Source organism: Mustela nigripes, chromosome 5 (genome assembly GCF_022355385.1).
Source record: "Mustela nigripes isolate SB6536 chromosome 5, MUSNIG.SB6536, whole genome shotgun sequence".
NCBI classification, from domain to species: domain Eukaryota; kingdom Metazoa; phylum Chordata; class Mammalia; order Carnivora; family Mustelidae; genus Mustela; species Mustela nigripes.
This window is the reverse complement of record NC_081561.1, coordinates 83140836-83285014: the sequence shown is the minus strand read 5'-3', so window position 1 is coordinate 83285014 and position 144179 is coordinate 83140836. Positions and strand designations below refer to the sequence as shown.

Genomic DNA, 144179 nt, shown 5'->3' with positions numbered 1-144179 from the left:
ACTTGAATCAGAAAATAGCAGGTACCCAAAGACATGTGAGGATGGAGAGTATGAGGATAGTGACTCTCTGTAATGTAAGTGCTGTGATTTCTCTGACCTAGGATTTTCTTGTTTCTGTTTCACCACTGACTGTCTTGTCTTACCATTGTCTGTGAAGAACTTATCCCCAACTAAACACCCCTGACCTTAGCTTCTCTTTTAATCTGACCAGCTGCCTCACCAGACCAAGAAGGTTTAAATCGACATCATGTGTTTGCTCCCTTTACTTTGTTGAGATGTCTGAGAAGTTTGTGGTATGATACATTAGAAATTCAAAAGATACAATCATCCATAAATTATAGGGTCAAGAGCCTAGCCGGGAGCTAAAACGATTGTGCAAAGGTGTGTTTTGGATCTCAAACTCTAGACCTAGAAAAACCACCTCTATTTACAAAGCTTGCCCTATGGTACCGCTACAGGTTTTTAAAATCATGAAATGATTATTTATTTATTTATTTGTTTGTTTATATCAAGATAAGTGTACTCTTTATCTCCTTTATCTATTTCATCCATTCCCCTCACAAAGCTCCCTCGGGCAACCACCAGTTCGTTCTCTGTATTTAAGAGTTTGTTTTGCTTTTTTGTCTTTTCTTCTCTTTGTTCATTTGTTCTGTTAAATTTTTTCTTAAATTCCACATATGAGTGAAATCATATTGTATTTGTCTTTCTTTGACTGACTTATTTCACTTAGCTTAATACCTTCTAGGTCCGTCTATGTTACTGTAAAGATTGCAAAGCTGAGTAATATTCTATTGTGTGTGTGGGGGGGGGGGTATATACACACATCTTCTTCATCCATTCATGAGGATATTTACATAATTTACTTTAATTGAATAAATTGACATGTATTGAATATTGCATAATTGCTAACCCTAAAATCTAGAATAGGATTCATTCATTCAACGAATACTGATTGCTATGACATATTCGACTCTGTCTATTTACTGATGAAATTGAGATGAATAAAACAAGCTCTCAACAAGCTTATGAGGGGAAGGAAAATGTATAACCAAAAGGAACAAATAATCTGATATGATAAAGTGTGAGAAGGAGGCAGAAATAGCATAAGGGAAAGAGCTTTTAAGCCTTGGGTGTCAGAAGTTGTAAAGAGAGGATCTTGCAGAAACAGATATCTGAGCTAGTTAAAAGAGAAATAGGAGGGCACCAGGCAATCCTTAGTGCAAGGGCAAGTGGAGCGATGGGTGGCACAGGGATTGCTTGGAGCAAAGAAAACAGCAGGCACAAATGTAGGCATGAGATAGTATGTTGTCCTACAAAACTCAGAGAGTATTATTGGCGAGTTAGGTGATGAGGTAAGCAGGTGTCAGATCTGATGGGAGCAGATACGGCCGGAGGTCACCAGATGGCCAAGGTCATTTGTACCACTCCCACACTCATGCCCAGCCTTGATGAACCTGTCAGTGAGATGCCAGGGAAAAGTTTTCAGATGAGACATGATCAGACTTGCATGATAGATAGATAGATGTCTCTGGAGGAAAACAAAATGAGGAACTACGGTGATGGCATGTAGATTATAGTCTGGTAGTCTGGTTAGAAATGTTTCTCTCCAGTGCCATTTCAATCTTTGAATTTATATTGAAGACCACTAGTTAAAAGAAGTAGCCTTTTTTTTTTTTTTTTTTAATCCTCAAACTCCATGCCAATTGCTAATGATGTCAGCAGCAATGACCTGGTGCGTGCAGGGCATGCTGGAGAGGGAGAGGTTAAAACTGCCGCCCCCACCCCTTTTCTCACCCATTCCTTCAGCTAGCCCAAAGAGACGTTTCATCTAAGTCAACACATTGTGCTCTGCACTGACAAGTCAGCATCAAGCCCAGGCTCTGAGCTCCCCTTTCCAACCTACTTGCGCTCTCCTAAGCCCTTCTAGTATGTAAATACTGAAGCATCCCTGAGTATCAGCAAATGACTCACAAGTGATCCTTTGATTCTTCCAGACCTTAGAGGTCTTGGGATGCCTTCTTGTGTGGGGTCTTTTGAGAAACCTCTCTCAGAACCCCAGTGGTCTACAAATGGCTAGGAGAAGCTCCTGCACGTGGGACCTGGGAGAGAGTTTCCATTTCTCAGTGATTAGTACCATTGTCCCAGAAGCTGGCAACAGATGGTTTGGTCATTGGCTAAATCTTCAGCTGAATTTCCCAAGAGTACGAGCAGATATGACCTGCCACATAATCATAGTCTATCTGAAAAGCCAAGAGCCTAGAACAACCTCAGTTTACAGTATTAATGATCATCTGTAAAACCAGAGAGAATTTCCTGCAGTACTTTTAAAACATAAAATTAGTAGCTACACATCAATATTCTTTTTATCATACTTTTAAATTATTTTGGTGAGGCACAGTATGATCACTTTGATTTACCTTTTTGAGTCTGTAAATACTGTTGTCATTTTTTCTTTCCTTTTTCATGTTTATTTTCTGCTGAGCTATTGCCAAATAGTGGATTGTTCATGAGAATTAAAATGACTTCCTTGTTTGAAAAATTAGCATCAATTCATCAATTAGGTGAGATAAACAGATCCCGTCCTTTCTCATCTCACTCATAGAGTTGCCAGATTTAACACGCAGAAATACAGACAGCCTAGTTAAATTTGAATTTTAGATAAACTATGAATAATATTTCAGTATAAGTACATTCCGTGTAATTTTGAGAATTTTGAGACATATTTATACTTAAAAAAATGTCTTGTTTTCTTTACCTGAAATTCAGATTTACCTAGGGATCCTATATTTTATTTTGCAACCCATTCTCAAAGATCTGAATTTTATTTTAGAATATTTGGTTAGGATATCTAGCCTGGTTGGGGGACGGCAGCCTTCCACCCAGATTCATAGAATGAAGTATGGAGAAGTAGCATGTGGTTCAATCAAAAATAATTTGATGTCAGGAGGATTGTTAGATAGCCATTGAAAAGGACATTTTATGGTAAGTATAGACTAACATGGGAAACTGCACATTATAGGCTAAATAAAAAAAGCAAGATGCACAATTACATAATAGTAAATCATAAATAGTAGTAAAATAATAACAGCTAGCCTTTTGAGAATGCTAATTCATAACAGGCGTGTTCTAACCAGTCTTTGTATTCATATTCACAATTTTATGTGTAGGTACTATTATTATCCCCAGCATGAAGATAAAGAAACTGAAGTCCCAGAAATTGCCTACTAAATACTATATTTTCACATATACACATATATTACCTTATATGGATACACAGATACATAAATATATGTTACCAAAAAGCTACATGAGCAGAAAAAGACTAGAAGAAAACATAACAAGCTGTAATGTTCATTATTTGGGGTAAGAATATAGTGATTTCTAAAATCTTATTCCTACATTTTCTGTATTTTCTCCAAGAGCATACATTGCTTTTTAAATAAAGCAATAAGATAATTTAAATGGAAAAATGTTATCTAATTAGAAAATTCTATCCCCATTTTTTAATGCCCTTGTTACCTGCCTGTACCATATATTACAAAACTAGTTTTGTGGGGTTATGTATGTTGCTATAATTTTAAACCACCCGAGTGTTCACCAGGTAGATACAGGCCTCCATCTTTTAAATTGAGGACCCCTTGGCAATCAATTGATGTTCAATGCCATGATCCCAAGTGGTCACTGAACATTCTGCTAGAAGATGAAATAGGAAATGGATGAGCAAAGAGAGAGAGAGAGAGAGAGAGAGATGTAGTTCTGGGGGCTTTTTTTGTGGACATTGCATTAGATGGAGCAATCCTGGCTTCATAACCAGCAAGGAGAAGGACAGGCAGGTTATCCATGCCTTCAAGTCATTTCCTTAACTTGCTTCTGAAGAAGTAGTCCCTTCAGAGACTTGTAGTCTCATCCTGAAAGTTATAAAAGAAACATGACAAATATCATAAGATCTCTCTGATATGTAGAATCTAAAAACAAAAACAAAAACAAGGTCAAAGATACAGAGAGCAGATTGGAGATTGCAAGAGGCAGAGATTGGGAAGTGAAATGTTTTCTTTCTTCTGTCCTTCCTCCTTCCCTCTCTCCCTCTTTCTTCCTTTCTTTCAAAAAATTAGTTGACGGCCATACCACTCTGAATGTGCCCAATCTTGTTTAGAAAAACTAAGTAGACTAAAACTAAAAAACTAAAAACTAAAAAACTAAGTAAAAATTTAAAAAAATAAAAGGATAAGGTGAGGTACTTATGTTGGTGTTGGTGCCCGTACGTCAGGGAGAGGACTTGAGAAGAGCAGGAAGCAGGGTTCAAGATAATCCTGAGCTGAGATGTTTCCAATGGCTCTTATGTCATCACTAATAAGACAGTTGTTTTTATAGGAGGCTGTCTGTAGCAAAAATAAGCTTCTGGCTTTTACTTTAAAGGAAAGATGCCAGCATCTAAGCTCATCTTTTAATTGCCTTATACGCAATAGAAGAGGTTGTTAGTATAGTGAACAAGCCAGAACAGGGATGGGGAAGCCAACCGTTCTCTATTCCTACCATGGAAAGTTCACTGGGAGGTGTGGTTCAAAACCAACCAGAGGATGCAGGAGATTGGAAAAGATTTCCCTTTCCCTTCAGACCCACAAGCAAAGTACATTGCCTTCTTTCCTTTGCAAAGCAAACACCGAGTACTTCTCAGAGAGATGCTACAAAGACGCTTCAGCCTAGAACAAGAGTGAGTCATGGTTTGTACAACTCAGTGGCGCTGCCAACCCGCCTCTGCTATCCCTCACAGTTTTTGTTTTCTTGGTATGATAATTAGTTGTTGGCAATAGGAATGTGTCTTCTGAGGAAAAAAATTTGGGCACCTGTTATTTCTGGAATGAGTGTTCCATGCATTCTATTGAGGTAAGCTATCTACTCACAGTCCAAGTGCTGGCCACATGTGGTCACCTAACCCAGAGCTCCATTGTTCTCATGCTTTGTTTTAATCAGTCCAAATAACAAACATGATTTCCAGCCACCATCTTCTACCTTCCGCTGAGATAAACGGAGAGCAAGCTATTCAGGAAAAGCAAGAGTTTCTCAGTTGCCAAAAGCTTGAAAATTATCATCTAATGATTCTTAACTTCAACTACCCATTAGAATCACCTTGGAAGCTTTTTGAAAAATACCACTGCTGGGGCCCTACCCAAGCAGGTTAGACAGACTCTCTGGGAGTGGGGCCAGCCATGGCACTGGTGGTTAAAGCTCCACAGTGATTCTGCTGGAGGGTGGAGGCTGAGAACCACTGATCTCATTCATCCAGTCCCTTCCTAATGAAACAGACCCAGAGGGGCTGAAGGACTGTCCCAAGGTCTCATAGCTTGTTAGACAGTGTCCCCTTCTCTGTTTGTCTTCTTCCAGACTATGAACTCTTTGAGCACCTGAACCATGATGATAACATTTAAATCCACAGTGCCTACCCCAATAAATGTCTGATGAGGTCAGAAAGCCTAGAAGGGAAGGATGGGCAAGAACCTGGTCTTTCCTTTGTCCCATGGACCCTTAGAAGAAAAATCATTATTAAGATGAATTACTACAAGATTTTTAGCTCCAAAACTAAGTCATTAAATATCAGATTCCCCAAAACTTATGATTCATCTGTTTCTGGAAAAATGCTATGAGTCAGATTGCCCCCCCACCAAACCCCAACCAAATTAATCCAACTTTTTTAAGCTAAGTACTTGACCTTGTTCCACATCCCCTGCCTCACTAAATTCTCATTTTGTAGTCTCCTTAATTTCCCCTGTTAAACTTGACACTTTCAAATAAATAGACCACACACAATGGCATGCTTTTCTTCAGTATGAAGATTTCAGAGTGAAGAGAACTATGGAAAGTCTGTGCTCTGATTAAAGAGGCATAAGACTTGAACCTGACAGTTGGCGAGACCTCAGGCACTGAGTCCCGGACTGTTCTGTGGCTATACATCTTTCTCCAGGAAGTCAGATGGAATTCAGGAGAAATCGAGCCAGTGTGTTGAGTTATAAGGGCTCAGAATTGGAGCACGGGTGTCCAGGGCCGTAGAACCTGTGGGACAGATACTGTGGTACCCGTGTCCTCACCGTTGGAACTACAGAGCACACAGTCCAGCCTTCCAAATGCCTATAACTCTGCCCGAGGGAATTCTCTGGGTATACCCCTGGGACAGACTGAAGTACTTGAGGATATCTTCCCCCCATCACCCCACCTCCATGGTGGTCTTCAACCCAAAACTAAGTGGAATTGGGGTCTCCAGCTCCCATTTCCCTTACTTCAAGGCATGTGTTGAGTTTCTCGTGGGGTTCCAGCCCAGTTGCCCTGTCGTTACCTGCTTGCTACCATATCTTCTTTTAGTTGCCTTCTCTTCCTTTACCCTTTCCCATTTCCTTGCTGGTTATTTCCTCACCTTATCTCCCACATAATGAAATCCTGTGTCAAGGTCTGATTGTGACAGAACCCAAAGAAGACAGTTGCCTTGTCAACTTAGAGTCCTTTGATTTGAGAAAAGCTGTTGAACTTTGAGAGTCATTGTCCTCAAATGTAAATTAAGGAAAAGATTTGGGAGCCTCACTTGGTCAGAGCAGGTGAAGAGCTGCTTCCTGTGGCTGCCAAAGCCCTCCCTGACCAGCCTTTTACCTCCTGTCTCCTTCTGGCCCTCAACCCCTTGGGTCTAAGTGCTCCCTCCCCCAGGCTCCTCTCCAGCCACTGGGAGTTCCTTTGAATTCCTGCAAGTGCTGCGTTCCCACTTGTCTTTGGAACTCTCACTCAAGCTGTCCCTCTGCCTGGAACACTCTTCTTCCTTCTGTTTATTTGGCTCACTCCTACACATCCTCCAGCTCTCTGCTAAAATGTCAATTCCTGTAGGGAAGCCTTTTCTGACGCCTAATCTCGGAACGTGCTTTAGTTGTGTGCTACCAAATATAGTGTTCCCGTCGTCACATTTGGCATGCATTACAGTAATTTCTGTTTACTTCCCCAAGTCCACCTCACTCCCCATCCACCATCACCACTGGCTATTATGCTCCTTGAGAACAGAAACTCAATTTATCTTGCTCCCCACTGCAGTCCTGACACCCAGAGCAATGTCTATACATAGTGGGTACTTAGTAAACAAGTAATAAAATAAATAAAATAAACACTTGTTGAACAAAATAAACACTTGTTTACTAAACATTAAAGGATTTGGGAATAGACCTTAAAACAATGTTTCAGTCCGGGCTCGGTCTCAAATGGTTGGCACCCAAGGTATGGCTGTTCTCCTTCAGCCTGTGTACTTGAAGCCTTGGGGAAAAGGATGTGTAAAGGATAGAGTTTCCCTTTAACTTGAGAACAGCTTTATCTTTTTATCCTAGTGTGGGCTATCATTATTTTTAACATGAAAAATTTTAAAGTTGGAAAGCACTGTGTTAAAATAATCTAGCTCTATACTTATTAAAAAAAAAAAAAAAAAAGTGGAGTTAAAATCTGGAAAAGAAAGTTGAGTAGCAAACACCGAACGTGAACAATGCTTGGAAGCAGAAGTCACCATGTTTAACAACTGTTAAGGACAATGCAGCCTTCCTAGGTGTGGGCCTTTCTAACGGTTCCTTCAGACTTGGTGGCCTGATAGGCTTTATCGCAAAAATCCCAGGATCTTCCAGGAATGGAACCAAGTGCAAGGAGCAACTCTCAGTTTTTTCCATCCACCACATGTCTTAGAGTAAAGTTTGAATTTCTTAGCAAGCATAGAAGCCTCCCTGGGGCCCGGCACTGCCTACTTTTCTCTCCAGACTCATCTTCCTTCATATCTTGCCACACACCTTCCTTGTGTATTTATTTGCAGGCATGTTTTATATCTCTGTGCTGTGGCTCAGCTACTCACCCCAAGGCAGACTCCTCCCCCTCCCTACTCTCCCACCCTTCTGTCAGTTTTGCTGGGTGACTCCTTTTATCCTCGGAGACTGCACTCAAGCCCCAGGACAGGCTTCTCTGAACTTCCACAGTGGAGTTTCCACTTTTGGTTTCTACTATCACCTGAGTTTTCTTCCAGTACATTTAAGTGTTGAAAATATTGGTTTGCTGTGTCCCACTGACTCCACCCCCAACCACTTTATGAGTTTTTGGAGGACAGGAACTATGTCTTGTTCATCTTTGTACCCTCAAGGCCAAGCACAGGGTCTGCCATTGAGGAGGTATTCAATAAATGTTTGCTCAAAGATGCTAAACAGTGTGATCATTTGTGTGTGATTAGGCCTTTGCCTGACTTAAAAATAGTAGGCAAACTTTGACAAATTGCTGATGATTGATTTACTACTGACCTATAATTTAAAAGTTTTGGCATGTTCAGTTTAAGTACTGGTCAATAAATTGTACACAGATTGGAAAAAGGAAACATCTCAGTTTTTTTTTTTTTTTTAATTATATAATGTGTCTCTCAGCTTGAATGCTGAGATCACAGACAACAGTCCTGGTGTGAAGCACCTGGGAGAAGGGAAAACGTTTTAGGCATTGAGCTCTGAGTAGCAGCTGGCTATTCCTCAGGTTCCTCACGTATGCAAATGTGTGACAAGTATGACTGGATGTTGATAACTCCTAAGAAATCTGTTTTCTATTTCAATAAAACTGAATAGTAGTAGTCCTTTGTTAAGATGAATGAAATCTGCAGTTTGGCTTTGGCATTCATTCCAGAGGGAGGGGTCATCCAAAAAGCTTTGCTCCAGCTCCACCCTGCTGCCTGCACCAAGAGCGACTGTGGTGGGAGTGTTCACACCCAGGGTCAGGAAAAGGTGGAGCCACCAGCCAGGGAGCCTGAAGCAGGATGCAGAACCCCTGGGGACGAGCGGCTGCCACGCCACTACCCTTGTGCTAGGCTTGCAGTACAGGGTGAGGTCTCCCGAGATTGGGTTTCTGGGGCTCTAGTTTGTTTGGACTTTTGGCACACTTCCCACATCCCCTGTAAACCATAATAGCTGCTATTTATTCAGCTGTTGTTAGATGATGTCCTACACATTTGCATGAAACTTACTGTCCCTCTGCAGGTGGAGTAACAAATAATTTTTTTTAAATATTTTATTTATTTAAAGAGAGAGTGTGTGTGAGCATGGGGAGGGGTAGAGAGAGAGGGCAAGAGAATCTTAAGCAGACTCTGTGCCGACTATGGAGCCTGTCTCGGGGCTTGATCCCACAACCCTGAGATAGTAACCTGAGCTGAAATGAAGGGTCTGATGTTTAACTGACTGACTCGCCCAGGCACCCCAACAAGTAATTTTAGAAATAACTTTCCCAAAGTTGGTGAGTAGTAGTGCTACATTAACACCTGGGAGTCCTATCTCTACTCATGATGATCGATGCATCAAAACTCTGATAAAACGTATAGCCTGGATGTGATTTACATGAATTAGCTCATTATATTCCCACAAGAACATTTTTAGGAAAGAGGTATCCTCCTCTTACTGATGAGGATATTGAGGCAGAGAGGAAGTATGGAGAAATGTACCTCTAGGAACCATGTAGTATAGTGAGGAGTAGGGAAGAAGTCCATCTCCTGTCTTCTGATTCAGAACTCTGTCTCCCTTTACACACAGACACAGACACACACACACACACACACACACACAGGCATGCTTTACTTCTGGTTAAAAAAAAAAAAAGAAAAAGAGAGAGAGAGAGAGAAAGAGAGTGAGAGAGACAGGTGAGAAAAGGACTAGTGAGGAGCCAGATGTGTAATTTACATAACACAGGTTCTTCATAAACATGCCAGATGCCATGAGAAGTAAATTATAAGATCACTCACCAGTAATGGAACTACAAGCTAGGAGGTCTAGTAGACCCCCAAATCGGCTCACAATAAGGATGACTTGAGTTCTGCCCTAGTTTCAATCCCACTTTGCTCTGAAGTATAAACTACAATTATGAAAAGACAAAGGTGTTTGCCATGTTAGCTCCACAAATAAAAGCATTCAAACAGAATTCTCTGAGGGCACCAAGAAATGTGGTTTCAAAGGAAGACGGGTTATCTCTTGCCATGGTGTATGACATGAGCTCTCCTGACATCTGAAGCTCTCTAACGTCCTCTTAGTCTGAAGGCTCACCCATCACTGCACTGTGGCAGCAGGAGTGTGGTTGAGATTAGAGTTTGAAGAAGCTTTGTAAAAATGAGCTACTGGTCTCATGAGACCTGCTGAGGAGGTGAAGTGCTTAGGGATGAAAATGGTCACCGTCACCCAGGAAACAACAAGGTTGGCTCCTACCACTTGCCCTAGTGTGATAGCTGTTCCTCCTGGATTAACATCACATTGATTAATTATGCCAGTTAAAAGCCAAAGCATGCTGAGAGCTGACCTCCTTGAAAGATTGCAAAGTTATATAAATCTAATAAGGGGCATAAGAAAGGAGGCATGACACAAAATGAGTTTCCTTGCTACTCTGGTTGTTAAGGATTTGCATTAGAATGAGGTCAGGTCATCACAATTTCTGTTTTAATTTGTCAATAGGCAGTCATGAATTGTAGTTACTGGCTGCCATCTCCAACTTCCTAGGCACCAAGTGGCGTCTCCTTTTACAGTATTAGAGAAACTTCTGGTCCTGCTAGAATGGCTTTGTACTCTATTTCCAAACAAGAACATAATGTACATAGAATAAAATAGGTCAATATTTAGCTTCAGCATCTTCTGGCAATAGCTTAAACATGGAGTGGATGTAAATTTACCTTGACCCAAGGCTCATCATATGTCTCTTGCTATTATAAATATATCAGAATCATTGAAATTCTGGAAAACTCAGCTTTCTGCTCACACAGTAGACTTTACATACCATAAACTAACTCAGGGACTTTGTCCGTGATGATTTACCTATTAGAATACTTCCCCAGGGATCCCCATGGCTCTCTCCATGGGCTGCCTCAGACCTTCACTCAAAGTCACCTTCCCAGAGAGGTCTTTCCTGACTATCCTTTTTCAATTTAAGCTGTCCATGACAGCTGACCTTGTCAGTTTCCATGCCCCTTTCCTTATTTTCTTTTTCTCCATAATCTGCTTTATTTCATACCTATTTATTTTGTTTCTTCTCTAGCTGCTGCTACTAAAATCTAAGCATCGCAAGACCAGGGATTTTTCTCTATTTTTTTCCCTACTGCTAAAATCCCTGCTTATAGATGAATTCTTAGTGCATAGTAGTCATTTAGTAAATTTGTGTCAAAATGGATGGGTGGGTGGATGAATAGATGCATGGATGGATGGACGGACGGACGGACAGACAGATGATCACTGGATCTTTCAGCTGGCTGGAATCTGACAAAGAGAGTACAGCTCCAAAAGTAAATAAAGGACAAGCTTATTTCTCAGCTTTTCTCTCTCTGCGTGTTGGCAGTTGTTAAACCATCTGCCATACAAGCCAGCTCTATCATTTCAATCCTGAAACCCTGTGTTAATTACATCACTACATGGTATTTCTTCACTTATCCAGGATAGCCATGTGGTGATAATCTTTTGAGACAATCCTCAAAGAATAGTATTTTATGACTTCATTAAAAGAAGGGATTAAGGTGGTTGCTGAAGTTGTGTCTGTGGGGAAGTCTCAAGTTCTCATGTGTGGTTAAACATAGTAACTGCCTCATAAGATGAACTCTTTATGTAGGTTAAGAGTCCAACTGTCAGAGGCATTTTTATGCACTTGCAAACTATTCTAATTTACCTATTCTAAATGCATTAAATGCTAATTCTTATACCTGTTTTTTTCTGTATGTACCAAGGACACTGTGGTCACTGATGTCTTCACTCAAAGGGGTATTCCCAATTGGTTCTGTTGGATCTTACTTTGATCAAGGGTCATGTGTGACATTCCTCCATTTTGTAACTTATCCATGCCCCCTTAGCTCTGTTAGAGATGAGGTAGAAGATAAACATATGGAGTTTAGCACCAAAAGATGGTGGGTAATCCACAGGCAATAAGCAGGAGAGTAAAGAGAAGGCCATCATCCAAAGGCTCTTGGGGGTCCCCATTAAACAATAACCTATGTCAAATATGCTTCCATTCAGCTCCCTGGTCCTGGAGGGGAAGTCCTTCTTTTGCTACTCACCTCTTTCTTCTCTTCCCCTCTATCCATCAATCCTCCCCTCTCCTTTCTCCTGATACATTTTTATTTAAATAATGAAGTACAAATCCTCTCCATGTACCCTAAAATGTTCCCACTTAAAATGGAGTTTTCTATGAGCCTTTGTGTCTGCTTCATGAGACCGGTGGGGGTGGGGGGTATGATCACAGGGATAGGAACACCTAGAAAATGCACAAATTAATATTTCAAGATATAACCATTATGCCTACTGAATGAAATCCTCCATATCCTTTACTCTGAGGCCCACTTCTTGCTTGAGACCTGTTCACTCTACTCACCTGGTATAGATTATTCCCTCTTCAGAAGCACCATGTATGTACCACTCATCTGTCCCTCCTGTTCACACTCAGTCTTGTTATCATTTTTATTCTGTTGTGCTCGAATATCTTCTAAATTCATTTTTTTCTCTCTTTCATGTTATCAACTCCTTTAGAACAAGGAAAATTCCTAAAAAATATTTTATAAGCCTGTACCTTACGCACAAGTATTCAACAAAAATCTGCTGATGGCTTGATCAAATCCCAATCAGAAGCATCTGCAAGATACAACTGACTAAGGGTGGATGGGGGGAACTGGTCGACAAGAAGCGGTGTTCTGCAACTTGAGGTAGGGAAGCCCTCCTGTCCTAAGTATTATCACTGGAAGTTCTGATACAAAATGCAAGGTAAGGGTTGCATAGTCTAAAAAAGCAAAGTGACAAACTCAAGGAGAAAGTTTATATTGATGATGATGATCATCATCAAGATTTGATTATTACTGTGTTCCAGATCTTTTTCTAGATCCTTTACACATATGAACTAATTTAACCCTTACAATAAATAGCCCACGTGATCTACACTCACAGAGAAAACATTCATGTATACCTTAAGAGAATGGGCTCAATATGAAAGAGCAGAAGAGAAATGGAAAAGGATTAATTTTTCTAGTTAGTATTATTTTCCCATTAAAGTCTCAATATTCACCCCAGGGAGACAGCATATTGCATAATATTAAGGGCATTTACATTTTTTGTAGTGCTCTAAACCTCTCCATTACCAAGGGAAAGGATTTCCACTCAATGAGATCACAAAGTAGAGGATTATGCGGTTTGAATCCCAACACGTGAGAGGCCTGAAGACATTGTACATAAGAAAATCTAACTGAGGCCAAGGGCTATGATATGTGTTACCACCATGGCCGTGACCACGAAGAGCAGTGAAGTGCTTCTCTTCCTTTGTGCCTTCATAGGGCTGCATTGAGGCATACCACTCATTTCCAGCAGAAATGAGTGATGTATCCTCAAATTGGATGTGGCTAGCTGAGTCTAGAGGGTGTCAGTCTTTGAGTTGCACAACGCCAAATGTCAGGACATTGTTTAGTTAGAATGTAAATTAAATCTTTGAGCTGGGACAAGACTGTGGAGAGACAGCAGGTTGATTTGTCATGGTAGGAAAGAGTAAAACACAGTGTTTCCTCATAAAATATATTAAAGATGTAAATTTGGGCAGGAAAAATCCTGTTGTTATTACTGCTTATTAAGTGTCGCTGTTTAATCTGAATTCTTCTGGGAAATTTTGAATTTGCCGAGTTTGTGTTAATAGGATTCAATGGAATAAAAAAAAAGTTGAAGGAAGTAGTATTATATTCCCAACCTGGTTTGGTTGTTGATGTCTCTTTAGACCAGGGTAAATATGATATCCTATAAGCTGTCATTTTATTCTCTCCTTAGACTATAGTCATAAAATTATGGTCAGTTTGGGTGTTGAGTTTTCTGAATGAGGATTTGCTGACTGGATCATTTTATAATGCCATGGACTCACTAGGACAAAGAGTCCTTATGAACCCCTTTGCTCTCACTGCCACTCACTGAACCCCGGTATACTCACACTGCTGGTCACAACGAGAACCAGAGGAAAGAGTGTGAAGGAAGCAGTGTGAGGTTGATACTCAATGTACAGTTCTAGAATGAACAGTGTTCAAAGTTACAGCCTCAAATGTCACTTGGCAGCAGTTATCCATAAATGTCATCCTTCTTCAGCTAAATTTGATTCTTCCATACTGTAGAATATATCTGAGGATGAAGCAGTAGGAGTCTGAATGGTATGAAACTAGTCGTTTACATGTGTAACTGATAAGAATTTTTCCACTGAGGTGAATAAATGTCACCACCCATGGGAGATTCACAACTAGCTCCTATAAACACACACACACACAGAGGGAAGGTTCCAATCTATAGAATACCCCATCCCAGGCTACGCTATGTGGCAAACCTGTCTAGCCTGCACTGCCCAGGGCCCAACTGAGAAAAACAACTGATTTTCTGTTTGAAATTGGTTCCCCAGAGTCCAGAAGCACCTTTTTTCCTCCTTCTTTGGGGTGGAGAACATGAAAAAAAAACTATCATATATCCTCTGAGACAACAAAGAACCTAGAAGGAGATTCAGAAGACTAGATCCAGCCTACAGAAAATCTTTTTGTCTCATAGAGAGTAAGTTAAAAATTTGGTAAGTTTTACATAAATATATGGTTTTCAGCTTTTATTTAGATGGTGATAGACAATATGCAATCACAATGGTGACATACTCCTAGTAGACTAAAAATATATAGAGATATATGTAGAGACTTACAAATAGAAAGTTTTTTATTTTAGGTCTTTTCTTATTCCTTAAGACTTCATGTTTGTGCACTATCTAGAGCACCTTGCAATAAAACATAAATTTGTATTACATTTTATAAGCCTTTCAATGGTCCATTTCATTTATAAAAATAGCGCACAGTGGATCAAAATAAGGCTTTTACACTTTAAGTATACTTTAAGCCCTTCCCAAAATGTTAAAATATTGGTACTCTGTTCAGCCAAAGCTGAAAAGGAATTCTGGGCAGAACTCTAGTAAAACCCTATATTAAAAACTAAAAATAGAAATATCAAATGATAGGCTAGATAAGGAATAAGTATTTTTAAAATATAAATAAACAAACATAGGAATTTTAGAACGTATTGGTCTTCCCCCACTCTGTTCACCAGCTTTGGTTCAAATGTCAAGTCTGTACTTCAATGACAAGATAGTGTGGAAGGAAAAGCCAAATCAAATGAGAAACACAGTCACTAAAATGTGTTCAATCATTTACAATGTCTGACCTTTCACAATTCAAATGATTTTTGGTTGCACATAACTTTTCCAAGTAGCCAGCTTTTTTTCAGAATGTTATTATATTTTTAACTAAAAATGTATTTTTCCCATTCCATCTGGAAAGTCTCAACTCTTCATTCAACTCCTGACAAATCTCAGTCTTTGAGAAACTGATGGGAAATTTTCGTGAAAGTCTTAGGACTCAATTTCACTCAAGTTCTTAATCACTACCTGGTTGGATGATTTTATCTCTTTTGATTAAGAAGGTTACTGATAGGGAGAGGCTGTTTGACTGATTTTGTAATCAGTAATGGAAAAAAACTGAAAAGGATGGTCACCAAAAAGAGTAACTACAGCTCTTTACACAAATTCTGTTACATAGACTGTTATAAAAATAAACATCGGTAGCTAATGACTGAATCTAAAGAAAATGAGTCAGAACCTAAAGCAATATGACAGATACTTAGGTCTGAACTCAGAGCCTAAGGGGTAATTGGATAGTCAACATAGATTTACTATACTATTGCTTGATGGATACATTTTACTATATTTTCTATTCTAATTTTCTGTAGATTTCATATATACTTATGATTGGCTCAATTCAGAATGGTGATGTCATTAACCATGATTAACTTTGGGCAAATCAGTCTCTCTCTGGGCCTCAATTTAATCATCTATAGAATGAAGTTTTGGATTGGATTAAAAAATCTTTTCTGGGGGTTGCCTGAGTGTCTCAGATTGTTATGCATCTGCCTTTGGCTCAGATTAGGGTTGGACCTGGAATGGAGACCTGCATCAGGTTCCCAGCTCAGTAGGGAGCCTGCTTCTTCCTCTACCTGTGCCATTCCCTCCGCGTATGCTCTCTGACTCTCTCCTTGTATCAAATAAATAAAATGTTTATTTATTTATTTTTTAAGAGGAGCTATAGAGTTATGGGTGAGAGGTTGTTAGGCAAAGGAAGAGAGAGAATCTTAAGCAGGCTCCATGCCCAGGGCAAAGCCCCACTTGGGTCTCAATGGGGGTCTCACAGTGGAGCTTGACTTGGGGTTTGGTCTCATGACCCTGGGATCAAGACCTGAGCAGAAATCAAGAATCAGACACTTAACTGACTGAGCCACCCAAGCGTCCCTGGATTAAAAGATCTTTAAGAAGGCTTCAAATGCCATGTTATGATCTGTAATTCTAGGTGCTAAGTGGTCAAATACTATTCTTTGTAAAAGCCCTAGCAGCAAGCACAGCACCTAAAATCTATGAAGTATATATACAGAGTCAGAGATGAATGGATGGTAGCTTTCAAAGGAGGTACAGTATCTGATGACAATAAGTTGACCTGCGTCCATTCGGTAAGGCACAGGACTTTAAATGTTTTCCAGCTTTGTTGTAACAAGTGCTTTTTGTAACAAGCACAGCATTGTAAAAGTTTAAAAGAAAAATTAAAGCCATCCATCTCCTGAATGAAGCAACCATTTCAACTTTTTGGTGTATAACTATCCATTCTTTCCTCTATGCTTATAGAAAAGTAAGTTGTTCTTATTCATTAGAAAACATTATACATTTTTTAACTTGACAATGTATTATGCAAGTTTTTAAATTCATACTTTTAATATGTATATAATTTTCTTTAGCATGATTGCATAATGCATTTAATTATGTTTCTATTTCCCCCAATTTTTGTTATTACAACCAATTTTGTAATAAGTACCCCTACATGTAGACTATTGCATACTGGTATATATATTTCCAAAGAGTTTATTCTCAGAAGATTTCCAGACCAGTGGATAGGCCCATTTTAATTTTGCATAAATATTGCTAAATTATTTTCCAAAATATTCACATTCCTCTCAGTGATACAGGAGTACCTATTCCCCAGAGTCTTGCCAGCTTTGAATACATAACATTGAAAAAAAAAATTCCAGTCTAATAAGTGAAAAAACGTATCTTGCCATTTTAAATTACATTTTTCTAACTAACAGAAATTTTGGCATTTTTACACATGTTTATTTGCATGTGTTTTTGTTCTTTTGCTGTATGCCTTTACTGGTTTGCTTTTTATATCCTAGAAATCTTTTCTATTAGATTGTTTTTTTTATATAAATTTGTAGGAGATTTTGTATAGGAATTAAATCAACACTTTGTCACATGGGTTGACATAAATTTTGAAAAATCTTTCTACCTATTACTTACCAAATAAGAATAATAATATTCATTTTGTAGACTGATATGGAAATTGAGAGTGTATCAGTACCAAAAATAGTTTCACATTACAGAATAACTGCTAGGCCCAGAATCCTGTATCCCTAAATTAATACGTGAAGCTCTACCCTTCAGTGGGTTGGAGATAGGCTTTTGGGAGACAATTAAATTTAGGTGAGGTCATGAGGCTGGGCCCCTCATGATGAGATTATCACTCTTATAAGAAGAGATGTCAGAGAATTTGCTCTCTTTTTTCCTCCTACCATGGGAGGACATAGCAAGATGGCAGCCATCTCCAAGTCAAGAGAAAGGTATCATTAGAAACTGACCATGTGGCAACTTGGTCTTGGACTTCTAGCCTCTAATACTGTGAGGAAATACATTTCTGTCATTTAAGCCACCCAGCCCATGGTCAAGGTGACTATAACAATAACAATATACAAAACCCAACGATAATGTTGCCTACAAGACAGCAGCATCTTTCAACTTCCTCAACAATTATTGATGCCTTTTTGAACATTTCCCATCTAAATTGTTGACTGTTTCCTAACTGACCATTGCTTTTGGCAGTAAAGGTCTACTTGTACTCATTTATTAAACATCACCCATGCTCGCAGAGGTGATGGGAGGGTTACAGGACATCTCTAGCTATGGTTATAAAATACACTGCTTCAAACTTAACACCATTTTATTATGTTCAAAGACTCTACCTCTGCTGCACAAAGTCTCAGACCTCAGCTGAAGACCTCAAACAGCTATGTGACCCAAACACTTTGGGGCTGGAATCACTTGAAGGCTTTTCTACTCACAGGTCTGGTGCCTGGACTAGGATGACTTGAAGGTTGGGCTCAGCTGAGACTGCCAATCAGGGTGTCTACTGTTGTCTGTCTTCTCTAAGTAGCGTGTGCTTTCACAAGCTACTGTACCATCACAGTTTTATACAGTGGCTCAGAGCTCCATGTGAGACCATTTCAGTAAACAAATGGGAGCAACATGGCCTTTTATGACCTAGGCTCAGAAATCACAAACATCACTTCCTCTGAGCTACATTAAGCAGTCATAAGCCCACTCAGATTCAAGGAAAGGAGTCATAAACCCTACTTATCAATGGGAACAGAACTAAAAAATGTGTAGCCATGTTTTAAAACCATCACCTAGAGATATAAACTAAACCTAGAGATATAGATATATGTACACATGTACACATGTGTAAGTGTGTGTGTGTGTGTTTGTGTATTAAATCCCTATGATTCTCACAACAAATCAATTGGCTATGTTGTATTATGTCTATTCCAACTTTCCTGGGGTCACATAACCAGTACATTGTAGAGGCAGGATTCTAATCCATATAACCAATGTCATATGAATTCTACTAAACCATGTCAATCCCAGGGGAAACTCCATTAGTTTCAATGCTTAAAACTGCCACGGTAATAATTTTGAGTTGACACTATATTCAAAGTAGCCCATTTCCTCTGAAAACAAAAAAAGCCATAGGAAATGAAATTGTGTTCCATTTAAATAAGCATAATTCACAAAATAGACAAACCCCCAGTAAGCTCTCAGAGACTTTCAACTTGAAGCCAATCATGTCAAGGCATCTGCTCACCCTAAGGCACAACATTTTCTATAATTCTAACATGTGATTTCCTGAATGGTTTTGTTCTCCCTTTTTTTTTTTTTTTTTTTTTTTTGCTGGAGCTGCTCCTGCTGCTGGACATATCTACCTCACTCACTCTCCCTTTCACAAGCCTCAGCTGACTTGAATCATCAGAGGAATTGACTCAGCTTTTCATTTCATGGTGAACACAGACACAGAGCCAAAGATCATGCTTATAGAGTAGAGCAAACAAGACTCTGGTATGGGCTACTAATTTCCCTCTAGCATCTTCTCAGTCAATACCAATCCCAATAGTCTATTTCATTACCTACATGGCATGGTGAGACATCGATAGGAGCAACTTCTCATGCCATGGATCATTTGTGTCGTACACAGAGAAGTCACTAATGAACATTTTCTGGACAAGTCACATTGAAAGCACAATTTACTGGCCTTAGTTAAGGAATTATATTGAACATCATCTCAAAGGTTGAGGGTTGAAATAAAACAGAGAATAATCACTAAAAATACACATGCATACAAAATTACATCTTATATAAAGGCTATAAAATGCTTTATCATCTATAGTCTCCACTTCATTTCTCAGTCATTCAGCAAGCAATCCATTTCACAGACATTAATAACCTTTGCAGAATACTCTGTTGACCTGCTCCATTCACTCCCACTATCTGTGTACATGTGTGCATTTTGTGTGTGCAAGTGTGTATCCATATGTTTGCAGGTCCTCTATCAATGAGATGTACACAATGACAGAGTCTTGCTACAACACTGAAAATACCCTGACTGAGGAGACAGGAGATCACTAAAATAAGAGTGGTCAGGCCCTTACAAGGGATCTCAAAGGAATATATTTTCTTTAAAACAGATGACTTTTGGTGGTTCCAAATCCTTTGTATGATTTAAACAAAGGAATAGAAAGAAATGCCTAAGTGTGAAGTCTGGGAGAGCTGTAAAAGTCACTGTTTCTATTGAGTGAATTATCACTAATATTCAAATGAGCAATTGCTAACAAATTGATTTGTCCCCTTGGACTACATGTTGTCACACTGGCACAAGAAAGATTTCTTTATGCCTTTGTGTCAATAGAGGCTAGATCATAAATAGATTTGGTGCAATTTTATTGTATAGTACCAATGAGAGAAAAAAACAAAGAGAGGGAGGACTGTTTGTGGCTGCCTGAGTGGGAGAACAGGCACAGTTAAAAAGCAAGTAAGAGAGAGTGAGAGAGAGAGAGGGGCAGCACGAGTTTTTAATCAACTACTTCTCTTGAACTAAGAAACTAAATTTTATCATTCTATCTAAAGACATTTCAGGCAATAGAGATAAATAAAAGTCCATTATTTGGTGATCTAACTAAAACTACATGTCCTGGAAAAAAACATCAAATGCCTTAAAGGTGAATTAAATACTATTACTAGATGTGATTTGCCAAGAAAACGCAGACCTTTTTTATTGGTCTCTTCCTGGTAAGTATAAGGACTAGCACATACTTGACATTTAATAAGTAGTATCAAGTCAGGTAACACTAAATTTTTTTTTTTTTAACTTTCCCAACTGGAAGAATACAGTTGATAAATACTGACTCTCTCAGGAAGCTGTATATTTATAAATTACCCATTTTTTTAGCATAGTGGGAATGGCAACAAATTATAAGTAAGAAACATTTTATCCTTATTTGATCTCTCCCTTCAGAAGGAAGGACAACACCTTGTTACTTGCATCTTTTCTACAAAAGGCCATGAACCCACTCTGCTGTTGATTCTTTCTGTTTGTACATAATCCTCTCAAAGAAAAGATGCAGTGAACTGACATTTTAGATTTGGCTTTTCTTTTGTAACTTTTCCTTTGGTCTAATTCATGAATTAAATGAACTCTAATTTGATTAAGCCAAAAGATTCTGATTTTTTTGTTGTTGTTGCTGTTTATTTCTCCAAAAAGGTTTTCATATATACAAAAACAATACAGAATTCCCAGTGGGCTTTCCTAATTCCTAATTACATACCTCACTACCATTTAGGCTGGAGTTTTAAACATATGATCAAGTCATCCAGGACAGAGAGGAATGTAAAACATTTCTCATGATATGGTCTATTTGTGTCCCTTTCTCCTTAGAGACATTTCTCACTAGACAGATATTTTAATGTTTATTATCTTTTGTGTTTTCCAGATTGCTATAGGAAAAAAAAATCATTCCATTCACCAACTAAATGTATCACACAAAACACTTTAATCTATGGAAAGATAAGCTTTCTAAAAAAGTATTACAACAGTATATGCTTCTTGTTTTAGAGAATTAAAAATTTAGCATTATTTATTGTTTTGCAAGATCTTTTCACATAAAATTTGGTACTGATAATTGCTTCATGAGGTAAATAGGGTGCATTTTATAGGAGTATTTTACAGATGAGAATATTGAGGCTCACTGAACTGAAGAGACTTGCTCAAGGTCACATGGAGGTTACCATACCTTCCATATCCACCAGGCACTCTCTCTACCTTCTGTATAGATGAGTCATCAGTTTTACCCAGCTATTTTATTTTATCTTTTGTGTTATGGTTCAAATAATATTATTGGGAGAAGAAAAGTGAATATACTACACAAAAGCAAATGGAGTTTCAAGGGATTCTTTTGAACATTAGAGTTTTCCATAAAAAGAGGTGTCATCCCAGGGTCAGAAGTCACTGAGGCTTAAAGAAGAAATGGTGGGTCCTTTGTTCTTACTAGAGCTTGGCACATTGGTTAGGATGGGAATTCACTTAGTTGTTCCAGAATCTCAAAGGTATTTAGTGATTCCCACAAATGGTCACTGATGTTAGCTTTTCATAGTTTTTTATCTGATTTATTCGAAAACCATTCATTGACTGCTAAGCATGGTCCAGGCACGCCACAGGGGGTTGGGGCTACAAAAATGAATAAACATGTTTAATGAGAAAAACAGGCAAGTAAATAAATTCATTTAATTAATAAAGCAAGTTTAACGCTCAAACACGATGTTTGAACAGTCCTTACTTTCCTTTTTGCCATAAGCAGTAGTCTATGCTCCTTCGTCAGCACTAATAAGCCTGGTAAAGGAGATGGTAAGTACATGGTGGTCACTGTAGGTCTACCTGCAGGTGATTTTATAAAAAAAAAAGAGGTTAAGAGTGAGATGAAAGATGCCTTCCTTCCCTGAGTAGCCAGCACAGTGTTGATTTAACAGACTTAATACATGTCTCTATTTATTGCAGTGACCAAAATATGGTCCAAGTAATAGACTCCCGGCCCTCTAGGAGAGAGCCCCTGCCCTCTGCCTCTCCTCCCTCATCTGGCCAACTTCTACTCTTTCTTTAATTCTTTGCACTCACATTCTCCCTTTGAAAAAAGACTCCCTGGGCCTCCCCTACCCACTCTTGCCACCCTCCAAACCAAAGTGGGGGAACGTCGGTATAGTTATGGCTCTAGATATCGTTCTTCTTCTTTTTTTTATTATGTTCAATTAGCCAACATAGAGTACGTCATTAGTTTTCAACGTAGTGTTCAAGGATTCATTCTTACCACAGTGTGTATTTCTCCACTAGGCTATAACTTCCTTAGAGACAGAAACTATTGATATTTGTATTCATGGGATCTTGCATAAGATTATCATAGACTCAGAGACAGTGGCAACATCTCCAAGGGATGGCGTATAGTGGGGAGAAAAGAGGGGACTTAACTTTACTTTAACTTCTTCCCCCATAGTTTCTATTAGCCATCGCCTCTTTACCCCCAAGTAAACATACAGGGTACTTAAAACCAGTATGCATGCTAGGCCAGTGTAGAATCAAGGCAAGGCCCCCAGCATCCCTCTCCCACGGGATGCTTAAAGAGCACCTTCTATCTATCCCTCAAACTCAGTAAGTATCTGCTCAAATGCCTTCATATCTGCTCAAATGCCTTCAGGAGAGAGGAAAGATGCAAAACAGGAAATCATTTGGATGACCATGCTTTTTTAAAATCAGGTTTATTGAATTATAACTTACACACAACAAAACATTCTTCCTCTTTCATATATAAAGTTTTGATGACTTTTGATAAATGCATAGTCATGAGACCACTATCATAATCACGGTAGGGACCATTTCTATAATCCTCAGAAATTCTCTTTGAACTACCAGAATTTTAAGCGAACTCTTTTTAGAAGAACCACAAAACTGATCAGTGTTGTAGATTAAGTAACATATCCTTGCATCTTGGGCAACTTAATGTATCTCTCCAAAATGAATGGTTTATTTTCCCTCCGTCATAATGCCATCATTTGGTTGCATGGTGTTTTTCTTCCGGAAATCTCAAAGCATTGAGCAAATAAGATTGCACTGTCCTTTCCCAAAGAAACCTGGTCCGGCTATAGAGATTTATACTCCAGTGAAATCAATGCATCTCTTCCCAATTGACTTGTATGTTTCTCTTCTAGGTATTGCTTTTAACGAGCTGGCCCCTTGTTTTATCAAGTAGGCATGTGCCTTCCCCTTATTTTTCGATTACACTCCCTCATGACTATGAAAAGACTCTTCATCCTGGAGATACTTGGTACCTTTGGATTTGATCTGATGGATACATGGAATAACACAGCAAACAAGTGAATGACTAAATAAGTGAATGAGAATAGGAAAGACGGAATGAATGAACAGTTGCCTCCATGTCATGGATAGGCACTGTCTGAGAGGCACGGTGAGGTCAGGGGACTGGCCTAGAGCCTCACACACATACATGCGAACAGGCCAGATCAGAAGCCAAGTTTCTTTTCCTTGCTCTCTCCATTTACCCATCAACTCTCATTTTTAAAAAGTCTCCATAAAATATCAACATTAAAGAGTAAAGATGGGAAAATAGGGCACACACAAATTAAGTGGTGTTTTTAAGAATGAATTTTATGTGCAAAGAATGACATGGGTAAGGATTTCGGGGGTAGATTTCCACTTGCTAGGTAAAGGCTTTTTGGTCATTTACCAGGGCTTCCTTTCCATCAGATGGTTTCAGTAATACTTTTTAGTCATGTTCTTTGTGTGTTTTACCAATAAGACACTTCCTATATGTCCATTGTGTTCTTTTTAAAGAGCTTTCTTTAGGGAAAAAGGCAGTTGCTTTCACCGTTGGCCACTCTGTGATGACAAGTGGGGAGAGGACACCCGAAGACGTTCTATACGGTTAGTATGAGAGCCTCCATTGTTCTACCTACGCTTGCACCTTATTTCATTTTTCTTCACATTTGGACAGATCGGGAATGAATTTGATTAAATTTCCACCGAGAGACTTATTATATTCAGGAATACGTATCCAAAGAACGTCAATGAGCATAAAACCAAAAAGGATCTGCATTTCACAGGAAAATCTGATTTAAACGGCCCTACCAACAAAAAGAAAAGAAAAAAAAAAAAAAACAAAAAACCACGCTATTAAAGTAGCTCTCCCGAGGGCTTGTCAACTGCTTTTCAGTGCGTCCAGAGCAGGCGTCTTCTCTCCCGGGGCTGCTCAGATATTCATGAATCGCTGCGTCTTCAGCAGCGCTTTCTCTCTCCCTCTGCCTCCCTGGCGCGGCTGTCCCTCCCTCCCTCCCTCGGCTTCTGCTCTTTCTTACTCCTTCTCTCAGCTGCTTAACTACAAGCTCCCACTGGAACTTGCACGATCAAAAACAGCTCTCCTTCCGAGCAGCCTCCAGCCGCGCGCAGCACCTGGAGCCGAGCGGCGGGCCCCGCGCGCCCGCCGCAGAGCCGCCAGGTAGCCGGGGGCGCGCAGGGGGTGCCCCTCTCCGACTAGCCAGCCGCAGAGCAGAGCATCTCCCCGGGATCCGCCGCAGCCCGGGGGGCCGGCCGCGCCGATGCCCGAGCCTCGGAGCAGCGATGGGAAGAGCAGAGCCACTGCCCTTGGCAACTGAGAGCGGGAAGAGGTTGCTGCGGTAGCGACGCTGCAGGATGTGTGAGTGAGGACCCGAGCCCCGCCAGGTTCTCCATCCCGCTCCGTCTTCACTGCCTGCGTCCGGGAGCGCGGCCGGGGGACCCGCTCGCTGCACTCACCAGGCGGTGCCACCCTGGATCTATAACTGTGAACTCCCTACTGTGGAAAATGGTAAACAAAGACATGAATGGATTCCCAGTCAAGAAATGCTCAGCCTTCCAATTTTTTAAGAAGCGGGTAAGGACGGGTTTTGTTTGTTTCTTTTGTTTTCTGCTCTTCTCTGAAATGCTTTTGATTGCTGGCCAGGGATAAGCCAAAGGTTGTCTTGCAGATTCCCGAAGGAAAGGCGAGCTTCTGGATGCCTTGGTCCAGCTGGGAAATATACCTGTCTTGATGCAAATTTGTGGGTGGGGGCGCCTCTGAACTGTGGGGGTGGGCTGGGCTGCCTGCCTTAGAGGGGGTTTGAGCCCGGAATAGGAATTTCTCAAAGCCACAAGATGACAGTCAGTGTTTAAGAGAATTGGCCTGGGGTACAGTTATGACTAGTAATTTAGTCAGGGACTAATTCAGTAGCTCTCCTCTCTCACCTTCGAAGGGTTCAACTTTTTCCACCCCTTTCACTGACTCTGTCTCAAGTGCTGTATTGCCATCTTCATTAGAAGCCGCAGCTTCTGGCTTCCCAAAGCCATGCAACCAATAACTTGTCTAGTCTCTATCAGCGGTAAAAATAGCAAAGGACTAGAATGGCCTTTTGCAGAAATGATGGAATCCAGCATTTTAAATTCTCTATTTCACGTTGCCTCAATGTTGCTTGGTATGACTGCCTTTCTTTTCGAGAGAACAGTGGACAGTCTGAATCCAAGTGACAAGATGGGGTTATGCTGCTGTATATATTTATCCCTTCAATTCCTTGTTCTTCCATTCATAGTTGTTAACATCGCTTTGATTATAAATGAGGGGGGAAAAAGAGAGAAAGGAGTATTTTTGTGTGTTTCACAATAAACTGAATGCATTGTAATTGTCATGCTGGTGGTCTGCATAAACCTGCAGATTTATACACAAGTGGGAGGTAAGAAATGTATGATTGTTAAGAAACTGATGACTGGCACTCTTAGGGAGAGTTTTGTAAGCAACAGAACCTTCTTTCAGCCCCCAGATGCCCTGTCCTATTTAATCCCCTAGGGCAATTCCATCAAAATGGCTCTCTCCATTCATTCTTCCCGCCCTTCATTCAGGTCCTTTCTGAGCTGTGCCTGACACACAGCCCTTCCCTTAACCCACCAGCAGAACACAATGAATTACACACTGGGCCAGACCACCTCCCTGCACCAAATGGGCAAGCTGGAAAGGCAGTTCTGGAAGCAGTAAGTTAGGCCCAGCTAGAGGGCTGGCACAGGCTCCCTTTGACTATCTCATGGTTAAAGCACAACCTTCCCTCAAGTCATGGGCCAAAACATATGCATTAACAACAAGGCAAAACCACCCTGTCCTTCCTGCTGCCCCTGAAGATCCCTCACTAGTGGAGACTGCAGGCTGAATCAAAGCAAGTCAGTGCAACTTCTCAGAGCTCTGCAGTGTTTCTTGGTTTTCCCTGCAGCCAAAGTGTTTCTTTCCAAGGAATGGGCCCATCTTGAAAAGTCATCACCAACAGCAAACAAATGTTTTGCTAATAACCAAAAAACATGTCATAGCCCATAATTCAGAGCTTAAACTCTTTACTCTCTTTGAATTAATGAATTTATTTAGTGGTATTGGTGGGAGGGGAAGAAGGGTGATATTTTACAACTCCTCAGTTAGGTATTTTTTTTTTATCAACCAAGTAGCTTCAAGTAAAATTTTTTCTTTTTTTTTTTTTTTTTTTGTCACTTACTTTCTTGGCTATCAAAATGTACTGATCGATATATAATTTACTATCTGGTTTCTTTCTGCTTAAAAGCATAATTGACCAATCGCCCTCAGTTGGTACCTCCGTTGACCTTGAATTTTGCAAAGAGCTAGCCAGGGTTTTATCTATTTGGCAGAGAGAAAGAGGTCTATAACAAGATTTTCTGGCTGGCAGCTTCAACCGCTTTCTAACCTGGGTTTATCAGTTGCTGGAGATAGAATCAGAAATCTCCCTCCTGGTCTCCTTACTCCTCAAGGACAGCAAAATCAGCAGAATGAGACTTTGTAAGAAGTCATGGACAGCTTTGAAGATAAATTCCTTGATTCTTGTCCACTGGTATACAGTAGTTCCAAAAGTCGATTTCATTTTGTACCATGACTTTTGCTTTGGGCTTTGCTTTTTTGTTTGTTTGGTTTTGGGGGTTTTCTAGTTTTTAATTATACAACCAACATGTAAACAGATGTGTAAAGCATTAAGACAGTGCCAGGTAAATCCCACCTCTTCCCCAGTCTTCCCCAGATGGAACTGTTGTGGCCATGTTGGTGTTCATAAAATCCAGCCTTCTTCTATGCATTTACATACACATTCATATACAAGAATGTTTTTGTTTTCAGCTAAGAATAATCTATTTTCCCTATATTCTACTGTTGGAGTTCCACACATTTCTGCATTTTTATTTTTAACCTAGATGGACAGTCTTACGAAGTGAACCTTTATCCAGTGCCCACGTAAAACCATGAATAGATCTTAGGGAAAAAAAAAAAACCCATAGGTATTTTAGGGCTCACGAGAAAGACTGAGGTTTGGATACAAACTGTGATTGCAGAAGCCTTAAAGAGTGCTTCTGATGCCTCTGAGACATTCCAAAGGGAGCACAGAGAAGCTCACTAGAGGGGAATATTGATGACCTGTTCCATCCTTCATTTAGGAGAGTAATAATAGCCATCATTTATCTAGTGCTTTCTACATTCTAGAGGTTGAGGGCCAAATACTTTATGTGAATGATCTCATTTAATCCTCACAGAAACCCAATGCAGGGAGATTAACCAACCAGCCCAAGGTCATGTAGCTAAAAAATAGCAGAGCTAAAATTTAAACTTTGTTTAACCCAAAGCCTGTGTTCTTAGTCCAGACTTTCGATTTCAAATCATCCTCCCACATTTTTTTTTTAATTTTCCACCACAAAATCTTTTTTTCTTTTTTTCCAAGTGAAATCTTTGTGTCTCTATCCAATGTACCAAACTTCTGAAGGCAGCCGACCCTCAGCAGACAAGCTTCTTGAAGCTCCTTTCCAGCCCACAGTCTGGAGACAGGCAGTCTTGGTGCAATTTCCCCAAATCCTTTGGACTTATGCTTTCCACTCTCATGTCTCAAAAGCTCAACTAAATCAGCTTAATTTCATTTAGCTGAGAATTGCTAAGCTAAACTCCATAAGAGTTCTACTTCCAATCTCCCCATGTTAATGATAAGTTAGCTTTAGGATATCTTTGGATTATGTTTTAGTCTGAGTCTTAAAGATTCACTTAAAGTGAATGAAAAGATGTCCTTATCAGTTTTATTCTCCCAATCCGACAGCTTTAAAAGTTATCAGTTGTGCTAAAGATAATCCATTTTCATGGATTTTAAGATATGTTCATAGTTCAGATTCTTGCATTATGACTCAGAAAACACAAACAAATGGCATTGTCTTCAACTTGATAATCCTAGGTCTGTAAAAAAAGACTTCGGTAGCCATGATTAAACTGTCTTCTGTAAAATTTCAGAGGCTATCTGGCCACATAGAATTTTGGATTTGGAGTGAAACTTAGAAATGCTCTCAGTGACCTCTCTGTTTTAGTGATGAGTAAACAGTATCAGGAAGGAGAAGACACCTGCTCAGATTAGAATATGGCTAAGCGCTGCTCACATGGGCAGCATTTTCACTTCCAGCTCTTAGTGTGCTATTCTCCTCATCGTGCCCTGTAACTAGTTCAGGGCTTCGTGCCTTGTCCATTCATTTTTTAATCAAAATCCAGCTCTCATCTTCATAGAATTAACTGCCGAGTGACCACTAGCTTTGACAAGACACTTTTGTCTGGACCCAGTGTTTCATGATTTTGTGCATTTGAACAATTTCCTTATGTTGTATTATTCTTTAATAATAACAAATTTTATAATCACCATCACTTATACAACACTAACTTCGCTGGGCACTGTTCTCAGAGTCTTAAGTATGGTTATGTATGTAAGTTCTCACAAAAATCCCAAGATAGATGTTATCGGCATCCCGATTTCACAGGTGAAGAAACTGAGGAGTATGGAGGTGGAGAGAGCAGTCCTAGGGTACACTGCCAGTTAGCAGCAGAAACAGGGTTTGGATCCAAGTGCTTGGCTCCACAGCCCGTAGCCTTAACCACTGTCCACCCTGCCTGTTGGCGTTAACCAGTCCAGCATGATCAGAGGAAAAGTGAAGAGGTACTACAGCCCTAGCTTCCTCCTTTCTCTAAACATGTCAGGGAACAAAGTGAAGGTTCTCAGCCCGATTATGTTGTTTATCCTGGCAGAGCTGAGGGGTGAAATTTAGCTCCTCTGCAGTGGTTATTCTCCACCACTGTTCCATTAACAGCATTCCTTTACATGCATTTCCTTTTACTGTCCTATTATGTCTGCTTAAAGCATTGAATTGGAATGATAACAAAGATTTTCTACCTATGTGAAATACTCCATGTCTTCCCGGAGGGTTAACATTTATTGAGCTTTTACTAAGCGTCAGGCGCTGTTCAAAGTATTTTACTAGTGTGATCCTCAGAATCTTTGATTACGCCTATCTTACAGCCAAGGACACAGAGCTTCAGAGAGGTTAAGTAACTGGTTCAAGGTCATAGTGTTATTAAGAGAGGTAACAGAGTTCAAACTCAGGAGTCACAGCTCTAGTTCCACCAATCTTTCCATTGACATCTCTGGAGTGCACTACCATGATGCTAACACTGCTTCAGGGTTGGCTCTCCCCATTGGAAACTACTGTGAGGATGATCCAAAGAGGATTTTGTGGGGAGCTTTTGGCCATAGCTATGGAGAGTTAACATTTTCCAAGCGACTCCCGAGGGTAGGAGGAATGCTTTCCAACAAATCCGAAGTCTCCAAGATATATTTGATCATACTTCCTGGCACCATAGTGCTTCCTACTGTGCTTTCTTCCGAGGTAGCTAAAACCCGAGTTGTTTGAGTCCTTGTGTGGGCTCCCACAGCATAGCTCGTGGTCCTGCTCACCCTGCGTGGTAACATCAGGACTGTTTACTCACCCGTAGCTCCCACAGGGCAGGAAGGTCTTAAAGGACAGAGAACCCATGACCTTGTTCATCAGATCCCTTACTTGTCAAACCAAATTTGTTAGATGAAAGTATATACAAAATGAATGAATGAATCCTTTTGTTAACTTGTCCCTAAGTCATTGTCTTGTCCTCTTCCTCCCTGTTTTTCTTTCTTGAGAGAGATTAATGACTTAGAAGTCTAATGCATTTTAATTTCCTCTCCGTTTAGATATGGATTATAAATAAATGAAGACTTTGAAAAATACCTTAAATCTGGTTCAAGGACAAGTTGTCACTATGCTTGATAGCTGGCAGGTCCTTTGGGAGACTTGACCTCATCTTGTTTGCTGCTGCAGTGTCCACTCCACAGCCTCTTTTCTGTAATACTTTCCCTGTTAGGTCAATCGAGACAGATGCAGTAAGATTGACTACTTTGCTTTATTGTACATGAATATAAATCTGACTTCAGTATTATGTAGTGCTTGCATTATGTATTCTCCACCTGGAACTTTTTTAAAAAAGAATCTTTCCAGCTATCATTTTTCCATGTGGTTTTAGGAGCCACCAAGTGTGAAGAAGTTGACCTCAAGATGCTTTTTCCACTTTGACCACTAAGTTGTTGAGGGGTTGGCCTGGAGTAGGGGCAAGTTCAGCCGGTCAGGTGTGGCTGGGCCGGGGAGCTGGGTCTCCAGTATGGCGGCATGCAGGAGAGGCACCATTCTCATGGACTCCATGTTTTGGCACCCTAGCAGCTCTCGAGAAAGCCCGATACTATTTAGGCTCTCACTCTGCTACAGTGCTTGGGAAATATTTTGAGTGGAAAGTGTAGCGGAGTTCCTTGAAGGTTTCGTTTTTTGAAGAATTAGTGCTAATGTGCTGGTGCCATATCTAACACCAGAATAAGAAATCTTCCAAGCTCCCCCATATTTGATGATCTGCAAATGCTTCTTGAGACAAAGCAAAACTAAAATGGGGGTGGACAGCCACTGAAACGCATGTCCCACCCCCCACCTCCCCCACCCCCTGCTGAAGAGGTCTGATTATAAAAACATAAAGGAAAGAACTGTAGGAGAATTGGATTCGTAGAAAAATTTAATTAGTAATTTAGGTCAAGCTAAAGATAGTTCACTAGAAGAAATACTGTGGAGGCAGATTTTAAAGTGTCATTTTTTTTTTTAAACACACACCAGTTTTAAGTTTCAGCCGTAAGTATAAGAAGTTAATATTTTTAACATTGGCAGATAAGGAGAAGACTCCTGACTTACCGGGAAGACAGGGTCACCTGCCCTCTGACTGACTAGCACCTCAGATCCTAACTTGTCAGCTTGTCTGAGTGTGGACTCATTGACTTCTCACCAACACCACAATAAGGACCTTTATTCTTTCCATGGGGTTTCAGAAAGTTCGGTTCACAGGACAGTTTTCCCAAAGAGCTTTAACCGAAGGAATATGCACAATCTCCCTGGAGATCCATGGCTTCCTGTTGGGCAGAACACCTTGGCCCTTCTTCTCAAGGCAGTCAGTCACAGTGATGTACCCTGGTCCATGGTCTAAGGGTCAGCTCACCAGCAAGTGGCCAGATTTCCCTGGCAGACTACAGACTCAGGCTGCAAATTTTATACCATTCTGTGTGGGAGGCAGAGGAGAGTAAGGTGGGAGGAAAATGATAAGGAAAAGCAGACCCAGCAAGTTAGGTGCTGCTCGGGCTTCCTGGTGCAGCTATTCCAACACTTGGAGACAGGATTCCTGTTAGTTTGTTTACTCTCACACCGATCGCTTTGCAGCCTTCTAAAACGATTTCCTAAGTATTTACAACAAAGGAAAATGACAATCAAGGCTGTAACTAGGACGGTAGGAGAATGTCCCCCTTGGTAAAGCAAGATGCCAAAATATTACTCTAATTGCTTTCCAGAGCCTGCTGTGATATTTTTTCTGGGAAGAGTCCACTTAGCTATTTTTATAGCTTTGGGGTCACCTTGATCTATTTTCCCTTCCTAGGTCAGGGCATTCACCCAAAATGCCGTTTGCTTGGGAAATGATGGACCCTGTGGCTCTTCCCCTCCTTGTCTCCTCTCTCCCCATCCCTTCTCCTCTTCCCCCTCCTCCTCCCCTTCCTCTCCTCCTCCTCCTCTGTCTCCTCCTCTTCCCCCTCCCCCTTCCACCTCCTCCCCTTCTTCCTCCTCTTCCTCTCCGCCTTCTTCTTTCTCCCCACCCTCTCTCTCATCTCTAAAAGGTAAGTTCACATCAAAGTAAAGGAGACAAAAGCCTGAACTGAAATATTCCTGGATTCACATGCCATAGAAAACCCAGAACTCTCATCCCTCTAATCCAAGGGTAACAGGAATATCTTTCCATTTCTGAGTCTGCTACAGAGAGTTCAGCCAGGATGAAAGACCACCACAGATCAAGATTTTAGTTTCTGGAAATAGCAAAGTGAAATGGGTCCCTAAATAGTTCAAAGATTTTAAGGTTCAAGTCCATGTGGGACCAACATTAAAATATACTGAGGAAAAAAAATTTAAGTTAATAGTTTGAGAATTAAAAATAAATAAGAATCTTTATTTTGAGTGCTTATTAGTCACAACTATAATCATTTCCATAGAATGATCTTTCTGAAAAGTAATCGAATTTCTTTTGAATCCTGAATCTTTTGGGACCAGCATTAATTTGGGTTATATCACAAAAAAAAAATTTTTGAGACAGAAAACTATGAATATGTAGCTTTTAGGGTGGTTAAAAAGATTGGGGTAAAGCTAAGAGGCACAACAGTGGAGATTTGGTCTAGCAATAAATACATTAAAAATGAACTCTCTAGTTTCATAGGGTTTCTCTGAAACCTGGAATATAAACTCCCTGAGGGCAGAGATCATGGCTATCTTGTTCACAGCTCTGAGTTTCTGGTACACAGTAGACACTCAACAAGATACACTTAATGAATCAATAAAGAGAACTTAATCAAATGGTTTGGGGAGGAGGTGTCCTGGTAATTGTAATATAATTACCTAGTTAAATAGAGAAGGTATTGATAAAGAGAGGAAGTAAGAATTAAAGAAAATCTTGGCATGATTTCCACTATTTCTAAATAGTGCTGTTTGCATGTCAACAAATAAAAGTGTGAAAGAATTAGAAGCTTATGCCTTAATGAATGAATGTACTTTAAAGCCGGTAATGCAATGACATATTTGTTTATTTAGGTTTGGCAGAAGCTAGATTTGAGCAATAACCTCCAAACTGGGTTCTATTCTGATGATTAGTTTGCCATTTTTATAATACTAGGTGTAAATAATTTTAAAAATTAGTAATAAGTTGGGCGGCTTGAACTAGGAATACTCATATCTTTTACGTCAATTGTACCATGATGAATAAGAACAGGTGAGTGGAGATATTAACAATTTCCTGAAGAATATATTGAATGCAATGATAAAGCTTAAGGAGTTAAGAGATGTCAAATTAAGGAGTTCAGAGTGAAGGAGTTAAGAGATGGCAATTCGTTCATGGAGGGAAATCACAGAATCTGTAATCCATCTTTAAGTGAGAAATAAAAAATATCTAAAAACAGTCTTTGATTTTCACAGGGAAATAAGAGTTGTACCTGTCTGTTCAGGCTTCCATAACAAAATGATAGACTGGGTAGCTTAAGCCACAGAAATTGATTGTCTCAGAGTTCTGGAGGCTGAAAGTCTATCAAGGTATCAGTGGGGTTGGTTCCTTCTGAGGCTGAGAGAGAAGGATTTCCTTCCAGGCCTCTCTCCTTGGCTTGTAGATGATCATCTTCTCCCTGCGTCTTTTTCTTTTTCTCATAAGATTTATTTATTTTAGAGTGAGAAAGAGCAGAAGCGAGTGGGGGGGGAGGGGCAGGGAGAGAGGGACAAGGAGGGAGAAAGAGAGAGAAGGAGAGAGAATCTCAAGCAGACTCCCCATTGAGCGTGGAGCCCAACACAGGGTTCCACTCCATCCCAAGACCCCCAAGATCCCACCCCCTTTTAACTTGATTACGTCTCTAAAGATCCTATCTCCAAATACATTCTGAGTTTCTGGGTTAAGACTTTAAGATACAAATGGGGGGGGGGGGTTAATTCAGCCTATAGTTTTTTCTTTACCATCGAAGCCTCATTTATATCTGCAATGGAACATCCCCAATAGAATGGGCTCTAAAGTAGAAATTTTTACTTTATTAAAAATACGGGTAAATTCTGGGAAACAAATATTGCAGAAAATCTATAACACTGAAGAATATCAGGTGAGGCAGAGGTTTGGCAGGCAAAATTATCTTAATTGTTTTAAGGACGGTAATGTGGTAGAAGTAGGAAGTGAGGGATAACTCGAAAAATATTGCTGCTAAGTTTTTATGTAATAAAGCTGGAAGAGCTGGATGGCTGATGGAATATCTAATACAACATTTAAGAGCTTACAACTAAATAATACCCATGTGTAAATGAATTTAATCAAAGAATATCAATATAACTATTTCTCTTTAACCACTCCAGCTCAAAGATTGTTACGTAAGAACTAGGACCTAGCAGTTACTGTATACAGGGTCTTAGTTATCAGCTTTGGCAAAGCAGTCATATCCAATTTATTTGTCCATCAGTCAATTTTTCCATACCTTCTCACATTGCCAGTAATAAGATGGTGGTGAAGCCATTGCTAATAACTAGTCTTCTAGCATGAAATGAGTTCTTTAAATCACGCATTTGAGAGTATCTCTTCAGACTTAATCTCGATCACATAGAATTCCAGGAGGTGTAATGTTTGTTTCATCCCATATCTTGACAATTAGCTCTTACATTATACATTTTATTCTTTTCCAAAAATCAGAGCAATGAACATTTCTAGCAATGTCTTCCTTCCTAAAGTCATTATCTTCCAATAGCAGGTTCAGAATTAGTGTTGAAACTCACACTTGTGGGGGAGGGTGAAGGTTTTTCATCATTAAGAACCAGTATAATTTACACTTGTGTGTATCAGGCATTAGGATAGAAATGCAAATATAAGAAAGTATATTTTCCTTCACTGTTCATATCCTACCCTAACCCCAGGAACTTTGGTCACATCTTCCTGTCATATACTCTTTGTAGCTTCTTGTACTTTTTTTTTAAATGGCACCTGTCAATGTATAATCACATATTGATATAGCTATTTAATAAATATCTTTATCATTAATTAATATCCTCCTAGACTCTGGTCTCTTTGAGGGAGGGGCTTGTGCTCTCTCTTGCTTGCAATGATGTCCTCAGAGCTTGGCTCCTGGAATGTTATCAATGAGTCTTTACTAAAACAAAAAGATAAGAAATTATGAAATGCTGATCTAAGAGGGAGAGAAGAGTTAACGCTTAAAACACACAAGTCCTTTCCATTTTATTGCTTTTTTAAACTTGTATTTTGTTTCAAACAGAGGCAGATGCTAAGACTTCAAGTCTGAGACACATTTATATTCCAAATGGCATTGCTTTTTAAGTCATTGTCTCTTCTGTCATTTACTGTTCCTGTGAGGAGAGCCACATAATAAACTGCTCTTATAATTTAGCTGTAGGTTAAAGATTTTTCTTTTCTGAAAGAACACATTTAGCATGATATAATCCCACAGGTTTTCCTCAGTTGCCAGGAAACTCAAAGCTAAATTTAAAGGTAAATTTCAGTGAACAAATTAGACCAATCTGTAGAAACAACTTACGAGTTGCTAAATTTGGTTTTAATCTTGTATTTTTATTTTAACTCTCTTGTTTTGTGTGTCTCGTTGTAAACTGCCTCAGATGTTTTCAAAAGTAAGATGGCATATTATACTAATGTATTGCTATGGTGATAAAACAGCAAACACAGAAGAAATCTAGTTCTAAATTATGAAGTGCTTCTCTATTAGTTTTTCTTCTTGAAAATACATGCCTCAGACCATATGAAATTGATCACTGGATCAGAGCTAACTTTTAAACTGTAGGTTTATTATCTCAGATGTAAAATGTAAACCTCATGGACTCAAAGTAAAACTCTAGGTATGTTTTCTGCTTGTCCCCTTAAAATATATTATAATGCTCCAGATCGTGTCAAACTGCACTGAAATTGTTATCTATTGTTGTGTTACAAGATATCCAAACTTAATGATCGAAACAACCAATTTGTTTTTCTCAGGATTCCATAATTTAGGAGTTCGGGTTGACTTATTAGGATAGTACTGCTCCATGTCATTGGCTGGGTCATTCCTTGGCTGTGTTCAACAGGGGGCTGGACTGGGCCAGAAAGTCACAGAAAACTTCACTCTCATACCTAAAGCCTTATTGCTCCTCTCTTTTGGCATCTTTCTTTCTCCATGTAGCTTGGGCTCCTTCCATCATAGTCATAAGTTAGTTGGACGTAGATGTCTGCTGGCTTCCGAGACAAGGGCTTTATGAGAGTGGCAGAAGTTGCCCATCTTGTAAGGCTCTGATTTGGAGTTTATAGTGCTGTTTTCACTATAAAAAGAGTCACAGGGCCGGTTTACATTTAAGGGAAGGAATAAATTCCACCTCTCAATGAGAAGAGTGCAAAGTGAAATTATTGGATGTTTCTATTTGTTCCACTAAAACTACATAATTTTCCAAACTGTACCCAGCTGTACTGAGTTAATCTATAACCTCTTATAATCAAGACATTTCCAGTTGCACTCAAAAAGTAGAAACACTCAAACCCTCATAGGAGAAAGATATTAAGGACTCCTAATACAGGATCAGACAAACCCAGGTGGACCCTACATTACTTACAAGCTTTGTAACATTGGGCATGCTATTTAATGTTTTACCTCTATTGGCTTATCTATAAAATGGGCTTAATAACAACACAGAACTCAGAGCCGTTGAGAGGATTAAATTACAGAATGAATGTAAAGCATTTAATCCTCATGTCTGAGACATATTTAGAGGCCCAAAATGTAAGATATTATCAAGATGACCTTAAAATTCTGGCTTGTCTTTTTAAACTACCAATTCTACACTTTTTGTTATGGTATAAGTTGTGATTTTCCTCATGAGTCCATTTAGAGACATGTTGCTATTAAATCTCTTTGCTTTTGGATTTTATTGTTTAAAGGTCATTTCTCAAAAGACTTCTTCCTGGTCAGCAGGTTTACGCTTTTACTGAGTTATTTAGTGGTTTCCAGAGGCTTAGGAACTAGTGAACATAATTAATTTCTCTTCTGTAGATACTCGTCCCTAGAGCAACCCCAGAGGGCTGGCTTCATCACCCAAATAGTACTTCATTTGTACAGGATCCCATTAAATTTTTACTCTGCTTTTTTGGCTCCATGTGCACAAGGTACTGACAGAGAAACAGATACCCAAACCCTTATGACCAACACATGATCACTTATTGATGAGATTCTATCTGAATGTAATGCCAAGTCTTGTTTTCTAATCTACCCTGTTCTACCAAGTGAAGACTTGGAATTCATTTGCATATTCAAAAGCATGACCATGTAACTCATGAGCACTCGGAAATACTCCTTAAAATCCTTTAATTGCTCCACTTTCATGAAACTATTTCTTATTAAAGTCTCAAAAGCTCGTATTGCAAGACAGTCCATCCCTCTGTTTTCTTTAACCCTAAGATCAAGCTCTTTCATTCGTATTTCCTTTGTCCTGCGGATACTTAGCCCTCCTTATCTTAACTTTCCCTGTCTCCACAGGCTTTCCTGGGGATCCTTCCCACCATGAAGCTTCTGTGGTGGCTTCTGTGCCTCAACACTGTCCAGGTTCTCTTCTTACCTCTAGGCTATTGCCTTGTTTCCTTCCAGCCTTCTCCTGCTCTGCCTTACTTCTAATGTGGGAGTGGCTCCATCTCCAGCCTTGCCTCACTGGCCTCTCTCCCCCTTACTATGTTTGTCTTTCTTTACCCTCTCATTCTGATTCTCCATCTTTCTCACTTTCCCATGTATTCTCTCCTTTAGCTCCTCTTCCTCAGCAATACACCAGTTCATTCATTCCCAGGCTTTAAATGCAATCTGTATCTTTCTTAGATTTATCACTTCACTAAATGTCAGATCTCTATTCCCAATTGTCTACTTGATGTTCCTGTAGAAATGTCTCATGGACACCTTAAACTAATCCTATCCAAAACTGAACTCTTGATTTTCCTTCCCGTGTAATTTGATTCTTTTCTCTATTTTCCCCATCTCAAGTAAATGAAACTACTGTCCACTAATTTGCTAGAGCCAGAAACCTACCAATTATTATTCTTCCTTCAATTCTTCCAACATTAATGTAATTCATCGACACATCCTACTGAGTTGATTTCTAAAATAGATTTTTGTTTTTGCTTTTTTTTTTTTAAATTCCCCTCATTTTATCTTTACAGACTTGGTGCAAGGCACGCCCGTTTTTTTTGGACTCTTTAATAAAACTTCTTTACTCTTTTCTTCACATCTACTCTTCCCTGCCTTTCTCCTCCTTAACTTTCCCATGAAGAAATCACAGCACTTTTAGACAGATTAACAGCTTTCCCATAGTAGTAAGTTTTCCTGAGGAAACAAGGCAGTAAAAGAAGAAAGAACCTCCCCAGAGTCGTATAGAGAAGTGGCAAACTTGACCTTAGAAACCAAGATCCTTCTTTGTGGCAATATAATTTTTTACTCTCTGATATCTACTGCTTTGTTTTGTTTTGTTTTGTTTTTCTACTCTTCTTGATTTATATTCTTTTTTTAATTGAAGCATTTTATTTTGTGAAAAATTAAGATATTTGGGGCTCTTTTGAAAAAGCAGATGCTAAAATGCTTTCGTTTAAATTACATTATTCATGTATGTCATACATGAATATGACAATATGTCAATAATGTCATGTGACATTATTCATGTCACAGAGTTTGGAAAAATTACCAGAGGCCCCAAAACCCTGTCAGAAGGAAATGTCCTAATTCTTTCTTTGGAACTAGAACAAATAGACATATTTAAACAGTGAGTAGTTCCAGATTGGGAATCTTTTTTCCAGATTGGGAATTTTTTTTTTTTTAAGTGGTTTACTAAACCAGAGCATAATAATAATGTTAGGGACCATACTTTTTATAAATTTTACTTTATGTCAACTGACCACTTTGGAAAGTTTTGAAAGTTCTTCCTATTCTGGATATATCCAGCATATTTTACCTTATCCCCTATGCTCCTTGGCATAGCTCTCTGATGCTAGTAGCTCAGGAATGAACTGGGTGGGCCTCAATTTCATCCTTCTTACTCTTCTTCCATCTGAGAGTTCCTCCTTCACTCACTCCTCATCCTAAGCACACACTTTGCTAAATTCTACTTATTTTTCTGTAGCTTGCTGTAGTTCCATGTGATCCATGGAGTTTACCCCGCTGCTATAAATTGCCCAGATTTCTCTCTTCAAATGCCTCTTCAACTCTCTGTAAATACTGATTTAGCATACTAATTACCTTTTATTGATTGGTTCTAATATGCTCTCACAAGTAGCATTTTCATAGCACTTAATTTGGAACACATTCAATGATGTTTTTTTCTCCCTTGTGTCTCCCAGCTCAGGAGTGCAGGTATCCTTAGCCTTGATTCAGCAACAAGGATGCTGAGCATCAGAAAGATTAAGTAAATTTCCGCGGTCACGCAGATAAGAAGGCCCATTGTCTGTTGACAACATTTGAGATTCTCCTTCAGCACATCATGTCACTTTTCTGGCAATCGTTGTGGGTTTTTCCTGGACATTCTATGCTCACTGTCTGTTAGGCTAGGAACTTCAGAAACTTGGAAGGAACTGTTTGCTGTCATGCTGGCATCCTCAGATTCTTTGGTCTAGGAGTAGAAGGGAATCCACTTTCGTGCATTCTACCTTCTAAATAACTTTTGGCTCCCACTTCCATATACTTATTGACAGTCTGCACTGCCATTTGCCTAGTTCAAGTCACCTTCATTCTTCCCTGGAGAACTGCTACCACTGCATAACTGCCCTTTTGCTGACAATCTTGCCCCCACAGAACCCTCCAAACTTCAGTCTAGAAGAGCTTTCTAAAGCACATGTTGGAGCATGATATGCCTATGCTGACTACATTTCAGTGACTCCTGATAGCTCTTAAAGGAAGGTCTTAATTCCATTTACATAAGGTACACTGAGTAGTCAAATTCATAGAGATGGACAGTAGAATGGCGGCTTCCTGGAGCTGGGGCCAGGTGGGAAGGGAATGAGGAGTTAATGGATTTAATGAATAAGAGTTTCTGTTTGGAAAGATGCAAAGGTTCTGGATAAGGATGGTAGTGATCTGTCCAACAATGTGAATATACTGAATTGCACACTTAATGATTACAATGGTAAATGTGATTTATTATGTATATTATAGTGTACATTATGTACATACAACATCATGTGTGTTTTCTCACAATAAAAAAATAAAATATACTTTATTAGATGGGAATGGCTAAGGAAAATAAAGATAAGATGAGGGATTAGGAGGGCTGAGAGGTAGGAGGTGATGATAGGCTTTACTGTTACAGGGTTCCTTGCTTGTTTTTGCTCAGGGCTTGAGTTACCATGTACAACCACAAGTCTGGAAGAAGATTCAGAAAGACCTAAACCTTCCTTCTGATTACCAGTAGATACAAAAGTAAAGCTTTTGAAATGTGGGTTGCTAAATTCCCAAGAACTGGATGCCTTTTATTCTCGCCATGAGGTCAGTAAGGGAACTCCTCAAGAGGAATATTGGCATCTCAAACTGTTAGTCAGAACTACCATTTATCTTTCCTCATCCACGTTTCGGTTGGACATAAGCGCTTCTCAGCCTTGCATCATCAAAGAATTATGAGACCATTTCAGGAGGTAAAGATGACTAGATTTTGAAAATCAGATAATTACATCTGATTTATGTTTCCAGTGTCTCGATAAATCACCTTAATATCCAGGCTTCCTTGGGTTGGTTTTATATTATTGACTTTTCTTAACTCACACAAAACAAACACACACACACACACACACACAAAGAAACCCCCCCCAAAAAAACAGTCCATGTGGATTCCAAGTCTAATTGCAACCTTGTAGTAAGCGATCTGACTTTTGGGGTTTTTTTTTTATATTAAAATGTAAGTTTTTATTAAAGTAAATGTTACCAAATCTTGAGGTTTAAAGGTTTTATATCAAAGTTTGATCTCCACATTATAAAAACGACTGGCCTAAAGTCAAACTTCTATCCAATCAAGGATCTTTTGACTTTGCGATGTCAACCATGCAGCCTAGCTCATTTTTTTTTTTCTTTAATGGTAGTTAGACCAGTATACTTTCTAATATCTTTGTTTACCTCTAATCTAAAGGGTCTGCCATTTAGGGATAATATGACTAGCAAAGCCTTATGAAATGAAGTCTAATACTTCTTTATAAGATTATCTTAGTTAGTTGCAACTATTTAAAATTTTAAAAATTTATGAATCTTTCCCAGTGAAATAGAAGGACTTTTACGACTTACTAGAAACTGGCAAATTACAAACCATTTTACATTGTCTAGATCTGAAGTATAAATTTTCAGAGCTTAATTCTTATAAAATTAAAAATATTCTCTCCTTCTGAAACATTCAGACCGAAAACATGAAGGTCAGCTGAAAACACAGCCTAGAAAAACATAAGTTATCTAATTTGGAAGACAACATATGAGTCACAGAATATTTTGGCCATGGAACTGTCATTTAATTTCCTTCTTTAGGTCTTTTTGCATTCTGTCAAATGGGAAGCCTTTGGCATTTTGAGCATTGTGAAGATGTATTGGTAATACTTCTAAAGGTGTTAGAAAATGGAAGTATTTAAGTGACTTGCTAAATCAGAACCCTTGACTGAATGAATATTTGACCAGCTTCATGTATAAGGCCAGTTTTGTCCTGTGTCAAAAACTTTTTAAAACCATTCCTTTCATAACTTCAATGAATTTTGGATCTTTTTCATCCCCCACCCCACTTTTCTGTAACTACTAATTAAATGTTTGTAAAATGATCTCTTCTCTTAAAACACGCAATCTCTACCTGCCCTTCCTTTTGTAACAAAATCCATTTTTGCAGAGTGATGAACCCTAAGATTTAATTAGAGGAAAGTTATTTAACTTATCTGAGTCTCACTTGCCCCATCTGTAAAATGACAAAAGTTCTTTTCACCTCTAAGAAGGTACTATTTCTGCAAAACAGTTTGCTCTCTTGGTGCGACGTGTAACTAATGCATATAGCTACCACTCTCCTACAGTAGAGGACCTGATGGGTTCTCACGAGACTCCTTCAGAAGGTTTCTAACAGGGCTTGTCACTGTCTGTCTCGCCTCACTCCCAAACATCCCATGTGGTGGCCAAGCTGCAGATAAACATTTAATATGAAAGTGACAGGTGTGGATCTGGCTTGCTCACAGGATTAATTACAAACCTATAAGCTCATGCCCAAGGTCTTCGGCAATAGAACAGCCTGTGGAACCTTTCCTCTTCCTTCCCATCTTCTTCTTCCCTGTGTGTTCTCCACAGTTATTTATTTGTTCATTCAGGTGTACTTAGTGAGTAGTATCTGCCGAGCACCATGCTATATGCTAGAAGTAATGACGAGCCCAAACAGAGAAGCTCCAGGCAAGGCACTGCTTATGTAAAGACTGGGTTGGGAAGAAGTGGGGAGTTTGTGAGACATAGCATATCGATTGTGAGGCTGGAGCAGAGACCTGAATGTAAGGGATAACTTTGGAGAGTTAAAAAAAGAAAAAAAAAAAAAAGCAATAATACACACACACACACACACACACACACACACACACACACAACCATCGATAGGACCTCATGGAACTCTATGGAAAATTCCTTGTTTCCCTAAGCCAAATAGTGCTTATACTACAGTCATTTCTATTTCTATGCCTTCTAGACCCATAGAGTCCGACATAGTAGCCACCAGTTACGTGTGGCAATGGAGCTCGTAAAATGTAACTATTCTGAACTGAGATGTGCTGTAAGTGTAAAGTACATACCAGACTTTAAAGATCTATTACAAAAAGAAAAGAAAAGAATATGATATACCTCATTGATAATTTTATATTGATGACATTTTGAAAGAATAGTATTCTGGACATATTGGGTTAAATAAATTATATGTGTAAGTAATTCTCTCTTTCTTTTTACTTGATTTGATGAGGTTAGTGGAGCATTTAAAATTACATATGTGGTTCACATTTTATTTCTGTCAAATAACACTTTTTCAGACTGTACACTTCCTGCATAGTGAATGTTTATTCAATTATACATCTGTTTATCCCTCTAAGTAAGGAGCACACTCCCTTGCCCATAGTGAAGACTTAGTAAATATTGTTTAAATTCTTTGCCATTTTCTAAAGGATTTTTTAAAAAGTTGTTCACAACTTTAGTACACTACCCACTTTCCATCTGAAATGTATAGCCGAAACTCCATGGGGAAATTAATGGGTGAGGGACGGGAGCACGGGTTCTCATGGACCCTAAGAAGGCTAATGTACTGGACATATGGTGTGACCGTGCCCAACACAGTGGGCTAGGACTGCTGACTCAGAAGGTTTCTCTATTTCCAAAACAAGAACTATTATTGCAGTGTATGGAAGGAGCATTAGGACAGAGGATCCTTGTGGTTTCTCACTGTATCTGTGGAAAAAATCTGAGGTTAAGGTTTAAATTAAACTGACATTATAAAGAGCCTTTGTAGTTACTATGTGTGTTTTTACATCTGTTGCTATAACTAAACTGACACTGATTATTCTGAGTGGTGGTTTATGAGTGATGGAATAAAATGTGGTTTCCTGCTTATGAACATTCTCTAGTGTTAACTTGGTCTTCCTTAATGATGAGACAGAGACCAAGGAAAATTACTAAAAGTCTAGAAAACATAACACAGAGAAAAAAGTTGTTCTGATAACAAGTAATTCTGGTATAAGAAAAGGCATGTAGGATTTCTCAACACCACATCTGTAATTTTATGGATTATTTTTGTTTTGCCTGCCTTTTGGTTTAGAGCAATTCTTCTTATGGGTCATGGAGGCTCCCCCAAGGCAATTCTGCATACACATTTGCCCTTTTGGTAAGGGGCCTTTGAGGATGAGCTAATGTAATTCTTCATAAAATGGCTGGAAACACCTCTTTGCCAATTAGGAAAACTGATTTCATGGAAATTATGGTTTACACCTGCAAAAGATGTTTAGTTTTAGACTTCTTTTCTGCAGACTTCTTTTCTGTCATGCTGCCATAGGAGCCTTCAGCTTCAACCAAACTCATCTCACCTTGTCCCTTGAAATGCCTGCTGTGTATCCATGTTCATCTCAGCCTTCCCCCTGCTGCTGACCCAGGATTCTCTGTGAATATCTTACAATGAAATGTCCCTCAAAAAGTTGTCAGATCACTAATGAAGATTAAGTATGAGAAGAATTCTCATACTATCCCCTCTCATAGGTGCCTAAATTTAGTTTAATGGTTTGTGGCCAATATGACAGTCACTCTATTGGCTTCTTTTTTTTTTTCAGAAGGAGCAGAGGATGTGGTAATACCTAGAATTAATAAACTCCTCTCTAATATATCATGTATTATACTTGTTTATATGAATGTTGTTTCTGTTTATTCCTAGGCTCAAAATACTTTTGTTAGAAGTAACTTTTTAAATTACATCAAGTGCGGTTATGGATTCTAGGATTAAAACTGTGCTTGTATATTTGTTGCTGAGGTCCAGCACATTCTGTGGAGAGGCAGAAAGGAGGTCAAAGAGCAGAATTCTAAAAGGAGTCAGACCAGAATTCTGCATATTACTTGCTGTTTGGCTTTATGCAAAGCTAGCAACTTTTTTTAAGGCTCAATATTTTTCATCTGCAAAATGGTAATGATGTTAACCTTGTGAAGTGTTTATGTGTAAGGGGTGATAAATGCACATGCTTACGACACAATAGGCCTTCAACAACAGAAAGCTGCTTCTACGGTATTTGGACAAGTCTGTTGGAGTCAGTGGTAGAAATTTGACTTTATTTTTGCTGAAAAGAGTCCTTACTGTATTGAGTGCTCATTTGTGAAACATTTGTGAATCTAGAATAGAGGAGAAACATGAAACTCAGATTCTGTAACCTTGGATAATACATCATTCATAAATGATCACATTTTGTATAGTCATTGATAATATGTGGCACCAAAAATCCAATGAAAGCAAAACAAAACAACCTCTCCACCAATCGTTTGGATTTTAGTGTATTTGATAACCAATATGACCGCCTCGTGCCCCATCAGTGTAGCCTTTAATTATAATGTACATGTGTATAAATATAGTGTTTTTACAAACATTGTCTTTATTAATGCTCACAAAAACTGTTCTGTCCTGAAAGTAGGCACCTGATAGTGGGGACGATGATGATGATGGGGGAAAAGACCATCATATGATCAGCCAGTGGAGGAGAGGAGAGATTGCACACAAAAGAAAGCACAAGAGGTCTTGGCTCTAATTCTCAATCTGGATGGATGGAGGGAAGTAAGAAACTAAGATGAATTAGGTGCATATTAACTGTCACGCATTTTCTTTGGTCCTTGCCATAGCTCAGTCAATTAAAGGATATTCCCATTTGGTAAAGGAAAAAGTTAAGGCCCAGGGAGTTAGTACCATGACTAGGGTCACAAGGAGCATTCCAGCCAGAATCCAAATCCCAGCCTGCCAAATGCCAACCATCATTTTACTATGACCAGGGTGTACCTGTTTTAACTTGGGCAAGCAGCTTAACGTAATCAGCATTCATTTTCCCAGCTGTCAGGATGGTCTAAATGATCCCTTAAGCTCTGTTAACCTTCGACCTTCTAGTCTGGGTCAGAGGTTGTCTCTTGCCAGCCAGTGTTCAGCTTGTGTGATCTGAAAACACTCCAAGAAAACGCTTGTCCTGATTCATCTTAGACCATTTTATCCATTAGAGTCAATCCTGGATCAGGTGAAGTCGGTGGCATCCTCCTTGTAAGAACATTACTGATAAAACGGGTGATGTGCTTTGGAAGGCAAATGCTTTCACAGCTCCTTTCTCTCAGCCGATCCAAACTCACTGCTTCTGATATTTGTTTCCCAGCATATTTTGTCTATCACTTTTTAAAACTACAGGACTTTAGTAAAGTTAATTGTCTCCCATTTCGAATGTACATTTGTCTTGGGCCTCCACAAGCACCTAACAAATAATAGCCTTCAAAAATGTTCAAACGTATGAAGGTATGGGTTTGCATTGATAGCAGAGCACAATGTCCCAGATGAAACTCATGCTGGAAATCTCCATCCATCTCCACAGCTAGAGTGCCCAGTAAGGGTCTCTTTACACTAAGTGAAATGCCTATGTGCTTTTGGGTTTGGATTGAAGGAAGAAGAAGGCACTATACAAGGACAGGAGAGTAGATGGGGGTACCGGCCCTTGAGATGGCAGAGGGTAAAGTTTAGAGAGATTGCATACCATTTGCCTCCCTGCCTACGTCAAGGGATGGGTTTGCAGAGTGGTGGAGAAGGGGATGTCAGGACAAGACACTGAAGGGCAGTATTCCCCAGTGGTTTTACACCTCAGCAATAATCACACCGCTTGGACGCCTCATGATGCCTGAATGGGACCGAGAGCTGGACAGACGGGTGTTTTCCTCCACCCTAACCATTGGTCCCTTCATTGCTCCCCCAGCCAGCATTGACAGGTAGTAGCTAATGCATCACCAGCAAAGGATGCCAGACAGTCACCAGCAAAGGTAGCTGTGCAGAGCCAGGAAAACACAAGCAGGCTGGAGGCCCAGATGAGGTTAAAGACCACACACACACAACTGGATTTATTTCTGGGGACACTCTGAGGGGAAACTGCAACTGAGTTGTCATTTGGCCACTACCTTTAACCTGACCTTGATTACACCAAAAGGCTTCTTGAGGGCTGGGGCACATTAAATTAGCGAATCAGATTACTAAATGGTCACTTTAGAAAATGCAAACAATCTGGCCCCATGGGAAGGACATAAAATGTGTTTTCCTTATGAGGATATCAGGACTGCAAAACCCCTCCTTGCAGGAAGAGGGGAAGGAAAGGAAGGAAGAGGGGAAGAGGGGAAGGACACTGGGGGGAAAAGCAAGAACTGTGCAAGGTCTGGGGCAGTGGTTCTCTAAATGGGGTCCCTGGAATAATATCAGCTTCACCTCGGTACTTGATAGAAAAGCAAATCCTGGTCCCCATCCTAGAACTACTGAATCAGAAACTTGGAAGATGGGGTCCAGAAATCTGTGTTTTAACAACCCCTGCATGTGATTCTGATGCAAGCTTAAGTTTGAGAATCACTGCCTAGTGGAAGGCCACCTATGAGGTGGGAAGGAGTCCTGGCAATGGTACTAACCCTGGGACAGGGACAAGAGGATCCCCTCTGGGCCCCATTTATGTAATGCCTTTGCCATTGGTCTTCTGCCCTTGCTGGAGGAAAAGTCTGTGGAGCCCAGTCCCATACTCTCCAGAGTACTGCCCTCCTGTAGATCATATACCTTGAGTACATGCTCCCTGCTCCCTCCTGAGGTTTCTCATACAAATGGCCCCAAGCCCTCTTCCCGTGATGACTCTTCTTACGGTGTTGGAGGGCACAGTTTGGGGTCATGGTTGGGGTTGAAGCTTGAGCTCCAGATGATGGAGTGGACTCTGATGGCTTGGCTGGGGACTAGGACAGCTCTAGGTGCTGTCACAAATATCTACCCTTGTGTCCCAGACAAATCGCCTACTCACAGTTTTATTTGAGGGCAACCCAAGTGACCCCAGTTCCAATGGCTGATCTGTGAAAAAAAACAAGACCATCACTACATTTTTCCCCTCAGAAATCTTCTAGTCTTTGGGAGGAAATTAAGAAACTCTATGAAAATTGCTTTTGGTATACTTTTGAAAGAAGAGTTAATATTTTTCTGCTCGCCAGTTTGTATTCTGTAACCTAAATTGATCATTTAATTACCAAAAAAGGATAGACCTTTTTTTGCCAGGCTATTATAGGTAGAATTCTGAAATAATTTCCAAAAACCTAGGTTAACTAGAAAATTAATATCAATTGAACTTGCATTTCAGATTAACTTTAAATTCCAAATGCATTAACCTTTCTTCTAATCAAGAACTAAAAATGTTTTTTTTCACCACATACCAGCTTTGGAAATTCTTAAATATGTTTGTTAAAAATTTCCCCATTTCTGGGGTGCCTGGGTGGCTCAGTGGGTTAAAGCCTCTGCCTTCAGCTCAGGTCATGATCTCAGGGTCCTGGGATCAAGCCCCACATTAGGCTCTCTGCTCAGCAGGGAGCCTGCTTCCCACCTCCCACCCCCCCACCTCGCCCCGCCCCCGCCTGCTTCTCTGTCTGATTGTGATCTCTGTCTGTCAAATAAATAAATAAAATCTTTTTTAAAAAATTTCCCCATTTCCAGGAAAATGAAAAAGAACAAATAATTAGGAGCACCATGGAGATTTTAGGACCTGGAAAACTCTATTCCACTAAGATTCATTTGTTCTCTTCAGATTGATATGAAATAATACCTTTCCCTTTTTAGAAATACATTTTTAAAATATTTCAAAGTCTACACCCTACTGAATTAGTATAATTGTATATAATTTAATGAAATTTTAAAAAGCAGAAACAAGATTATGTTAACTGGTACCAGAACACATACAATATCCTTCAAGATAACTAGACATAGGGACTTAAAACCGGCATAATTTCCGTCTAAGAACTAATGATTAGAATTAAAATGTACCTTGTTTTAAATGAGGAAATCCATTACATTCATCTCAAGTTGCAAGGGATGATTATTATATTGTTATTATATTTTATATTGGTCCCATATTTCAGCTGAAGTTGCTGAAGTGTAGAAAAAAATATAGCAAACAATCCCATGAAATGTACACCGGGAAAAGTGAAAGTCAAGGGAGAAGCCCTCCGTAAGCATGTGCGTATATCATGGCATCCAGAATTAGGGACGCAGGACACACTTAGTGTATCTGTTTCAACGAATGATTTTTAAGTCACCTCCTAGCTTTGAAGTTATTTCCATGAGATTCACTCAATAGCCTTGAGAGATGGAGATGGTAGCATTAGGCATCTCTACACGATAATGCCATTTGTGCATTATCTGCCTTTTTAGGAACTCCGTTCTTGAGTCTATGCCTATATAGCATAGAATTTGTTTTGCTGGCTAAAAGCACACAGAAAAATTGGCGGAAATTGGACAATGCTAAAGCCATTTGGCTGAGAGATGATGCCTCGCTGGGTAAGAAAACCACTGGCTTAAAGTTTATAAACTTGCTAGCCTTATCCAAATCCTGATCTGGTTGGATGACTTCAAAAAAGCATCAGCTTTATCTTCTCCAAAATGAAAACCATGTGAGCAGCTTCACTTAGTGAATGAATATGCATCTGGGGGCTTCTGGCTTAGTTACAATGATCCACAAAGTGGAAATGTTGTTTATATGAGCCACAGTGAAGTTCTGGGAAGAACAGTTTTAAGGGCAAATAATATTTTAAAGAGCTATAAAAGAGCTATAAGGAAAGGACTCATTTAATGCCTACTACTAAAAAGTACATTATTTTGGCACTTCATTTAAGAGGCTGATTTTCATTTAAGAGGTCAGATTTTCTCTTTGCTATACTTGCTGAAGGACAGCTGCCTTCTTTGAAAGAAGGCTCCATTGAACTTTTGGCATACAGGAGGCCGGCCCAAAGGCACCCTGCTGTCCCCTTCATACATTGGTTTCTCTTTCCCAGGATAGCTGTTCAAATACTGGAAAACCATTGTCACAGCCTTTCTGGCTTTTCATTTCCATCTTTCTTATTTGATCTCTACATCAGTCAAGGTTCTCCAGAAAAACAGAACCAGTAGGAGACATGTAAAGAATTATTTCAATGCTTTGGCTTAGGTGATTGTGGGAATGGCAAGTCTGAAATACATAGGGCAGTCCAGGAGACTGATACTGCAATCTTGGAGCAGAATTTCTTCTTTGTAGAGGAAACCTCAGTTCTGTTCTTAAAGCCTTTCAACTGATTAGATGAGGTCAGTCCAGATTATCAAACATAAACTCATCCAGTTAAAGTCAACTGACTGTAGATCTTGATTCCATCTATGAAATTCCTTCACAGCAACACATAGACCAGTGTTTAATTTTATAACCAGGTAAGGGGCACCTGGGTGGCTCAGTGGGTTAAAGCCTCTGCCTTTGGCTCAGGTCATGGTCCCAGGGTCCTGGAATCGAGCCCCACATCAGGCTCTCTGCTCAGCAAGCCCCCTGCTCTCTCTGCCTACCTCTCTACTTACTTATGATCTCTCTTTGCCAAATAAATAAATAAATAAAATCTTTAAAAAAAATAATAACCAGGTAAAATAGTATAGCCAAATAGATACCTAGAACTGACCATCATAATCTCTTTCCCCATTCTATCTATTCTTATTTGGGTGTTCCCTAGTTTGTCAATACCCCTGCTGAAATCAAAAGAACAAGTCTAGAACCAGTATTCCAGGTTTGATTTAACACGACAAAGGGCAGTGTATCTATCACCTCTCTTGCTCTGCCTTCCCTGTTTCTAATAATAGAGCCTCATTTAAGTAGCCCAGAAAAAAAAATTTTTTTTGACTATTCTAGAAGGCTTACAGTAAACTAAAATCCCTGAGACTTTTCCTATTTGAACTGCTTGCAAGCCAGTGTCTCCTATTCCACAATTAGAAGGAAAATAATTAGTGAGTTGACCTGTCATAGCTCAAATGTAAAAAAGCTCAAGAACATAGTTAAACTTTATTAGCATGTGTACAAGTTATATGTGGGATTATAGTATGTCAGAAATGAAGAAGATCATAAAGATCTTGACTTCCTTTTGCCCATACTTGCCAAGTGCCTACAACTTTCTCTGAAGTAACCCTAGTGAAAAAACTTCTTGTCTCTTCTGATAGCCAATTTCATTTTGGAAAAGAACACTGAATAATTACAAAATCAATTAACCTTATAACAGACATTCCTCCTTTTATTATGCTCTGTTGTGTTGCGCTTCTCAGATACCCTCCCCCCCCCTTTTTTTTTTTATAAATTGGAGGTTTGTGGGGCTCCAACTCTATGTTGACAAGTCTTTCGGCATCATTTTTCCAACAGTGTTTGCTCACTTTTTGTCTCTGTGTCACATTTTGGTAATTCTCGCAATACTTCAAACTTCTTCATTATTGTTATACTTATTATGGTGAACTGTGATCAGTGATTACAACTGACTGAAAGCTCAGATAATGGTTAACATGTTTTAGCAATAAAGCATACCTTTTAAAAAAGCATATACTTTTTTTTAGACATAATGCTGCTTCATACTAGGGCTATAGTGCAGTGTAAACACAACTTTTACATGTACTGGTCAACCCAAAAAATTCATTTTGCTCACTTTATTGCAACATGCCCTTTATTGCCATCGTGTAGAGCTGAACCCACAAAAATCTCTGAGGTGCACCTGTACATGTATATTCATTTTACATACTTAGAACTCACATGCCTTCCTGTTACTACCAGGGACTCATTTTCCAATCCTTTCCACTTGTTCGACAGGTAGGATCATTACCTCTCAAAAGATGAGAAGGCACTCAGAATTTAAGTTAGTTGCCCGAAGTCATTCATCTAATAAGTGATAGAAACAACACTTGAAATCACATCTTCTTAACAGTGCTAAGATACTGAGATAAACACCGAAGTGGACAAAAGCTAAAACTATGAATAAGTAGATGAAAACATTAAATCATTGGGCCTTCAAAACGTGGTATGATCTAGATTCAAGGAAACTGGAACAGGAACTGGGGCTGCGAAATCTCCAAAGATTGGCTCTGCTAGAACCCCACAGAGTGACAGATGCACACTTAACTACTAATACAACAAATTCTTTGCTGATGTTGATTCATGCAATGTCTACGGCCATACCACCCTGAACGCGCCCGATCTCGTCTGATGTTGATTCATGCAAGACACTGCTTGGGATGGTAAGTGACACGAAGATGCCAAAAGTCAAATCTTTATCTATAAAGCATTTACAGTCTAGTAAGGGACACAATTTAAGAAGCTGAATCATAATTGTAAGACATCTCTCCATTCCTTTACCCATCTATTCATTCAACAAACACTTAAGAATTTCTATGTGCCCTCAAGACAGTCATGAATAAGATATAGGCAATGAAATGGTAATAGGAAGTATACTTTACAGGATACAGATATCTTTCTACAGGGAAAGGCCACTTGGAAGATTGAAATTGGAAGCTTTTCATCCAAAAGAGGAATGTGATGAAGTCAGGTCAAAAGTTCCCAGTAAAATGGTCCAAGAACCCCTCCCCCAAAACAGTCTCATGCTCGGTTTTGTGTGTTTTCAAGGGAAAATGACTAAGCAAGCAAGAGCTATAAGGAGACCAGGGATTTTTTAAGAAGAGTAATAAGTGAGAATATTAAAGCCTGATATAATCAGAGAGGCAAAACTCCAATGGATGGAAAGGCAAGAAGTACCAGGAGAGGAAATTATAAGTGAATCATTGGCCATCACCCAAGTCAAAGAAATGTCTAAAGCAAATAAGGGCTATGGAAAGCATTGGTCCAAGGACATGTCAGGACTTTTACTGCAGCCCTTGAGGTCTCGTAGCCTCCCTGAGAAAAAGGAATAGTAGCAGTGGTGGCAAAGGAATTTGTTTTATGACTGAACGCCCAAGGGAATTCTCAGGGTATAGATGAAGACTTCTTATTTCATGTATGTGTTGTGAGTTATTTCTTCCTAATCCTTCTAGCATGACATTATGGCAAAAAAAAAAAAAAAAGGAAAGAAAAGAAAAGAAATTCTTCTGCATTTCCCTTAACTCCAGGAGGGGACTATACCTCAGGATAATCATCCATGAAAATAAATACTGGCTAGAGTCATTAAAGAGTGCCTGAATCATCGTGCTATATAACATGATAGATTCACATGAGAAGTTTGAAGTTAGAATGGGGTTTAAAAAAAAAATGGGGTTTCAAGGAGAAAGATACTTCATGGAGTTATAATGAGCATTTGTTAAGATGTTTTCAGAGCCAAGATTTCAAATTTGGGTAAGACTTGGCCTCAAAACTGAGATGAACAAAGGAATAAAAGGCATCTCTGTTGACAAGAACACATGAACAGCCAGAAGCTCAAAAGGGGTAGGATATGTTAGGAAAAAAACAAATAATCTGTTTTGGCTGGCATCTGGCACAAAGGTAGGTGAGTTGTGGGGAACAGGATTATAAATTGTGCGAGGGCCAGAGCATGTGGAGAGTCCAGGGAAAATGCTACACAAAGGGGCTTGGCCGGTATTCAGTTGACTGTGGAGAGCCATTGAGGGCCTTAAGCAGGGAACTAACATAATCAAAACCTGGTTTGGGGAAAGTGGATACAGCAGCAAAGTGTAGGGTGGATTGGAAAGGGACAAAAGAAAGAAGGGAAATGAATAGGCTTTGTGCTTGTGTTTAATGACCATGTGGACTGTGACTCTTGGGCTCCAAAAAACGTTCCCTATGAGGCAAGAAAGTGTACTAGTGAGCCAGTTGTCTGCTAACCAGTTCTTCTTTCAACCAACAGCATTTCCTTAATATTCAGTTCACTAGAGTGAGACAGACCTGGAGTTAAGTCCCTCATTGTCACTAATACTGTTTTTGTTTTGCTTTCATGGATTTATCAGCCAAAGTACCTAATAAAACGCATTCAAGAAATTTTATTCCATGTTTTTGGAAAATTCTTCCCTACTTTTTGATTAGTTCAGATTCGTTTTTCCCTTACACTCAGAACATTTGCCCTGTTGTTGTTAATGTTGTTGTTGTTTTTTTTTAAGATTTTATTTATTTATTTGACAGACAGAGATCACAAGTAGGCAGAGAGGCAGGCAGAGGGGGGGGGGGGGGGCAGGCTTCCTGCTGAGCAGAGATGTGGGGCTCGATCCCAGGACCCTGAGCTCATGACCCGAGCCGAAGGCAGAAGCTTAACTCACTGAGCTACCCAGGCGTCCATGTTGCTGTTTTTTTAAATGAAATGTAGCTGCTTATTTTATTTCATCCTGGATATGGACAAATGATTTTTTTTTAATACCTGCTGGCACTTGGTAGAGTGCTCAAGGACAGCTGGATTGAGGAAAGAAATGAAATCATGGTCATCATCAATTTAGGATGTCAACAGAGACCGCAGGATCCAAAACTGTAAGAACAGCTTGAATTCAAGCAGTTTGACAGCTTTTACAGCCATGTGCCATCTATCTCACAGTCTAAGCCACCATTTCCACAAAAAGCAGCTCCAATACCATCTCCTCTTTCCCCAAACCAGGGCTGACCTTCAGTTAGAATGTACAGTAAACCATACTGATTTTGAAAGACTAAAATATTTCTAGAAGTGTCCATAGATACCACTGTCCAGTGCCCTGTGAGTGTCCCCTCCCTCTGACCAACCCTGCTATTCTCCCTAGTCCAGGACTCTTCAAGCACTCCCCACCATCCAGCCAGCAAAGAGATGAAGCTTAGGACAGTAGGGGCCCTACGGGAGCTGCCTGGGACCTACAACCGCATTCATGCTCTGTGTCCCTGCTCTTCAGCTTGTAAAATATTTTGAATTATTATATCTATCTACTATCCATGTGTAGCCACTTTCTCTTCTGTATAATTTAATGCCTTGCATCTAACTCCACTATAGTCTGTATTAAATAATGCACACTTGCTGGAATCTGGGTGCAAATGTATCTCTGCCTGTCACCAGGTAGAGTGTTATCTTAGACTGTTCTCTCTGCAGGACAAGACGTGCTGTTGGTACTTCCTCAGGGAGCATCCCTAGAGATTGCAATCCTAAAGGAAACAGAAGATTCTACCTCCAAGGTTCAGGATGAAAAAAAAAAAAAATGATAGCATAGAAAGATTCTGATTGGCTGTGTTTGGGTCACATGCCAACCCTTGGAGCAGTCACCATGGCCAGAGGCATGGGATTTTATCACCATCTGCCTGAATCACAAATCTCTCCTGTTCAGGCAACAATAAACTGTCCTTGGCAGGTCCCCCAAATCAGAATCTTTGAAATGAGTAGTTCCCAAATAAGAAAGTGGAGGTGGAGAGGTAATTTTATAACCTCAGTATCTGACTTGCTTGAGTGTTGGTTTTATGCCAGTAAAAGACTGGCACAGCATGATGATAAGAAGTTTCTATCAACCATGTAAATGTTGTAAATGAACATATAAAATGTTATATATATATGAAGCTCTCCTGACAAAGCCAAGGGTTTTCTCTTTTCTTTTGGGGTTTCATGAAGACCACAGTAATGAATGCGTTAAGTGCATATTTCTGGATTATACATTCATTTCTTTCTTTTTTTTCTTTTTTCTGTTTTTTAAGATTTTATTTCTTTATTTGGCAGCACAAGCAGGGGGAGCAGCAGGGTGAGAGGGAGAAGCACAATCCCTGCTAAACGTGGGGCTCGATCCCAAGACCCCAGGATCATGACCTGAGTCGAAGGCAGCTCATAACCTACTGAGCCACTTAGGCGTCCCTCCTTTTTTCTTTTTTTTCCCCCTTTAACAAGTCAGCTCACATTGATCAGTATTAATAGCCATCGACACATGATGCTATTTCAGGAAGAATGGGATCACTGGGGACTATGTTGCTGGGATTTTTCTTTGATTCTGACCCTTTAGGTCCATCATTAGTCTTTTTATTATTATTACTCTTATTATTTACATGCCACAAAAATGCATCTGTCCTGAAAAATATCTTGTTTTTTCCTCCTCCACTTACATGGACTCATATTCACAGTGATTTTCCTCTCTATCAGTTGTCCTGAGGTCAGAGTGAGTTTCCCAGGTTTAGCAATTTCCATAGGATCGTCAAACATCCACAATTCGTTCTCCACTTTTTCAGAACCGCACATGATTTTTGGCCATGGTAGGTCCTTAGTAAATATCTATTTATTAGCTGGCTCTCTTCTTGTTTTCAGAGAATAATGAAACTTTACCATTTTCTTTATAAAACATGAAGTGAGAAAAAAATAGAATACCAAAATAGAAGCCATTACCAATACACCACAAGCATCACTTAGAGGAAAATTGTTTTTGCATAAAAATGAAACTGAGTGTGCCATGTGCTTCTCTTGTAAAAAGACTCAACAAAGGAACAGAAAGAGCAGGGACTAGCAATGAGCCCCATTTTGGATGTTGTGAACCATCTCTCCTTTCATTTAGCATTTTGAATTTAATTAAGTAATGTACACAGTTCAAATAATGAGACTTGATTCAGTCTTTATTATCGCTATTTAAATGGATTTTCTAGCAACTGTCCTTAAGACCGTAAGATTATTTTAAAAGCCTTATGGTTTTTCTTTTTGTTGTTGTTGTTTCAGTATCTTTAACGGAGGGAATACAAGGTTACTGTAGAAAGTGACAGAAATGCCAGGCAGGGAGATGTCCTGGGGAAAGCAATGTTACTTGTTGGAACTTCAGTGGGTAAATAGGCTTGAACCTGTGACACAGTTAGAAAGGACTGCAAGGCTTTCCTGCTCCCAGCCTGCATTTTACAGCTGAAGGCAGTAAAGTTCAGTGGTTTGCATGACTTCCTCAAGGTAGTCACAAAGCCAGGACTAGAATCCAATTCTCTTAATTTAGTTCATTGTCCATTCCTGTAGAAAGTCATTTTTGTATCTTACATGTATTTCTTCTCGTTAATTGTGGGGAAATACAAATCACTTGTAAACTGACTGCTCAACCTCAGAATAATATGAAAACAATACTATTGCTGTTTAGTAACCTTTCGTGTGCCTTACCTAACGCTATCCTTAACCATAAAAATATGTTAAGTTCATAATATACCCAGAATATGAAGGCGTCTAACAGCTATATGAAATAATAAACCTCTGACACTAGAATAGATTGAGGGGGATGGAGTGGGGAAAATGGAAGAAAGAAAAGATGGTCTTTGAAGGACAATGCTGTAGAGGTCCAGCAGGAAGGCATAAAGGTGCTTCCACTCTATATTATATACGGGGATAACCCCCTCCCAGTGTACCCTCCTGAGTCTGCCTGGTGACCTCCTATTCATCCTACCTGAACCCAGACCTCCAAGCCCTGAGTCTTTTCATGCTCATTCAGCCTTTCCTGACCCTTATCCAGGTCACACAGAGCTTGAAAATAAAACTCATAAATTTTAACTGCCATTTGTAAGCTGCTATTCTATCCCAAACTCATCCCCATCAGAGCTTCCCCATCACAGCCTTATCCTGCTTGTCCCAGTGATGAACTCACACTAGCTTTAACACTGTTTTATAACAGCTGATTTCCTGGTTGATTCTTAAGAACAACTGCCTCTTATTTTTTTTTTTTTTATTTTCTGTGCCTTGAATAGCAACTGGCTTTAAACCAATCAAAAAATATTCTTCATCATTTACTATACGCTGGGAGCTGTGCTAACCTCTGGGAATATAATAATGAGCCTCTTTCGATGAAAGCTTCAACTCAGAGTGAAGGCAGATGGGAAGTTTGGAGGGGATAAGCTAAGAAGAGGGAACACACAAAATAAACTCTGTGAATGTCCTATTAATGAATATAAGAGAGAAAATAATGTCTTGGTCATGTGAAACACACATTCTAATAGGGGGAAAAGATAAGTAAAGCAGAGTAAATGCGTGTGTGTTCCCATTTAAACAAGTAAACATCAAAATGAATCAAGAAGCAGTGAGAAGTCAGACAATGGGAAAGTGTCCCCAGTATGTGACTCTTAGCAGGACTACCCAGACGGACAAGTTGGGTCAGAGGAAGAGCCTGTACACAATCAAAGACTTAGGAGAGCAGTCTTTAAGACAACCACAAATCAAACAATATGACGGAAGGTCTGGATGCATGGAGGACATAATGAGAGATGAGAATTCAGACCTTAGGGGACTTGGTATCCAAGGCCAAGGAATGTAGATTTTACTATTTAGATATTTTTCCATTTGTGTTCCACTTATTAGTGGGTCATGAAATCAACTCACTGGGTTGTAATCAACATTTTGAAGGACTAGAGTAGAATAGAAAATGTGAGTGCCTTTCCTGCAAAAAGGGTAAATATAGGAGTGGTACCAGTTGTCTCAGTTGCATATCTCTCTATTATAAATGTATATGAGAACAGGGATTTCTTATGGTACATCAGTCTTGACCAAACAGGTTTGAAAATCACTGCACTGGTGATGGGGAATCACTGAACAATTTAAAGCAGAGATGAGATCAACCTTTGTGTTTAGAAAGATGCTGTGGTCCCCATAAGAACAGATTTATGGGGCAAGGCCATTTAGGAGATGGCTTTCAGAATCCAAGAAAAGGATATAGACTTGAGAACTAAATGGTAGATAAATGTGATGATTCATCTCTCCTCTCCACTCGCATTGCTACTCTTCTGGCTTTGGCCCTCATCATTTCTTTTGTAAACAACTCCTGACTCATCCAGCTCCTTGTGTTCTTGACCATCTCATATCCATCCTTCACACCGAATTGAAGACACATCTGACAATCCAACTCTCCAGCTTACAACACTTCAGGGATCACTTTTTTGCTCCACACCACAATCTTTCTGTCCAGCTTCAGTTCCTGCCTCTTCTCTTTGGGCTCATTTTCTACATATTCTGTGCAGATCCTTGCCTCCATATTTTGGCTTCTGTCATCCTCTCTGCTGGAAATAGCTTTTCCATTTTCACTCACCTGGCTTCCTTGAACTCAACCTTCAAGACTCAGTTTAGGGGTGCCTGGGTGGCTCAGTGGGTTAAGCCTCTGCCTTCAGGTCATGATCTCAGGTTTGGGGATCGAGCCCCACAACTGGAGGGGGGGATCTCTACTCAGCAGGGAGCAGGCTTCCTCCTCTCTCTCTCTCTGCCTGTCACTGCCTACTTGTGATCTCTCTCTCTCTCTCTGTCAAATAAAAAATAATAATAAAATAAAATCTTAAAAAAAAAAAAAGACTCAGCTTAAACTTACTTCCTCCAGACAGCCTTCTTTGACTTCTCCCAAGTGGACCAAAAACCCCCTCTCTTTCCTCAGATGGCATTTTGTATTAACCTCTCTCATTATATGCAGCCACAACTATACAGCAAATATTAACCAAATGTTCACCCAGTGCTGGGCTCTAGGCTTACCTTTATCATTTCATTTACTTTTCACAAAACCCTGACGAGGTAGATATTAAGGCCCTGGGAAGATGCAGCAATAGTTCTGGTGTTTTCAGCCAACCAGTGTTATTCTAGAGCTCATGCTTTCAATTTTTCGCTACATTATACACTTACTACATTATGATAAACCACGGACTTTTGGGTAAGTCTCTGAAATGCCAGCACCCTCGCTCACAGATCACAACCTTTAAATGCTGTACAGTAGACAAGTCAGAGAGGTCCTGAGAAGTGTTCATTGGATCGAGCAATGAAGGTTTATTGGCGTCTTGGTGAACACTTGTTTCAGTGGCGTGAGTCTCTTTGTCGTGTTCTTCCCTTTAGTCCCTGCAAATATTAGGTGGTCTGTAAACATTTATGGAATGCACTGTAGTGGGCCGAGGAGTCGTGTGAGGTGGTTTTTTCCCACAAAGCGTGGCTGAGAAGGAAAGGAGTTCAAGTGGTGGTGAGAAAGTTTCTGAAAGAAGGAAGTCTGTGGGTAAAAGGAGGGTGTTTTGTTTTGTTTTGTTTTGTTTAAAGATTTTATTTATTTATTTATTTGACAGAGATCACAAGTAGGCAGAGAGGCAGGCAGAGAGAGAGGAGGAAGCAGTCTCCCTGCTGAGCAGAGAGTCCTATGCCAGGCTCCATCCCAGGCCCCTGGGATCATGACCTGAGCTGAAGGCAGCGGCTTTAACCCACTGAGCCACCCAGGTGCCCCAAAGGAGGATGTTTTGTGTTTAGTTTGCTAGGTTTTTTTTAGAGATGTTGCAAGAACAACGTGTTGAATGCACTAAGAGACAGTAGCCAAGTGAGGGAGAGGTAAAACAATATTAGAAAAGGGATTTCTTGGAGGAACCAGGAGGGAAGTTTCCAAAACTCTGGTGAATGAGCCGTGGACAGGCCGCTCTTTCTTCCCCAGGGGTCAGCCTAAGCATCACCATATTCCAAGCCTCAATTTTCATCCACAAGCGAAATAACAAATACCATTCTTTAGATATAACTGATATAACTTTAGATATAACTGACATAACTTCTTCCTGATTCTTTTTTTTTCTTCTTTCTTCTTCTTCTTCTTCTTTTTAATTTTCTAAATCCAGGGAAGACCAATTCAAACCAAAAGGATTAGCCCATATTTTAGGGACTAAGAAAAATATTACTTCTATTTCAAATGGAAACTTTCTGTCACTGAATTCCTGAGCTTTTTCTTTTTCTTTTTTTTTTTTTTTTTAAGATTTTATTTATTTCCTGAGCTTTTTCTATTTACAGCTTGATGGGGTAGGATCTAGTGAGTGCCTCAGTGGGGCAGAGGAAGAAGAGGAGTTTATATTTGTGGAGCTGGAAGTATAGGGCAAAGGCCTTGTTTGGTGTTAAATTCTCTGAGAACTTGCTGGGGTGGGAGGAGCCGGCTGGCAGCCGTATGAGGAGAGGGAGCCCTGGGTACTGTCCAGTTCAGCAGTGTCATGGAGAAGGATGGAGCTATGTATGTCCTCTCTTTCCTTCCTCTTCTCCCAGTCCCCCTGGCTGCCCACCCCCTCCCCTGGCATGGGGAAACACCAGGTTAGGCAGAGAATCTAGAACAGGATGTAAGTGCATTGGTCAATGCTGAGAGGAGAGGACTGGGAAATCCCAAGGGCAAATGGCACAGGAGGATGGGGAATTCCAAAAGGCACTCAATCTTCTCAGGGTGCCTGGCCTGGGGAGGTACTACTGTGCGAGAGAAACAGTTACACAGAGCATATTTATCACCTTAATAGAGGATGGTAGCAAAGCACGTTAAGAACTATAAGTGAATATGGTTGTCAAAAATAAGCAAGCAATTCCTATTTTTATTGCCTACTGTTTGTAAGACCATATGCCAGCCTCTGGAGAATTAAAAAAAGCCTAGAAGCTGTTCTTACCCTTATGGTCCAGTTGGAAAGATGACATAGGCATAATAACAACCAGTGAGCATAAAAGTTCCAAGGTTTGAGGAGCCCGAGTGGCTCACTCGGTTAAGCTTCTGCCTTCTGCTCAAGTCATGATCATGGGGTCCTGGGATTGAGCCCTGCAACAGGATCCGGGCTCAGCAGAGGGTCTGCTTCTTTCTCTGCACCCCCCTCCTATTTTCTCTCCCCACATCCCCTGTTCTCTCTCTTTTTATGTTCTCTTTCTCCTGGTCTGTTTCTCTCTCAAATAAATAAAATCTTAAAAAAAAAAAAAGGTTATATAAGTTTTCATGTAAGTAAATAATAAACACTACAGATATTCAGAGGAAAGAAAACTATGTGATGACCCATACAGCTAGGGTGAATCGATCAGATTACTACCACTGACCTTATATCATATCACTGTTATATTTTAAGAGCCATGCTGTGAAGCCCCCTCGGGCACCAATGTGTGAGAGGGATTTGCTTCCAGGAGCCTTCTCCTGACTTACATTAATGTCATAATCAACCCACCAGCAGACACCTTCTGGAAAAGAAGGAGGTGTGGAGGTCCCTTTTTATAGCCTATTGAATTATCCAAATAATTCCCACTAGAAAACTCGGTTGCTATATCTGAATTGAAAGTAATTGTGGCATCATATAAACAAAGTCAGTTTTCTCTAATAAAAACACATGCCCCCTGGAAATTGCAGAGTTGTGTCCGACGTCAAGGTCACTTGGATTTTAAGGAAAGCACAGCTCTTCACTCCCAGAAAACAAAAGGAATGATGAGACGAGCATTATTATGAGTTCACAAATAAACACCTAAACACTCTGTAAGTTTTCTGCATCAGCTGATATCATAAGCAGCTAAACCATTTTAAATTAAGAGTAATATCTGTTTACTATCACATAAGAGGGAAAAAAAAAAAACCACAAGTGGAAAATCCCTAGAAGCTGGCCAATCTATTTAATCACATCTGGCAATTTTCTAGTCTGCGGGATTATTGCTTTTTTTTTTTTCGAATAAAGAAATTAATAAAACCAGGGCAGACTGCATTTAACAAAGAAATTGGATTAAGATTTTATGCCAACGCTGTTCAGTAAGAGGAGCCCTATGGGTAAGGGGCAGGGCCGTCCTCTTTCACCCCCGATGTCTGGAGAAGTAATGGCTTCTGAAAAAATCGTCGGATGCAGTTGGGAGAACAGGCTCCTATAAAGCCCGAGTGAGGGAATTCTGCATGTGTTCAGGGTGAGGAGGATGTCTCACCCTGGTCTACGTTTGTTTACAAGGCTCTGAGTAGCTCGGAATAAAACCAGGGCCCAGATGGCCGAGGAGTCAGGGCAGCGGCTCACATCCGGGCATTCACTTCTCTCACACACACACACAGCTGCCGCAGCCTTCCCGGAGCCATTGTGACTGGTCTCTGAGGAGCTCCCAAAGCCACTCGCAGGCAGCTACTCCCTCCGGCAGAGCCTGAGGGGACACAACAGGCCTGCTGTAGCTCCAACCCCCTCAGGGGCAGAAGCAGTGGTGCTCCACTCACCGGTTTTGGAGGGCACCTTGCTGGACGCCAAGGCCTGAGGGGGAGCCCCGCGCTTCACTCACCGCCCAGCCACTCTCCGGAGATGGAGTAAACATCATAAACCCAGTCCTTAACCAGGCCTGGATAAACCACCTGGGAGGCTATAAAGCCAACAAAATGCGCAAAGGAGTAGCAGGGAAGGAACGTGTTGAAGTCAGAATAAGGACCCAGCAGAAGGAGATAAAGCATTTCAAGATCGATAGCAGGTCATGAATGCCAGCAACAGTCCCACAAAAAGGATCACTGCATCTCCTTTTGGAACCCCTTTCTCCCTGGTGCTTCTGGAAAAAATGGAATATTTCTAAATTTCCCTTGCCACATTCTCTGTGGAGAGAGAGAGGCAGTATCATGTTCCCATGTCCTTAAGACTCAGAATGGGTTAATTTGTTGAAGGTTATTCAGAACCCTGGGCCTTTCTAATGAAATATCACCCACACCCACACCTTGCCCTCCTGGAACGTGTTAAGGCACAAACACATTCCCACTCTCAGAAGACTTGGGTAAATCACATATTTCAGTAAGTTTAAGTGGAATAGATTCTAATAACCAGAGCCCCTTATCTTACAGAAATATGAGCTTAGTACCTAGATCCAGCCAAGTCATTGGGTTTTTCCCCCAAAGACTTCAGTAGAATATGGCTGTTTGTTTCAAGTCTCCAATTCTTGTTTGCAGCTTGAATCTTTCCTCTGAAATTCAGACTTGATGGTCTAATTGCCTATTTGATAGCTCACTTTGATGTCCTAGAGTCTTAGCACCTCTGAAGTCTTTACTGAAAGGCTTCCTGCCTTCTCAGGCCCTCCCACCCCCAGTGATCCTGATCAATCTTCTCTGCTTTATTTACCCTCTTACATATTATAATTCACTTATTCATTTTACGAATCTTTATGAATGAAATGAAATTTTTTTTTAAAAAAGAACGAGGAATGAATGAATGAAAGTTAAAATGTTGAGAACATTAGATTGTTTTTGAGAAAGTAAGAAGATGGGGCTCCTGGGTGGCTCAGTCAGTTAAGCACCTGTCTTCGACTCAGGTCATGGTCCCAGGGTCTTGGGATCAAGCCCCATGTAGGGCTCCCTGCTCAGCAGTGAGTCTGCTTCTTTTCCTCCCTCTGCCCCTCCCCCTGCTGCTTTTCTCTCTCTGGCTCTCTCTCAATTAAAGTCTTAAAAAAAAAAAAAAAAGAAAGGAAAAAGTTAGAAGATATCAAATCATTTTATTTCTACTCCATGGAATTCTACTTCATACTTATTTCTACCTGGTAGAATAACTTAAGGGGGTGGCTTCGTGGGTCCGTTGGTTGGGTGTCCAACTCTTGATTTCAGCTTAGGTCCTGGTCTCTCAGTTGTGGGATGGAGTCCGGCATCCGGCTTGGTGCTCAGCACAGAAATCTGCTTGAAATTCTCTCTCTTCCTCTGCTTCTGTCCCTACCCCAGCTCATGTGCTCTCGCTCTCCCTCAAAATAAATTAAAAAAAAAAAAAATTAAAAAAAAAAAAAAGGAATAACTTCAGGAGTTAAATTGTGACCCTTAAAGGTGTGAGGTCTATTTAACTAGGGTTTTTTTTTTTTTTCATAATCTTGTTTATTTGTTTGCTTGGGGGGGTTGTTTATTTGTTTTGTTTTTAAATTTAATTGCATTCCCAGTTTGCCATAGTCCCTACGACTCCCTATGTTCATATGCTGGTCTTAGGCCTTTACACATTTCCTGTTCCTGCCAGCCTCTGAAGACACTGAGTTTGCCAACTTCTACCCTGGTAGAAATTGGTTCAATCAATTGCCTAAACCATTAGGTATAGTTTTGACCACATAATAATTTACAGTGTATCTTTGGGCAAATTACTAATATCTTTGGGTATCTTCTAACTCTGAAATTCTATAAAGACATCTATGGGTTATTTGACAGCATATGCTCAAGGTAATCTGAACTCTTTTGGATAATTCTTAGCTGGGCATCAAATGAAATGACAATTCTCTATGTGATTCTTAGTCCCAGTGATCTCTAATAGACAACAAATCAATTAAGTTTATAGATCAGTGTGTACTTTGAATTGAGATATAATGTCTCTAAATTCTCTTCCTTTGATAAAACCAGTTTGTTTTTTCTATAATGTAATGAAAGCTTAGATTCAGTCACAGGGACATTCTTTCATTATAAATTGAATAATTGTAAGACAGTATTATATAAGATTTGCTCTAAATAAAGTTGTCCATAAATTTAAGATATACATTTCAATATACTAAAATTCTTAATCAGTCAGGCCATATAAATTCATTTGAAGATAAATCTCCTTAAAATTCTATTCACAGAAACCCCAAAGTTAAATCTACTTGGCAAAAGAGACATTGATAGTAAGCCAGAATAAAAGATTGAATTTAAAACAAGGTTGGCAACTAGTCAATAATGGTCACCAGACTTCAAGCTCAAAACCCTCCGAATATAGTACTACAAACAATTTTCCATCTCTAATGAAATTTAGTACTTTTCAGATTGATGAAAAACACATTTAGTCTTAACATCAGGAAGAGAGATTCTATCATAGTTTCAAACTTTTAGAGTTTCATTTAGACTTTCATTAATAAATCAAATAAACACTGTGAAGATACCTACTAATATGTTAATGGGACCTTGGAGTGCAAGAAATACTCAAGGATACCTCCCAAATATTAACATATTTATTAGGATGGTAAACCTGAAAAGAGAAATGGCTATTGAAAAAAGTATATATAAATAAAGCAATTAAAAGACACATATGTAACCAAAGAAAGAAATATGAGGATTTTAACTTTAAAAGACATTGTTCTTTGAAAAATTACAATGTAAAAAGAAGGAAAACTAAAACACCTTTAATCAATGCATATAACAATGAATATAATAGTTTTTATTTTGCCTGTTAACTTTCTTGTTTTATCTGTAGGTAGAATATACATTTTTATATTTGTAATTATAGTGTCTGAACAATTTTGTATTTGGCCTTTTTTCCCCATATAATTATGTTCTAAGCATTTTCCATACTACCAGAATCTTTATATTTAATTTTAGTGGTAGCATAATATTCCACCAAATTTCTTAATTCTTTTTTTTGCTATTGCAATTTTAGTTTCTTCTCAGTCTATCCTTAAAATATTTAATTGTAACATTACTAATTATAATTCAATACTGTCATTTCATTTCTTTGTTCTTTTGCTATATGCTAATTTCACCAATTAGGCTAAATCCTCAGGAGTTTCAAAGATAATGGAAGACACATATTAAACCAAGATACATTTCTAGCATTCAGTGACCACAAATCTTACAGTGCTGTAATGTTTGTTAAAATTCTATTCTCATAAAGGAATAGATTTGGATTCAAGGTGACTTTGCTCAATACCAGCATTGTGCCTTGGGGGAATTTGCTTCAGCTCTCTGTGCCTTTGTTTTCGCATCTGTAGAATGGAATTAGTAATAGTAAAAATTGTTCTGAGGATTAAGCAAGACAACCTATGTCAAACATTTACAACAATTCCTTTTATATTTAAAGTGCTATAAAACAATATCACTTTTCATATTAGAAAAGCTTTCTATATTCTCTGTGCCTTATAGGAATTCTACATGTAAAGAAGACAAGTGGTAAGTTTTCAAATTTTAAAAACAACTATGAAATAATTTCTTAACCAGAAGCAACTTCTTTTATAATCAAGTTTTTTGCAGTAGTGAGATATATGTCAATTCATTTAGCAGCAATTGGGTCTTAAGCTAGCAATCATAGGTTAGTGTTTCCTCCAGTAAGAATGGCTAGCAATTTGTCTAAGACATTTGTGAATCATTCTGTCAGCTTTATCATAATAGTAAGAAAAAAAGTAAAATAGCCACCATGTACTCGAACACTATGTGCTAGGCAAAACAACTGGGCATTGAAAAACATTGTAAAATCTTCATGACAACCTGGAAGGAAATATTATTATCCCAATCATCCCCAGATGGGGAGACAGACTCAATGAGATGAAATAACCAGACAAAAACCACACATGCCTAAGAAGTGATTGGTCCGAATTGACCCATTTGGATTGTATTAAGACTTGAAAGATGGAGAAGTCATGAGACTGAACTCTCCTTTCATGAGTATCCCTCCACCAAGTTTCCCACTGGAGTCTCGTTAAATATCACAGGAGGTAAAATGCATTTTCTTCTTTTGTGTCTTGTAGGTACGAAGATGGATCAAGAGCCCAATGGTCAGTGTGGACAAGCATCAGAGTCCCAGCCTGAAGTACACAGGCCCCTCAGTCATGCACATCCCTCCAGGGGAGCCAGATTTTGAGTCTGCCTTGTGTCCAACATGTCTGGGAGACCATGCTTTCCAAAGAGGTGTTCTCCCTCAGGAGAAGGAGTCATGTTCATGGGAAACTCAGTCCGGGTGTGAAGTAAGTTCATTTTTGTTCTGGATCCATTATCCTGAAAGGATTCTAGGCCAAGCATATTTAATACATATGTATGAAGCTTCTGAGGGAAATACTGAATGTGACATTTTCTAGCCCACTGTACTTAATCTGGGAAGGGGGAGAGGGAGAACCTCAAGCAGGCTCCACACCCAGCATGGAGCTTGATGTGGGGCTTGATCCCACAAACCTGAGATCATGACTAGAGCTGAAATCAAGAGTCAGACGCTCAACTGACAGGGCCACCCAACCACCCAGTACTATTTTTTTTAATAGCCTTTATTTACTGGAAAAATTTTAGCTCCACAGCAAAATTAAATGGAAGATATAAAGATTTCCCATGTACTCCCTGCCCCCACGAAAGTACAGCCTCCTCCAGCCCCAACACCCCTCACCAGAGTGGTATATTTATGCCAATTGATGAACCGATGTCGACATATCATCAGCCAAAGACATAGTTTCCATTAGGGTTTGCAGTTGGTGTTAAGTTTGGACAAATTTATAATGACATGTATCCATTATTAGAGTATCATATAGAGCAGTTTCACTGACCTAAAAATCCCCTGTACTACTCCTGTTCATCTCTCCCACACCCTGGCAACCATTGATCTTTTTATTCTTCACAGTTTTGCCTTTTCCAGAGTTGGAATATAGTTGGAATCATACAGTATATGATTCTGACTTTCATGCAAAAAGTATATCGTAACCCTCATTGACGAGTTTATAGCTTTCACTGAAATATTTATCTCAATATGATTTGACCCACAGGAGAGCACCATATCAACCCATATTTCACTATTTTCCCCATGGGTAGTACTCATATTTTTAATATATACTCATATTTTTCACTAAGACTTATTCTTTTCCTACTCTGCCAAGAGTTTTGCTATTTTATTTTTCAATTTTGTAAATCTAAGAAAGCCAAATAACTAACTTACCTTGCAGGTTTTAAGATATCAAAAATTTAAGATTGTATTTTTCACGTATAACTCAGTGAGGCTTATATTTATTTTGACTTTTTAAACCCTTAGATTAAATGCTTATGTTATTTTTATTATCTTATTGACATAAAACCACAAATTAGGAAGACAGAATATGTTATTACAAAGTATAATTAATTGCAAATCATCTACTGATACATTATTTTAGAACAGTGCATTATAAGATGATAAATGTTAATAACTCCTTCCTGCCTTTTTTTTTTCCCCCTGAAGGAAATGTTTTCCAGAGATAAAAGAATCATTTCAGCTGTTAAAAATGCTTGAATCTGAGTTCAACTCTAGGATATGTGATATCTCCGAATCTTTTTCCTGCCTACTTTCTAAGGTTATTGGAAAAATCAAATGAGATAACACATATAAATTATATCATAAACTAGAAAGTGCCATGCAAATAGAAACTAAGCCTATGAATCTGTAACACTAAATTAGACTTCCATTACTAAGTTAACACTTTGCTGATCTATGAACATTTGTCATGGCGCATTTGTTGTTTAGCTAGACACTGACTCAACTCCAGGTTGACCATAAAAGACAATAAATAGATTCTAAATGCAAGGATTGACAAACTTTTTCTGCAAACGGCCAGATAGTAAATATCTTTGGCTTTGCAGGACATTTAGTCACTGTCATTTCTGTTCAGCTCTGCCCTGTAGGGAAAGCAGCCATAGATAATATACAAATGAATGGGCCTGACTGTGTTCAAATAAAAGTTTTTATTTACAAAAACATGTGGCTGGTCCACCAGCCTTAGTTTTCAGACTCTTAGACTCTTAGAGTCTAAAAGACTTTGCCAACTCCTCAGAGTCTAAAGAACTATTCATAACTTAGAGGTAGAAAGAGGGCTCTAGAAATCCTACACAGAGCACAAAGGCCTAGTACTAACTGTTTACTTGAGGGCCTGGTATATGCCCCATTTGTTAGGAGCTAGGGATAGATTAATGAATAATTGGAATTCCATATAAGAAGAAACAATAAACAAAGAGCTGGAAGGAATTTAAGGCAACACTGTGATTCATCCTTCTACTTTATCTGAAATAATAGGTGAATCATTCACTGATTTACAATGGATAACTGCCTCTGACTTTGCTAAGTATTTTTCTTAAGGTCACCACGAATCAAGAAGACATTTGATGTGTTAACAATTTAACAATGAACTTATATTTTCTGATCTTATCAGAATGAAACCATGAGATAGTTCCTTGAGAAGGTGCCTCTGTCTTTTTAGGAAGTGGCCTTATATGATGAGAAGAAGATGGAGAAGCTGTTGATACACAGGGCTCGTAGTAAAGACTCTTAAATTTTGCCTCCAACAACTCCTGATGTGGATAATTTTTTTTAAAGATTTTATTTATTTATTTGACAGAGATCACAAGTAGGAAAGAGGAAGGCAGTGGGGGAGGGAAGCAGGCTCCTGCTGAGCAGAGAGCCCCATGTGGGGCTCGATCCCAGGACCCTGGGATCATGACCTGAGCTGAAAGCAGAGGTTTAACTCATTGAGCCACCCAGGTGCCCCTGATGTGGATAATTTTAAGTAAGTCATTAATTCTTCCTTTCCTTTCAGTGTTCCCTCCTATGAAAATCAAGATTATTCACGCTTGCCATCTGGTCTTTCCGGGGGCTTTTTAGTACTTTGAGGATGAGGGGTTTTTAAAACATTTTGTAAGTGTAAACTTATGTATAAATAGTGTGCTGGAGTCAGGCAACCCACATTCTGATGCCAGCTCTGCCACAAAGTCAATATATGAACTTGAGCAAGTCACATAACCTCTCAAACATATGAAGAGCCTAATCCAGTTAACTCTAAACCTCTTTTTAGTCTGAAATCCTATAGTTGGACTTGATCTATAAATGAAAATAAACTCTGTATCTGGCATGAAAAGATAAAACATAGAAAATGAGGTAAGAATGTTTCAAATAAAATAATAGCGCAAATAGAGTACTAGTCCCTTAAGAATATGGGGGAGGGGGTGGGTTCTGACTTTAAAAATAGTACATTCTAAGGGCACCCAGGTGGCTCAGTTGGTTAAGCAGTTAAGTAAGAGTCTGACTCCTGATTTTGGCTCAGGTCATGATCTCAGGATTGTGGGATCGAGCCCCCCACGGGACTCCGCACTGAGTGTGTAGCCTGCTTAAGATCCTCTCCCTCTCTCTCTGCCCTTACCCTGCAACTCATCTGTGTGCCCTCTCTCTCTAAAAAATAATAATTCAAAAATAGTACATTCTAAATGCAACTTTCAATGGCCAGAACTTGGTAAGAGTTATATTGCAGTTACTTTGTGCCAGGCTTTGCTAATAGTCTAGTTAGGGTCCTTTAAACATATTTCTCCCATGGAAGATGTTAGGATATATGTATTGCCAATAAATCACCCAAATGAATACCAATATTGTGATATCGCTAGTAGTGCTGTCTAAAATGGACTGTTTACAAATTGAACAGAGCTTTATGGAAATGAGATGGAAAGATGATAACACTGAGCTACGTAAGTTGAGTAATTACTACTGAGTATTACTGAGTAATTACTGAGCAATACACACTAGTGGAACTCAAGTTGTAGCATTTCTGTCTGAAATCAACTTTTGGTCCATATAGAAATGAAGACTGACGTAGCTTTCCATTGGGTACATGTTGACTAAACATATTTACAGACTTTGTTCTGTACCATCTCTCACAGCACCTTCAACATCAAGATCAACCAAGCTGAAAGGAAAAGAGAAAGATCTGTTTTAGAGTAGGAATAAGGAAGGAAATCTAGAATGAAGGAAAGCATAGGATTGGTTTAAGATGGCAGCCTGACGGTATAATGTCTTCCCTCCTTCCTGCACTAAATGACAGGAAAACATACACACACAAACATTTTCATTTATAATACTGCTAGAAAACAAGACATGCCATTGTATAAATAAGAGACAATGAGGAATCTCTGAAAAACAGAAGGCAGGTAGGATTATGAAGTCCAGAAGGAAACCAGAATCCAAAAGGGTCATATCAAAGAACTACTCCAACAGATGGGAACACTGCAAGCCTACATATTCGAAAGGACTCCGTAAGTAGGAAAATAAAGCTGTTCTGGGCAAGGTCTAATAAAAGGAATGTAGTTTTAGCAATATAAATTTTAGACAAGATACAATCTAAGACAAAACAATTTTGAAAAAACAAAGAGGAATATTTCACATTGATGGAAGATACCTGCCAAGAAGATAAAACATTCACAAACCTGGGGCACCTGGATTGCTCAGTTAGTTAAATGTCTGCCTCTTGATTTCGACTCGGGTCATAATCTCAGGGTCATGATCTCAGGTTTGTAAGACTGAGCCCCACATCAGGTTCTGTTCTTACTGGGGAGTCTGCTTGAGATTCTCTTTCTTCCTCTGCCCTCCCTTTGCCCCATATGCTTGCACTCTCTCTCAAATAATTAATTAATAAATCTTTAAAAAAAATTCACAAACCTTTTTGTACTTAATAAGACAACATGGAGGTCTCTAAAACAACCACTAATAGAAATACAATGAAAAATTAGTTGATTTGTGTCATAGAGGGGAGTTTTTGTCATGCTTCTAGAGTCTTCCGAGAAGACTAAAAATAAGTCAGGATAGAGGATTTTAATAAAACAATTAACGAAATATGATTTATTTAGAAATTTGTATCTAATAAACAAAGAAAACACATATTTTAAGCATACATGGTACAATTGCATAAGCTGACCAAGAATTAGATCATGAAGCATATTTCATCAAATTCCAAAAAGGCATAAGTCACACAGACCACACGAGCTGATTACAATTCGATAAAATTAGGCACTAACAACAACATGAGAGCCAACTGCCATCCCCGGCCAATCCTTTCACCTAGAATCCACAAACACCCTACTATTAACTCTGGATTTATTTAGAAAATGAAAAGAGGAAATTAAAAACTTTTAAGTACTTATTCCACTGCCAAGAAAATGCAAAATGAAACTATGAGACTGTATTTGTTTTGAATCGATTAGATTGTTAAAAGTTGAAAAGATTGATAATGTCATATTGGTGAAAACATCGGCCAAAATGTTACTGGTAGAATTTTTACGGCAATGTTCCTCTATTAAAAATTCTTAAGATCTCATACCTTTTAATTTAGCAAATCTGTGTGTCCACCTTTACCCTCAGTACATCCTTGCTTGTGTCATGCTGGGGATGGGTACAATAATAACCGTTGTGATATTGGAGGTGGCGGAAAAAAAAACAGGGGCGTGGGGGACCATCTGTGGGTAACAAGACTGTAAACTCAGAGGGAATTGTTGATTATGGCATCTCCGTATTGTGGGACAGTATATAGCAGTTAAAAACAATGCCCATATATACTGATGTATCCCAAGTTATATTAAGTTAGGAAAGCAAGTTGAAGGTGAATAATATACATGTATATATATAAAATATGCATATTATATATACACAACATTAGCATTACCACATTTTTTTAAACTTCATATTTTTCTCTCAATGTGTATGTGTGTGTCTATCTATGAATGTGTGCACACAAGTTTGTATGTCTGTGTGTAAAAATGCAAGTAGAAAGATCTGGAAGTATGCTCACCAAACTGAACTGGTAATTACCCCCTTCTGATGATTAGAATAGAGAAGTAATGAGGTAAGGGAAAGGTAGTCAAGAAGGACTTCAGCTTTGTCTCTACTGGTTGAGTTTTTCAGACCATAATAATATATGACCCATGAGTTTGGGGAAAATGCCATGCCCACCAGGAGACTCACTTGTAGAAAGTAACTAGTTACAACTCAGCCTATCGGTTGAAAGTCAGGCACCATCACTAAGATGGTTTCCCACCTCAAAACCATTCCATCACTACAGAGAAAGACTCCTGGAGGAAAATGGACAGTGCATGACCTTTGTGCTTCCACGGCACCTAGCTTCTACTTCTGTTTGTCAGTTATGCTGCCCTGCCCTGTTTGATGTCTTCATTGTGTCCATTTATTCTTTACACTCTCTGCAGTCATAGGGTCTAATGTTTGTTCAACTTCCTGTCTCCTCCAGACCCTGTATATGCACTGTAAGTTTGAGGTGTTCTTTTTTTTTTTTTTCCTCATTGCCTTTATTAGCTGAAATTGAAATTTTGTTCATAAAAGTTTTTTGAACATGAAAAGCAGAAACTAAGGCCGCAAACTCTGCAGCCCATGCTGGCTGGAAATCCTATGCATTCCAGAGGCACTGCATGGCCAGGGCTCACGGCTGATTCTCATTAAGCTTGCCCTCTCATATGGGATAGATTTGGCGGAGGGAGGATTTCTTCAGACTCCTCTGTCTTCCAATGGAAGGCAGCTCGAGAGGTGCTTAGTCAGTGACCAACAGCTGAAGCCGGGGCACCCTGCACTGTTTTCCAGGCCCGAGTGAAGTCAGCCCTCCAGAAGGAGCCATCTGACTGGGAGAAGTTATTAACATGTTACTACAGACAAAAGAATTAACCCTGAGTCTTTGCTGCGATGAAATATAAGGTCACTGCCTCTTCTTCCTCCTCAGAGACTCATCAAAGACAATAATAGAAGGCACTTCTAATGAAGCAGACTTTACACAGTTCTGGGAGCGAGTCAGCCCCAAGAGGCTTCTTCAGTGTTTGAGAGACCTTACCTCCATCTGTTGGGCTACCACGGCCCAAGGAGGCGCACCGTTATTTTATTTATTTCCTCTCAAAATTGTTGAGCTCTTTCTTTGAAGCCCAGGAAGCTCAGTACAAAGTGGTCAGCTGAGCAATAGTTTCCATGCTGGCTTACTTTCATATCGCTTTGAGTTTTTCTGATCCTTCTTAAGAGGAGGCTATAAAAAATATACTTAAATCATCCAGATGGCTTTATAGATTTCTGGTTTCTTTCAATTTACATAGTAAAAAAAATTTTTTTATGAAGGCTTATAGGGAATAAAATAATAGTGCTTCTATTGCCCTCTTCCCCCAGTTTTCTACTCTTGGCATGACATATTATGGTCTCTGAAGGATGTAGGGTGATTTCTAGGCTTAGCACTCATAATGGTTCTTGTTCTGCACCGAATTTTATGCCATGTAGTCTTTGGGAAAGCTCTCATCACATAAAACAAAAGATGAGACCGCTAAGTGGGGAGGGGGGACAAGAAAAAGAGCCCCCTTTGTTGCTCTGTATATTGAGAATATAGTGGAGTAGATGGCATTCTATCCAAAATCCTGGGTTCTACATCAGGCTCTGCCTCTGGCAGATCACGTGCCCGTAGTCATGTTTGTTTGTTCTTCGATAGTCTGAGGCTCTCCTGCAAGCCCTGAAGAAGAAAACAGTGCTGCCCACCTCACAGGACCCCTTGGTGAGAGGATGAGGAGCAAATGAGCTCATAAGAAAAACAAAACCATAAGCAGGAACACCTGGGTGACCAGACGTTTAAGCACTGGACTCTGTTTCTGCTCAGGTTGAAACTCGAGGTCCTGAGATTGAGCCCCCTATAGGGCTCTGCTCTCAGTGGGAAATCTGCTTAAGATTCTCTCTCTACCTCTGCCCATCCTGCTTGTGCACTCTCTGCATGCCCCCCCAATAAACAAATAAATCTTTGGGAGAAAAAAACATAAATAGCATTTGAAATATTATCAGTTGGCAAACACACCTAAGTGTAATAAAATCTGGAAAGACTTTAAAACAAGTAAATCAGTCTTAAGCAAAACATTCATCACATTTCTACACTTTCTTCATTAAAATAATAATAATAATAATAATAAAAGAATACTACCTGGAAAATAATGTCTTAGGAAACATTAAAAATGACTCACTAAGTTACCCCCTTTAGGATAGTGAAAATCTCTCTAATTACTATTGCCATTATATATCAGAAATTATTATTCTAATACAGAGGCAGAATTAGAAGAAAGATAGTTTTACCCGCCCCTCCCCCCAAAAAATAACCTTGGAAATCTTTTTACTAGAAAAGCAGCATTTTAAAAAATGTGTATTTCAAGCAGGGGTATATAAAATAGAGGAAACTCTATTAGTTTCTCTTTTATGTTTTCAATATTTTTTTCCTTGTGTTCTACAGTAATTTGAAATGTCCTAAGTGACTTCTAATTCAAGCAATTCTCTTTGGCCAAGAGCCAGAGGGAAGATTGCCTTGTCATCCTATAGCTTCTGCTAAGAGCTATTAGCTGGCTGAAATACCCATTTTTAGGTTTTGTGTCTTTTAATATCGTCTACCTCTTTTCTAACTTTTCTGCATGATTTTCAAAATTCAGATAAGAATTATTATAGCAGCTTTATAGACATGTGGGAGGGAAACAAACCATAAGAGACTCTTAATCTCACAAAACAAACTGAGGGTTGCTGGGTCGTGAGGGAGTAGCGAGAGGGTGGTTGGGTTATGGGCAGTGGGGAGGGTGTGTGCTATGGTGAGTGCTATGGAATGTGTAAGCCTGATGATTCACAGACCTGTACTCCTGGATCAAATAATACATTATATGTTAATAAAAGTAATTTTTAAAAAATGGAAAACTGCTAGCCAATTTAGATCTTTTAAGGAAACAAAAATGCTGCTTTTCCTGTTTAAGGAGTATTATGAGTAAATTTTTAAATCTGGAAAAAAAAATCCATTTTCTTTATATACCAGCTATGTTTTGGTGCATGTTCTCCCTTGGTTCCCCACCTCCCTCCCATCACCTGTGTACTTATCTTGTACCTGGTTGTTGTCATAGTGAATATGTGATAGTGAAGCTGCCTTTTTCTCACTTAGCATTCATTGGAAATATGTATATGTTGTCAACGTAAGTTTAATAACTATCATTATGGTTAACATCACATCAAATTGATATCATGGTATGTAATCATCTATCTACTGTTAGTCCTCTCATGTTATTATTTTTCTCTTTTTGATAAGGCCACAAGTGATTTTTTTTCCCTTCAATTTGAATAACTTTGGGATAAATCGAACCTTGGTATAAATCCCCCATAATAGAGTTTTAAGATAATTACTGTGCTTGTCAATATATTACTGGGACCAATTTAGGAAGAATTGAGTCAATCCAGCATTATATGAACAAAGCTACTCCACTAGCACACTCTCCCTTGAAGGTGGCATGTTTTAATTTTTTACTTTAATTAAATGATACTTCAGTGATGGGATATGCATTTCTCTGGTCACCAAAAAAAAAAAAAAATGAAGGAATTTTTCCATTTTAAAATGTGTGACTTGTAATTCATCATGGGAATGATTTCATTCTACCCTGCCTCTTTCTCTGTTGCAATTTTGTGTTCATTTTCATCGAGTTAAATGAATCCTTTCTATATAGATTTAAATTGTCTTTTAATCCAATCTGTGACAGACTTTTTTTCCCCCAGTCTGAGTCTTGATTATTACATTCTCAAAAAATGAACCAGGTCTGCTTTTCGGACCATGAGAGGAAATGTCTGTGTTCGCTTCAAGCTAAAATGGGCACACCCTCTTCCTTCAGAAAAGGTACTGAGTAGGGACCTGCTGCCAACAGAAGGGTTGCATGGGAAAGAATGCCAGGTCCAAGGTGAGTATGGCTTTCTGCCTGTGCCATGTGTACATTTCATATCTGGCCAGACAGCTCGATAACCAGGAAGCCGTCTCCTCCTTGTCCAAGAGTGCTTCTGTGGTTCCAGTCCATGTTTCCAGGGTTGTTAGAGCCAGGAGGCCACCTCCATCCAGTTCAGTGCTTCCTTTCTCTCCCAGAGTCAAGACCAGGGCTCTGGAGGAGAATTCTGCCAGGATCCAGGGCATAAAAGGAGGCAGCGTGGACTCCGTGTCTTCCAACCAAAGGACTGTTTACACACAACTTGGCACATGCTTCTGCTGTGTTTAAAGACATGATTCAAGGCACAGAAGTTAAATTTTAAAGATGAAGCTTGGGGGTATAATAAGTTTATGCCTGCAATCATATCTCACTTCATTTTTACAACCCACGCTCTCCTACAAGTTATATCCTACTAGTACTCCTCCTTCCCAGGTGGTAAGTCTGGAAGGGGATAAGGGAATCCATCCAGGCTATTTAGGACATAGAATATTCCAGGAAAGGTCCCCCCTGCCTTCTAGAAATCTCTAGCCAGTGCTTACACTTACTCTTGGATTGGAGCATATCTTGCTGGCTCTTGTTACATGTAACCAAATCTTTCCTGCTTTTAATTAAACTTATTCTTTTCAGTATAGTCCTTCCCAGAAAACATATAGCTATTTTCCACTAAAATAATAGTAGTATTTCTTCTTAGTAGTTTTGAGACTGAAAATTTTAAAAGAAGACTTTTCATAAACTACTAAAAGTCTACAAGCAAGGGCAAAATTTAAGAAAATAAAGCAAAATTTAATGGTATGCCATTTGATTTTTTGCCATTATTTCATTTTTTTCCTCAAGGGTTATGCTATATTTTCCCTGGATTATTTACTGAAATGATAGAATTTGATCTATTAAATAGTATCCCTGTAGTATAAACTACTCTATAGAGAATAAATTAAATCAAGAAATGAAAAATTGGGGGGGAAGACATAATGGTAATTTCTTAAAACAGTGAAACGATTCTAAAAATTACCTGTGGGAGCCTGAAAAGACTCTTCTTATAAACCTTTTAAAGAAAAAGGAAGTAAAAGTGATTAATATATCCTTGATATTTCCTATTCATATAATGTAAATTGCTCCTCACTCATTCTGCTTACAGAGAACTTCAGACGAATACTTATGGGCCAAGACATGCATTGGCCCTTGGTGTTCATAATAAATAAATCATTTTATTTTCACTTGTCACTAATGTTAGAGCCCCTTGTCCTTGTAGCTAGTAAGTAAATCAATCTATTCCTAGGCAAGACTCTAGCAAAGCTCAATTTGAGTGACATCATCTCTTGAGAGAATCATCACAACCAGCTGAGTACACCAATATTATATAAGTGACTCAGCTCTATTCCATAAGAAGATTAAACTTTTCTTATCGACCTTGAGTAGCAGACACTGGCATAAGAACATATAAAACTCCCTTTGAAGTCAAGCCAAACTCCACAGCTTGCTAGCTATAATTTTAGTTTATTTTTCCAGTGTCCATCAGCCTTGATAACTGTAAATACATAATTCTATTCTCAAATCACTCTTCTCTCTTACTCTGGTAGGTGTTTTCCCTTTGACTTGATTATAAAATAAACATTTCAGGAGATTCACCTAGATTTCTATTTGAGGGAAAATGCAAGAATTCAACAACTCTGGATGGGTTAGAGAAGTAGCAGACAGGTGGCTCCCTAGGTAAGTAATAGGGAGCAGGGCTTCTAAGTCTTTATAGATTAGAAAATTCTAAATGCATTAACTTGGTGGTGCCAAAAGAGGAAAAGAAATTAATTACCCTTAGAGTTCTCTTTTTGGCTTGAAACTGCATGTATCAGCAATACTGTGTTATTTTTAAACTGATCAATCTGATACCAGGATGAAGGCAGACCTTTCAGCTAGTAACCACATATGCAAAATGGTGGCAGGGACACAAGAATGCCAAATCCCCTCCCAGCCCATGACCAGAGCCTTGGTTTTTTCTCTCAAATAGTGTTTGTTAAGAGTTTCTGTATAGACCAGACAGTTAAAGTATCCCATGCAGTGCTTCCAGGAGAGTGGCAAAATATTCACAAGTAACCAGGCAGTCATGATCACTGGGATACCTGCTACCATAGAGGAAGGTAGGGACTGCACATAAGAGGGTCCCGTAGCTGATGACATGGGGACCAATAAAGGCTTCCCAGCAGAAGAGTAGTTTTGACTAACTGGTAAAGGATGAGTAAATTAGTGAGGTAGGAAAGGATGGGGATAAGAAGCCCAGGCAGATGAGACCAATAACCAAATGTCTGGAGGACTGAAGTAACCTAATAAAATTAAAACTAGGAAAATAAAACTGAACTGGAAAACAAGAATCCAGGTCATTAAAGCTTTTTGCAAGGCATTTAAAATAACTTATATACTATCCTCAGGGAACAAAAGTCCATTTAAATGTTTCAATCACAACAGTGCTATCATTAGGCATAAAGAATGGATAGGAGAGAGTCAGATTCCAGAAATTCTTCCTTTGGAGATTTATGGCCTAGGGTTAAGGTTTATGGTTCTGACCCTGTTAAGGACAAATGGGCCTGAGATTTAATACAATAAGCTTCGTTCTTGTTTTGTAAAGAGAAGCAAGGATTTCAGATTGGGGAAAGGCTGATACTAACCAAAAAGATCTCATTACTGAAATGGGGGGGGTGGTTTCAAAAGAGGGTCAGAACCTCTGAACAAACTTTGTTTTTCGTTACATTTGCCATTATTTAGTGACTAAAGAGAAAGGTGAAATTAGGATGTAGAATTGAAAAGCTTCAAAGAGGATGGCAATTAGGGGGAGGGGAGGATACAGTGAGAGAGAGGAAACTTTTTGGGTGTGATACCAAAGATCACAGGCTATATACTCCATTTGGTGTTTGACTTGAGAAATCCCACAGCCTCTTGGAGAAGTAGAGTGTCTGGAGGTCTGAGTCAGGGAGTTCTGTTTGGTAAGATTGCTTGTCTATGAATAAGCAAAAAGCTGTAACTAGTTGAAGAGAACCAGTGTCCCTAAGGTGTGTCTGCATAGATGTCACCAGTCTTTGTATGGAGGAAATGACATTATTGACATTGTATCAATGTTGAGTATGGTCTGAGCTACATTTCCTGGCATTAAAGACTGGATTTGTACCGATCTGTTTATATTCTCTCACATAATCTCACCATACTCTCATAGAACAAATTTTTAGTAGACTTGGAGGGTTAGTCTGATTGACCTCCTCTGGGCTTGAACAAGGGGCCTTGGCCTTTAACACAATGCTTTCATCAACTATACTAATCATACCCATAGCTTTAGATAAAAGCAAGTGGAAAAAACAAAAACAAAAACAAAGCAGAATTTGAAGAAATGCTTTTTTGAGTAATTTCTAGTCCCTGAAGAATGCAAAAGTTCCAATTTTCTTCATAATTGAAATCCTAACAGCTATAAGAACTTGATGTTTATCAAAGATGCAAGCAGAAGTCATAAGACTTTATTTCATGGATTAAGTCTAAAAGCTATATGCATTTTCATGAAGGCTCATAATGGACTGGTAATGGTTATTACGGATGATAATATTTATTTAGACAAGTTAGAAATACCAAGTGCAAAAGATGTTTAAAGCAAAAATGGCATAGACCATTTCACAAATGCACAGACTGAAATTATCTATAATTTTGGTGAATGGCATAAATTGTATGACATAGAGTTGGCTGTGGCTTTCATTTTCATCATAAGGACAGCTTATAAATCAGTGACATGACTAATGGGTCTCAGGGAGGGTGCATCAATCTAGCACCTGCTTCTCCAATCCATCAAGTTACATTTCATATCCAAACACAAATAACCGTATTATTAACCTCAGTCATCAAAATTAATCTCTCAGCATGGAAAGGATGTGAATGTTTAAGCTAATAGGGTTTGCTTCCTCCTTGTGGTATAACCCATGCACTTAATTCATAAAAACAGTGGCGTTTCTCTTTGTTGAACATCTCAGGGGTCAGTGCTATTTTGGGTTCTGTGTTTGTGGCTTTGTGTGGGTGATATAGGTAAATTTTACAGAAGGCCACAGCAGGTGTGACTTTGAACTAAGTCCATGTGACAAACAAGAGCATGCTGCCTAAACCTTACTTTGGGGAAATCCAAGCTTCGAAGTGGCCATACAGGATGTTTCATCAAAAGAGGGATTTTCCCCTCTACTCTTGGACACACTGCTTCCTTCCTCTTCCTTAACTCTGCAGTACAAAAATATTCTCAAAGCAGCTAACAATATGCCATGTCATGGGTGACCGCATTGGAGGAGGGGGTGGGTAGGGATGGAGAACGGGGAGTAGTTTAAGCTCTGGGGTTTAAAAGGGACAGTAAGAACAAACCTCTGAAACACACTGGTCAGCCTGTCATTTCTCTGGGCTTGTTACTTGATATTACCCAACACTAAAGAAAAAAACATTGGTCACTGGCCCGCATATGCATCCAGCATCATTTTGGAATTAGATCTCCATTGAAAGCCCAGCTCTAACATTATCTGTGTCTTAGAGTTTCCCTGTCTGCAAAATGTATAAGAATACAAACTAAATAGATTTGCTGTGAGGTTTCAGTGAGAGAAGATATGGACACTTACTTCATTTCTCTCTGCTTCCATCATCCCCCAAACCCCATTTTAGTCTCCCAAGTCTTAAAGAAATCAAACAGGCCCACACAGTGAAATTTTATCATTCCAAATGACGTGTAATGTGCCAATCTACTACTTCTCTTCACCTTATAACGTGTATCCATTGGATACTAGCCTTATTAATCACAAGTTTATGTCCAGTGCTTTTTTGTTCAGCAAAAAGACAAAAGAGGAAGTAGAGATCACAAAGCAAGTACATGATTGAATGAGTTTGTGTCAGTATAACTTCTAAAGAACAAATGAGCCTTTTATTAGTCAAGTTATTAGGTCAACATATTCCCAGTCTCAGTTGCTATGTCTGCTTTCCAAATCTCTTGAGCTAAAACTAGTGAGAAAACTGGAGGAAAGGTCTTCAAGTGTACCCTTTCTCTAGGGCAAAATTTTTAGGATTCCCACCCCCAGTTCTGAAGGTTGTATCTTCACTAAAGACTGGTTATTGACAGAATCACACAGATTATTTGCCCAATCCACACTATGACCTGAAATGTTGTTATGGAAAAATAATTATGTTAGCATTTTATCCCATGGAACTTTAGCCTCCCCCTAACCTCCTGGAAGGACAGATTTTCTGTAGAATCTCAGAAGGCATCTCAAGCAGGTGTGTCCTTATCTTTATTTGTAAGAGATAATTGCTTCCCCAGAAGACAAAACTATTATGGCCTAAAACATAAATAAAACCACAGCTCCTAGATTTTTGTATTGTTGTCTAGAATTTTCTTAGATTCGATTTTATTATTTTAAACCTTTTTCTCATCAAGACCATTTTTTTCACCTATAAAGATAAAAATGGAATTGAGTATGGAAAACATAAGTAAAAATTATCCATACATTGATGAACAACATCTTGAGCTTTCTGAGAATACACCAGATACTATAATTCCTCTGTGCAGCATTAGTGAATAATATAAATAAATAAATCACTAGTGATTGAGTTTCTTCAAGGACTGTATCTTAAAACTATAAATTACCATAAAAATAACAAGGCTGTAAATTGATATGTAATGAATTGCCCCAGTTATACTTTTATAATTTACTTTTAATATGCCTTCATTCAGGCAATTTAGAAGTAAAGCTTAATCATTAGTGTATTAAAGATGGCATAGATTCTTGAGTATTCTCAGATTAATTCATTAGAATCAATTCTGTGTTTCCGGCATCAGAAGGCAGAAGCTAAAGAGGGAAATGTATTGACGACAATGCTTTTAAGTGTTTTTTAATTTGGAAGGCATGAGAATCTTTTTGAGGTTTTTCCTCACTAGTTGAAATATCTGTTCCAACTGCCACTGTATAATCTAGATTACTCTTTTGAACATACAAAAAAGTCTAAAGATTTGAAGCGTAATAAAGCGACATTAGCTACCTTTCACGTGCTCAAAGCAGCCCCACCACTGGCCCAGACCACCTGTTTCCCTCACTCTCATGCCTTATTGCAAAATCTCATTTCAACATCAACAGTCCATCCAATTGCCACCACGTTCCTCGAACAGTAGTCCTGCTCCAACTCTCCAACTCTGGGAGTCCTGAGTATGACCACTGGGCACTCACGGCCGTTCACTCAGGCCCTTCTCTCGTTTATCCTTTTTCTCACCCAGCACTGCCATGGGCCCCCTGGCTTCCCCATTCTACAGCATCTTCTGGGACTGCTGTCAGTAAACGCCATTAAATCATTAAACTTTTCCTCAGAAGCCTCCTTCTGCCCTCTTCTCTTGTTCTGGAAGATCGGGGTATGTGCCACATATTAAACAGTGTTTGTGGGCGAACTGTATTTTGAAAACACCAGGTGATATGTCTCAGAGACATTCATTTGGACCATGTGCTCTGAATCCCCATGAGGGAAGAGCCTGAGCTTCCCCACATACGTTGGACTAAAAACCATTCTTAAAGAAACATCTTCTGGAAAATGCTGCCTTAATTGAAATTTGGCTTTGTACGAAAGGTGTCACATCTTCTCCATGACCCTCAAGCATGAACAGCTTCTTCTCCAGCTCCCTCTGTCTAGAGGCCAAGAGCTTGGTGGCTACTCTCTAACTTAGCTTTCAAGAACTTCAGCAGCTCTACTGAGCCATGCCCTTGACACTCATTACCTACTAGGTCTGCAAGATTCTTCTTCCTCTTCTTTAATCACTTTAGTGCCTGATGTAACAATTTTTCTCTTACTCTTTTAGTCGTCCTGGGAAAATTCAATATTCACACTCACCTGTAACAGTACCAACAATGACACTAATGATCACTAATATGTTATTTTGAGTATCTACTATGAACTACGTATCTTAGCGTTTGATATGCAGTATCTCATTTAATCTCTACAGTTATCTCCTCCCTGGCTGCCACTGCTGTGCCCTGTTCCTTCATCATGCCCTTCATGCATTGCCTTACACGGCTGCTCCTTGTCATACAGACATCATGGTTCTCTGCTGGACATTCCTACAGTGTGCTTGCTGCACTGTGGACCCCACAAGCTAGCCATAGTTTGTACGTAGCTTAGAGCAAGGGTGGCACCGGCTGAATTTGCTGGCAGGTTTATAAAGCACATTTATTACCATTTGAGAGGTCATCTTTGGATGCAGTGTTCTTCCCAACCACCCGAGGCCATCAAGCAACATGACCTGTCTCCTAGAGGCAGCTTCAGTGTTTGCTGTCATTCCTTGCTCCTCAGTAGCCCTTTCACTATGTGGGCAGCATATATTCTGTAAAGTCACAAGCTGATGAGATGTTGGGATCAGAAGGGGCATAAAATTCATAGACCCAGCTCCCCCCCCACCCCACTTAGAGTTAAAGAATTGAGGTCTGGAGAAGCCCATAAACTGACATTATCCTCAGAAATTGCCGAAAGATTAGGTAAAGATAACAGAATTTGCTTATTCCTTTTCAAAAAGGGATTTATTTTTGTTGACTATATCCTTGACGACTTTTTATCTACCAGGTTGTCATGATTTTAGATACAAGTCTGTTAGAAAACACCCTTTGCACATATATTTATCTTGATCATTCACTAATTGAGAAACTGATGTGTTGTCAGAGGGAAGTAGGGCAGCCTGCTTTCCATAGCAGCACAGTGAGGTTCTCTCTGTTGGGTGGGACATTTGGTTCCGATTTCCTTTGCACCAGATGGTTGTACCCCAAAGGCCCCAAAGCTCCCGGGATCATTAGGATTCCAGATGTGCTTGCTACTGTTGATCTGGAATGATGTGACCACACTTTCCTCCTACCAAGTATGTACTCAGCTGTTAGACTGAATTCAGAAATATTGGCTGGCATGCTTCTAATAAGTTTGGTAGTTTTTATTTTAATTTTGAGCCTCCAAAGAGGCTTTATCCAGGAAAGATATTTAGGATATATAGATAGAGTAGTTAAAAACCTCACTGTATGAAGAGTGTGTTCTAGAATCGTATTGGTGAACATCTGAGACCATCTAATTCCCAGGCCCCAGAGTTCCAAGGCGTCCCCTTTCTTAATGCATTGAACTTGTTCTGAATCCAATTATACTCTTTCCATTTTGCAAAATATCTCATTTCGTGTATTCAACAGTAGAATATACTTTGATATTGGGGGGAAAAAAGTGTTTTTACTTTAATGTGCTCCAGATTGGAGACCCTCATTAAGGCCAATCTTTCTTCTCTCCCAGCTGTGCTAATTAAAATCACTAATTATTTCCATGTCAGTATCTCAGGATCATCTTTTGATGCATGAACGTTTGATGGAATTGAAAAAAAAAAACTGACTGATTTTGGGAATCATGTGAGAAAATTAATATTCTTTAGTCCTAATTTTTTTTAAAAGTTTTTATGTCAGTTCATTTGATTTCCGTTCCTACTTCATTAGTTCCAGATCTGTTCTGGATTTCTGCCATGTGGGAAGTAGTTGCGGGAGTCCCCTTTCTTTATTTAGTGGTTAGTGTAATTAATGCTGAAAGGGGATTTACCTCACTCCTGATGTTAATATGCTTCTCAAAAGCAGTTTTGATATCCAATACTTGTCATTTATGAAGGAATTAATAAACCAGATTCCGAGGTTCCTCTCTGCCATCAAAAGTCAATGATTTTTTAAGACCTTATGGTCACTTTCCTAATTCAAAAAATCAACCCACTTCTTGCTCTCATGAGAAATAATCCAGGTGTGCTTGGGCAGGAAGTAAGTTATTTACTCTTCTGTGCAGAAGGTGGGAGAATGGAAGAAAGATTATCTTTCCAGCTGGAAGGCAATCCTTTCCCAGAGATACAGATAATCTCTTTGAAAAGTTTCTAGACTCCAGAACAATTAAACTCTAAAAAAAGAATTATTAGGTCACATAAATTGAAGGAACTGTCACATTGGGAAATAAGATTTCCATTCACATTTTTACTGGTGCAAAATTTCATGTTGTATGAATTATTTGCAGTATATTTTTCCCCATGACAAGTTGATTCTGATTTAAATCCTCTGGGACTACAAACACATAACTTATTTACTCCCTTCAGTGTACCTTAGCTCGAGAGAAGAGATTTTTTTGGTGGCAAGCTGTTTCAGTGGAGTCAGACTATGTAATAGGATAGAAAAAAGCAAAAGGCTAGGAGAAAAATGAGTAGAAAAGTTTCTTCCTAAACAAAATCTGAATAAATGAAATTGAGTTTTGTTTTTTTTTTTTAAATAAGACCAATGAAAATGTTGGTGGGCCATGTAAGGAAGCTGACAATAGCCACAGGACCTTCTACTTTTGGAGTTAATCGCCTTCTGATGGCAGGGGGGGTGCGGTCAGGGGCATTGTAACTTAACAGTTAGTAAATCATTCCAGTCTGCAATTAGTGTAATCATCTCAAAAATCTTGAACATTCAATCCTTAGAACAAGTCTATTTCAGATATTTGAGTTGCTGGCCAACTACCCCAAAATAGTCATTTCTTGACAATTTTTTAAAATCACTTCTCTTAGGCTACGGATGAAAACAGCAAACTCTGGGGATGAAACACAGAAGCAATTATAGGAAAAGAAAGTACCTAATACTATGCAAAATGTGTGAGAACTGAGTCATATGTAAAAATTTTTTAACTTCTTTACTCTTAAATTGTGATTCCTGGAATCCCTTCTTCATAACTGACTCACAATCTATTTTGGAACAAACCTGGCAGCACTACACTCCTTTCACGATAGATTAAAATTCATACCAAAAAGTCAGAGACTGATGGAATAATCAGGTAATACTGACTGAGGAGCCTCGCACCCACGCAGCCCTGTGTGAAACACTAAGCATATGGCTTTCGGGTTGAGGCTGACCTAAACTTCCATGTTTTGTAGTTATGTTTCCTAATGTTGTGTTTGGAAAAATGAACCTATTAGAAATACCTAAATCATAGTTCAGGTGAGATGCTTGATCTTGTTCTTTATTTAAAATACCTATTTTTTTCCACTTCTAAGAGTTCTCTAGATTTTTTTTTTTTTTTTTAAGATTTTATTTATTTGACAGAGAGAGAGAGAGAGCACAAGCAGGGGGAGCCTCAGGCAGATGGAGACAGAGAAGCAGGCTCCTAGCTGAGCAGGAACCTGATATGGAACCCAATCCCAGGACCCTGGGACCATGACCTGAGCTGAAATCAGATGCTTAACCAACTAAGCCAACCAGAGCTCCTTCTCTAGAATTTTTATAATGAATTTCATCATTTTTCAGTAATTCCTTAATTGTATTTTTTTCTAAAAAGAGTTTGGAGCTTTATTTTCATCTTGAATTTAGTTGCTTCTCCTCCTTTTGTTTACAATATTCAGCTCATTTTGTTTCAGAGTTTACATTTACTTCTTAACTTTAAAAAAGATTCTTTTCAGACACCTGAAACACAGGCCCAGAAGGGACATGCGTTTACCCTTCCCCTTTAGGCAGTCTTCCAAAGACGATGCTACCCAAGGGTGGTTTCTCATAGCTCTAGAAAAGAGTACACAGTGTCCACCTGCATGTCATCTTGACATTTAAATACTTCTGCTCTGTCTAACCAAAGCCTTGCCACTTCAAATCCGGCCTGTCTGCCTCGTTTGGTATTCAAGGCAGATAGTCGACCATTTCCTTGTAAAAAGCCCTCTCTTACCTTTAAAGAATATATTCAATTGCCATCTGGTTTTTCTTCAAGAAAATGAGTAACAGCCCCATTTATCTCTCTTCATTGGCCTTCGCTTCCAACACTTGAATCACTTTACCATCTCTGTGGTTGTTTCCTAAATAACTTCAAAGTTCGTCAGTCTTTGAACATGGACTCTCAGAGTTCAGAACAATCTAAGTTGGGATTACCCCAATAGCTCCTTCACATCATCCTCTCATTCTTATAAAATTCTCATAAAAATATATTTATTTTTATATTGGTCTTCTTAAGTGTCTTTTTAAAACCTTTTTCTGGTCTAGATTTAGATTTGTTTTTAATGCAACTGATTTAGTAGATTTTGTAGAGGTAGCCATTTTTATGCAATGCTGAAACCTAAGTAAAATTTCTCTAAGAGACATTTATAGAAATTAAAATCACAGCTAAAAAAAGTTTTATTGTATTTCTACTTAATTTTTTTCAAATATTTTCCTCTACTTAATCTTGGATAAATTTTCCAATTTTATACTTTTCCAGCAAGTTTCTAGCCAAAGGAACAAAAAAGAGAAAAAGAGAGAGAATCAGAAATTAGCTGCATAACACCAGTGCAATAATTATGCCAATTTAGTTTGACATCAGGGTGATTATGAACAAATTTAGAGGCTTTAGAAATGTTTTGGGCTATTTCTGCATGAATTATATTTGAATCTCAGGTCTATTGTTTTCCTTTTTTTTTTTTTTTTTTGTAAAGCAGCCTGAAAATTACAATATATGCCAGTATGCAATTTGTAGTTCATTAATTTGATTAATACCTCTGAAGGTCTAGGCTTCCTGAAATGGTAACCTTATCTAGCATATTCAGTCTTGGTGTTTGGGAAGTTTAACAAAGTGTCCAGGTCCATGGAGAAACTAGATAATGGACATAAAGATTGAGGCCATAGGACTTAATGAAAATCTTCATGGGGGAGCCTTGACACTCCTTGTTCCCTCTTTCCCAATGAAAATGAACCTCTCATGGGTTAATATTAGAGAATATTATCTCTGCACATGTCTAAAGAAACTCAAGAACACTACACTCCAACTGAGGACTAGAAGAGGGTAGACATGCATTCAAGATCATCAATAATTCTATGCTGAAAGTTGCATGAGACTATAGCTTCAAAATACACGCACATTTTATATATAAATATATTTCCCTCTCTTCATTGGTCTTATTTACCAACATTTGAATCATTTTATATATAAAAATGTATATATTATATTTATATATAAAATGATTCAAGTGTTGGAAAATAAGACCAATGAAGAGAGGTAAATATATGTAAATAAATATATACTTTAACTATATACTATATATATATACTATATTACATATTATCTGTAAATTATATATATATTTAACTATAATATATTATATTGCATATTTATATATAAATTATATATTTTTTTATATATTTTATCTTGACACTTTACATCAAGGCCTTTTCCAATCATTAGAACTTTCATCCTTCCATTTCCTAGAGAGGGAAAAAACTGGTCTGTTTGCATTAAGATAGATAGATAGATTTATAGATATCAATGTTAGATAATTTTTACATTATGAAGATAATATAAAAATGCTAAAATTTTAGGAAATGGGGAAAAAAGAAAAACATCTATATTCCCACTACAGTAAAATAAGAAGCATTGCTTCATATATTGACTTTTATGTCCTTCTGTACACATTTGAAGTACAATTTGATATTGTGATTTCTCTTTTTTAACATAACAATAGGTAACATTTCTCCATACCATGGAAAATACTTAAAAGGCACTATGAGCACAGTGGCTATGCTGTTCTTTACTTAATCATTTTCTCATTAAACATTAGATTGCTTTCAGTGAGTCTTAATTATGGATAATGTTAAGATGGCATTGTGCACACAAATTTATGAATTACTTATTAGGATAAGTGATCTAAAATGAGATAAATAAGATAAAAGTATTGGGCATCTTAAAACTGTTAAAATATAACAGCTTTCAGAAAACATTTAAAAATTATAATAAAAGGAGAAGTTTATGAGAATACTAATTTTACAAAACCCTTGCCAGCACTGAATATTGTCTTTTAAAAAAATAAGTTCTGTTTATTATTAGGAATATAATTTTCTCTTAAAACATATATATTCTAATCAACCACCATTATTCATAATCCTATTCCTTTCCAGGGGGAAAAGAGAAATAGGTATCACTTAAAATATATTGGTAAGGCATTTTCCACTTGGGTTTTCAAAGAGCAGCTTGGATTACTTAAGGATTGTGGTGATAAACCAGCACACTGTCTTCAGTTATAACCTGCCCCAGTAACCTTTGAGGCAGATTTTCCATAACACCAAGGGCTAAAGTCTAACTCATTTGGAGGAGAGTTATATAAACTGCTGTGTTCTGAACCATCATCTTCCAGCCTTACTCAGCATCTGTACTGCAAGGTCAAGTCCTGTTAATTATCACATCAAACTCTTAAGGGCTTCTGTACAGAGACTGTTTAGTGGTTTTAACTGGGGGAAAAGGCATTGATAAAAGGAGTGTTGAGTTCAGAAAAGAAATGGCGAAGTTTCTAAGCAAGACTTTTCCTTTTCTTTTTAACTGACGTCCCCATTCCTGGCCTTGAGGGCTCATCCTTTCTATTCGCCACAGAGACAAAGTCTAGATATATATGTAGAATTGTGTGCGCGCACACACACATACACACATGCATGCGTGTGTACACACACGCACGCACACACACACACAAAGAAGGAATTGTCGCGGATATATATTTGGGTATGTATGCATGGGAGTTTCCTGGAAGAACCCACCAGAAACTGTTGGTGATAGTTTCTGGAGACTTGGTGATGGTTGTGGAACTAGGGACAGATTTTCTTTCTTCTTCTCAAAGATCAATTTAGTTAAAAACCAGTTATGCCCATCAATGTTCTGAAAAGATATTCTTCTGTTTTCTTTAAGAAAAGAAGCATATGTGGCCAATATAAATGGAACTGGCACTTTTGTGTGGCTATAGAGTAAATAGTAACAGGATGAAGTGATTTGAGCAGATGTGTAAGTAGTAGACTGCTCAGATTCATTTTCTTTTATGCACTCAGGTGCTTCACGCTTAACTCTCTTTAGGTTAAAATACCCCAGGAAAAACAGAAGGAAGTTTTCGGGACCACATGGAGGCATTAACAAGCATAGCATACGCGAGTTGAAGCCTTGCCATCAATCTCCCCATCTCCACAGCACCAGTGATCTGTAGCAATCAACCACAGCAGGTGCAAGACCTGAATTTTCATTCTCTTGACAAACATCGTTTGGAACCCCCATGGGGGACCTTGGGATACATTGAAAACAAGGGAACACAGCAGTGACCTGTCTGTGTTTACTTTAGGGCATGCTTCCGGTTTTGAGCAGAACTGAGTAGTAAGATATCTACATATAAATGTAAAACCACAGTTCATCATCCATTCTTTTAATAAGTATCTATTGTCACTTGGCTGTGTAACTACTTCTGTGGCTGGACTAGTATGCTAGTATGCTAAGGCACTGGGATTTGGTGAATAAGTCAGGACACAGTCCCTTTTGCTATAGAGCTCACAGTCTAGGAATATCTAAATTATAAGTAATGAGCAATAGAAAGGCTTCATTTTTCCAAGAAGTACATATTTTTGTACTTTTTCTGCTCCCTACCTTTTTGTGAATTTCTATTCCCCTGAAATGGAAATTTTTTTCTCCCAAGTAACTTTTAATCATTGCTTTGTGAAAAGAAGCCTCCTTGGGGCGCCTGGGTGGCTCAGTGGGTTGAGCCTCTGCCTCGGGCCCAGGTCATGATCCCAGGGTCCTGGGATCGAGCCCCGCGTCGGGCTCTCTGCTCATCGGGGAGCCTGCTTCCCTTCCTCTCTCTCTGCCTGCCTCTCTGCCTACTTGTGATTTCTGTATGTCAAATAAATAAATAAAATCTTAAAAAAAAAAAAAAGAAGCCTCCTTTTATCATCTTTATTTTCCCACAGCAAATACTTAAAAATAGCAATGTATTTTACACTGTCTGGGAAGAAAGTGAACACAGATGGTGTCAAGAATAAATTCCATTCTTTTTTCCAAACAGGTTAATAAGGGAGAGATAAACCCTCAAATTAAAAAGAATTAAACCCTCTAATTAAAAAGAATAAATCTTGAATAAAATTTTCAAGTAGATTTTATTAGTAACTCATGTATAGTATTTACAACCTAAGTCATTTGTAAGTACGTAGATATTTGGAGGCATTCTTGTTTAGTGATTAAAAGCCTGGGCTTGATAGCTGCATTTTCCTTTTCTGAGTTATCTTATTTTGGCATCTGTAAAATGGGCATAATGATAATAATACCTTTCTCATAGTAATGTTGAGAGTACAGAGTTAGCTAATGTGAAGCACTAGAACCTCTTGGCTCTAAGTGTAGTCTTTTGCCCTAGAAGGCTACACTTGTGTTTTGCCCTCTGAAGTTTTCCAGCATGTGCTTTTCTGGCCTGGCTGAGTGTTGGGTTCCTGGCAGCAGTCCTTTGTAGCTCCCAGACAGGTTCAAAAAGACATGCGCTACAGGGCCAGGGACTGGGAATGAGGCAGCCAGAGGGAGAACTGACTCTTGAAGACTGCCACTGAGCTGAGGAGAGGTTGGGGTGAGGGCAAGTAAACACAAAGCTTTCCTACCATTTTTAGGTTGCCCGCCCCCTTTTTTAATTCAACCTTCACTTGGTCGTGATAAACCTGCTTTCTGGAGTTCTAACAGATTTGGTTCTGACAACTTCTCCTTGCTTTTTGATGTTTCTGCCCAAGAACAGGCACTTGGAGGAGCCAACTCCACCATCTTGCTGATTTCCCTGGATAAGATTTCAAAGGTTAATGTGTCCACACTTCCCCTCCTCCCAAGAATGGACAGCAAGAATGCCCAGAGTTTGTTCAGAGGGTTCATGGAGTAATGAGATAATAAATATGCTGACCCATTGTAAACACTCCATAAAAATATGACTAGTGATTATTTGCTGAAATATAGTGAGACTTTAAATTCTAGGTCTAGGGAAAACTTCAATAGCAGATTGCAGTGGCATTTGTTTGCTTCTTTAGGACAACTAAAGGTAGCATCATTCAGTCCTCAGGAACGGTCCTATATGCCTTTAAAGATCTGGAGCATCTGTTTGATCCTTGACCAACCTCTTGATCCACAATTATGCTTGAATGATAAAATCCAAACTCAAGCCACTTCAGGATTTTCTAGAGCCCACTGAAAAAATAAGTAGAAAAAAGTATAGAGACAGAAAGAAAAGAAAAAAGTGAACTGCACATGGAAAATACCTGCCCAGAGAAGCAGCTAATGCAGGATCTTCTTGGAACACTCACAGGCCCACGATCTTAACCTGCTTACTTCCCAGAAGTTACTTCCCTCAAGTGTTCTGGCTGGGATCAGAACCTACACCTCTTAAAGCTGAAATTCAGTGCTTAGTAAAAACTGTCCACTTCTCCACATGTTATATAGATGTTTTTCATTCCCTGGACATTTTCCTACTCATTTCTCCATGGGCCTAATGACCTACCCACTGAATACCAAAGACATGTTGGATAAAGGATCATTGTCAAGTTGTATGACTAACTTGGCTAAATGCTAACACAGTTTTGCTATGAAAACCTTCCTTCTCTGCCATTCTAAACTTTGTAAAAGATGTATTTATTCATGTTGTTTTTGTTTATGGAAAAGATACATTTCATAATTATCAGCTATTTTTTTAACATATGTTTCATATCAGATACAAAAAAAAAGGTCAAATGAGATCTTAAAAAAAAAATGTTGGCTGGATCTGCTAAAAGTGAGTCTTCCAGCACATCTGGGAACCTCTGTAAAAAATTAACTCAACATTCTGGGCTCTTGGGATGGCCATTTTATTAACTGGTTTTGCAGAAGCACTCTGTGAAAGCCAAGGCATATAAGAAATATTTTTAGACCTGTAGACCATTAAATACTGTATAGTTAGCCCACTGCACGAGAAAAACAGCAGGTAGTTAAATGGAGGTGTCTAGTTCCATTCACAGAGGGAAAAAGAAACCATGCATTTGTTGGCAATTGCATTTGAAAATTTAGACTCTGGCTAAAATGTTATTGGAAGATTGAATATCAGACTTTTTTATTAAAAGAAAATTAAACATCAAGAATTATAGCAAAGAGCAAATTACAATCACATTGGCCTTGAATCTGACATAGCTTCTGTATAGAAAAGCAGTAGGAACATTTTATCCTAGGACCTTACATAAAATCCAGATCCAGATTTCTATTTCTGCCCCCCCCCGTTGTCAAATACCTTTGTAGAGATTTGCTCAAAGAGAAAAATACTAAAGAACATTGTCATTTGCCTTGAAAGATACTCCAAAAAACCCACATTTCTCTTTTTCTCATAATGCCTAAGATTAGGTGTTTGTTCAACATTTAACTTAGGCCTGGAAATCATCCCTTATGTCAGCCTTATATGCTACAGTGATCCTGAAATCACCATACTTAGTTTCTTCCCTATACCCAGTGGATAAATATGACTTAATCAGTGTTACTTCTGTTTGACAGAAGTTGGTTTCAGCATGACAGAGATTCCTGAGGAGTTTACGATTATGTGGTACTCCAGTCCCTCTCCCCTTGCATGGAGTCCTGCACTGGTATTTATTTTTTAAGTTTCTTTTTTTTTTTAATTTTATTTTTATTTTTTATTGCAATGTGTAGCCTCATTTGAGAACAACTGGAAAGCAATGTGCATGAGTAGGGGAAAGAAGAATCTAGTGGACTAGACACGGACTCGTCATGGACAAATCCAAATGATAAATTGAATTGAGCCTGAATCTATGCACAGTTTTGAAGATTATTCTTCCCACCTATGGTGTTATAGTCTTAGATAAGAGTCTGAAAGATAAATAGAGCCAATCATTAATAACTTTCTCCAATGAATGTATTGGTAGCTCAGTAGAGCCTAAGCAATTTTCTACATCTTTATGCAAAGAAAAATAAATGGTTTGATTGGAATGGCAGGAGCTAAACATCAGGCCAGGTCCTGGCTTTACCGTGAGACAGGCCTCCATTTTCCTCCAATACTATGTATTTCTGGAAGCATCAACTACTGAGTTAACCCCACTCTCAACCACTTCAGAACTCCAACACCAGGAATTCAGGAGGGTTCAAACATGTGTTTGAAAACATGTGAATGAAAACATGTGTTAAACCATGACCTTTTGGCATAAAAATTGTCTCCTTTAATTTCTAATAACTTAAATTGAAGGGGACTTACAGACTTCATTTTTAATTGTTTAGAGATTAATAATTCAATCATTTAGCCCATGTTTGCTGAACGCTTATGGTGTGCAAACAATCCTCAGAAGTCATGAAATTTATAAAAGACCATAAAAAATGAAGGAGACAATTATATATTAAGTGCCATTGGGAAATAAAAAGCAGAAAGGGAAAGATATTTCCAAAACAAGATGTCAGGAAGGGCTTCACTGGAGCAAATACCTGGAGAAGATGAGAATTATGCAGATACCTGAGAAATGAAAGTTCTAGTCAGAGTGCTCAGCAAGCACAATGCCTGGAAAGAAGTCTTTCTTATTTTTTGCTGGTACTATCGGTATATAGATAATTCAGTTAACAGAACAAATGCTGAAAGAGTCTATCTCTTCTAGCCTCCAGTCTGTCAGGATTCTCCTGTTAACATGTTCAATTGTATGACCATGGCTAGTAAAACCTATCAATTATCAAGCCCTACAGGAAACTAAGCCTAAGCCTGACCCTAAGCCTAACTTTAACTTTGACAGTTTATCCAATAAGAAGACTAAGGCTAAAAGAGATTATGTAATATTGCCAGGGTCACACACAGAACCAAGTGTGGGGTGGCCATATTTTATTACAGGTCTATATGACTCCAAAGCCCATGCTCTAAACAGCCATATCCAGTTATTTCTACCAACTTTGATCTAAAATAAATGCAAGGAAGTATCTCTTAACCACAGTGGAGGTATTGCAAACAACATGAATAACTTCTGGCTATCTGTGTGACCTTCTGTATGTCACTTTACCCCTTTCAGAATTTGTTTTCCCATCCATTAAAGAAGGAGGCTAAACTAAGTCATGTGTTAAATCCATTCTACCCACAAAATATGATTATTCTGTGATACATTAACTAACGCTGGCCCCTGTACCATCTTTTGAATCCTACCAAACCGATGATATAGTCAGTGAACATGCAGTGATTACCTTTTCTGGGCCAGGCACAAGCTACAAACACCATTCCTCCAAATAATTTCTACTTAAGAATGTAGTTATATGCTTTGGTACAGATTATATAAAGGTTTGACCTGGATGTGAGTCAAACCAACTCTGAGTGTCTTCTTTGCTTTTTGTTTTAACTTACAAATGAAGATGTGTGATTGTTGGTTCTGATGCTGTTACTGAAAAATTTGTAGGAAGATAGGATCCTTTAAAGCTTCTAAAATGACTGTATATTGGGGTGCCTGGGTGACTCAGTCAGTTAAGTGTCCAACTCTTGGTTTTGGCTCCAGTCATGATCTCAGGGTTCTGAGATTGAGTCTCACCTATGGCTTGGCACTCAGCAGGGAGTCTACTTGAGATTCTCTTTCTCTCCCTCTGCTCTTCCCCCCTGCATTTGCACTCTCTCTCTCTCTCTCTCTCTCCCCCTCATTCTCAGTAATAAATAAATCTTTAAAAAATTAAAAAAAAATAAAGTGACCACATATTACCTGATTCCCTACTCAAGTCTTCCTGTTTATTGCTGCCATGGTGCTCTTCTCAACAGCTGGCATTAGGAAACTAGTTCTGCAAGGGCAGGGGCACATCCATCTGGTTCCCAGCTATTCGGGCATTGTCCTTACCATTCAATATGTTTTCCATAAATATTCATTCAATTAAATGTATAATTGAATTAATTTCAAAATTGAGGAGAAATCCAAGTTTTAAGAAGCCAACATCAGTTCTCAACAGACATCTTGAAATGTCAAGACTCGGACTCTGTCCCTCTATCAGTCACTCACTTATGCTATGCTCCCCACTAGTCCTCAATATCTTCATCTATGAAGCAAGAAGGAAGGTGACAAAAGATCTCTTACAGCTCCCCACATCTCTGATCCTTTCAACTCTACTAACATGTGATTTAATAGAGGTTTACCCTGGACATCTTGATTTTATGTAGACCAGAGGTTGAAACTGAAATACTTGCTGGGCCAGCAGGAAACATAAATAAGCAAAGTGGGTTGGATGACAAATTGTCTTAAGCAATTCACAGTCATAAAGACCAAACCAAAAAATATTAAAAAATCAACAAAAATGCAAGTGAAATAAAGCCTCCAAAAGAAGAACATTTGTCTACTTGATTGGAATCACAATGTTCTCAGGAGCCAAGATTAGTCCCTATGTTCCATGTCATATGAATGTAATTAATGTTAAGCTGCTGAATTATGATAAATCATTAGTTCTTTCAGAACTGTAAGACTTAGGATCTCTGTTGAAATTCTTTGACGAATCTCTTGACAAGACTCTTGCTGTCCTTGTGTACACTGTCAGGTTAGTGATACCAGATACACAGAGTGTGAGATGTTTGTTGTAGTGAAATAGCGTGGATGAATTCTCATCCTGCCATGAGCAATGTGGAGGATTAGCCCAAAGTTGGAGACTTGAGAACCCACACCTACCTACCCCCATTTACAACTGTGTAAGTGTCTCCACTAAACACCCAAAGATTATATGGTCTGGGTAGGTCAGAGATGAAGCAAGTGCCACCAGAAGGACTGTAGATACAGCACATGAACCAGGCCCTAAGTATGCTCCACAAGCCCGCCATGTTTTCTGAGGCACAGGGTAGAGTGATTTCTTTAGCTGCCGGGGACTATGGACAGTCATGGCCACAGCTGACCATTCTTCTTGGTCCCCAAATTCCAAATCTCTGAAATATTTAGGACTCCTCCCTCTTTCCCAATTTCTGGTCACCCCTCAAATTTTACAAAATCATTACAGCTGCCCTTCATAGCCATCCCTCCCTTCCGATTTTCACAGTGCCCTCACTCATTGTGCTCTTCCTCAGTGTTTTCCTGACAGCACAGCAGCTTCCTGATCTCCTCAGCTTTGGTCCTTTGTGACTCTGGTCTTTCATACAAACTGCTAAGGCTCTTGAATTCCCTCAGAGTGAAGGATTCATTGACATTCAAAGCATTTCACCATCTGGCTTCTACCTAGTTTCCAGTCATTTCTCCCATGAGCTTTCTATTCCCATGAGGTAGTTCCACCAAGAGTTGCCTAACCATGCCTTATTAAGTTTTGCTCCCACACCTTTGTTTGTAATTTCCCCTCCCACCCTGCATGCTTTTCTACTGCCTGTCCACCAATCCAGTGTTGCCAGTATTTTCCAAACCTGCTCAAGTCCTCCCTGTTCCTTAAAGCCTTGCTCAACAACTTTGCCCACACTATTCATTCCTTTTTTAAAAGTGGACAAAATTTAATAGCTATACAACATTCTTCATGTTGGATTTAGAGGAACTTAATATGAGGTTCCATAGACATCTTTGTAGATGTTTATGTCCTGTTACCAAAATCACAAGGTAAGGACCTAGTGATCAATGCATTTCCATTGTGCCCTTATAACAATCAGGGTAGCCCCTTGGTGTTCAACAAAAGCTTAATAAATACTTGTTGGATATAATAAAGCCATCTGAGAGAAAAAAAAATTAGGAAGACTTTTCTTCCCCTGGGTACACAGAACTGAATTTAAATTTAATATTTGCAGAATGACTTTATATCCTGTGATAGTATCTAGAGGACATTTTCTAAAGCCTCACTAAAGCAATTTAAGAAGCAAAAACTTATATCCCTAGATATAAAGTGTTCTTGCTTACTTTTGAACATCATGTAACCTGAGTTGGGAGAGACGCAACTTCCCTGGTTAAGAACAAACAAACATGTTGAGAGTTTCTATTGTATTTCAGGGAGAATTAATGACTTTAGCAGTAAAGTATACTGCATACTTTAGTAGCATACTGCTAAAATCATAAAAAGTCATACACAAATTACAAATAAGTCTAAAGTAAATCAGGGACAAATCTATACATTCTTATTAATTTTTCCTATGTCATCACCACAAGTGATTTTTAAATTATTCATATATGCATGTATATGTATTTATTGTGGAGCAATGTTCTTCAAATCGGGATAAGATGGAATGAGGAAAGGTGACCATAATTGTTTCCTTTCTGGCAACCCTATGGATATTACAACTTGTCATTAATTGAAGGCATTTTGTAAAATTAAGATTTGGCTCATTTCTCATATCAGTGGAATATCTAATGATTTGTTCACAGGTTCATTTCCCAGAGCTTGTTCAAAATTTCTGAACATCTGACATCTTCCTAGATGTGTTAATCTGAAGCACCCTACCTTTTAGTGTTAAACTACTTCTATCCTTAGTCAATTGCCCTTATCTTTCTAATGTTCTAATGTTATAGTTACTTACGAAAGTACTTCTAGATCTCAAAACTCTAGGGAATAAGCATTCAGCAATGACCTTCTAGAAGTAATCCTCTTTCCTTCACCTTCACTCTAAAACTTTCTATTCTATTAGGCAAGGAGATTTTCCCTCCTTTCCCTCCAGGGACGTATTAGAAATAAGTTGAAAGATGGTACCTCTTCTATGAGAAAAACATATTTTTTTTAAGACAACCTCCCCCCAAAACCTGTAAGGATTTAAATAAGTGTGACTAAGTCCCATCAACTTTGTTGAATTCACAGTTTTAAAGGATCTCTTTCTAAATCGTCAGTTCCAAGTTGCTCTGTATGCAAAACAGTGCAAGAGATCATTTTGTTTTTTGAGAATGTTTATGCTGCCATTTATTAAATAAACTTTAACAGGCTTCATTAAATTTTAATAAATCTAATTATGGTTTGAATTGTCGGTTGTGGTAATGGCATGTGGTTATAGGGGGAAAAAAAGTCATTACTTAAAAACATTCTAAAGAAATTGCAACTGAAGTGTCACGATGTCTGGTATTTGCTTCACAATATTCCAGCCTAAAAAAGAGGGGAATAGATGAACTAAGACTGGTAAAATGATAAAGTGTTGAAAACTGTTAAAAGCTGTATGATGGGTTCATAAGTGGTTATTATACTGTTTACTTTTTTGTGTGCTTGAAGTTTTTACCTCAGTAAAGAGACTTAAATATCATGACGAAGAGAGGCAAAAAAGAGGCCTGCCACCCTGGAAATGGAAGGCCTGGGTGAGACAGAATGACTACTCTGAAATATTTGAGGAAATCATTTCCCAAGGAGAGCAGATATTCTAGGCAGCTCAAGGGTGAACTAGAACAAGTGAGCAAAATTTCAAGGATCCAGATTTCAATTCAACCTGTAAAGAACTTTCTAACAATTGGAGCAGTATTTTAATGGACTACGCTATCCCTTCGAAGGAATTTATATTGAGGCCTCTTAGTGAAGTTGGAGGGATTTTTGCATTGCTGCTCAGAATGTCATGTGGTCCATACATTCTTCTTATTTTTCCTGGAGATTTAAATTTTCATGATTTTTCTTTTTTTTACCACAATTTAACTTCTGGAATCATATTTCCTATCAATTAAAAACACATTACACTACCAGAAAACTCCATGAATAAAATGTAGACTCCTTCCATTTTTATTCATCAAATATTTTATGTACCTATCTGATCTATTCACAGGTGTAGGAGGGTGACTGATCCCTTAATTTTTGTGTGTGTGGTAAGAACAATTACCATGAAATCTCCCCTATTTACAGATCTTTTCAGTGTATATTACAGTAATACCAACTTTAGGCACAATGCTGTTCAACAGATCTCTAGAAATTAATTATCTCATGTAACTGAAACTTTATACCCACTTCCTTCTCTTCCTCCTTCTAGCCAGCCCCTGGCAAGCACCATTCTACTCTCTGATTTTGCATGTTTAGATAGCTCTTAGAAGTAGTATCATGTAGCATTTGTTCCTCTCTGTTTGCTTTATTTCCCTTAGCCTAGGTTAATTGGCCTTGTTGTGGATGGTGGGATTTCCTTCTTTTTTAAGGCAGAATAATATTTCATTGTAGGTATTATACCACATTTTCTTGATCCATTCGTCTTTCTATAGCCTTGTGGGTTGTTTTTATCTCCTGGTTGTTGTAAATGATGCTGCAGTGAGCATAAGGGTGCAAATAATTCTCTGGGATCCTGGTTTCTACACGTTCTTTGCTAGTAGTTTCCACCAAGAGAAGGAGCCTGTGCCAGGTTGCAAATTGATTCATTGCTTCTTTTAAAGTAAAGACCTGCTATGGAAAGGAAAGTTCAGCAGACCTAAGCAAAGTATTAAGTGACATTTTTGAGTATTTTGATTGTTGCTGCAATGGAAGGAATTCATCCATGAAATAATCATAGGGACTTTTCACGAGTAATCAAATTTAGATATAAAATATATCTTCTATATACAATAATATAAAATCTATAATAAACACTAAAATAATATAAACATCTATAGATACAAAAGACATCCTCTAAATTGAATGTCCTTCTTACCCTAAGATTTCTATTTCCCTAACTGAAACTATTTTTGAAAGCCACACATCACATGAGTGTGAAGTTGCACCCAAAAAAAAAGATTAGTGCTATTCCCTAGAAATTGTTGTGAGGAATCTATTATTTGGATATGCCCTAGGCAGAGACGTTAGGTTGAATGAAATATATATATATACACACATATATATATGCTAGTATTTTAAAAATATAGATTCTGTTACGATTATAAAATAAGAATTCATTTTATTTCTTTGTTTCAAGTTTTTAATTAAGTTCTCATTTGTTAACATACAGTGTGGTGTTAGTTTCAGAAGAATTTATTTTAAGGTGCCACTGAATTAAAAATAATTCTCCCTTATTGTGTATTTTCCCAAGTATATATGCTAAAAGTACCTTCTCTATTATGTAGAAGTCCAAAACACATTTCATGTGGTAAGTGTCTTTACATTAATACATTGCTAATCTTACAAGGCCTCTGTGTACAGCTGTATAGTTTGCACACTGCAAAAAGCATGGGATAAGGGAGCTATCGGAAGCTGAACTCCAGCTCCCATGTGGTTATCCAGCCATGAGTCCTGGCAGTGAAACTCTGTCAGGTCAAGGGTTACCCACAATCCCAACTGGCCAGGAGCTGCCATATGCACTAGCTTCAGCCTTGGAATCTTGCCTATAGAACTGTAGGTTGGAAACAGATGAAACAGTGAATCCATTTTCACATCTCTTCTTTTCTCCTTGTTTTCAAGGCGAAAGAGCCATGTAATCATGCCAGCATCCTGACCAAGCCTGACCCAAGAACCTTCTGGACTAATGATGATTCAGGTATTATTGGAAAAATACACTCTCACCCTGGGATGTACAGGAAGCATTTGTAGTAAAGCAGTACGCAGAGGCAAGGTTTGGGGGGAAACTGTGTTTTGCTTATTTGTTTGTTTGTTTGTTTATACCTAGTCTAACACTTGACTATACTTCACAATCAATTATATATATATATATATATATATATATATATATATATATATATTATATGTACACAGGTACATGTATATAAAATACAAGTCCCTTAATTTTATCTTATGTTTTAGTATGTAAAGCATATATATGATCAGGCATAACTTTATAGAGTGTGAAGTATCTTCAGGCATTAGGGGCAACAGAGGAATGAGTCTCTTTCCTGGACTGGAGGACGGAGGTAAAGGATAAGGTGGCCAAATACTGGAAGTTTCTCTTCTAGAGGAAGAAGTAGATTAAAAAACCCAGGGGGAGTCACACTTGAGAATACTTAGCGGAGGGTAGGCATGACTTCTATCCAGGGGTATAAACCTAGTCAGAATCAGAAGAATGTCACTTTGTGAAATCAGAGAGAATTTGCTTCAGGTTGTGTAATTAAAAATCACTCTCAGAAAAAGAGTATGGTATGGAAATGCAAGGCATTTTTTTCCTTTATTCACAGCTGAGACACAAGGCCTAATTGTGAGAGGTAAAGATCCAACTACAAATAAAAAGAGAAAGTTAAGCCAAAGGAGCTAAAATATCTAAGAGAGTGTTACCAGAGCTTTCACCTTTTCTAATTAAAATAGGATCTAATTCAATAGAGAGCAGTAGTAGAGTAGGAGAGATAATACCTCATATTTGTATTAGGCCTCACGGCTTTATGAAGCTCATTCACAAGAATTCATGTGTTTTTGGCAACCCTGTGAAACAGGAGGGGCAGCCTATCCACCTGTCCCTGTGTGAGAGATAAAAATCAGACCCTGAAAGAGGCTGGCTGACAGAGCTAATGCTCATGACCAGAAAATACCAGAGCTGGGAGTAGGTCGGAGAGCCTGCTGGCCCAGTTCTATAACATGCTTCCTCAGAAGAAGCTGTCTTATGAGAACCAACGTGGGCTAAGTCCCTGCTTTAATCTTTCCTTTATAAAAGAGAGTCAGAGACTATGCCCATTAGCAGAAGCTGGAGGGGAGCCTAAGAAGGAAGTACAAAACCCTCTCATGCCTTTTTTCAAAGACAAGTCTTAGAGTCTAAACTTACTATCAATTTCCTCTGTCAAAAAAAATGATTGTCTTGTTTTCTGCCTTTTGAACAGAGATGAAAAGCATGAAAGTGAATTGGCCTATTTATGCTATCATTTTGGTCCATTAGTAATACAAGCACAGAATAAACAAGCCATCCACTGGCTAATGCCACTAAGACCCGCCGCACATGTGTTGTAAAGAAGCTATGTAGAACAAGACATCACAATTAAATAATAAAAATGGTTCCTAAAATTATGTAGAGGCTGGAATAGGAAGGAAATCTGTACAGAAAATAGTGTTCAGGCACTTTCTGGAGCTGGAAAAATTATGCTACAAGAAAAACTAATGCAAGTGAAGGGCTGCCTGGGTAGCTCTGTCGGTTCAGGTCATGATCTCAGGGGTCCTGGGATCGAGTTCCACATCAGGCTCCCTGCTCAGCGGTATGTCTGCTTCTCCCTCTCCCTCTCCCTCTCCTCTGCCCTTCCTGCCTTGCTCGTGTTCTCTCTCTCTCTCTCTCTTCTCTCAAATAAATAAATAAAATCTTGAAAAAAAGAAAAAAAGAGAGAAACTAATGCAGAACATATAAAGAAATAGCAATAGAAATACTTCAAATCTACACATTTAAAAAACTTTTTTAAAAATTATTTTTGTGTCATCAGTGGGGGTACAAAGATACCATGTTCCCTCTGAGGTGGCTCATCTAGCAAAGAGCTTTTCCAGTAACCAAGTCCAAGACTAGGGTTTATGTCTAGTGATTTTGGAGGGAAGGGAGAGGGGTTCACTGTTCAGTCAAATCCCAACACAAGGATATTAAGATCTCTAACTATGGGGTGGAATTATCTTTAATTTTTTAATTAAAATTATCTTTAATTTAAATTATCTTTAATTCAATCAATTTTCATCTCATATATTTCAAAGCTCTGATACTAAGCCATAAATTTTTATAAGTTATAGTTTTCGGATGAATTGATCATATCCCACTTTATCTCTGGTAAAAGGTTTTGTTAAAAGTCTGGCGTTTTTATTTTTTTTGTTTTTTTCCTGATATTAATATAGCCAAGCCAGCCTTCTCAAGCCTAATCTTCACATGGTATATCTTTACTATCCATATACTTTCAACTTACCTGTCTGTGTCTTACAGTTAAAGTGCTTCTCATATACACGTCTTATAGTTAGGTTTTCCTTTTAAATCCTATCTGAAAATCTGTGGGGTTTTTGTTGTTGTTGTTGTTGTTGTTATTTGGAATGTTTATATCTATACCTATGTATAGCTATACAATGGGATATTATTCAGTCATTAAAAAGAATATGTATACCGCATCATTTTTATCCATCCATCTAGGGATGGACACTTAGGTTGCTTCCATATCCTGGTTATCATAAATAATGCTGCAATAAACATTTTATGAATGCCTATATCTTTTCAAGCAAGTGTTTGTGTTTTCTTTGGTAAATATCTAGTAGTGGAATTACTGAATTGAATGGTATTTTTATTTTAAGTTTTTTGAGGAATCTTCATACTGTTTCCAGAGTGGCTGCACCAGTTTGCATTCCCACCAACAGTTCAAGAGGGTTCCTTTTTCTCCACATCCTCATCAAGGCTCATTATTTCTTGTGTTTTGATTTTATCCACCCTGACAGATGTAAGGTGATTGCAGTTTTCCTTTGTATTTTCGCATGATGATTAGTGATGTTGACTATCTTTTCAAGTGTCTGTTGGCCATCTCTAGTTCTTCTTTGGAAAAATGTCTATTCAAGTTCTCTGTCCATTTTTAAATCATATCATTCAGTTTTTTGGTGTTGAGTTGTGTAAGTATTTTGGATACTAACCTTTTATCAGATATGTTATTTCACATATCTTCTCCCACTTCGTTGTTATGTTGATGGCTTCCTATGCTGTGCAAAAGCTTTTTATTTTGGTTTAGTCCTAATAGTTTATTTTTGGTTTTGTTTCCCTTGCCTCTAGAGACATTGATAATATTGCTAAGGCTGATGTCCAAGAGATTCTGCCCCTGTTTTCTTTAAGGAGTTTTACGGTTTCAGGTCTCACATTTAGCTTCCATAAGTTCCATAAAAATTTTAGGATTAGTTGGTCTGGTTCTGTGAAAAATACTGTTGGTATTTTGACAGGAACTGTATTGGATCTATGTATTGCTTGGTGTAGGAGGGACATTCTGATGATATTAATTCTTCTAATCCATAAGTTCAAAATACCTTAATATAATATGTCACCTTCCACTGCCTGCTTTAATTTTTTTAATCTTTGGTTTTTGTCCGTTTGACTCTGATGTGTCTTAACTAGAGTCTGTGTTCTTTAAGATGTAGACCCCTCAGGTTTATGAATTTAAACATCCTTCTTGTCTATTAGTAGATTTCTTAGAATTTGAATCTGAAGGATGCAATGATTTCTGCTGTGGATTCTACACTGCCCCGTGTCCTTTGTTCTTCGGGATATCAGGATTTCAACTAAAACTTTTCCTAAATGCCTTCAATTCTATTAAGTGTAAACACCAACTAAAGCAGTTTTAGCCATCCTCTGCAACATGCAAACATGTGAGCCTATACATGGTCCTTTGCAAAGGCAGTGTTCTAGTCACAGCAAGAATTTTGTTATGGGAACTTTTACCACCTCCTGAAATAATTGTGATATCATTCCATCATTTCCTACAGCAAATATATTACAGTGAATGGCATATTTCCATTCAAAGCTAGTCATCATCAGAGTATTTTACTTATTTGACTTAATGTATAGTCCCTAGATACACAGTTTAAGTAGAGTTAACTATTAGGGGTAATTAGTCCACACTGATAGAAAGAGATGCCAAATTTTAAAATTATTTTGTTTTGAAATAAAGGTTTACTGAGGGTCAGCGCACCCTGAAATCTGGTGGGATTGTCTGGATATTTCATACTCACCGTCTTTTTGCATGACTATCGGAAGCCAGGACCGGCTCGCTCAGTTGCCTCGCACAGCTATGGTAGCTGGAGAAACAAAAGTAATTTTAAAAAAGTTTTTTTGAACATAATATAGAAGTGGCATCTCATCATGGGAAAGAAATGGAAAATAGAGAAAGGAAGAAAATTAATCACGCGTAATCCTCCCGCCCACGTTTGTTTTCATTGGACTGGACTCGCGCACATTCCCAGCATTTGTCCTGACAATAGGCAAACAGGCTACACAAGTTTAGGCTCTTTCTTATTTTCTTTGTTTTTAGGCTTTGAAACTCGAGTTGTTTTTTTGCACACCTTTGTTTCTCAATTGCTGGTCCTGCAGTGGCCTGTAACGTTCTCTTACATTAGAATATCAAGGTAAGATGAGTTCTCCACTCTTTCAAAATGGGCATTTTTCCCAGTCCTCATACTGGCTACACAGATAATGCTCTTTGCTTAGAGGAAGTCGGATAATGAAGTGGTTAAACAATAAGGTTTCTTTTTGCAAAGGCCATGATTTTAACTGGGCACTTGATTTGCCAGGTGCGAAAATGGAACCCTCTGATATTCTCTCTGGGCTTTGATTTAAAGTCACCTTTTCACAAGAAAATGTAATTTTTCCCTTGGGATGTTCAAAATGTCTCTATTTCTTTCAAGCTAAAAATTAAAGACCAAGAAATCATTATTGTGAAAATTTTTTCCAGAGGGAAGAAGAAATGATTTTTTTCTTCTGTTTTTCAGGATTATTCTTTGTTTCTTTATATTTTCTAATGAGTCATTACATTTTAAAATTCAGCCCAAATTTCTGGGGATGTAGAAATCACCAAAAAGTGGCAGATTCATATGTATTCAGGAGCAGTAATAGTTTATGTACCAAATGTAGAAACAAAATGATTCACAGTTTAAAAACATATGGACTACAGAAATATTTCAGTATTTCAGAGAATACGTAAAATTAGATCATTGAATTAATATAAGGAGAGGGAGGACTTCATTACATAGATTTTAAAAAGTGAAAAAACATAATTTTTAGACTTTTTTTCTTAAAAAGCAAAATGGTCTCATATTTATATCTAGAAAACAGTTGCTTCACCCCTCAAAGTATGGCATTATCTAACAAAACAGAAAAATGTGATACAAGTTAAACAGGATCTGCTTACACGGAAACTTTCTATCTGATACATGCTAGCCAGTGTAGACTTTGCCTCTTGCCATTGAAGATAAACCATTTGGTAAAAATCTATGGATATGTGAAAATCCTGTAAGTGGATTAACCTTATTTACTCAGGTTCTAACCACAGAAAGGTAGCTATCTCAGTAGTAAGGTCATCATACCCAGAGTGAGGAATTCCAGAGTTACCTAAAGCCATCAATGGCACCAGAGCAGAGCTAGGCTTTGGAAGGACCAAGAACACAATCATAAGGACTTTGCACTTGATGGGGTTTGGACTGACCCTATTTCTGCAACTCAAATGTTTCAAAATCCCAGACTTGGTATTAATTTCCTCTATCATAGATTGGGTAGCCATAATCATCCTGGGTTTCCTGAACCACATCTCTTTCAGTCAATTGGGCCCACTCACATGACAGCTAACCAGCAAGCCCTTTGGCCAGGCTTTCCAGTGAGCATGTGCAGAGCAACAGGAAATGGCTCAGCAGTTCACCTTCCGGTGTGGTTGTTGCTGAGCTCCTGAGAAGGGCCCCCGGAGTTGGCCACCAACCTCAGTGCTTGTTACCCGGTGTGACTTGGACAAACGGTTTCACCCTTCTGTACTTCCCCTTCTTTCACCTGCAAAAAATGGGATATTTATAGTAGATCACAGAGTTTTGTGAGGGTTTAAGGAAAGAATGCAGGTAAATGTACTCAGAACTATATCCAGCATATAGCTTGGGGTCAACTTATGTTAGCTCTTCTTACTTGTAGAAAGAATGATGTCATTTAGACACATCTGAACACAGATAGCCCTGCTCTATTTAGGGCTTACAAACCATGGGTTGAAAGAATATATTTTATTTTGTCATTGCTGTTACTGTCTCTTACTTCACTGGACCTATAGCTTGTTTTTTTCTTTCTGGACCACAAAGTGCATTATTCACTGTCAACCGTTATCTGGTTCCCCAGACACAAGACTGATAAGTTTCCTGAAAATAGACATATGGCTGGACATAAAATCCTCAAATTGGAAAGAACCTTAGACATGGCCTAGTCATTTAGATAAAATATCACCTTCTTCAGCAAGGATCTGTTAAGCAAAAAACACTTCATTTTCACATGACTTTAACCTTTTCCCATGCTTTAGAGGGTTCCAAGTTCAAGGACGAGTTATTTATTCCAGTGAGTAGCAGAGTATCATTTCAGAACTCCTCTGTTTAGAGTCTGCTCATCTAGCATTTAAGCCATAGTTTGATGGCAAAAGTTTATCAAACCCAATCCTCCTGATTGTCCTGCTTCCAAATGTGTGCATATGTGACTGTAGACTCAGGTCAGCTCAGCACAGAGAAGCCCCTTCCTCTCCCTCAGACTGTGGAAATTATGAGTTTAGCTTTCTGAAGCTTTACAGTTGGAGCAAAATCTGTTTCTGCCTTTGTTGAACTCACAATTGTCTCTTCGTCTGTGTGATGACCAAAATTGCTTGTTATTGTTGCTGTTTTACCCAAGGCTGAACTAACAGTGTTTCACAATGGCTGATTTTTCTGATTCCAGAATTCTTTTTAAATGTGGTTCACACACTACTTCCTTGTGCCTATTTTATCCAGATCATTCATTTAATGTCTAAGATCTTTGATTTTCATGTTACTATTTTATTAAGGGCATTTTATTATGGCTAAAAATAGTACCAGAAAATTTTCTCCCTTAAACAATGCGAGTAAAGTACATTAAATTCAACTTCATAGCTTTCACAGTTACTTTCTCACATTTTAATGGATATTTTGCTTTATTAGTTTACTTCAGACTAATCAGACAGATTTTTTAAATGTAGTGGATTTGGGTTGCAGCTGATGTGAAGATGTCCTAATGTAGTTTATTATTTTAAATATGCTGAAATAGTCTGCCTCTAATAGCTTTGCTTTTGCCCAAGAAGAGGTGTAATACATGAGACAATATTTCAGGAGGTTATATGCTATCATAGGAAAAGCCAATGAAAAAAGGGCTTGGGATTGTTGTCTTAATAACAGAAGCATTTTATTTAGTTAAATATAAACATAGTTTTCAAAATTCGAAGAAAAATTACTTTTCAATTTTATAATTGTACCTTATAAAGAGAACGGGTCAGTGACTGATAATGCAAAATAAAAATAGTACCAGAAATATCTCAGGGATGAAAGGGCCCATGAAAAGGGATAGAAAGGGGGGTATTGGGAATGGAGCGGGGGGATGCACGGTGGCAGGAGGAGCATGGGGATATGGCGAAGTATACATACCCAGGATGCTCAGACTGAAAACAGAATTGGAATTTAGGTCAGGGAGCCTCCAGCAAGTCCATCTGTAAAATGGAGAGATAGTGGAAGTAAATCAACTCTAAGTTGCTTTCTTATTCAGAAACTCTTATTTGTTGAAGACTCCAATTGATAGTGAAAATGAGGTCAGGGAAAAAAAAAAATAGCTCAGTGTGAGTTGGGGCCTTTGCACAGACTTCAGTGAACAGTGTAGCCCTAGGGGCCCAGCTTTCCCTCCTCTAAAATATGTGGCACTGGGTGTTGTATGTAAGTGAAAAATCACTGAAATTATACTCCTGAAACCAGTATTGTACTGCATGTTAGCTAAAATTTAAATTAAAAAAAAAAAAAAAAAAGGAAAGAAATACGTGGTGATCAGCATTTCCACTGATTAAAATTTTGGTCCTTAGAGAAAAATTTTATGGGAATAGTTCATCTGCGCTGTTCTTGTAGGTATAACATTACATATAACACTTGCCTTTTCTAATTGTCTTCCCATCCCTCACCTCATCTGATCCTTCCAACTGCCCTGTGGGATTAACAAAATGGGTGTTAACCCAGAGGATCCTTGAAGAAGTTAAGTGTTTTGCCCAGAGCTAAATGTTGAGTCATAAATACTAAAAGACAGAACTGTTATCAGATCTGGAAACTCGTCCAGCTCTCCTGCTACAACTTCATGAAGGTACGAAGGGAACTTTGTAATGAAAGTCACTTGAATGTGGACACAATGTTTGAGGAAAGGACAGAAAGTCAAGAATGAGATTCAGACTGAGATGTGGTCTTGCCACAGGTTGGGGGAGCTGACAAAAGGAAGAAATTAAAGTAAGTTTGGGCTTTGTCTTATAGGAGGGAGGTATAATGTTTCCCTTCCTACCCAGCACTCTGCTGGGTTCTATGAGGAAAAGGAGCAACGGTTTTCCCCTTATACGTTCAGGTAGATAAACCGGACAGACACCTGTAGGATATGAACAATATAATGTAAATCCAAGTTAAAATAATTATAGCTGCCTAGGGATATGTGAAGGACTATAATTTGGAACAGAAGGTAAGGCAGATTATTTCACTGGTGTAAAGCAGATCTTTCAGTGTCAGAAAAACCTAGATTTGCATTCTGGTTTTACCTTTTCTAGCTATGTTGTATCACACAGCTAATGCTAACCCCTTTAAGCCTCAGGTCTTAAGAACATAGAGGGGGTAGTAAGTTCTTCATATGCTTCTTGGGAGGATCAAATGTGAAATTGCATTAAAAAAAACCAAAAAACAAAAAACAAAAACAAAAAAAAAACCAGAACACTAAAATATAGTGCCTGCCACTCAGAGTAGTCATTCAATGTTAGCTATTGTAATAGATGTTCTATAGGACTTACAGAGAGGAACACGTTCATTTCTGCTTATCCACATGCCCCTGGTAACACCAGGTATGCTGGAGTTAGAACAAGTAGAGGAGCTAGTCCTTTAAAAAAAAAAAAACTCCATAAAAATAAATAAATAAATAAATAAAATTAAAGTTAAAAAAAAAAAAACAACTCCATGAGGATATTTGAACATGGCTTATAAAATAACTCTATTAATTGATGTCGGTTGACCACGGTAGGGATCGCCTTGGAAGTAGAGTGATTCCAGTGGAAAAAATAAAGAAACAAGAAACAAGCTCGAGAAATGGGTTAGCAGGAACATTGTAGGGAGGTTCATAGCTCCTAAGGGCCTTTTCACACTGATAGAATCTGATCATGATTCTATGAGTACCAGGAAGTGGGAACAGCAGTGCTGGTCAAATAAAAGCCCTACGTTTCCCATTAATACCATAGTTTCAAACACTAAAACAAAGAGAAAAAGAGAATTTCGCATGGGGGCTGTGAAAGGTCCTCCACACACATGAGCACATGACTACAAGAGAACGAAGGTAAGTCGTGGTTGGGTTATTTTTAGAAATGTCAGGGAGTCTGCAATGATCTAGCTGCATGACTTTATCCCATCTCTTTGTGAGACAGATTATCCGAAAGTAGTCAAAATCAGAAAGGGTGGCTCTGGGAAGAACAATAATTGGCTTATGTGGGATAGATAAGATGTCAGATCCCCAGTTCATGTTCTAACAAGGCTTCCTGTGTTAGATAGTCTTATTTCTGGAAGTAACCTACCTAGGTCTTGTATGTGTGTTCTTTGTTCTTCTTTGATATCTTGATGTAAATGCATTTTTTAAAACATTCAAGTTTTAGTATTTTTATAATATGAATGTCATACACAATGTAGATTCTGTATCACATACAAATACATATAACATAATGCTAACCCTGTATAACTGTTATAAGAAAAAATATGGGGAAAAAATTACAGCCCTGACAGACCTTATAAGATCCGCATTAACCTTACAGAAACTGATAATCCTAAAGAAAATGAAAATCCTGAGAAAAGTAGACAGGAAGTGGGAAGAAATAAGAAGGAGGCAGAGGAAGGTGGTAGCAGGGGCTTAGACAAGAACTGTGTGTGTTGGGCTCATTCCTGCCCTTTGGTTTTTGTTCCCATTGTAAAAGGAAAAGTCAGAAGGCAGTGGGCCATTAGTGATGCTTCCAAGACCAGCTTGGGGATGTAAAGGTACAGTATTTACAATGTGGTAAAGAAGAAAAACAATGCTTTTGCTCTTAAAAGGTAAACTCGAGGCTTATGAAACAGGACTTGACAAACTAGATTTATGTTGGTTATATAAAAAGATATATAAACAACACGATTTGAAGAATGAATTCCAAGCAGGTCTATCATGATGATCTATGCCTATGTTTTTTTGATTTTCAAGCAATATTTTATAAATTGTGAAACAGAACCCTTGTAGATACTGACAGTATTAGTCTTATCTCTTTGGAATACTCATTTGCTCTAAATGAGAGTAGAGTACAGTGGAATTTTAAATATAAAGCTTTATAAACAAATAACATTACAGCAACTTCTCTAAGTGGCCATATTGATTTAGAAAGTGAGACATTTTTCATGATACCTGTCATTTGTTCACATCTAATTTCTTCTCTGTGATGTTCCTGCAGTCTATACAAAGCTTCTTTTCTTTTTTTTTTTTTTAAAGATTTTATTTATATCTTTTGTGCAGTCGTGATTATGGAAAAAGCTTGGTGTTATCTACATACACACACACACACACACACACACACACACACACACATAACAGAAGCAGTTAATATATCTGAAAGTCTTAGCCAAACCATCAAATCATTCTTTTAGGACAACCAATCTTATTTGTTAAAATAATTCTGTAATCACAGCTCAAAAACAAATAGTACTATCAAAAGTGTCTGAGGGTATAACCCCATACGCTCTTAGAAAATTTGGCAATGACAACTAATCATGGTTCTGATCCAGGATATAATAATAAAAAACAAAAATAAATTACTCCCATTAACTCGCCTAGAATAAATATCTGCCATTGCAATGTGTTACTTAAGTGAAGGATCATGGCTTTTAATATGCTCCTTAGGGTTTTAAAGAGGAGTAAGTAGGAGAATTTATGGTGGGCCCAGCAGAGAGACTTACTCATTAAATATGTCCAACACTTACTGTACATTGATAATGTGCAAGGCATATGTTAGGAAATGAGGGAAGACAAGTGCACAAAATAATCCTCCTTTTTTCATGTCTCTAATTACTAGAAAAGTACAGACATGTGCACAGATTCCTACCAACCCTGCTCAGCTGAGGGGGTCTCTACTAGTGGGGATGAGACCATGGAGTTACTGGTGGTCTTCAAGGTTGGGGACAAGCTTCAAAACTTCCCAGTAAGATCTGTGGAAAATGAAGGCCTGCTCTATCTTCCAACATTCTAGGAATAACCAACCATGGAGGCATAATGGACGCCTCCCTACGTCACGGATATCAAGAAGCAACATTTTCTTGGGGCTTTTTGAAGCATCAGAAGGACTCAGGTGCCATATTCTAGTACCCAGAGTGTTCAGCAACCTCAAATTGCCAAGTTGGGGTTCTGTTGTGTAAAACATAAAATATGTTTTAGGTGACCCTCTGAATTTTCCACAGAAAATTATCCAGTGCTAAGATAATGCCTTCCATACTTTGATTCGATATTTTTCAAATACATTAAGTGGGTGGTCAAATAGTATAGTTAGGGCATCACTAATATTTCTTCGAATTTTTGCTTAGTAAGCTGATGCAGTGCCCAATTTTCACAGGGTTACAAAGAATATTGTAAATTATTAGCTAAATGAAGAGTGGGAGGAAAAGAAAAACAACAAAACCCAAATATCAAAGCTAGCCAGGAATATTCTAAAAATAGTGAACTGTACTCCAATCTACTAAGTGCTAAGAAAGTGGCAAATGATGTAGAATTCTCAGGAAATAAAAATCCAAGCACTTAGTATCAAGTCAATGGGATAGTGCATTTCCAAATCTCTGTGTGAGATGAAGCTTGTGTGTGACCCCCTCGGGTTATAAATGACACTTCTGAGATAAGGACACTTCTAAACACAATCATGGACGCAGATAGCCGCAATCCCCATTCCTTTCTGGCACACTGTTGAAGGACAATGGTGAAGGAAATCCTTTCAGTGGTCAGAACTGAATAGCAGTTCACATGGCTGCTCATTTTGCTTGGAAGGAGAATTGGCCAGACATGTGATTACATATCCATTCATGGGAGAAGGCTAATGATTTGGCTGGATGCTCAGGCACTAAAAATGGGTGACAAGAAAGTCTGGGGAAGAGAAATGTAGATAAATTTCCCTGAATAGGCAAAAAATGTGAAGATGCTTGTGTTCCATGTGAATGACTTCCAAAGGTGACCTCAGCAGAAGAAGATTTTAATAATCAAGTGGATAGGATGGCCCATTCTGTGGATGTCAGTCAGCCTCTTTCCCAGCCACCCCTATCATCGCTAAATGGGCTAGTGAACAGAGTGGCAATGGTGGCCAAAATGGAGGTTATAGGTGGGCTCAGCAATGTGGACTTCCATTCACCAAGGCCAGCCTAACTACATCATGGCTGAGTACCCAGCCTGCCAGCAGCAGAGACCAATCCTGACTTCTCTGATGTCACACCATTCCCCAGGGTGATCAGCCAACTATCTGGCAGGCAGATTACATCCAAACCTCCCGTCATGGAAGGGACAGCCTCTTGTTCTTACCAGAGTATACACTTAATCCAGATACAGATTTGCCCTTCCTGCACACAATGCTTCTACCAAAATAATCATCCGTGGACTTACATAATGCCTTATCCATCATCATGGTATTCTACACAGCACTACTTCTGATCAAAGAACTAACTTCACGGTAAATGAAGTATGGCAGTAGGCCCTATGTTCATGGAATTCAATGGTCTTACCATATTCCCCAATACCCTGAGGTGACTGGCTTGATAGTGGAATGGCCTTTTAAAGACTCAGTTCTGGTCCCAGCTAAATGGTAACACTTTGCAGGGCTTGAGCAAGGTTTTCCAGGAGGCTATAAACGTAGTGAACCAATACATGTACTGGTCCTCCCATAGCTGGGGTTCATAGATCCAGAAGTCAAGGAGCAGAAATGGTAGTGACACTACTCACAATTAGCCCTAGTGACCTCCTGGCAACATTTTTGTTTCTCGTCTTCCCAACTTTATGCTATGCTGGCCTAAAATCTTGGTTCCAAAGGGAGTAATGCTTCCACTGGGAGACACAGTAATGATTTCATTGAATTGGAACTTAAGACTGCCACTCAGCTACTTTGGGCTCTTTATGCCCCTAAATCAGCAGGCAAAGAAGGGAGGTACTATGGTGGCTGAGATGATTGGCCCTCATGACCAAGGAGAAATTACATTGTCACTGCATAATGGAGGTAAGGAAGAGTATGTTTGGAATATAGGAGATCCTTCTAGGAGTCTCTTACTGTTACCACACTCTTTGATTAAATTTCACTGGAAAACTTCAACAACCCAGTGCAGACAGGACTACTAATGGCTCAGACCCTGTTGGGAAGGAAGGTTTGCATCACCTTATTAGGCAAAGAACCACAACCAGTTGAGATGCTTGCTAAAGACAAATAGGTAGTAGACTAAAATAGTTATAAATACCAGTTGTGACCCCATGACCAATTACAGAAACAAGGACTGTGATTCTCATGAATATTTCCTCCTTATTTGTTATGAATATGTTTGTGATTGTGTATGTAAATCCCTTTGTTTTCCTCCCTCTCTTATCCCATTATCATGTAACATAAGATTCATTGACTTTATATCACAGTATTTAAGAATTGTGAACTTCATATCACAGTATTTAACTTATAGGATATCAAAAAGAATAAACATCCCATAGGAACTTCACATCCTCTTCTGGGGAAAAGGTTATTAGGTTTTCAGTTAAATGCAGGATAGTTGTTCCATATTAGGTGAAAGTATTGACCTTATTATAGTCTTTGTATGAAGATTAAATATAATTTAAGAAGATGCATATGTGTGCCAAATTCACAGGAAATGAGCTTGTGGTAGTTAATTTTATGTATCTACTTGGCCAGGCCACAGTGCTTAGATATTTGGTGACACATTATCTTAGATGTTTCTACAAGAGTATTTTCTCTATGAGGTTAACACTTAAATCAGTGAACTTTGAGTAAAGCAGATTGTCCTCCATGATGTGGGTGAGCTTTATCCCAACAGCTGAATGGCAGAAGGCTTTAACAGGACAAAAACTGACCTCCCTTGAGCAAGAAGGAATTCGATCAGCAGATGACCATCAGACTTGAGCTGCGACATTACTTCTTTCCTGGGTCTGTAGCCAACCAGTCCACCCTATAGATTTTGGACTTGACAGCCTCTATAATTACATGAACCAATTAAAAAAAAAAATCTTTCTCCCTGTCTCTCTCTGCACACACACACACACACACACACACACACACACACATACACACATACACGTAATAATATGTACATTTATGTATATACATGTATATACATATGTAAACACACACTATTAGTTCTGTTTCTCTGGGGAATCCTGACTAACATACATGGAGGTCCATATAATCACAGTGATCCAAAAATGCAGTTGCTCACCGACCTGCTCCTTGTACATGCACATGGTCATTCTGCTATGACACACTAGGAGCACCTGGGTGACTCAGTTGGTTAAGTGTCTGCCTGCAGCTCAGGTTATGATCCCAGGACCATGAGATCAAGTCCCACAGCGAGCTTTCTGCTCAGGGGGGAGCCTGCTTCTCCCTCTTCTCCCCACTCATGCTCTCTTGTGTGCTGTCTCTGTGGCTATCTCTGTCTCTGTCTCTCTCTCAAATAAATAAATTTAAAAAGTAAAAATAAATAAAATAAAACAACATACTAGATGCTGCACAACAGGGACCCTTTTATCAAGGCCCTACCATTGTGTAGCAAAGAATATTTTTAAAAGAAAATAAAGTAGGAGTGTTTTGTAATAAATGTTCATTCAGGGAAATGTTCATCTTGGGGAATCATTGTTAGTTTAATGACAGAAATCAAAGAGGCTATGTCAGCCTGCTTTTCTATAAACCAAATTCATATGGTATCATTAATGAGGAGGGTTTTCCCTACCTTTATTCCTATGTATCTACAAATACACTGGGACATCTTGCTACCATCATCTACTGAAGGCACATCTGCTTTCACAGATTCTGCAGGGCAATCATTGAAAGCTGGTCAGAGACTTTGAGAGAGAGCGCCAATTGCACCACTCTGGGAAAGATAGTTTGCTATTTCTTTAAACTTTAAAAAAGCACAGTTCTCCTTAGTCAACTACCAACATTTTACGAATGTGATCATTGCACACCTGCAAAACTGGGGAAGTTCATAAAAGGAACAGGCCAGAGTGCCTTCAGCAGAAAGCAGAAGTATCATGGAACCTAATGGATTCTCACTTTAAAATTCTTAATAGCAAAGAATTGGGGTAGGCAATGGAAAATTTAGGGAGCAAGTTTGAAAGGGGAGAAAAAAGAGGATACATTTTTCTGACCTGTTGGAAGATTATCTGTCATTCTTGGAATAAGAGTCCAAATTGGCTTTTTACCAAGCTGGGCAGAGGAGAGCCTAGATGGCCACCCTCCCAATGGTTTGATTTCCTGGACTTGACAAAGTATCCATTGAATGTTATCTGTAAAAAAGAGTATGTATTACAGTTTTCTCAAAAAATGGTTATTCAATATGATTGTTCAGTGACCTCATTAGACCAAGGGAATAGCCTTGATTTCAAAATCTTCATTGTACATCATTCATAAAATTTAGTGCCTCAGTTTTCTGAAGTTGAGTAGCATAATATGTAATATGTAACAAAATGCCTGAACTCAAGAGTTTTTTGTTTGGTTTGATTTTTCTCTTGCTTTTCATAGTGAGTTGTAAAGGGATTGCTAAGAAAACGTACCCTTGATTATTAGGTAAAGGCAGGAAAATAAAATTTGTTTTTAAATTCTGTGCCCAGCAATATATCAGGGGCATACCACTAAGTCATTTCATTTATTAAGCACTTGGTTTGGGCCACACACTCTTCTGGGCACCAGAGATACTATGGAGAATAAAATAGATATTCCTGTCTTAGAGAGACTGCTTTCTAGTGCAAGGAGACAGACAATGAACTCACAAAAAATGCCAGATAATAAAACTAATATGCAGATAATTGAAATAGGGTGAATGACAAATGATGGCCAGCTGGTTAGTTTAGGTCCACTGTGTAAGTGATATTTACTCTAAGACCTAAACAGCAAGAAGGATCTAGCTATGGGAGCACCAGGAGGAAATCACCCCAGGGGGAGGGCATGGCATAGATAAGCTCCCAAAGACAGACACAAGGTTGGCTTTGCAAAAGGAAGAGAGCCAAGATGGCGCCAGCCTGGAGAGCAAAGGGAAGAGTGGAAAGGGGGAAGCAGAGTAGGGCCTGATTAAAGACCATAAGTCAGGCAAGAAACATGAATCTTGCCCAGGTGGTCTCATCTTCAAGGAACTCAACAGTCCAGAGAGGCACTTGAGATGTAAATAACTAAGCCACAAAATCCCTAACTAAGGCTATAGTGGGGGGCGGTAGGTAGAGAAGGGGAGGTTCCAAAGGATTAGACGCATGAGGTTGTTCTCGGAATTCAAGAATTTTCTTTTAGATTTATCTTTTTCTAGACAATCGCAGCTATAGGAGTACTTTCAGCTTAGTCCTCACTTGAAAATTTAAGTCTTCCAAATGGTTAAATTTGCCCAAGACTATATTCTAATGGCATTTGGGCATAGCTGGGCCTTAGAGAAAGTAGAAGTATCTGTAAGCTTACATTTGCTTTTGGGAAAACACTGTCCAATTTAGCCAAATACATATGGACCATGCCCTCCTGGAGTGTGGCAGTGTTGCCTATCTTGGGTATCTTTCTTAGAACCAGGACTAAGCACACCACCTGGCACAAAACAGTGCTCCATAGAGGTCTGAATGACTAAAACTAACAGGCCACACACACTTGGGTGGACCTGGTTCTTCTTTCCCTGACAAGTTGAATAACAGAGGAAAAACATCTTCTGTGCTAGCTAGCCTTCTCTGACCTGCTTTCAGTGACCCCACCCTCTCAATAGGCCCAAATGTACTTTCTATTGTCTCCCATACACCCTAAACAATTAAAAACTCTGCTGGGTTGGCTTTTAGCTTAGTCCCTGCTTTTTTTACTTAAACTTTAGCTTTGCTTGATAAATGAGTATTTATTCCCTTATCATGGCATTTAGTACTTTGATACAACCCATTCTGGAGCATTGTCTGTGGGGAGATCAAAAGAGGAGGGGGACATCTGAAGAACAAAATGAATTGTCTTTTCAGGCCTTTGATAGAAGTCCCATCATGCCGGCCTGTCCTTGGCCTAGCAGATTAAGTGGCCCATACGGTTCATGGGCTTAAAGCACAGTCCATAACCATTATTTTCTTGAGTTGTGGGAGCCATTTGTGTTGTATGATATGTTCTGTTTGTAGCTGTGATGTGTGCAGGGTGGGGGGGAGGAGCATGGACATGTCTTAGGCCCTGCATGAGATTCCAACCTGAATGAGGCCCTTACTAAATTCTCTATTTCAGTTACTTTTTGTAACTTATATGAAGTTAGCACCCCCATTATACAGGTCAGCAAGGCTCAGAGAATCCTTTGTTTAGGATCTCACAGGTCAAATGAGCCTCAGGGGTAGCCCACGAACAGGGACCACAAGGAGCCCCGCCTTCAGCAAGCTGCAGACATTCCAGAGCTTGCTAAGGGAGGTAACATAAAGGTATATGTAACTTCCACTCAGGATTGAAATTAAGAGGAAATTCCCTAAACTGTATTATATTCAAATGATCCCCGTCAACCTTCCACCAGCCATCCTATCACTGGTTTTCCCATTTCGGTTACCGTTAGATTTATCTTATTTTGTTCCGGCAATTTGTAGGCAGGGTTTACAGGAAAACAATCCTTGGTTGGGACGAGCTTCTGTTGCTGCTTGCTAGATAAATTATAGGGTCATAAATGGGAGAGATTTAGGGAGAGATTTATTCTGGGCAAATTAAAGCTTTCAGGTTTCCCTTCAGTCTGGCAAAAGCTGTCTGCCAAAAATCCAGGTTCCTTATTTACTCTTAGCACATGGTAAATGGAGTCGGGCTGAAAGAGAGCCCTTTATACTGTCTCCATGTAGGTTACAACTTTGATATGTGTGTCTCAGAAGGATCCAGCCTGGGAAGACTTTTCAAGCCTGTGCTGCCTGGGACCGACAGGGAAAGGGAGTGCAGGTGTGTATTCACCTGGGACAGAGTGAAGGAAGATGTTCTGAAGGCCAAAGCCAGCTGGATTTGCTTGTCTCAATGCCTGGCATTTTATCATTACAAATCAATATTTTTGAATTGACAGAGGCCTTTTAAAACACAAATGCCTGAGGCACCTGGATGGCTCAGGAGGTCAGAGGCTGCCTTCTGCTCCTGATGGCGATGGGGTGGGGCAGGGAGTCCTGGGATCTAAAGGGGTCTGGCTCCCTGATCAGCAGGGATCCTGCTTCTCCCTCTCCCCACCCCTGCTCATGCTCTCACTATCTCTCTCTTTCCTTAAAAAAAAAAAAAAAAAAAAAAAAAAAAAGATGGGGATAAGGTGGGTTTTCAGCCTGTGCTAGACCCCTTGGTTTGTTGTTAGCTAGATTACCATACCTCCCCTGTTGAGAGCTACCACCAGCCTCCTTTCCTGATTGAAATAAAAAACTTACTACCAGACCATGACCCTATCCCCCACCAGCTTTCCTGTGGTGTGACTTTCTAGGAGAGGGAGATACAGAACATTGGTGTCATTCCCTCCCTCTGTGAGATTGTTCTACCCTGTGCCAGATTATAGCTACCCTTGTCTAAACGCTCATCCATCCCCCAGCTATATGAATTTCCCATTCCAACTTCCAGCTTCTTCCCTTATATGTCTGTGCGTGTAAACTTGTTCATGTTTAATAAGCCAGGGGTATTTTTAAAAAAGCAAATATCCTTTGGAGGAGTAACAGTTGAGTTATCGATCACACGTTGGTTTGAATGAACTTTCCAAAACATACTGGAATGTGTCACCTTAAAAGCCTTGGTGGGGGAAAAAAAAAAAAAAAAGTAAAAGCCTTGGTGGGATAATTTTCCTTGTGGCTTTTAATCCTTTCTCAGTAGGGCTCAGTGTGCCTTTGTAGGTGACTTCCCACCTGTCCCCTCCCTGGGTGAGTGCTGTGCATCTGCATACCTCCTGCATCTAGCAGTGTCTGAAGCATAGTTCTGAAAGAATCTGTTGATGGATGGATGCACTCAAGCCATGCCTAGAGCTGTACCAGAAACAGAGATACCTGTACAAACTAATACTTGGCAGGCCTTTAAGTGAACACATTTTTAAAACATTGTTAATTCCATAAGTATGGAGATTGGAGAAGGAGAGGCAGTGAGAGGGACAGACAGATTTATGCCACTGGGATTTTTTTTTTTTTTTTTTCGTGTGAAAGTGCTGTTTTGGATGCCTGGGTGGCTCAGTCGGGTAAACATCTGCCTCCGGTTCAGGTCATGATCGCAGGATCCTAGGGTAGATCCCCACTTTCAGGCTCCTTGCTCAAGGGACTGCTTCTCCCTCTGCCTGCCACTCTTCCTGCTTGTGCTTTCTGTCAATTACATACATACATACATACATGTACGTACATACGTATGTACTTACATATGCACTGTTTTGTTCTCGCAGCAGTAGCAAGGACCCTGTGCATTTTGCTTGTGCGAGAGGTCCAAGTAAAGACCTTATTTCCAAATCATTCCAGAGATGCTACATGGCACCTCAGAGTTCGGTACTTGTGCTTTCTTCTGCCTAAAATGACATTCCTCTTTGGTCCCCAGCTGACCTTTCCAGGATCAGCCCAAATATTACACCTTTGTGGGAGACTTTCCTCAACAACTACACGTTTGCTGCTTTTCCCCAGTAGAAAATTCCCCTCTCTCTTCTCCTAAGGTAGATGGCTGGGACCCCTGTTTTAACACTCACCATATCCTCTCATAATTTCTGCATGTGATCCCCACTCAGAATGACAGCTTCTGTGAATCTCAAATAACGGGATTAGTCATATTTGTGTCCCTTGAGCTTAATATTCATACTTACTTAATAAATGCTTGTTAAATGCTTGCATGAACAAATGGAAGGAAGGGAGGCGGAGAGGGAAGGAGGGAGGAGGGGTGGACAGGAGGGAAGGAGGGGGAAAGCCAGGGAGAGAGGGGAGGAGAATCAGGTCAATACCTCCTGGGGCGATTAGCTGAGAGCAGGGCTTTGAGACAGCTGGCATTAGCAGGGAGGAGGGCGGAAGGCAATACTTCACAGTCTGCAGGACCACAGAGCTCAGGGGGGCTGTGGGTGGGAAGCGAAGCAGGAGAGGCACCGCAGCTCACTCCAGTGACGGAGAAGGGTTATAGGGAGGAGATAAATCTGATTTCAAAAGCAAGTTTCGCTACTTCACAATTTTACCTATCATCTGCTCAACTCGGAAGAAAAATAACAATTGCCTAATCATCAATAGCTGAAGAGTGCTGTTAGCACAACCCAAGGTCTCTCCACTAGACAGCCACATGTACGGTATGTCGCAAAACCCTATTCCAAGGTTCTTCCAGTGAAGAGCCCTGCTTTATGCAAAACCACAGTCTTGGGAAAGAAATAGGCCCTGCAGAAATAAAGCACGTGGTTTTGTGAGTTTTAATAACATTGAAACTTGCTATTCTGAAGTAATGTGTTTCTCTCATAGTTATCTCTTCAATCTCGTCCTTACCTTCTTTATGCCTGTCACTTTCAACAATTAAGAGCACGAAACATAGTAACCACTATAGGATCTGTGGTCTATAGACTCTTTAACTACCATTGCTGATTCCTTACTACAATAGCTCTTGTGAATAAGCTTATTTGCTATCATCTTTTTCTGTTTGATGAATACTGTAAAAAAAGGGGGGGGCGTGCATTTGGTGACAACCTTCAACAAAAACTGATGCATTTAGTTACTCTCTGGAGTAATAATTATGTTTTTTTGGTGCTACACTTTTTTTGGTGATGGTTCAGGAAAAGGATGCTATTAGCATCAATGAAAGAATCAGTCAAACTGTGCACATAATTGTTCTGAAATTTGGGGCCCTTTGGGCAATACAAAACAATTATATTGTCTTTACCAATGGAAAGTATTCTAACTAGGAACTGAAGACACTATAGAACTAACACACTTAAGAAGTAGTCAAAGAGCTAAGTCCTTATACAAATATTTTTGGGGACGCCTAGTGACTCAGTCGGTTAAGTGTCTGACTCTTGGTTTCTGTTCAGGTCATGAACTCAGGGTCATGGATGGAGCTCAGCTTTGGGCTTCCCGCTTAGAAGGGAGTTGGCCTGAGGATTCTCTCTCCCTTCCCCTCTGCCTCTACCTGCCCCCTTGTTTGTGCTCTCTCTCTCAAATAAATAAATCTTTAAAAAATATATTTTTCAAAATATTTGCTTTCGCATGTTGAGAAATACCAGGAATTTGTTTTCTGAGCCTGCGAATTAAAAAATGAAAAGGGTCCTATCTTCGTAAAGCTTTCAGGTTTCAGTATTTACAGTCCTTCCTTAAGGAAAATTAAAGTAGAAGAACTAAATGATTTTCTTAAGCATTAAAATATACATGCACTGGAAAATGATTTGTTTCCATGCAAACTTTATATCTTGGCGAATCATTTCCATTTGAGTGTTTTGATTGCAGTTTCCCCACTATGAGGCATAAATGAGATTACTGGCTTGGAGGAGTGGGGAGGTAATTAGCCTACCTCCTATCAAGCCATCTGTATTTTCTGTGACTGCATAAGGTGTTGTGGAGAAATTACCTGGAACTGATTAAACCTCAGGAGAAGTGGGGGAAATTCTGCATGCCAGAGTGGTTCTGCCAGAGAACACGATCGCCCTCTGGGTTGCACTTCCAAGCATAATTTGGTGACGCAACTCTGACCACTTCGCCACCAGGGAGTAAGAGGAAAGGGGCCGGATTCCTCCTTTAGGAAGACGACCTGGACCAAAGAAAGAGGCTGGCGACAGGAAGGAAGACCAGATCAAGCCTTTGAGTAGCGTCCACAGGGCTACCCAAAGCCCATACAGAGTTAACAGGCACGCGTCACACACCGTTCCCCGTCTCCCGCCCCAACTCCCCCTACCCCATCCACCCGCCGCTGTGTGTCACCTTCCTGTTCGGAAGTCTTAGTAGGTTGCTGGGACAGAACAGGGGGCGCCTGCTCCACCCTTCAGGTATCCGGTTGGAAGAAAAGCCAGTCTCAACAACTTGAGTCTCTACGTTAAATGATAAGTTTAGCAGACCTTCCGTCTCCAACTGCTGAACATTAGGGTAGGGGGAGGAAGGAGAACATCAGACGTTTCTTTTCTGTTCCAACCACAAATCATACGGTTGTGCCTCTTCTCTATTCCTCTTAGAGCCCTCTAACTTGAATTCCACGTTCCTTCTGGAATGCACGTGGCAGAGCGTCTTTGAAAATATGAAGGCTCTGCATGTGTTTTGAATTTTTTCTGGACTGATTTGTAATGATGATCAGTCAAGTAACATTTCTTGTGTGTCTTGCTGGGGGTGTAATAAAGTCAGGACGCTGAGGACTGTAATTTTCTGAGTGATGTTGCAATGGAGAGAATAAATGGCCTAGTGTTGAACTTTGCAGCTTGCTCCTTCCTGTATGTAAATTGCCTTCATATAAAGTGGGGTGCCTAACAGAGGACGGCTGCCTCTGACTCTTCTGCTCCCTGTCATCTCAGTTTTCAGCCTTATCAGGCACATAGCAGGGAGGCTGTTCCAACCATAACTGAGCTCTACCTCCAACCTCCAGAAAGTAATCCCCAACCTTCATATCCTAGGCAACCTGAAGAATGAAAGAGGAAGCTCTAAGATCCCCTTTGAAAGGTTTGTGTACTTTTATTACTTTAATTCAGAGGGAAGGGGTAAAAGGAAGATGCTTTAGAGGATCTGAGGTTTCTTGGCCTGGGGAAGGCACAAGAGGTGGGGATGCAGTGGGGGAGGGGTCTGATGGAAGTTTTCTCAGTTTCATACTTTAAGACCAAACAAGCAGAAATCTTGGTGCAGGCTGGTATTTCTTTGCAGTCTTTGCAAGATTTGCTCTCTTTTTTCTTTTTATTAAGTGCAATTAGCCAACCGATTAGGTTTTGATGTAGTGATCAGTGATTCACGGGTTGCCAGTGCAAATTTGCTGGCTTAAAACAGGGCTGCATGGTGTGGGAGCAGGAACCGGCTGGGCTAGTTGAAGTGGAACACGGAGTATGGGGGCCATCAGCAGTAACAAAGTCGTATTATATGAAGAATCCATGGAAGAGGAAGCAGGAATGGGCCAGTTACTGTGATTTGGAGTTTCCTAAACCCTGCCTGAGGTTGGAGCGTCAATTTCAGGCACCTGAGAAGTGCTTTTTTAGGTCGGTGCTGAGCAACACTTCCCAGCCACTCTCCAGGAGAGATGATGTGTGTTCCCTTCTCCCAGTCTGGAGCTGTTGTAACTGAGCAAACCAAGAAGCAGCTGAGGCTACAGATCATATTAGGGCAAATGAGGTGGTTGTGCCTGCAAAACAAATCCCTGCCCAGGACGAAAGAAAACCCGCTTCACAGGCTATTCTTGGTTTGACAGCTGGTGTTTCAGAGGGTGTCAGACCCAGTATGCAACTCCAAGATGGCAGGGCCCTTGACAGTCAGGGGTCACGGCAGGGCAGGCCACGGCAGACAGCACGGGCAAGCGCCAGGTACCGGCCCTGCAAACCTTGGTAACTTGCCGCCGTCTCTCGCTCTGGCCCAGTTGCTGTGCTCGTGGCTTCCCCGGCCAGCGCTGGCCCGAATCCTCGCGCCGCGGTCGGACTGCAGCGCCCAGGCATCTCCCAGCGGCGGGGTTACTGGAAGGCACCGCTCCGCCGCTCTACCGAGCCTCCCCCTCTCCTCCGCTTTCTGGAGCGCAGGCACCCGGCTAATCTTTCGCGAGTGCTCGCGTCCAGTTTATCGCAGATAAACTGGGACTCGAGAGAAAGAGCAAGGTGGTTAAACTGTAAGAAGACTCCCGGGTCAGCCCTGGAATAAACCGGAGAAGGGCCGGGGAAGACGAGGACAAACTGAGGGTTTTAAAGACAATGTAACGCGACCTCGCTACGTTGTCAGGTGGGGGAGCGGGAAAGGGGATGGGGAGTCGCCGGTGCCCGGGGTCACGCCAGGTCGGCGCCTAGCGCAGAGCCACCACTCCCCGAACTTGCCACTTCTTCACGTGTTCTTGGCGTGGCGGAGATTAAAGATGCAAGAGAAAAAAATTACATGCGGAACGGACAGAATGTTCTCAAAGATGGGGGGGGGGGGGTAAAAAGTGAAATGCAGATTGTACTTTTTTTTTTTCTTTAGTGCAGAGACGACTTTTATTTCCGCCCCCTCCCCTACACATTCCTGACCTCTCCCTCCCCCTTCCCTCTTTCTTTCCTTCCTTCCTCCGCTTCCAAGTTCTGGGATTTTGCAGCCTTGCTTGGCTTTGGCCAAAAGCACAAAAAAGGCGTTTTCGGAAGCAGCTCGGCCGTGCACAAGGGCCATTTGTTTGTTTTGGGTCTCGGGGCAGGAAATCTTGCCCGGCCTGAGTCACGGCGGCTCCTTCAAGGAAACGTCAGTGTTCTCCTGTCGCCCTCGCCCGCTGCGCGCCCGGCCGCCGCTGCCCATGGGGGAGATGCAGGGCGCGCTGGCCAGGGCCCGGCTCGAGTCTCTGCTTCGGCCCCGCCACAAAAAGAGGGCCGAGGCGCAGAAACGCAGCGAGTCCTTCCTGCTGACTGGCCTGGGTAAGCGCCGCGCCTGCCACGCGGGGACTGTTCCGCTCCGCCGCTAGTCGCTCGGCTCCCGCGAGTAGGAGCGGGGCCGGGGGGGGTGGGGGGTCCGGTGGGGTGGGGAGTGCGCGTTCTCAGGGTGAAGGAACTGAGGCCGGGAGAGAAGGCGGCAAAAGCGGGGGTCCCACCGGTTGTCCCGAACCCACGGTGACCCCGCAGATGAGAGCGCGCGGGGCTACCCTCGGCCGACGGACACCTCTGGCTGGTGGTGCACGGCCGCCGGGTCGGGGCTGATGAGGCTGCTGGGGAAGTTAGGGGAGAGGGCCGGCTCCGGGACCGGGAGGAAATCGGCAGTCAGGGTTTGACTAACTTAAGCGGGCACAGAGCCACCCGCTGGCGGAGCACCGGGCGAAAAGCGCCCTGTGCCGCGACTCTGATTTCCTAGCTGGGTGGAATAAATGAGAAAGGTGGAAAATTACCCCGGACTCTCCCTGCCCCCGCCCCCTCCGCCTGCGGTTTCCCTCTCCCTGCCGGGGAGCGGAGAGAGGCAGATAACAGTCCCGCGCCGGGCCTCCCGGGCAGTCCCTGCGCCCGCCGCCCCCGCCCCGAGCTCGCCCTCGGGCGGGGGGCCGAACCGCCCTCCACCGCCGGCCAAGGAGAAGCCTGCCTGGCGCCGCGGCCGCTGGAGGTGGGGCTTGGGGCGGGGACTGGGCGGGGCCTCTTCCGCATTGTCGCGTGGGCCCCGCCCCTGCGGCGGCTCAGGGCTTATAAAGCAGGCGGCGCGGCGCGCGGGCAGTGTTGGCTGAGCCGGTCTCCCGTCACCAACGTCTCGCTGCGCTCTCTCTGCGGAGATGACGGTGAAAACCGAGGCTGCTAGGGGCACCCTCACTTACTCCAGAATGAGGGGAATGGTAGCAATTCTCATCGGTGAGTGTAGGAATTTTACTGAACTTCTAGGACACGCGAAGAGGACATGTTTTTAGGGTCGCGCATCAGATTAGTTTGTGCGGCGTCGGACGTTATGAAGCCATCTAGACGTTTATTTATTTCTCCTCTCTTAATTCACAGCTTTCATGAAACAGAGGAGGATGGGCCTGAACGACTTTATTCAGAAGATTGCCAATAACTCCTATGCATGCAAACAGTAAGTTTTGGGAAGGATTGGGAGAAATAAAAATAAGTAGTAAAGTTTCATTTTACCAGCCCTAAAGACACAATCTCATCAGAAGGTTGATCAGGAAGCTGAAACCTTCCCAGAGGGTGGGAATCTTTTCTGTTTTAAGTCCCAATTGAAAACATTTTAGACGTTAAAACTAATGTGCTCATTTGGCCTGTCCTAGAGCTGAAAGATAAAGTTTCATGTTGGCTTAATTCACCCCCTGTTAACATGAAGAACAACCCTCATCCTTGTATTTAACTGGGTTTATTATTTTCTTTAACTGAGTTACTTCTTTGGGTGTTTTTAGTTGAAACGCTCCGAAGAGGCGGGGTGGGGGGCGGGGGAGCGGCAATTGAGCCCGAAACTTACTACTGGTGTTAGTGTGCCCCCTCGTGTCGAGTTAAAGAAGTTCTAAGTTGTTCCTTTCTCTGCAGCCCTGAAGTTCAGTCCATTTTGAAAATCTCCCAACCTCAGGAGCCTGAGCTTATGAATGCCAACCCTTCTCCTCCAGTAAGTATTCTCTCTTTGTGATGCTTCTGTAGAGGAATCTTGTAAATGAGTCAGTTAGTATTCCTACATCGATGGATTACAGTAGCATTTCTAGAAATTAGTATCAAGGCAGGAATGCCTAGTTAATGGCATAACAAGTGACATAAGCAGTTATTTAACTATTGAGTCAGTGAAGTGTTTTAAAAGGCCTATTGCCTAAAAGTCTTATCTGGGTACAACAATTGTGTACAATTTCCGTACTCTCATACAGTAGTCTTGGTTAAGTTTGGGAGAGGTGGTGATGACTTGCCTCAGTCATTTGCAGATATAACACCTTTTACATTGTCTGTCCTTTATCCTTGTCTTCCTTTGAAGCAAGGGTATTAAAAGAAAACGTTTTCTTTTACAGCCAAGTCCTTCTCAGCAAATCAACCTTGGCCCATCATCCAATCCTCATGCTAAACCATCTGACTTTCACTTCTTGAAAGTGATTGGAAAAGGCAGTTTTGGGAAGGTAATGTCAGATCTGAAGACCTAATGACTTCCAGTCTTTCATGCATTCATTTTACATTCTCCCTGGGTGTAGATAGCAAAATGATTTTTTTTTTTTAATTGACATTCCAGGTTCTTCTAGCAAGACACAAAGCAGAAGAAGCATTCTATGCAGTCAAAGTTTTACAGAAGAAAGCCATCCTGAAAAAGAAGGAGGTACGGAATGCACTGGATGGATTGGAGTTGGAGATAGACATTCATTTAATGGTTTTACCTTGGAATTCTGGTACCAAGTTGAAATTTGCCACTAAATCTTAATTGTCCTTTTTCTAGGAGAAACATATTATGTCGGAACGGAATGTTCTGCTGAAGAATGTGAAACACCCTTTCCTGGTGGGCCTCCACTTCTCTTTTCAGACTGCTGACAAATTGTACTTTGTCCTTGACTACATCAACGGTGGAGAGGTGAGTGGAAGGAATATGAGCTAACCTTTGAGTGTCTGGGCACAGCATTCTTGGTTTTAGTTGTAGAGGAAAGTTTTTCAATGATGGGGGGGAAAAGTTACCAGAATTAGCCTTTCCTTCAACCTGAAGGTTGCAAATAGTTAATAGACTATTTAAGGCCATTTCCTGCAATTGTCCCCTTTAGCTGTATATGTCGAGACTTAATTAAATGCATTGTTATCGAGCCTTGGCAACCCAGCCTAACTTTGTTCTGTCTCCTGCAGCTGTTCTACCATCTCCAGAGGGAACGTTGCTTCCTGGAACCGCGGGCTCGCTTCTATGCTGCTGAAATAGCCAGTGCCTTGGGTTACTTACACTCTCTGAACATCGTTTATAGGTGAGCTGGAGAGCTCTCAAGGTTACCTTTCCGGGTAGATAGGAGACTGAGCCCTAGCCTTCCACGGAGCCTTAAAATAAATTGTATATCTGTATAGCTCGGTCACCTAAAACCAGATCCCTTAACATGGGAGCTGCCTTGACTCCATGCCACCAGGAGCTAGCTGGCTAGGATTGTGCCTAATCCAGAATAGATTAGCAGAACAAGGACTCCCCTTTTTAAATTCACTATACAGCTACAGTGAATTGAAAATGCTTCTAAGTAACCCAAGCTATTATTTTCACAGAGGCTTTCTTATGAAATGAAATTAACTTACACAACTTTTTTGGTTTTTTACAGAGACTTAAAACCAGAGAATATTCTGCTGGATTCACAGGGACACATTGTCCTTACTGACTTTGGGCTCTGCAAGGAGAACATCGAACACAACGGCACGACATCCACCTTCTGTGGCACGCCCGAGGTAGGAGTGCTGTCCATTTGGTGTCCTGTCTGCCCCTTCCTGGGAGAGCCAAGTGCAAAAATAACTGAAACTACCAGAAGGGTGGGTTGTTCTTGGAGGTTTCTCAGTCCAGTTGAGTCCAAGGGAAATATGTGCTGTTTGATGCAGCATGAGAAATCCCAAGGCCTTACGTTGCTTTCATTAAGACCAGATGTTTGCAAAAGCCATGTCATGAAAGGTTGTAAATTCCAAGTAAGCGATCCGTTGGGTGCCCAGTCACTTCCTAAATATCAGCACCCATACCTGGCCAGTCAGCCTCCCAAGTCCCACAGTTATTGGGAAGTAATATAAAGAAATGTATCCTGGAAGTGGATTCAGGGTCTCAGCCCTTTCAAAGTGCAGGCCTGGCTGTGGGATTGCGCTGTTTCACAGTCTTCTAAACTCTGTCTTCTGGCTTTGTGTTTCAGTATCTCGCACCTGAGGTGCTCCACAAGCAACCTTATGACAGGACAGTGGACTGGTGGTGCCTGGGGGCCGTCTTATATGAGATGCTATATGGCCTGGTGAGTGGGTGCATTGAGAGCTATGGAATCTTCCTCCGTGGTTTCATAAGTCCAGACTTACCTGGGCGCCCAAGCCCCATTGCAGATCTGGTCGTTGTATTTTGCCCTTTTATCAGTACGCTTATCAGATGCTGATAAGAGAAGCCCACTGGTTATTTTATAAGTGTTTTAGAGTAAGCTCTTAGTGAATTTTTCTTTTGTAAATTCACCTTCCACCAGATATCTACCCCTTGATAAGGGTCCCAAAATAGTTTCAAAATCCAGGGCAAAGAATCTATTAAGGGAAAGGCTTTGTCAGATCTAGCTTAATCTAGTTGAAGACTTTTTCTCTGTTGGTGTGGCGCTTGCCGTACGAACGCTCCAACCGAGCATTCTCCCCCTTCTTTCAGCCTCCTTTCTACAGCCGCAACACAGCTGAGATGTACGACAACATTTTGAACAAGCCCCTCCAGCTGAAGCCAAATATTACCAACTCTGCCAGACACCTCCTGGAGGGCCTCCTGCAAAAGGACAGGACAAAGAGGCTGGGCGCCAAGGACGACTTTGTGAGTAACTTTTTCCTGTTCTCCTGGGCTCTCTGGGAAGCTGCCTGGACCCCACTGCCCTTCCTGAATTCCACCTGTCTAAATTCATCTCCTGTTTTCTTCTCGCCAGATGGAGATTAAGAGTCATGTCTTCTTCTCCCTAATTAACTGGGATGATCTCATTAACAAGAAGATTACACCCCCTTTTAACCCAAATGTGGTGAGTGTCTTTCTGAGTCTAGGAGGGCCCAAAGGGTGCTTCTTGAAATCAGGATTGGTGGTCGGGAGAAGAGGGCGACAGGGAAGACATTGGCAGATCTTTTATTCACAAATCATTGTTTTACCTAGATTAAAAAGTAGAAGTTTTGTCCCACAAGCTAACATAACCTTTCCACACATTCGTTGATTAAAGTACCAAAGGATAAAAAGGGAACACCCTCCTCGTTATGTAAACTTTGTGTGGCCTGTGGGTTTTGTGCCTGAAATGGAGGGTTAGTGTGGGAGTCTCCATATAGTACCCCAAAGACTGGAGCTCCAGTATTTAAAGCCCCAAAATGAGGATTTCCATGTCCTATCTGCACACAGAATTCTTGACACTGAGTGTCTTTCTTTTTTTTTTCTCCACCGTAGAGTGGACCTAGTGACCTGCGGCACTTCGATCCTGAGTTCACCGAAGAGCCAGTTCCCAACTCCATCGGCAGGTCTCCCGACAGCATCCTTCTCACAGCCAGTGTCCAGGAGGCGGCTGAGGCCTTCCTGGGCTTCTCTTATGCCCCTCCCATGGACTCCTTCCTCTGAACAGTCCTCGGGGTTGATCTTGAAGGATTTTATGTGTGTCCGTAAGCGTTTTTAGTTAGCCTCGTGGCGGAGCTGCCGGCTGACAGGACATCTTACAAGAGAATTTGCACATCTCTGGAAGCTTGCACATCTTGGCAATCTTATTGCACACTGTTTGCTGGAAGCTTTTTGAAGAGCACACCCTCCTCTCAGTGAGCTCATGAGGTTTTCATTTTTATTCTTCCTTCCAACATGGTGCTATCTCTGAGCATTGCGTGCCGCCTTGGACAGATGGCAGTAGTCTTAGTGGGTGACGCAGTTCTGAGAAGGGTTTTCGGAAGGGTCCGTCTGGGCCGTGATAACGAATCTTACGAAATGTGCCTTTTCTGATGAGATCGTGTTAGCTCCAAAGCTTTTCCTTTTGCAGAGTGTTTCAGTTCTTTATTTTTCCTTGTGGATTTCCTGTGTGAACAGTGGTATGAGTGTGGTATGCTTGATCCCAGACGGATTTCGTTCTAAGCCTCAATGTGACACTTGCAGGACACTACAATGTGGGACATTGTTCGTTTCTTCCATATTTGGAAGATAAATTTACGTGTAGACCGTTTGTTTTTGTTTTTTTTTTTTTGTAAGATACAGTTAATAACGAAAATTTATTGAAAATGGTCTTGCAATGACTTGTATCCAGATGCTTAAAGAAAGCATTGCTGCTACAAATATTTCTATTTTTAGAAAGGGTTTTTATGGACCAATGCCCCAGTTGTCGGTCAAAGCCTGGTATTTTTCATTGTTTAAAATGTCACCTGTAAAATGGGCATTATTTATGTTTTTCTTTCTTTCTTTCTTTCTTTTTTTTGCATTCCTGATAATTGTATGTATTGTATAAAGAAAAGTCTGTACATTGGGTTATAACACTAGTATATTTAAACTTACAGGCTTATTTGTAATGTAAACCACCATTTTAATGTACTGTAATTAACATGGTTATAATATGTATAATTCCTCCCCCCACCACCACACAACTTTTTTTGTGTGTGAAAAACCAACTTTGGTTTGCAATAAAACCTTGAAAAATATTTACGTAAATTGTGTCATGTGTGTTATTTTGTATATCTTGGTTGGGATGGGGTGGGGGAGTAATCAAGGGTCCCTTTAAAATTTATAAACCTGGGAGATGCTCCTGTGCTTTACAGCTCAGTGGTTGGCCTCCAACAGTAGCTACTTCAGACTCCAGGGGGCATAGAGTGGTCTCAAAGCCTGTTTATCTTCCCAGGTCTTCATATTTTATGATGTCAGTCATTCACAAATCCATCCAAACAAACCCGTTTCAATGTACAAATCTGTTTCACAAGGACAGCCACGAAGCCAAGTTCCCTGTGTTTATCACCTACCCTCTGAAGTTGGCTGTTTGTCCTGACATTTGGCTTGCCTAAAGAACAGGTATTTCTTTTGAGCAACTAATCTGAGTGCCTCCTCTGGGCCAAGCCCTGCCCTGAGTGCTGGGAATAGAGCAGTGGGCAAAGCACACAGATCTCTGCCCTTAAGGAGCCTCAGGGAAAAGGCAAACTTTTTAGTGTGTTAAAATGGATAGGAAGATAATAGTCTGCCAGCAGAATGCCACTGAAGAGGGTGGGGATGTTGGTCATAAAGGGAGACGTTCCCGAGAAGCTGACCTGGCAGGACTATAAGTTTCTGAGAGCACCCAGACCTGAACAGAGTGCGGGGCCAGCTCAGAGAGGGACCCCCGAGGTGCCAGTCCCTGGCTTAGCTCAGAAGCCTCTTGAGCTAAACCTACTGCCCCTGGGTCTGGTGTGCAGAGGCCACTGATGGGACCATCTCTCAGGACTATCTACTGAGGAAGAAGGGAAGATACTAAGATATTAAGAGATCATCATTTTGAGTCCAAATTAATTGTACTTTCTCACTTTTCTAGGCCTTTCACACAAATTCCTGGCAAACAAGGGAGTCCTCAAACAGTGGATTGCTGCTGCCTTTACCTCTAAGAGCTCTCGATTTGCTCAGGGATTCCCCCAGGGAAGTTGTGATCTTCTTCCCCTTGATACTGCTGCTTACATCTCACTTTACACACACACCCTCTCCCCAACACATCCCCTTCCAGGGCTTCTAAGGGCTGGACAGGTATTTGGAGATGACTGACTTCTCCCCACCAGCAATCCACTGAAGCAAGGGGATTGAAGCGAGTCGATGACTTCTTGCTGAGGGTGGGCACCCCCCAACCCCCGCATTTGAGAAACTGTTGAACCTACAGGCACTAACTACACACTAAATCCCCTCCCAGACCCACATGCCAAAGTCAACTGGAGAGACAAAGGGAATCTAAAGCCTGCATTTTCCTAATAAAGATTGATACCAGCTCTGACTGAGAGACTATTTGCCTGTCTTCTCTTCATTCTCATTATCAATAACAGTAATGCATTCCTTCTTGAACAAAGACTGGCTTAAATCACATTTTTATCGGAACACAGGCTGGGCGTCCCCAAAGTAATTATAGATAAGTCAGAGCGGCTAGGTGTAGATGACAGAGCTTTTTACTTCTTTAGGGTAGAAATTTGGTTTATTGGCTTATAGTCCATCACTGTAGAAGATCTCATTGTACTGCTTGGGGAATTGTTAAGAGCAGAGAAGTCCCAGGCCTTGTCACACAAATAGGAGGAGATTAGATCAAACCCAAGTGGGCGGGAAGAGAACAAGGTAAGAACAAGGAAGTCAAGAAAGAACAAGGGATCAATTTAAAAAAAGAGCAAATATTTACTAAGTATTATAATGTCAATTGACATACATGGAGAAGTATCTTTTATCTACAAGAGTAAGTACATCCCTGCTAACATTTGAAAGTGCATTTGAGCATCGTGGTTGCAAAGGCGGACAGTGCACTTCTCCATTGTTCTCTCCCCAAACAATGGGTTTGGGGAATGTATTGAGCTATGATCCCCACAAGTTAAAATGAGACTTTGAAACCACTGCTACCATGAAGACTAAGTCAATGACTTCGCTTAGGGCATTTGCCATCTACTTGGGGAGATACGGCACCTACTGATGGTGTCTGGCTGGTGCTGAATAAAGGATAAAGAGAATTTTAGAAGTCCAAAGGCTTCTGTGGGGTCAGTTCCCTGGAGCAGGCTTCACAGAGGGCATGCCAAAGATTCTTACACCAACTGATTCTATTTGTAGGAACTCTAACTGGGTACAGGCCCTGAGCATTAGAGAACACTAACAGCTAAGACTACTGAACTCTTACTCTAAATGCCAGACAGTATTCAAAGCCCTGTCAATTTAAATCTTCAGAACAACCCTGTGATGTCAAAAGTGAACAGACTAGCATAGGCAGGTAATTTGCTGATTAGTAAGTGGTGAAGTAAGAAGGTGAATCTTGATGGCCCATCCCCAAAGCCTGTGCTTGTGACCATTATGCTTTTCTGCCTAACCCGTGACAAAAAGCAGAGGAGCAAATGATTGTGTGTTTGTTATCCATTCACTTATTATTTCATCTGACTTCTACTAAGATACCTTGCAGGTGTCATCCTATGCAGAGGGAGAAAGAGGGTGGGATGTATAATTATAATGTAGACACTGTTGGTTGTTGATGAAGATGAAGCACAGCTGGAAATAGACCTTGCCACGGGAGCAGAAATTAGCACAGCCACTTTGGAAAACTGTTTGGCACTATTTACTAAAGATGATCATACATATAATTTTATGACCTACTAGTTCCACTCCATGATTTATACGCACAAAGAATGTACATAGAGTCAAAAAAAAATTTGCAGGAATGTTCATACTAGTACCATTCACATCAGCCCCAAATGAGAATGATTCAAAATGTCTACCAATAGTAAAATAAATTAGTGTATGGCATAGAACATATATTGGAAAATCTATAATGGAATACTATACTACAATGAAAATGAATGAATAATCCATACATACAACTACAGGGAATAAATATCACAAACATAGAAGCCAGACTTCATGATTTAACTTATATACAAATCTGAAAGCAGACAAACAAAATGAATCTCTGTGGAAGTCCAGATATGATGACCTTTGGGGAGGGGAGGCAAGTGGGGATAATGATCAAGAGGGTCCAGGAAAGGGGTGTTCTTCTGCCTGCCTGTTAATTTCTTGATCTGGTTCGTGGTTTCAGGGAGTGATTTTGCTGTTTGATATTTCATCAAGTTTTATGCTTATGATATGTGCACTTGTCTCTGCGATGTATCAATAGAAATGTTTATTAAAAAATTAGTATAATAAAAACAGGATTTCATGGGAATACAGAGGAGCATCTTACCTACTTGGGGGTCAGGGGCTAAGTTTTCAGGTAGTTTAGGCCAGAGATGCTTAGGGAGATCTGGAGTGTTCAGATAGGCTGTATTGAGAACCAAATCTTAGAAGTGAGGCAGAAAGAAGGACATTTTGGGTGCTGGCTGGTAGAGGTCAGGGAGAGAGGGGGCAGCTTGCATAAGCACAGTAGATGGGATATTGAGAAAAGGAAGGGTATCAGACAGACTTAGTTTCAAATTCCAACTCTTCTGATCAGCTTTCCAGCTTTTGACAAGTGGTAACTCTCTCCTAACCTACCTCTTCACAGTTATCTGTGAGACAAAGCCGGAAGGAATTGGAATTCAAAGAACGCAAATTAATTTCTTCTTTCTCAAGTCATTACATTCCTCAATTCCTCTCCTCTTCACTGGAGTATAGAAGAAAAGGATATTAAAAAACAGTGAGGAATCATTTTGAATATAGAGATGGACCTTGTCACTGCTGTTTCTGAAAATCTCACAGAGTTTAGAATCCATAAAGTAGCATCAGGAAGCATTTAAAGGCTTTCCCCAAAGAAAGGAGAGTGAATGGAAGGAGCGCTCTGGTGACCCTTGCCAAGAGCTGGGAGTGTGTGGAGGCTTCTCAATTAAAAGAAGAAGAAATAAGGAAGCCAACTAGGAGACTTCTAACAGTCATCCAATTGGTGGTGACAAGGAAAAGATAAAGAGATGTTTTGAAGACCCCTAAATCAATGGAGTTTAGTGAGTCACTGGAAATGGAGGAAGAAGGGTTGATCCAAAACCACACACATTTAATGTAGTTTGTTTCAATAAGGTAATGGATTTATTGAAGTGGTTGTCTAGCTGCAATAATAGCATCTACAACAAAGGTCACCCATTAGTTTCTTCATAGTTCCCAAGACATAAGGAATCACATGATCAACAAGCATAATTAGCAAGGCAAGACTTTACATACTGAAGCCAATCTGTACCCTATCCTGTTAAGAAATTTCTTGCCTCATCCATCAAAAAGCCTCTAAGGTCCTATTCCATATTCCTCAAGCCTTGTCTTAAGAGCAAAATGATGTTAAAGTTGACCTGGTGTTAAGCAGAACAACACTTCTGGGTGACTCAGTGGGTTAAGCCTCTGCCTTCAGCTTGGGTCATGATCCCAGGGTCCTGGGATTGAGCCCCAAATCAGGCTCTCTGCTCAGCAGGGAGCCTGTTTCCCCCTCTCTTCTCTGCCTACTTGTGATCTCTGTCTGTCAAATAAATTTTAAAAAATAATAATAAAATATATATATATATATATATATATATTCACCTAAATTAATTAAGCCCAATTTGAAAAGTTAAATGTTTTCCTCTTTTTTGGTTTTGTTTTGGTACTTTTATTTTTTAATTTAAATTCAATTAATTAATACATAATGTATTATTGGTTTCAGAGGGAGAGATCAGTGATTGAAAAATTATATATAACACCCAGTGCTCATTACATCCCATGCCCTGCTTAATGTCCATCACCCATTTACCCCATCCCCTCACCCCCACCCCTCAAGCAACCCTCAGTTTGTTTCCTGTGATTAAGAGTCGCTTATGTTTTGTCTCACTCTCTGATTTCCTCTTTATTTTTCCCTCCCTTCCCTTACACGTTTTTGTTTTGTATCTTAAAGTCCACATATGAGTGAGATCACATGATAAAAGTCTTTCTCTGACTGACTTTAAGTGTTATCCTCTTATTGCATGAAAATTGTTACCCATTCACCAAAACCAACAATTAGTGATTATTGGTTAGACTTCCCTTGTGCTTAAATGTGATCTTTCCTGGTCTACTTTGGCCTTACATACCTGTTATATAAAAACATGTTTCATTTATACATGTTTTTTCTGCTTTCCACATCTTCTCTGTGAAAAACTGTGGCAGCAAGACTTGGGGTAATCCTTGATGCTTGTTTAGTGTTTACCTATAACATTATGTTCGGACAGATAAGATTGTGTATTTGGATACCTTGGAAACCTTGGGCTCCAAAGGGTAGTGTTCTTGCTTTCTTATTTTCCGTGTTGTCTGTTCTGTGCTCCACCTAGCATATCACAGCAAGCATGATGATGATACTGTAACAACCATATACAAGGTACAGACTGTTTCCAAGAGAATATACACACAGACAATCACTACTTGTGAACAGTAGGCCAAGGGTCATAAGCATAAAAACATAATGTCACTTTACATACACATATATAAAACAGATGAGTGACAGCCAATTTGTTCATGACTCTAGATAATTGTAACATACTCCTGCTCAGTCTGATTTTACTGCCACTTTGAATAGGCATATCCACTCTTAATGGAGCATTCCAGAGGCAAAAGTCATTGCCCTCCCCAACCAGACCTAAACTGCTTGATTCCAAATGTGTTGCTGTGTTGCTAGTGAAGTACAGTACAGATCTATTTGTTTGGGCAATAATTAATTAAATTAGAAAGTTTATTTAATTAAATTAATTAAAGTAAGACTGGAAATGACTTGGAGTCCAAATTAAAAACAGTGATTATATTTTCCTTTGAAAGATCATGAGAAAGAAATATGGTGATGATCTGATCCTCTAATTAAGTTACAGGATACCTAAAGTGATGGACACTGTGGGATAAACTTAGAGAAAACATAATTTTTCAAATCAAACATATATGTGACAACTCTTTTAAAAACAGAACAAAATGAAGATGAAATAATCAGGGAGGAGGAAAGAATGAATGAAACTGTGCTTTCCTTTATTTATAAATGGATAACCGCTGATGGTAAAATAAATAAGTAAAAACATGATGGGTTAAAATGAGTAATAATTTCACAGTTGCCTCTCCCAGCCACTCCCACCCCAACTTCCCCTTGGTGGGAATAGCCAATAGTAAGCTTTTTAGTGTATCTTTTCAGAACTGTGGTATGCATGTACAAGCATAAAGGCTTCCTTCCAATAACACAGAATTAGAATTTTAAAGGCGGGAGCAGAGGAGGTGTCTTGACTGCTGGTTGATTTCTTTTTTTAAGTTATCTTAATTGTTCATATTTTTTAAGAAGCTCAAAAATCTCACTTGTGGGATTCTAGTGTCTAAAAAAATGTTGGTGCAACAGAACGCTTAACACCACACGGGGACTTTTTCATTTGGTGCTGAATGAAAACACAGCAATCTGGTTTCATGTTGCAGAAAAAAACAAACAAAGTGGTAGACTCACTGAGACACAAGACTGGGCTTTCAAGGTTGCCCTTTGCAACAATGTACAATTTTTGCCTTGCCCACAGTCTTTGGAACCTAACAGCTCAGCAACTTGGCTCTAGCTACACTTTCTAAAACAGCTGGAAACCATCTTGATTTTCCAGTCACTTAAAGAGCGGTTTCAAGCCTAGGGCACACCTGAATGTCTGCACAAACATCACCTGGTTAGGGGACAATACTTGCCCTTCCAACCATTCCCACATTTCTTTAAGTCATTCTCCCTCTCAACTATCCTGTCCTTTCCAGTTCCACAGAATCATAAAAATGTCAGGGAGAGAAATAATGCTAGGTCCAGGGGTCATAAACTCAGCACCTTTAAGAACCAGACTTGTAAATCATCTTAGAATAAGACACAAGGAGTCATGGACAATGCATGTTGTCTTAAAAGCCTTGAAATTAAAATAATAATTAAGATCGAAAATAAAATTTGTGTTGGCCAAGTAAAACAAATCTAATAGGCAGAAACATCTGGGAATTTTCTAGTCTAATCTCATATGCAACTATGCAAAATTTAAGGAACTGCCCTCTCTTTGGCATTCTTGTCATTCCTTAACTATGAGCAACACAACAAAAAACAAAACCCTAAACGCTGGGGATTGAAAGGTCTGCTTCTCTCAACTACATGACAGTAGGGAAGAAATGGGCTTCTGAGGACAGGAGTCTGGCATTAGATGGCAGAGTCCATCCCTCAGGGTTGATAGAGACTGTCTCTAGCTCCCAATCATATTCACACATCGGGGGTCCCAACTTCCATCAGAATTCCACAACCAGTTTTGGAAAGGAAGCTGGCAGGTTTTTTAGTGTATAATCTAGGAGCTTTCAAAAGACCCTCACTCACAAGGCAAAATGGATCAGGTATAGTTTTATAATAATCCAAAGAATGTTCTGTCTCCTATAAAAGGATAAAGAACGAGCTTGGCCAAGCTATCCTAAGTTCCAATGAACAGGATGCCAAAAAAAGATAGGTTGACTGAGGCAGCATAGTAAATTAGGGGGAAAAATCTCTGATTTTTGAAACCCATCTCCACTTCTTAGTCTCCCTGAGCCTTCCTTCCTTCTTTCCCAAAGAAAGGGACTAAAATCATTTCTTTTGTACTCTAAAGGATCTGAGATAATATGTGTTGCAATACAGAAAAATGTAATTCAATAAATAAGTAAATAACCGTGCTCTTGGCACTTGATTGGGGGAGCTGAGAGGCTGGGACCACTCAGCTCTTCCGATGCTTCATGACTTAAAGTACTGTTTCCAGCCAACTTCTCCAACTGTGCATCTTTAAAAGAACGGAGAATGATCGCATCCCCTCACATCCCTAGGCATATCCACCTTCCAGCTACAACAGGCAGATTGTGAAGAGTTACAATACAATATGCAAGTAAACAATCCCATGTTCCAGTTATATGGAGTTCAAGGTCTTCCTAATAGTCCCAAAGGATTATTGAATTTTTCAAATTAAATTCCTTTTATGTTTCTGAGGCACACAACATCAAATAAGAGTGAATTATGCCACATAACTCACCAACAAAAACAGCTGTAGTGTGTTCTATAGGCTGACAGACACTGTACCATGTCAACCATTTCTTTAAAGATAGAAGAAATGAGTCACACATTCACAAAAGCTTTGTTCTTACTGTTTCGTTATCACTAACAACAGTAAGGTCAGATCTGTGGAAGAAACCCAGGATTGTTGGGGGCATATCTGGATATAAGTCAGAAGATTTGGCCTCAGGTTCTGCCTTCACCATCTTGGTAAATCTCCTTTTCCATGAAATGGGGACACTGATAACTAACTCTTCTGCTTTCCTCACAGGCCAGTGCAAAGATCCAACAAGACAGATGCTGTATGAGAATGGGCTTCACCGACCAGGAAGTGATCAGTTAGTTTCAGATGCTTCTCAGGAGACAGCTTGCTTGGTACTGTACCAATTTACATGACTTTTTATTTTAATACTTGAGACCTCTAGGAGTCTGTTAAGACTTTCGTAACAGATTTTCCTACTCAGAGTTCGTTACTTAGTAGAAGTTGGTTTTTTTTAAACACATCTAATGTATATGTTTATTTGAATTGCCTTTGGAATTCTTTCCCTTTAAAAACAGGAAGCTTGGGGCGCCTGGGTGGCTCAGGGGGTTAAAGCCTCTGCCTTTGGCTCAGGTCATGATCCCAGGGTCCTGGGATCAAGCCCCGCATCAGTCTCTCTGCTCAGTGGGGAGCCTGCTTCTCCCTCTTTCTCTGCCTGCTTCTCTGCCTACTTGTGATCTCCATCTGTCAAAAAAATAAATAAAATCTTTAAAACAAAACAAAACAAAAAAACCAGGAAGCTTTTCAAGGAATCAAATCCCCAAAATCAGAGATGAAGAATCGGTCTTCATTTTGCTAACTCTTAACATGATGAAATTTTGTGAGTGAGAAAGCAATTTAAAATGCAAAGTATAAGGGCAACTGAGTGGCTCAGTCTGTTAAGCACTTGATTTTCTTTAAGCTTATTTTAAATGAAAATCACACACTGGAGAGAGAGAGAGAGATCCTGATAGGGTGAACCCTTATTGCTCTTCAACATACCTAACATAGTTTTACAGGATCCAGCAACATAAAAAGACCAGAAAAAGAAATGAGGTATAAGTATCAGGAAAGTAAAGGCAAAATTGTCAATGGCACAGATGATGTGATTCTACAGAAACACTAAAAATATCAACAAACTATGGATCTACTTGGGGAGTTCAGCAAGGTTGCCACATATAGTATCTACCTACACAATTCAATAATGTTCCTCCACTCAGTAGTAACATAAGAGAAAAAAATATATTTTGTTTATATCTCTAGCAAAAATTATAAAGTACCTAAGAATTAAGTAATCCAACAGAATGTGCAACCATTTTGTAGAGGAAAAAATTATTAAAGGGACTGACTACATGACAAGAAATACCATGTTCATAGATGGGATGTCAAATTTTGCAAATCTATCTATTGGTTTCAGTAGATTGATATTCTCCCCAAATCTCTGTATTGGTTTCAGTAGATTTCTGATGAAGATTCCAAAAATGTTGTTTGTTTAGGAGGGAATTTAACAATCAATTACAAAATGTATATGAAAGATTACATCTTCCTATCCACTAATATTTCATATAAAATGAACATGAAAGAGTTGATCTACTGTAACAGAAAATGGAGGGTCAAGAGGGGAAATGGCATCTACTAGATCTTAAACATTCTACAGAGGCATCAAAACAGTATTAGAGAAGAGTGTAGTTGGTGAATGGAGAGACAAATGGGCCAGAATAGATGGCATATAAGATATGACATTAGTGGATGCCTGAGTGGCTCAGTTAAGTGTCTGCCTTCAGCCCAAGTCATCAGTCCCAGATCAAGCTTCCACTGGGATCCCTGCTCGGTGGAAAGTCTGCTTCTCCCTCTTACCCTCTCCCCCTTATGCTCTCCCTGTCTCCCTCCCTCTCTCTCTTTTAAATAAGTAAATAAATACAATATATCAGATTAGAGTGATCACAAATCAATAGGGAAACTGTAGATTACTCAGCAAATAATGTTAGGAAATTTAGCTCATTGTATGAAGAAAAAAAAGTTGGATCCCTACTTCACAAGACATTTAAAAATAAACACCAAATGGATGGAAGACCTAAATATGAAAGAGAATACTATAAATCTAATAGAAAAAAAATTCGAAGACTATCAAGTCATTGATTAGCTAATTAGTGAACAGGTACATCAAGTTGAAACCTTTTGGTTTGCGAAGCTGGGAGAGTCTTCTGCATGGGGTTTGGGGATGACCACGTAGGTGGGATTAGGATTTTAATGAACATGGATTAAGCTTCCAGGAAAAGCAGGAACAACCTACCTCCACAGAGCACTTCACAGGGTCACAAGCTGACTTGCTTTGTCTTATCAGATTGGAGAGGCCAACAGAGTTATTCTCTTTTTATATACACTGAAGTTGAAGCTCTGAGTTTACCTGACTTGACACCCATGGAGTTAATGGAAGAGTCATCCCCGAAGCCACTGTGTCTGACACCTGAGACCTTGTCTTTTCAAAGCCTCTTCAGAGTATCCTGAGCCAGTGAGCGGAAGAGCCACCGCCTGCAAGGGACAGGCCAGCTGTTTGAGTCTCCCTTCCTTAAAGACTGCCAGTATTTGAGACAGACACTTGAAACTGGAGAAAGAAACCTAAACTCAACAGCAAATAACTTTGGAATACGCTGTTCACATTTCAATGAGCCATTTTAAAGTGAATAGAGCCATTAAAATTTGTTACAAATCTCCAGAGAGGCAGTTTCTTCTGCTTAATGGTGTCTAAGGCTTGTGTTTAAGAGACGGGGATATATACTCTACAGTCCACCTAGAACTGCTGTAAGAATCAAATGAGAGGAGTTTTTATATATAAGGAATGACCATCCTTTTTAAATTTCCTGATTCCCTTTAACAGTGTGAAATAACGTCAACATCAGTCTGCATCGCCACCTAGTGGATAAAATGGTGCTTTTTTTTTTTTTTTTTTTTTGGCCGGTTCTCAGGCAATAAACTACCTGTATTATAGGTCTGTTACTCAGGTCTTTTGTTTACACTCAGTATATTTCTTTCATATTTTTTGATTTATAAAAATAGTTTATGGGAGGTCTTTCCACTGTATATTATTTTCATAACTCATGAGAAAAAAAAAGCCAAAGTTCAAAGCAAAACCCGTATTTTATTTGCAGTGCTTCATCCTCTGTGGCTGTTCTTGTCAGAATTGCAACCCAGCTGTTTGTCTAATAAAGGAGCT

At 39.6% G+C, this 144179-nt stretch overlaps 1 protein-coding gene across 4 annotated transcripts; it reads left to right on the top strand.

The window, feature by feature from the left end:
• The first annotated feature begins 24739 nt into the window (after nt 1-24739).
• On the top strand, nt 24740-132941 carry SGK1 (serum/glucocorticoid regulated kinase 1). 4 transcript variants are annotated; one of them, XM_059400758.1, is made up of 14 exons: nt 24740-25163; nt 66850-67065; nt 101654-101729; nt 127643-127718; nt 128168-128243; nt 128632-128736; nt 128847-128930; nt 129048-129179; nt 129443-129555; nt 129895-130018; nt 130465-130560; nt 130950-131105; nt 131215-131304; nt 131715-132941. In XM_059400758.1, the coding sequence occupies exons 1-14, from the start codon at nt 25095-25097 to the stop codon at nt 131880-131882; spliced, it is 1581 nt and encodes a 526-aa protein (XP_059256741.1). In that variant the 5' UTR covers nt 24740-25094; the 3' UTR covers nt 131883-132941. The 4 variants fall into 4 exon arrangements, with proteins under 4 accessions (XP_059256741.1, XP_059256744.1, XP_059256742.1 ...); XM_059400761.1 differs by lacking the exons at nt 24740-25163; nt 66850-67065; nt 101654-101729 and adding an exon at nt 124561-124682; XM_059400759.1 differs by lacking the exons at nt 24740-25163; nt 66850-67065; nt 101654-101729 and adding an exon at nt 126309-126589.
• Nucleotides 132942-144179: the final 11238 nt, after the last annotated feature.

Coding starts and splice junctions, on each gene's coding strand:
- SGK1 (XM_059400758.1), top strand. CDS start 25,095: ATGGTAAACAAAGACATGAATGGATTCCCAGTCAAGAAATGCTCAGCC. Junction 128,737..128,846: donor GAAAAGGCAGTTTTGGGAAG/GTAATGTCAGAT, acceptor TTGACATTCCAG/GTTCTTCTAGCAAGACACAA. Junction 131,305..131,714: donor CCCCTTTTAACCCAAATGTG/GTGAGTGTCTTT, acceptor TCTCCACCGTAG/AGTGGACCTAGTGACCTGCG.